Genomic DNA, 144179 nt, shown 5'->3' on the forward strand with positions numbered 1-144179 from the left:
TTCTGTAGTATTCTGGCATGGATCCAGCTCTCCAGGCCCAGGTTTCTCTCACCCAATATATCAATTGAACTGGGACAACTAAATTAGAAGCAAACATATTTGGTGGGGATAGGGGCACTTCCTGAGGATGACTTTAGGGTTTATCAGTAGGGTTTAGCTGTTTTTGAAGTCACACTTGAGCAGTAGCTGTTAGAGATGGCAGTTTGGTCAGAGGTGCCTATATCCCACCTCAGTTTTAAGCCAGGCATGTAAGTCCTGGTTTGGATCTGGGCCGTGTTTCCTCTTTAGTCAGAGGTACGATACCTTTCTAAGGAAGTACAAAACAGCTCTGCTGGACTGCTTCCTTCCATTGAGAGATACAAGTTTTCTTTACTTGTTTGCCTGTTTTTCCCCCCAACAACATAAATAATTTTTCAAGTGCTCTCCTGTTATTATATATTCAGAGGAAGACCTCAAAATCCAAGTTTCATTGGGAATTATAATTCTTGATTATTACAGCCCAGGAAGGCAACCAGCAAAGCACAGACCAATGGAACAAAACCTGATTTTCAGCTATTTCAGAAGTATCTAACAAGTTTCAATTTCTCTTTTTAAATGGTATGGGCAGCCCAGATGATTTTGTGAGGACAAATTAGCACACATTTTTGGTGTGCTAGTGACCAACTGCTGAGTGATGTGGTACTTCCCAAACCACAGCAGGTTACCCCATGTACATGCTAACTGTTCTCAATGGAAAAGCTGAACCAGCTTATGGCTTTTCTGCTAGCGTCCCTCTCCTTTTCAGGCCAGAGATTCAGGCTGTGTGAGAGCTGGCATCAATTCCTATCAGCTGCACCACTGTGATCAGACCACCCTCTCTTCTATGCTCCTGTAAGGAGTGTTTCTGGTTTCAGTTTTATAACTTTTTGGATTTCTGTTTTCGTCTCTTTGTGTTTCCTATTGCCTATGTTTCCTATTGGCTATATTTCACAATTATCAGGTGATGTGCTGGTATTTGAAAACATCTTGGGATTTAACTGTCATAGAACAACCAAAAAAAAATGAAAATGCCTAGACTTCAGACTGTGGATTCTTTTTTGGTGTCAACACCCTTAAGATTTAGGCATGTCAGAACTGTTATGATGGCCAAATTATTTTATGGATTGCAGTAGGAGTTAGGCACCTAAATAGGCCTGAAAACCTGTGCCTTTGCTCTCAGCAGCTGCCTGGTTAAAACCATCACACATGGCATGTAGAACATAATGCAGCATCTCATAATAAGTGAATAGAGTGAAACTCAGAGTGAAACAAATTGTTCTAGCTGTAGGCTTTTTCGCTGCAGAGGATTAGAGACCAGTTTATGTTATTTTACTCACTAAATGATAGTGACAAAGTTTACTAATCTCTATACATAAATGAGAATGAATGTTTTTAAGTATAACTAATACTTTCTTTTATTATAGTACAGTTCATGATTATTTCATGTCTTTTGAGCTTAAACATTTCTCAGTAATTGCACATGAAAATAATAATATATGGAATTAAACATCAGAGGATAGCTGATAATCATGGAAATATTTTAGTCAATGGTCTTTTGATGGTCTAAGCCAAAGCCATATGGAGTCAATATTAAGCTTCCCTTGGTTTCCATAGACCTTGTATTGAGCTGGGTGTCTCCTAGGGAATTATAAGACCCTGCAAGGGTCTTGAGACTTTGATGGGTGCCTCTTCTGTGCTAAAACATTCCTACAATAAATCAGATGGATGAAGGCATACATTGCAAGGAAAAAAAGTTTTGAAAATACCTGTATGGGTATCTAAATACAAAAAATACCTAAAAATATGTAAATATCTAAAAAGCATCTAAAACAAAATCTTAATTATCTAAGTTGTTAAAGGTTTTGATAGGTTACTAAGCATTTAGATAATTATAATAATAGTAATACTCTCTGTGATTTGGTATTTAACAATATTTGTTGGTATAAGATATGAGGATAACATTGTGTTCTTTCACATAAACAAAAGATTAACAACCATCAGCTAAATATCTGCATGTGTCTCACTAATACTGGAAACAGGGTACAGTTTTCAGTACATCTAGTCTTTTAGCAGAGGCAACCTTATTGAAAAGCTGCGAATGAGAACAGGACATACAGGAAAACTGCTTTGACATTACCGGCTGCTGATGACCCTCCTAGGCTGTTCCATGAATCACTCTGAAATGGGAAATCTCATACTGATTCTGAATTTCAGGTAATTCAGAAGCTCCATTTGTGGTAATGTCTAGTATTAAAACCCTGTACTGTATTTCTCACTGGCTTTATGTCGATAAAGATATCTTCTCTTTTTGCTCCCATTTACTGTCATCTTGGAAAAGGACAGATGTTTGAAGCTGGCACCTGATTACAGTCATACGGTGAAGAGGCTGTAAAATTCATGGTCTCATTCCTTCATCTAGATCCAATCAGGCAAACCCCATCTGCATGTGTAGCCAGTTACGAGGAACAGATCCAAGTAACAGCAAGGTTAAGTAGGCATTTCAAATTAAATCAGAAATTCTGATCTGAACGAACAGATCCAAACAACAGCAAGGTTAAGTTAGTGTTTCAAATTAAATCAGAAATTCTGATCTCATGTAGGCAGCCGTTGTCTCAACCATCCTAATTTATTCAGAACTAAACCATTTTCCTCACATTAGCCTGGAGGCAGCTGAAGGGTAATGCTGTACCTTCTTGCCCATTTCTGCTGCTTGATCTTGCAGACAAGGATTTTTCTTTATCACTCAGCCAGTTCCAGATGTCTGGATGTTGATCTTAATCCCAGGCTGGGGCCTTGCTGTGTATCAGATTGACAGTCAAGTGCAAAATAGGTTTGCCTTAGCATAATTCAGGTGCTTAACTTGCTGAAATGATGGTTAAACTTACAGAAAAAAAAAAACTATTAGATACAGCATATAAACTCTGTACAGATGCATGACACACTCATTGTAATTGTATATTGTTTTGAAATCGAAGGGAATAGGACATCTAATCAGTTAGATGTTTGTTTCTGTTATTCTTATTTTCATGTAGAGGGGATTAAAGCTAAAGTACCTATCTGAGCCTTAGTACTCTGTTATGACAGATTATTTTATGCTGACCTTGAATAATTTAGTCACCATAGTTATTGTCTTGACAATAACGCAGCAAATTACAGACTTGTATATTTTTGTGTATACTTCCACCTTGTTCTTCACTGCTGGAAGTTTGAGGAGTACCATTTTAAGAAAATTACAGAATTACATTTAAATCTTAATTTATCTTTTATCTTTTTCTACAAGACTCCTGCTTGGGGAGGATGCAGTATTTTCTGAAAACAGGCCCAGTTAAAATAAAAAAAAAAAAAAAAAGAAAAAGAAAAAAAGAAAAGGATTCAAACCTGTAGCAAATTCAGAAATATTGTGGCTTGTCTCTGCTATGTGAACTGGTGAAATTAATCAATGGGGATGATTACTCAGTACTCAGATGAGTTTTCACTGATGGACTTTCTATGGGAAACAAAGTCTCAACTACATGTGTATGTGACTTCCTCAGTGTTTTGAAGTGAGATGTTGACTGTTGTTATAGACTTTTGTTCTTCTGATTCTTCAGGATTTTTTGTAGCTGTTTTGAGAGGGTGGAAAAGGTGAAATGTGGCATGAACTGGAACATCTAATTATCACTTAGTAACACGCATTGCAGGAGGTTAAGATTCAAGTTCTTTCCTAAAGTAATATTGGACAGAAGTGTTGCAGCACCATCTTATCAAAACATCATGCTTGAGATCCTTATTCAGACAAGTTCTGACATTCAGTAAAGGCGAGCCTCCTGGAAAGAAAGTCAAGGTTCTGCTATTCCAAGGATATTATAACTGTATGTACTAATAATGACATCAAATCTAGTTTCTGCTAGGATTTGGGGTAAATATCAGTTCTAGAAAACAGGAGCTTATTAGTTCTTCCTGAGATATGTGTTTTTGTAAGGATTTTCTCTCAGCAGATAAGAAAGATTATCTTGAAATCTGCCAGGACTGGCTGCAGTTGCACCTTAGGTGTGACTGTAGAAAATGTAGTTCTTTCTTTAACCCTCACTGGATGTGGCTGATGAAGGCTTGAGCACTGGTTCTCTTTAGATGTGTTTAGGGCTGGAGCAGTTCTGCATTTTCCTGCCACATGGGGAACATGGAATAAGTCTCATGGAGCTCTTCAGCAAAGAAATGCCTAACCTATTCCCAGACGTTCGGACACAGGTTGTTAAAATTATCCCATCTTTTCTGGTCATCTCTGCATCTATCAGAGCGATCTGTGTTAAGCAAATGGGACATATGCATGTTTCTCCCAGAGAGTGGGAGCAGAAATGGCTGCTCAGCATTGAGGGAAATATCCTTAGTTTAAAAGACTGGATTTCTGAAGTAAAGACTACTACATGTCTCTGCTACCAAGGAAATCACTCTTTATTAGAAAACAACCTAGACTTAACTAGCATTCAGTTAAGGCAACAGGAATACTGAAGATTTAATTGTAACTCCTGGGTCTAAGAAGGAAGTGGTGTTTCTATAGGTAGTAAAATGCTTTTCTAGAGTTTCCTGAGTATATTGCTTTTATAAAAATAACACACTTTTTATATATATATTTTTTATATTCTGCGTCATGATCTCTTGTATTCTAAATATAAAAAAAAAGAATCTGAGTCTATTAAAATAAAAAAAAAATCTTTTGTTATATTTTCAATCCATGTAAAATAAAAGAAAACATGCAATTTCCAGCCTGGTCTTGTCTTTATCTACATGAGTTTCTGGCTGGTAGAATGAAATATTTCTTCTCTACATCACATATATCATGTTCTTCTCTTGTTACAATATAGACTTCAGTAGCAGTGACTCACTTCCACAACAAGGTGGAGCAGATGGAGGAAACTTAGCATGTCTGTACCGATGTCCAGAAATAGGATACGGACTCTGAAGTGCAGCCCCAGACCAGTTCTGCTTAGTTGGCAACTGAAGGAAGCACAGGAAAAACTGCAGTTGGAATTAGATGACTTACAACAGTTTCCTAAAACATGTAGATCTTAGAGGCAGGCCTGATACTAGATTTCCCAGAACTTATGAAATAAGTGCTGGCAATGTTTGTTTATCTCCTCAGACTATACCTTTGAAACAAGAGAAAACACAGAATATGGAGCTTCTCTTGCCTTCCTTTACCACCCAATTTCCCCCAAGGGCACTCAGCTCCTGGGCCTTTAGTTTCATTAGAACTTTCATCTGGGATGGCAACATGCTGCATATTTTGACAAGCAAAACTGAAAAGAGAAGTGGAACAGAAATGCAGGAACTGTGTCATGAGAATTGCACATAGATGATACCCACACCTGCTGGGGAACTGGGCTTCACAAGGGATGAAGTTCACTACCACTGAAAGCTGGCAAAATCCTTCCAGTCACCATGACAACAGTGTCAAACTTCCATTCAAGAAATGTGCAGGACTCCTAAAACTGAAATTTGATTCATTATGGTAATTGACACACGTCTATAAAAGACAGAAAGGGCAAAAAATGTAAAATTTGTATCCACATTTGACTCATCCTTAAAACATGTTAATAAAATCTTTCACTTTTTTTTTTTTTTTGAAAAGACTTCACAATACTCTCTCTAGTACCTGTATTTATTCTATCTAGTCCATAAGGAATACTTAATGTCAAAGAGCATTATAGAAAATATGCTAAATTTGTGAGTTTTAGCCAGCTGTTTGATGTATAACATTGGCATTTTAAAGCTCCTGCTGAATTTTTAAACCATTTGGAAAATAAATCAGAGACGTCAGTGGGACTTCTCTGACTTACGCCAGCTGGGAATTTGACCCTGAGTGTTTTAGAACAGGCTAATTGCCAATCAATAGGAAAAAAAATCAGTTGGTATGTGAAAAATAGCATTCAGCTGCCAATTCAGTCCTCGGCTTTTCCGGTGGATTTTTTTCCAAGAAAATTGTCTCAATGATTTTAGTGGTGCCCAGGTAGAGGTTGCAGGTTCTGCTTGATGCTGCCATGGCCTCACAGGCATTTCAGGGCAGGGGAGAAGGAACCAGGAAGAACATGAAATGGGGATACAGCCATGTGGGACTTGTGTGCTGGGACCATTTCTCTCAGCAGATAGATAGAGAAAAACAAAGGATTGACTATCAACACAGAGCCAAAGGAAGGAGCCTGGGTGACTGTGTCAAACTGGTCATTATCCTGGGAGCTACTATGGGTTGAGATAGGTATTACATAGCAAAACAGAGTGTCTAAAACTAGCACAAACTCTCTAATCCTAACCAGATTCCTAAACACACAGAGGAAGAAGCATGGTGCCAGTGAAAGATGATCTGTGTAGGACGTAGGGACATTGATGCTCAGTGTGTGGACCAAGCACATAGCAAATAGAAAGAAGACAAATGCTGAACTTGAACCAAGTGCTCAGCACAAAACTGGCCAACATCTGCCCCAGATGGGAGTCCACAGCATCACTGGAGTATGGGTTCCTGTTAGAGGTGCTGAAGACCCTCTTTTGAGCAGCAGCCTTGTAGTTATAGCATTTGCCAGGAGCTGACCTCACCAGAAAGCTATAGAATTTGGTTTTGCTCTTCATTCTGATGTCGACAGTCCTAAAGTTTTATCTTGCCAACTTGATAGATAAGGCCTATGATTACATGATATTTTGGGTAAAACAGAAGATTCAAGGCCAAATAGAAGACCTAAAACAATATTTGGCCTAGTTTCTTACTTTTTCCCTGTACTTGAATATATGAGACTGCTAGCAAGCTGCTCATTAGACACTCCAGAACTGATATAGTGACCCAGTAATACCGGTCATTTCATCTGTTCTTGCTAATAACTTTTCCAGTCATATGCAGAATGGATAAAACAACACAATCTGAGAGATGGCACACTGGCATCTCCCCATCTTGGATTCCTACCTCTTGGCAGCTTGGCTTGTGCAGCAGGTCTGCTGTTCTTGGCTGAGTAGCCGGCACAGCAATAGCCCAAGTGGAATTATCTATTTTTAAGCTGCTTTCTGCATCAGCAGAATCTGGAAGCAGTTATGTAAGTCCAAAAGAGCATCAAATCTCTCTCCTACCCATCCCAAACTCACAGTTCTTTTCCCTGAGGTTAAAGCCCTACTCTGAGAAGTCAGCTCCAGGCAGATGATTTTCCTAGGATGTGCATTCATCAGTTACTGCTGGCATAGTACAGTGAAGATGGGTGTTACACAAGCAAATAATAATGCCACTAATATGTGCTATTATTAAGGCTATTAAAATACCAACTGGCATTGCAGAAAATTTGTTGTCATTAACTACATATTAGAGCTTTATAATGAACTATAAGTGTGACCACTCCTGGGCAATCTTGGCAGATACTAGAGCTTTGGAGGAACCCATTTACATCACAAGTTGGTTGAGGTGGCATTGTGTACTGTGGTGGGATTTGAAGGCAGAGCAGCAAGGGCAATGGTGGGCAGCACTGATGAGGCAAGCTTTGGGTGTAGTGCTGCAAATAGGGTGTGCTCCTCAGGACTGCCAGCACCCTGGTCTACCTGCACTCTGGTTCACCACGCTGCCACCCTTCACGTGCTGGTGAGCTCCAAGCAGAAAAAGGAATGACCACGACATGTACCCAAGCTACATCCAGGTGGTTTGTCTGAGCATTGCAAAGCTCTGGAGGAAAGGGGAGGGTGAGGGTGAGATGTGACTGCTGGAATCTGGGGCCCTGTCTACTCTTTGGAGGGGTGAAGCACTGACAGTTGAGCTGCAGGGCTACTTGGTGGTGGCCATCAGAAAATTCCTTGGCTGGTGTATTTGCTAACTCCTGCAAATCTACCATTGCTTTTCTCTATGTGGAACATTTCCTACAGTACTGGCTGGCAAAATAAAGAGTATAGAAGACGTGATAGCATTTATGAAGGTGAGCATTTGCTTGGTGCTAGCTTTCTTGGTATGCAGAAATCAGCATAAAGGAACCAGAGTCTATGAAAAGAAAGTTCTTTATAGTGCCACCAAACCTCCAAAAGAGAAATCCGCTTTTTCTGTAGCAGACAAGCTTTATTTACATGGTCTGCCTACTTGTTGAATATAATGCAGTACCTGAATTTTACATTAAAATCTTTACATTTTTATGTGCTGTCCTTTTTCAGGATAGGTTAATGAATAATATACACAGTTTTATTAGGTTTTCTGTGTGACTTGATATATCTGACCAGATCAATCAAATTCTTTCAACCAAGCTCCAAGGCAACTGTTAATCGAAAAAGAAATATAAAATTTACTTTTAAGAGATTTTCTCTCCATTCAAATAAAATTTGCTGTTTCCTCAAGAGGATCTTCAAAGAAAATTTGCTCATTAAAATATTAATTGGAAATAGAGAGAAAAGGGTCATGGATGGAGTCACATATTTATTGAAACCTGCCTAGAGGAATTTGATCGCCTAGTTTCTCAAATAGGCTTTGTAGCATTGATCAATTCATTGCATTGAGAAACATGGCCAGATAACCTTTCTGATCTTTTCTTTGCTCAGCAGAAGCTTTGATAATGTAGAAATGATCAAAGATAGTGGGAGTTACGACTTTTTTTATAGTATCTCCCAGGAAAGGATCGCTTCCAAAATAAGGTAAACCTGTCTGGTGATTGAAAAGAGAAAGGCGACATCACCTTTCCTTATTCAAGACTTTTAAACATATTTTTAAACAATGCCATTCAACTCCTGACCCCAGAAAGGGCAACCTAATAGTTAAATCATCTAAGAGCATTGTCCAAATGTGCTTGAATTCCAGCAGGCTCGGTGTTGTGACCACTGCCCTGGGGAGCCTGTCCCCGTGCCCAACCACCTCTGGGTGCAGAACCTTTCCCCAGCCTGACCCTTCCCTGTCCCAGCTCCATGCCGTTCCCTCGGGTCCTGTCGCTGTCCCCAGAGAGCAGAGCTCAGTGCCTGCCCCTCCGCTCCCCTCGTGAGGGAGCTGCAGGCCGCCATGAGGCCTCCCTCAGCCTGCTCTGCTCTGGGCTGAACAAACCAAATGGCTTCAGCCAGTCCTAATAAGTCATCAGAAATAAAATATTTCTATACTAGGGCTGCCCAGATATCCCCATTGCCTTTATCTAATATTGCTTTTCAGTGAGTGATGTCTAACTTGAATATGGAGGCCTAGTGCACTGGTTCAAGAAGACTCCAGTAAAAAGTACAAACACACTCAAATCAAGCCTTAGACTGTCCCTTGGGCTGCATATTCATGCCTACACTTCAGAAGCTTCCAGAGTTTTTCAGTTTTCATTATCTTTACATCTCTGATTAGGGACTTGTGGTTCTACAAAGCATGGAGTGCTTCTGTCTGCATACCAAGAGCCCTCAGCTCCTCCTGATTTCAAACACTCGGGGGAGGTTAGGATTGCTTTGTTTGCCCTGCCAAAGAGTACATGCTGTAACAAGTGAATGTGGGCATAAGTGGTGTGCCACAAACTTCACTCCGTGCCACTTAAGGAAGGACGGGGAGAACTGGATATCCGCCAGCCAGTATAAAGGTAAGGTAACTTGGGAACAGGTAGTTCTGGTAGCTTTCTCCTGCAGAGCCCTGTAAGCAGCAGATCTCATCAGAACCAGGTAAAATCTCTGCATGAATTTGCTTATCTTAGTTTAAGCCTGCTACTGTTTGAACTGGGTCATTTCTAAGCTAAGGGTGGGATTCGGGTGTATCCCATCTAACTTCCAGTTGCTGCCCCAGAGTGACATAGGACTCTTGTACATCCTGTGTCATAGCTGCCAACCCCATGGAGATATCTGGGATAGAACAGGGCAGTTCCTAGATGCTTGTAAGTAGACACGTGGGTCATCACCAAGTGTTTTTACAACCGTTTGCACTGTTTTTGGGGGGAACTTAGCAGGCATAAATTTATGTTTAGTCAAGAAATTTCTGTGTCCTAATCCATTGGGACACTCAGAAAGATGGTTTGTAGTGTACTGGTAGCAATCATAATGAGATAACGATGCTTATGTCTAGTATGCAGACGTTACCGAACTCCTAAAATCCTCTGCTCAGATATTTCCTAGCTCTCTAGACCACTGTGTTCCTTCAGCACATCAAGCTTTCCTAGTAATGTCTCATCACCAGCTGACTCCTCTTGACATGTGGCTACTGGGACACTCATTTCACACTCACGCCTAGGTAGGATTCTCTAGGATTCTCAGCTATCTGACCTGCAGATGATGACTCGCTAAGTGTCTATAGAGCATATTTCCTGGACATTTGAGGGAGAGCCAGCTAATCTTGATAAACACCAACTGTATCCCATTTTATTCAACAGCCTAGTATTGTAGGCAATTCATCCAAAAGACTTGTTTGTTGATCTTGTTTGGGAGCAGAGACCTAAACCGAGGCCTAATGTACATTTAAGCTTGGTGAATCTTCACATAGACATGCAAAGAATAAGAGTTTATTTAGCTGAATCATTACAGTGATGGGAAAAATAGAGAGCTTTTGTTCTTTGTACTTATTATGTGATGCTATTTGTAGTTGCTCAGAGCAGAAAGCCAAAGATGAGAGTATCATGGGACTGTGAGAGCCAGCAACTCTATGACAGATGGACAGCTGAAAGCTGAGGTGACCCCAGCACAGGTTATGCCCTCACCAAAGAGTGCAGTCCCATGGAGGCTGGACATGGAAGGCAGGCCTAGATGCTGGTAACAGGGATCCATCAACAGCCCCATCAGAAGCCAAGTGATGTGCCAGGTTCAGGGGTTGTTCAGGGAGCCCAGTCAGAAGCAGCAGGAGATGGCGCCAGAGATGAGATGGTGGTGTGGGTCCAAGAGATCCACAAAAGAGACAGGGACAGGGATGGAGAAGTTGGCTCCTCTGTAAAATTGCTGGGGTAAGAAATGACAACCTTGACCTTAGCTGAAATGGGGTACAGGGCCATGGGCAGGAGTGGAAGGATGCCCCAGGGGAGGGTAGGCAGGGGCAGAAAGTCCATTAGTACCCTCAGGGCTATGACAGAGAATTGTTTCAGCTCCTTTTGTGGAACGCTCACCAAGATATGGAAAATAAGGGCTGCAGATATGAGATGAGCAATGCCATGAGAAACTTTGCAAGCAATAGCAATAAAGCTGTGGCATATGTATCTTTCCTAAAACCTTGGTGTAGTAGGAAGGAGGCTTAGGTTCTCTAAATTCCCACTAATGTTTGCTAGCTGGATGTTTATTTTGAGAAAGGCAGGTCAAGAGAGTTTTTTGAAACCTACAGGTAACACATTTACAAACATGGATGAAGTGCTGTATTAAGATCTTTTCAAACTGCTCTTGCTTATATCCTTAGCATATTTTGTGGTCACAGAAAAGTCTGTGATTACTTTTTCACTTTCAAAGAATTGCTTAATTCATCATCTTCATGAGATTTGCTGTAGAAATACAATCACCAATTGCTCCTAACACAATTTCTTTGTCTGACTGGAATTTACATATTTACTAAAGCAATGTCTGTCTCATTTAATTTTGAATTGAATAGAGAAAGGTCAGTAATGTAGAGAAAGAAAAATACAAGGAAAATTAAAACAGATTTGAGGGAACCTCCTTTAGTAATGAGATAAATAAAGCAAATGAGTAGTTACCACACAGAATCTCCACTGACAGGCTTAGAAAACCCTCCAAGTCACTTAGCACTTAAAAGCCATTAAATTCTATTTGTTTATTCACAGTTCCCTCCGTTTTTGCACATTTTAGCACAAAGCTTCAAGTATGCTAAGTAGACAGAAAAAAAAATAAAATCAGGATCTTTATGCACAGAAATAGCAAGTAACTCAAAATATACATTGCTCCCTGTGGGAAAAAACAGCTGAACTCTGTGAATAGTGCTTACTAAAAATTGTCCTGGAGGATACTGAGCATCATTTCACAAATATAGCTCTATTTGTCAAATTTATTCAAATTTATTTACATGTACACAGACAGGCCTTCTATAAACATTGTAGCATTGGTTCCTGCTCTTAACAGTGTTAATGTTGATAACAAGACTAGGTGTCTGAATTTTATTGTGTACATTAATTCCCACTGGTTTGGCAGTGTACACAGTAAAATAACTACTTAACAGACATAAGTATGTGATACAATATAGAAAATAACTCTCAGAATTGACACATAGTCAAGATGATATCTTCCATCTAAATCAATGACTATAGTAATGGTAGGAATATTCCAAAAAGTCATGTTCTTCTCTCAGAAACAAAGTTAGGGAAAGAATGTGATGCTGGCAAGAAGACAAACTCAGTTAGTACAACATGGTAGAGCCTGTTAATCTTTGGCAGCTCACTGTTTTTGCACATGCAATAAAGACAGTGCTTTCACTTGAAAATATTCATATGAAGGTAATAAAATCATCTTTTATGCAGTTGAGCAATATATGAAATAGAATAGTTTTTCTGCTGTATTTACATCTTTTTCTAAAATAAGAAAACATAATGTCAGAACAAGGCCTGTCATACCCCTGTTTATCAGTATGCTGGGGAAGCATATTTTCTGGTAAACTTGTTACTATTAGTTCAACATGTAAGCAGTATAAAGAGCCCGTAAGCAGGCCCTTTTTATTAGTGCTTGTAGTAATAGGACAAGGGGTAATGATATTATCTAAAAGAGGGTAGATTTAGATTAGATACTAGGTAGAAATTCTTTGTTGTGAGTGTTATGATACACTGGAACAGGTTGCCCAGAGAAGCTGTGGATGCCCCATCCCTGGAAGTGTTCAAGGCTAGGTTGGATGGGGCTTTGAGCAACCTGGTCTGGTGCAAGTGTCCCTATCCATGGCAGGGGGGTTGGACTAGATGATGTTTAAGGTCCCTTCCAACCCAACCCAATCCAACCCAACCCCACCCAACCCAACCCAACCCATTCTATGATGCGTAGAATTATAGATTCTAGAATTACAACTCTGTAATTCTATGATAACTTCCAATCAACAAAGAAAGATTCTAGAAGTGAGAATGCAAGTTGTTTTTTTTTTTCTTGTATTAAATCATAAATAAATTTTCACTAATTGAAATGTAACTCCTCCTTTTCCTAACAAGATGAGGAGGAAGAAAAGTGCAACAGGCAGTGTAAGAACCTATGGGTTCAGAATTCAGTCACTTTTCCCCTAGATTAAGATCCTGAAGGGAGATGCTCTGGCCATGATGTGACAGCCACCAGTTGCAGAGGAGCACACCAGTGGAGGATCCAGATCTGTTCCTGCTCAGGATCATGTCAGTGCTGCTGGCCAGGTTTCACCCTCAGAGCCAGGGCAGACCCAGGGCTTCTGCCTGTGGGTTTCTCAGAGGCAATAGGCAAGGCCTGGGAGAAAAAAAGAAAAAAGGAAAAAAAAAAGATTAGGAACAACGGTGTGAGAGCCTAATTTTCAACTGCGTTTTCCAGCAGTTATGCCCTCTTATTTCCAAGGGATTCAGATAATGTAACCCAGATGCTTCGCTGGCTATCACTTTAGAGATTCAAAAGTGGTTCATTATTTTCTTTCTTTCTTTTTTTTTTTTTTTTCTTTTTTCTTTTTTTCCTTCAGTCAGGAAATGAAAAAATCCTTTTATAGCTGTTTCATTTCAACAGATGATTTTGCCATCAGCTTTTTAACTACTAACTAAATACAAAATCAAAATGAAAATGAAAAGTCATTTCAACTGACAAACTTTGTTCCAGACTCTTTCAATATCGTTGCAACCTTCTCCCCTCTTGTTACTGAAATTTTATGATGGGCAAAAATTAAATCATTTTATACATCTTCAAAATATATTTTATTAAAAGTAGTAGCACTTTTTTAATGCAAAGCAACTTTTCTAGCAGCTCTACCTCCCACACTTAAATTCAACCTTCCACGGTAAATTCAAACTACTCTTTAAAACATTTATTAGACATGTTCTGCAGAATGCTACACATCCTCTGCTCATTTCCATGTGTGCAGAGGGTGTTTGACATCTTAAAGCCGGAGATGTTTAGAATGCAAATAAACGAGCAAGGGTGCTATTTTTTTCTAATGCTTACACCGTGGACATGTTTAAGAATGTATTTTACCAACAAGCTCCAGCTGATTTAAATAGAATTCAGTGTTTGAAATGCTTTTCAGCCTAGATGCTTAAGTAGTTAATAGGACCTAAACCTTGCTCCCTCTACTCTAATGTATATTGATAATGATATTTCAGGGATTACAGCACTGAAAATAGGAATGGGAAATAAAATCCAAATTAAAGTAAGAACTATGGCTTGAGAAGTGGGTTCAGTAACTGACCTGCATCTTTCTGTGATCCTTGCCCAAACACTAAAAAATGCTAAGCTTGAATTCTTGGAAAAAGAGTAGAGAATTTTCTTTTTATTTTTCCTGTCACAGTCAATGCACCTTGCAACAATTTCGCTTTTTAAATTGGAAATAGAAATAGCAACAAATACCACAAGAAATCCTTCATTTGATAATCCTACTAAACTCAAGAACAGAGAAATTACTAGAAATTGAATCAGAAAACCTCACCTGGGAAAGCTGCCTGGTTCAGGAAACTTTGATGAGTTTCAGTTACTGTTGGATAGCTTTTTGCAAGCTGATCAAAGCTTCTGAACATTTAGGACTCTGAATATCCTTTTATTAATGAAAAGTTGTTTTTTTTTTGCAATATTAGTAGTTATGTATATAGCTTCAGATTTTATACTTTAAGCAACAATTTAGGCAACATAGAAAGTTTGTCATGTTAAAAAGTCAGGGAAGCAGACAGCAAGTTTACTGGCTTTGGGCAGAATTGAAGGTTTTTCCCTTTGGGGCTTGAATGCTGTTTTCTGTACTGCAAAAGAGCAAATACCTCAAAGAACTTCTACTCGAAGGTTCACAAGCCAGCTGTTCCTTTCTACCACATATAAGCTGCAAGACTCAACAAAACATTGCTATCCCCCACTGCTTCAGCAAAACTCTTCTTCTCCCTCAATCATCTGCTTTAATTCTGCCAGAATTCTCCATATTCCCTAGCCAGAGGTTTTATCCAGCTGAGTTCAGTGATAGACATTCACCCATCGGCAAACACAGCTGCTTCTGAAATCGTGCTTGACTGGAATATATCCCTGAGAGGTGAGTGGTATAATAAGGTTTTCTTTCTCGTAGTGAAAACTTTGTGTGAGTCTGTTCTTCAGGACTAATCTAATTAAGAATACCAACAAGAGTCACAATAGCTAATGGGTTTGTAAGCTGATTAACATAATGAGAAATATATATTAATGTTAACTAATTAAATTGGGAAAATGATGATTGAAAGAAAATATATTCTTCCCTTTAGAAAATTTAAAAATACTTGGAAATTCATATAATTGCATTTTTGCCAAAAAAATAAAAATAAAAATGAGTGCCAGGCTACAAGCTGGGGAAAACAATATGTATGTTTGTGTTATGGAATCTGGTGATCCAAAATAAAAATTTAGGCCAAGTGTTAGGAACCTGTTTCAAAGGGTCCAGTAACACTGTGAATTCTTTGTGCAGCAATCTTTACACGACAGATTTGCCTTCAGACCCATCATGGTTATCACAGCTGTGCAGAGAACTTGGCTTACCCAGGAGCTCAAGCTGGCAGGGTCTGTTTTCTGAAGATGGAAAAAGCACAGAGCGCTGGTGGTAGGCAGGACAGGACAACTCACAGAATCACAGAATCACAGAATTTCTAGGTTGGAAGAGACCTCAAGATCATCGAGTCCAACCTCTGACCTAACGCTAACAGTCCCCACTAAACCATATCCCTAAGCTCTACATCTAAACGTCTTTTGAAGACTTCCAGGGATGGTGACTCTACCACTTCCCTGGGCAGCCTGTTCCAATGCCTAACAACCCTTTCAGTAAAGAAGTTCTTTCTAAAATCTAACCTAAAACTCCCCTGGCGCAACTTAAGCCCATTCCCCCTTGTCCTGTCACCAGGCATGTGGAAACTCGTTTAATGCTGTGTACCAGGACACCTGCCAGCCACTCAATACCACTGTTTTGAGGGCTTTTGCACACCAGTGTCCTACCACTTCCCTCCATAAACGTAAATCACACACTGTTGACCAGTGGAGTTCCTATTAGACTTGTCCATAAGGACAAAGATGTGATAATGACAATATTAGAGGAGTCAGAAAGGGCAGAACCAGAAAGAAGGAGTTCAAGCAGAATTGGACCCTTTCAAAATATCTTAATCTTTGGAAAGAACAGGGATTTTGTCTGTGACCCTTTTGTATGCGAACATGGTGAGGGTGTGTGTGTACCCCTTCTGATTGCAAGTTCCTCTGAAGGGACACAGATGTAATTGCAGGTTGGGTGTCACAAAATACCCTGGATACATGATCTGAGCACCTGGGACAAGACAGGGCAGCCAACAAAGAGAGCGAGGAGCTCGTTGCCTGCTGCCCACATTAGTTGTGCCTGAAAGTGGAGGTCATGGATCCTGGGTAACTACTTGTTGTGGCTGTGAAAGAAGCTTCAAAGAGCACCCCCACCCAGGGGCAGCGACCAATGCAGGCTGTGAGAGTTGCTTGAATGTTTGTGGCTTCAGGCATTTTGCTGCCTGACACGTCTCATCATCTATTGACCTAAATTCCATTTTTTCAGTTGCTGCAGGGCATTCACAGAAGGCTGACTCCACTTTGAAGATAGAAATGGTATAAATGTCAAACACCCCCGTGATTATTTACATGCAAATTTATATTGTATCAGTCATTTACATTATAGCAATCAAAATGCTATAGGTCAGCAAAAGGTCAACATTTTCTGCCCGAAAATAATGTGCCACTGAAAACTCTCGGACCAACTCTTAAGTTGAGCTCAGGTAGAAGATCTGATAAATGCCACCCATCCTTTCCTCAGATGGCCTACATGAAGCTTTCAAAACCACAATCAAGTTGTTACACACTGCCTTCCTGTGGCTCCTGAAAATACTTTCACTCCAAGTCTCACCACAGAAATGCATCACTGCAGAGTGATTGCTCCTGTGATCCATTCACAAAGTGATCCTCTTGCTCAGCTCATGGCAACCTCAACAGCCCCATCCCACTACATTCTTTAGATCCTAAATCTTTGTTTAGATCTACAGCCTGGCCCTACTCATATTAAAGTCAGTGAAAAAGAGTGCATTTATTTTATTGGCACAGGATCAGTTCCTCAGGCAAGGCATTTTATCAGTTCTTTTTTTTGTTGTTGTTGTTTTTGTTTTAGAAACTAGTAAATGGACTAAATAAACATATTTACTTAAAGTTACTCTCTCTTCTTTGTTCCTTTCCATTAGCAACCTATAATTTTTACCATTTGTCTGCCTCTTTTTTCCCTCCCATCCTATTTCTGAACTGTTCATTGAATTTTCCCACATAAATCCAAGTTCTCTTCTTTCCACTTTATTAAGAAAAAACTGTGGCATCAGAGGATCAGAGGGTGCTGTGTTTTCTTTTTTTTTCTTTCTTTCTTTTTTTTTTTTTTTTTCAAACTTTGCTTCTATTCTGCAATATTTTAGTTTCCCTTGCATGAACAAATTCAGAGTTATTCACAAACTAAAGCAAGAAAAAACCTACCTCTGCTTGATTTTCCCTCAGAGACAGTAAGAGCCACTGAATATGTAAATTGTATTTGCTGGGCACTGGAGCACATTTTCTGAGTTGGTAACTGTTCTCAGGGGATTTGTTGTAGTAAATTCCTCAGGTTTTATAGGCCAGTGGGCATAATAGGGTAAACTTAGTGGTAACAATCAGAGAAGGAAAAATCTTTCTCCTTCAAGGAAAGAAAGATAGCTGGAGAAAAATAACATAAAGCACTGGCTCAGTGAAAGAGAAGTATTTAGGAAAAGAAATGCTAAGAGAGAATAACAAATATCAGTGGCTGGCAAGTCATCTACCTGAAAAAAAAAAAAAATCTAAATTTTATGTAGCAGTGTGACCTCATGAAGCAATATCCCAGTATTTGCAATATTGCGCACTGGTCTAAACATGGCCCTTTCTCAAAAATATATTAAGCATTATAAGCAAGTTAGAGAAAAAAGAACATGAAAAGGAATTGAAGAAATCACCATATACATAAGAAAATAAGATAAATGACTGATTACACAATGACTCATGGTAAAAGGGGACAAAATCTTCGACTATTAAAAAATCTCTGTAGATATCAAAGGTTATATATAAAAAAAGATCAACCTAGGAAAGGAGGGAATGTCTGGTGAATAGCAGGGTAAAATGAAAGTTGTAAGATGTGTTTTGCTTTGAGAAATATTTGAAAAGAATATGTGAAGTAAGGGAAACATACATTGCTAAGGAAAAGACCAAGTGACCTATTAAACTTCATCTCACTGTAAGATTCTGACAGCTATATTCAGAGAGAGAAAAGTCATGAACCTCAATACCTTCGACAATTTCAGTAAAAGAAGTTGATCAGTTGCCTTGTTTCTGAATAAGAAAAATGCAAAATATTTTCTTTACTGTGTAAATTATCATTGCCTGAATTATTTTGGGTGCGAATGAAAAGAACTGATGCATTTTAGGCCATCACAACTCATTCTGCAATTTTCTAATCCCTGCAGTGTGACGCAGAGACATTCCCTTGCAACTGTAGTGCTATTAACTGCAAAAAGATGCCAGGTTGTTTCATATCATCCCCCTGAATCCTCTCCGCCTCCCTCTGCAGAACCGATGAGAATGATGCTCATTGTCAAACATGCTTCCGTGCACTGGGCCAAAGTTAATTACACACGACTTAGGCTGGCTGAGACGTACTTAACATCCAGCACGTGACAGCGCTCACCGTGTTGGGAAATGAATGACCGGCACCATCCTACTAACGCATGATGTAACCATTAACTCAAGGGCAGTCACAGAGAAAGCCATAAAGGAGGTAAAATCAGTAGAGCATACACACTATTTGCTAAGTGCCAGCTGTTAACCCAGGGTAGCAAGTTAATTTTTAAAGGCAGAATTTGCTGTCAGGGAGCCACGCATGCTCCCACGGTTCCCAGACGGATTGCACCTTGCTGGGATATGGCACCCAGTCTGGGGGCAGCGAGGATGGTGCAGACAATTTTTCTTCCTGGGCTTGTCTGTTGTCATTACCTCTTTTGCTACATTTTACGAGTCCGGCTTCCAGATGGCAATTTATAGCTTAGCTGAATAATAAAAAAGGGTAATTTTTCTTCCTGTTTTGTAGATGCATTCTTTCATTGCGATATACAATGTATATGACAGCAAATGTATGTCATGTTTTCAAACACGCTGAAAAGACATAGGCAGCAGACTAGGATGAATTTTCCCTTGAATGCTTTTACCTACGGTGGTGTGGAGAAGGGACAGAGGAATTGCTGGCTCCTCTCCCCTGCCTCCTGTGTGCTGAACAGCTGACATCATTTGCACTGACCCCACACCTCACGGTCAGCCATGTGGAAGGGCAGCCGCCCATATAGATAAGGACAATATCTGCTACTGGGTTTCCAACAGGAAGTTCCTTTACTTTGGTTTGCTTTGGTATTTGTTTTTGAAAATAAATTAATTTAAAAGGGTGGTTCCTTTGCTTGCAAAGTATTTTAGGTCTGTCTTTGGGTAATCAATCTCTGATGTAAACTAGTTCTGAGCTTTTCCATTATTCTGTGGTACTGGGCGATGAACAAGTGCTTGGGGATGGTGCTTGTGAGCTCTCAGGACCTGTTAGCATTCCTGAATTTCTGAAACTACATTTCTGGCCCCACTGCTGTAATTAGTAAAGCTGAGGGGTTTGTATGTGTGTATGTTTGTATGCATGAACTCCTGAAGCGAGTGGTATCTGTGTTCATTTTCTCTGGGTCACTCATTGCTGAATTTGCCCTCGTTGCTGCTCCGAGCCTATTGATGAGCATGCTTACGTCCTATACCTGTTCTTTATAAAAATAACTTGTACAGTCTATTATTGCAGCAAGATGATAATAATTGTTTATATAGTGGGCATCTTTAGAGCTAACTTGGTACAGGTAGTGCTTTCATTAAGCTGTCTAATGCTGTATGTTTTTTGGAAAAGTCATTAATATCCATGTTATCATTTTACTCTTTTGTAACTTCTCCCCTTTCAAGTGTGTAATTATTAGAATTTATCTGTATACAATTTTATTGATATTTGGGCTACACATCAAGTATTCAGTTATGCAGCATCTTGGAGAAAATGTTGGTGAGCCTCTAAAATATACAGTTCTGCCACAGTGGGTCCCTAGCACACCTTCAGACCAGGCACTGATTCTCAAGCCGAGTAATTTGTTATGATGATAATCATGTTGTCCTTTATCACATCCTGAATAGTGCAATATAGTGCAGAAAGTGTTTCCATCTCCGAGGGAAAGAAATTACTTTTCATTTTCTGTGTGATAAGTGACTATTTAGGCCTGAATTCATCTACATACCTTACCTCTCCTGCACTAATTAGAGGCCTGCTCTCATTAGGTACCATCTGCAGCCAATGGAGAGAGACAGACACTTCTGCAGGGTGATTCCTCCCCCCTCACCTGCGTTCAGGATTGGAGATGAGGCTGAGAGGTTCCTGCAGGGCGAGTCTGGGATGACTGCATTCCTCAAGTAGGCACCTCAGCCAAAAATGCCTGAAGTTACCTGGGTGATCTGCATTGTAGCATTTAATTCTTACAATTTTAACCATTTATATGTTAGGTCTGTGGGCCCAGCTATGCATCCATGATTTACTCAGTCATCAGAGGGAGAAGGGATATCCTGGCAAAGATAAATCTACTAGATGGTAACAGATACATAGATACAACAAAACACTCTCTAAAAGTTTCTTAGTTTTTTATCAACCACAATTTGGAGTAACTGTCTTGGAGTAGGCACCTAACTTTAAGACAGATGAGAGAAATCCCTTCCTAAGTGATAAAGGAAAGTATCAATTTAGCAGCTCAATAGACTGTAGTGATCTTTTAGCTTATCCAGTAGGATAAAACATGCAGCAGGATGCAAGCTTCCCTGTAATGTTCAGTGAGCATCATTCAAAGTTACTAGGCTCTGACTTGCCAGAAGAGTGGGGAAATAGCTCAGTCGTCATTGACATTAACTCAATTACTTCCAACTGTACTGTAACTTTTATGTCAGAGAGCTAAACAGTCAGTATGCTAATATTATGTAATGTAGCAGGTAGTTAAGATTGAGCAGTTACGATATTAGCAGAGCAGAATGGAACTAAGCTTTCAACTTAATTGTGATGCTGCGATAGAGAAAAAAGTTGATTTCACTGTAGATATTTTGAATCCTTAAAGAGAAGGGATGGAGAAAGGACCAGTATTGCTTGAACATGGAATAAAGATTACAGGTTTCAGAAAGATTCCAAATTTCTTAAGGCTTGATCATGTATTTTTTATAACAATACTTGCAATTGATTTTTAGTGCTATTTTTTGTCATGTTTAAGCATTTAAAGTCTCTTAAAAGTCCTAGTAATCTGTAATCATAGTTCGTGCAAGTGTGGACAACTGGCTGCTACGCCAAGAAATTCCTCACGAAGCTACACAAACCAGCCTAGGAGAAGTGGCTTGGTGTTGGCTCGTGGGGTCTGAGATGTGGCAGAATGAAGATCAAGTATGTACTTACAGCTTATTCTAGTGTTACTGGTTGCCGTGTGCAGAAATTCAAAGTTTGGTTTTGCTCAAGGAGGAAATAAATGACCTTGAAGCAGATGTTTTCATCTGGGCAATTGGAAAAAAAAAATAAAAAAATCATGGGCCTGTATTTTTAAAACTACTTATTAATTCTGGCTGGTGCAGTGTCTAAATAACTATCTTGAGACTACTGATTAAAATTTATGAATGAGTAAGGAAGGGTAAAGAGATTTCAATTATTATGGAAAAAATATGTGTCACCAGAAACTGGTAGACAGCTTTGGAAATGGGGACTTTGGTCCCCATATCTCTACACTGCCATTCAGTGAGAAAGTGCACAGCCTTTAAAGGCTTTGTCTAGCAGCCAGTCCTGTGGTATATCTCATCTCTTGAATTATTATGTTGTCTGACATACCTGTAGCTAAAAGGCATAATGTATCAGTCAATCTAAAGAAAATAATTTGAAGTCAGACATGTTTAAATACTGCAGAATTCAAAGAATACGCTCCTTAGAAGGTTCTTTGGAGATCATCTGATTATCCCCTGCTTTCCAAAGTTATGATTTCTTAAAACTATAGCTTCTTTGAAAGATTTCCAAACTCTCCATTCCTTCCTCTGTTTTTAGTCTTTCCCCCCTTTCACACCTATTAAAACTGCCACATTTTCCTTTTCTCATTTGAAGACTAAATAAGTGTCCTTTGATGTCCTTTGTTAACCCAGTTTGGGGGCTTTTTTTTTTTTCTTTTCTTTTTACATCTTTCTGATACTATTGTGTTTTCCTGATCATTTTCCTTTTTTTCTTTTTTTTTTTTTGGCAACAAATTACTTCAGCATAATCTTTCTGCTCATATCTAACCAGTATTGAAATATTTGCAAGCAAAAAGAAGCTGTTCTAGGCCAAAAGAAAGCTGTAAATTAATAATCTCATACTCCAAATGAGTGCCATGTTTTGGTTTCATGACAATTACTCTGGCCCAAAGAAGTTGATGCAGACAGCCTACAGAAAATGGATCTGGACAAGGTCTTACAGAGTGACTATGAGGCAAGACTCACCTTTCTCTCCCACCTGGTACTGCATATAAAGTGCTGCATGCTTTAACATCCGTCATGTAAACACCTCCTACTATGCAAAGCTGCAGCAGGTATTTAAGGCAGTGAAGCAGGACCAGAGCAAGATGTATATTAATTAACTGTAAACCTATTCCTGAGATATCCAGCACTGGGTCATAGATCATTAAATGCTGTAGTGAAATGGTTGTGTATCCTATGGAACTATGAAGTGATTGACTTTGTGGTGCTTCTAGTGGAGGGTCCAGTGGAACAATGCAGATCGGGGCGGCAAGTATTCCACTTACACAGAATGTGTACTATAGCAGCCTTCATTGTATGAAGGGGCTCAGATGTGTTTGTGAAATATCTTGAAAATGAATGATTTCCCTAATCTTTCCTTAATAAAGTCCTACTACTATAATACAGTCCTATAGTAAGGGTTTAAAAAACAGGGGACTCTAATGACCTTCTAATCCATTACCAATTCCTTCTTTTATCTGGGAGTAAATGAATTTAAGAGTAATGTGACAGGAGAGAAAGAGATGCTACTTTCACATGCATGTACTGCTGATATATTTCACTCGTGGTGAAATTCCTGCAGGATTTCCCCAGCTTGCAAAATCTTCCCTCTTTCTCAGTAAACTGATCGTTTTCTTTATGTTCAGAGAAGCATCTGTCATAGATGATTTACTCCGTGGATTTTTGGGGATTTTTGGATTTTTCTTCCTTCTGTGTCGACGAAACATGATCTATGACAATCCTCCATAAAGCTTTTGTACTTCTAAGTCTCTGTCCTGCTCTCATGTTCTGTGTGTTTCATAATGATCAAATTACAGATGGTTTTGCTGGCAAGTTCAAATCCACATGTAGGGGTCTGAAAGATAGAACTGGAAATAAATGTTTCACTCTGTTTTATACAAGTATTCCAGACATTCATATATCATCTTTACATAGACGATTGTAGAGCAGAGTCAAGCATAGAAGAAACTGTAATGGTTCTCAAATGCCTAGTTGAAGAGTATCAAAAATACCCTCCAGTAATTCTATTTTATATTGTAAAGAATTAAACCATCGGAAATCAAATACAGTCTAGATATGAAAGTCTCACAGAAATAACTATTTCCTAAAGCTATTCCTTCAGGGCCTAAAAATATCGGGCAATGCCACGTTGAAGTGTAGAGTGATTTTTATAACATACAACAGTGTTTTGGGACTCTGTATGATAAATAACCTCTGAACGCTGACATTGCTGCCCAGAACCACCATTTCACTTGCCATGGGTCTCCCTGAATTTGTTTTGGCACTGGCCTTTATGACTCCAAGTAGTTCTTTTTATACCTTTAATATGTAGATGGGTAGCCTGGGAAGACACTTACAGCTCCTATACTGCTTTGCAATCCAAATGAACTGCTACCTCTGCAGCTTTCAGAAGTCATTTAAATTCGTTTCACAAGCAGGTGAAACACTTCTGAGGCAGTTTATAATGCAGATTTTCTTTAGGGCCACATTCCAACTGTGTTAGAAGGTGTGGAAACTCGCTGGTGGTGGAGCTGGGTGGTAAGCAACCTTCTGTCCCAGCCTCCCTGAAAAGCCTTGTGTTGGTTTATTTATTTACTTATTTTTAAAATCCAAATTTAGGTAGTCATTCTGACAAAGAACCTGCTTTAATTAGCACTTTTCTCAGCGGGCATAGTAAATTGGACTTTTTTTTTTTTCCTTTTATTTTTGAAGGTAACAGATAGGTGGATCTGTTTCTTCAAGACTTCTAGTGAACAGAGGTTCCTATTAATTTAAATAATTCCTTTTTTTTTTTTTTTTTAATTTTATTTTATGAAAGTTATTTTACAAGTGCATAAAGACCTTGTCAGACTGGGTTTATAATTGCTTGTGATGTTGTTCTTGATATAAAAATCACAAGGAAAAATCCCTGGGTCTGATTCCTCTCCTCTTCTTGTAGAAACAAATCGGGAATATCCTCTGGTGAAGTCTAAGCCAGACAGAATTATTCTGTACAGATGTTATAACTGGATAGTAATCTATTTCTGATTTCTGCAGAAGTGATGTGTTAGACAGCAGCAGGAAAATAAACTCAAAATGTTAATAGAGAGAGAAGCCTCTGGAGTCCCTGAACTTCTCTTAAAACAGGGCAAAGATTAATTAGGATCTCTTAGTACCTACATCTCAAAACGCCCTTCTAGTGCATGAATAGTTATGGCAAAGCTTTAATGAGTTTTTACTCTCCTTGACTTCACAGGCAGGGTGGGAAAAAAAAAGCAGACTCAGCAGGGAAGTTTTGAATGCTCAGGAAAAAGAGCTAATTTAACTGCAGGAAGGTCTCAGAAGGAAATCCTTGAGATCAAACTCCAAATCAAGTTCAATATATGATTACGTGAAGAGAACAAAAACCTATCAATCAAACACACTGTACAGTACTGCTGAATGGGAATTTTTTGATGTTTTTTTTTTTTTTTTTAAAGAATATTCCAGTCTGTTTTTAAAAAAAAATAAAGCAGAAGACCAAACTGCAACTGTAGGCTTCTCTATTAAATTTATGCATGTACACATTGACTAGTTAAATACTGTTTCTCACAGATTGAAATGTGTAGTGGCAGTGCTGGTATGCCTTGTTCTGGCTACCACAGTCCAGGACCTGCTGTGTTAAGGTGAGATAGAGCTAGAGATGATTTTGGCTAAGCAACTCTGTCCACATCTGTACTGCCCATCTCTGCTGCACATGTAGAGAGCTTCCAGACGAGAGATGGAAGGGTGGTGGGCAACTGTAACACCTGTGGTCACCCCAGCCAGAGCTGTTTGAGAATATTTCCAGGTATGCTCCTTCCTCGTCTCCTGCTGTCGTTCTGCCTGTGTATACACACAGACACAACCTGTTGCAAAACGGTCAGGAAAACAGGTCTTGCCTCTCATGAGCCTTGCATGTATCTTTGCTTGGGGCAGTGATACGTCTCTGTGTTTGGGGTGGAGGTCAGTATTATTCAATACAGATGGTTTATTGGTGGTCAGTATCTTAAGTGAAATGTTGTACCCCACATTGTTCTCAGTGACTATGAGGATTGAGAATATTAGCTTGGATTTTGTATGTCTTCCACACAAATAATTTCAAGGCAGCTTATATTTCCAGAATACGAGAAATGTTTTGAACTGCAAGATGCATTTTGGTACCAAAAAGTAAAGTCTGGCAAGTGAGAGTGAGAAGCAGGATATACTGCTGTCCAGTATCCTAAACAGCAAGGATTTGTGAGTTTAGGGAAGACTATGATGTGCTCTTTAAACTCCCTAGTTACAATTGAAAGGATCCATGGTGGTTTATCTCCTTTTCTACACCAGGTTGATTGAGGACATCTGCTTTTCCCTCTTTGCAGACATGCCAGTCCATGGGGAAGGGATCACTTTCTAGATATTCATGTCAGTGGGCACGAATAGGGCAGTGGGCTTATTCTTGCTAAAGACACAATCCCAAGCACCCATTGTATTAATGAACGTGGGGTCACTGGTCTAAGTCCACATAGATGTACCAGAGCTACACACAGTGCAGTGACTTTCAGCAGTGAGAACGTGGGACTGGGTGAGCTTCAGAAGCATCTTGTGCTATTGCTGTTGGTTTAAGCCAGAGTTCCCAAACCTTTTTGCAGTTGAGCGGGGTGAGAGGAGGGTGTCTCTTTGTCTACTACTCCTTATTAAAGCTGCCGCTTTCAATATGTACACAGGAATATATCTTTCTCGACATAAATCCATTTCACTCAGATTGCTTTTAGCTTCCACATCTGAAGTTATAACTTGAAAGTGCCTTGGCATAGATTGACATGAAAGACAATGAGACATGAAAGGCAATCAGGTAAATAAGAAAATTCTTATTTACAAATTTATATAGTGCCTATTGTCATGGAAGCTTGGCAATGGCTTAGAAAGATTGAAATGTAAATTAACTATGTCATTCTCAAAACTAAAATTAGTTAGTTATGCAAAAATGAAAAAAGAAGAAAAAGAGCCTTCTATAATTTCTTTAAAAGCTTAGATCTGAGTCCTGGAAGGCACAGAGTGCAAACCACATTATGGGAAGCCTGCCAGAGGAGAGCTGTGCTGCCCATCAAAGGACTTCTTCAGCTTGTACAGAGAAGCACGAATGTCAGAGGTAGCCTTGCATATGCAAACATGTCAGCCCCAGAGCAGGGAAAATGGTAACTGCAGAAGTGTGGTGCTGTGCCCAAATGAAAAGCTCCACAGAGGCAGCAACAGCATAGCTGCTCTGCAGAACTGTGTGTGGGACAGAATCCTGCCCGTTTGATCCAGGGGGGCTTTTAGTCTCAGAAGATGCAGTGCTGACCTGTCCCATAAAGAGACTGGCTCAGGTCCTAAAAGTAGCCAACATGTTAAAAATGAGCTGTGCCAAATTAGAACAATGGTACGCACGGAAAGGTTAAATTATTAGTCTGTTCTAGTGCTTTCAGGACCCAGGCTGCTGCCTCTGCATTGTGTTGTGCTACACACGTAAACTGGCTCATTTGGAAATCACAAAGGAAAACCTTCAGGCTCCATTACATGACACAGATATAGTCAAATGCCACACTACACAGTGGAAGTTTTCAAAATGACTTGAACTGCTGCAATACAATAGAGGGCTCTGATGTTTAGACAACCTGACTTGCCATCATTTAGGAGATACTTCCACCCAGAAAGTTTATGCACATGTAGGAAGGGTCCCAACTTAAAACATGATATGCTCCCAAACTCCCTGATTTTGTTGTATGTGTCACCTCCATCCTGGTGCAAGATAGGGAAGTGCTCTGCTTTCTGTGGCTCTTCCCCAGTGCCCTGGTTTCTCATACAGCCTCAGATCAGTAGGTCCTAGAAAATGGAAGACCTACAGCTTCACCAGCACCTAACGTGGCTCTGTCAAGCAGAACAGAATGCAGGTGACAGTTGCTGTGATGGCCCACCTCTGTGTGTAGCTAAACCCTGTGGGGTGCCTGGGTGGAGATTTGGCACAGATCTCCAAAAAGCAGTCTGAATTCTTTAGGCAGGAACTAACAAGGTACTGTATAATGTACAAAGGAGAATATCTAGAAAATCATGACCAAAGGAAAGGTATGGTAAATAATGACAAAGGCATGTGACAAAGATCTATCTGCAATAAGCTGGGAAAGCAAAATTCATGACAAGCCAAACATATGTGCTGCCAAGCCAAACTGCTGGAGTGATCAGAGCTCCCATATCTTATCTGCAAGGGCTACAACACTGCCCAGGTCTGGCTTCAGGTGAGGGCAGTGCACAGGAACACTTAGAGTACTGCCACAGTGGTGGCCTTGCTGCTGGTAGCTGTGTCCTGCTTGTGTGGTGTCTACTGCAGCTCCTGCCAGTGCTGAGGTCATGGGCAACCCATTAGAGAAAAGAGAGAAAGGAGACCTTAGCCTGTTTGAAGCATTTCTTCTGCTCCACTTCTGGGTTGAAGAAACAGGGTCCATAATATTTCAGTTTGGACATGGTGGCCTCCACAAAGGGAGTGAGTTATGGGATTGAGCCCCATATTGTGAAGTGCTGATGGAAAAAGCATCCTGATGTAAACTGGAGCACGGGCTCTATGGCAGAGCTGGCGGGTAAAGATATTATGGAGCCAGTCCTTCTGCCTAGGGGAGTTGAGGGTTATGGTGGGCACTTTGGAGAAAGTAAGGTTGGAGGTGGTGGTTTTGAACTGTGCTGGAACAGAGAGAGAGAAAGACACCTCAGTGAAGGGTGAGCTTAGGAAAAGGTGACATGGTATGTGAAAGGGAGGATGTGACCTGTGACTGGGTGTAATGGGACAGCTACTGAGAAATGTGTACATGTGCCTTCATGCCTTCCTCTGCTGAGAGATTGTACTGGGTATGTGTGGCAAGGGTTTGGTAACAGGGAGGGTGCAGGAGTGGCCTCTGAGCAGAGCCCAGCAGCTGCCCCATGTCAGATACGAGTCAGTTCCAGCCAGCTCCAAAAGGGACCCGCTGCTGGCCAGTGCCAAGCCAATAAGCAACATTGTTTGCACCTCTGTAAGAGCAGATTTAAGAACGGGGAAAAAAGCTGCTGCACCACAGCAGCTGGGAGAGCAAGGAGGAGAACCAGCCCTGTAGACCCCAAGGTCAGTGCAGAAGGAGGGCAGGAGGTTCTCCAGGCATGCAGCAGCAGTTCTGCTGTGGCCTGTGGAGAGGCCCCTGGTGGAGCAGGCTGTCCCCCTGCAGCCCATGGGTCCCACATGGAGCAGATCTCCACGCTGCAGCCCATGGAGGAGCCCCTGGTGGAGCAGGTGGCTGTGGCCTGGAGGAGGCTGCGGCCCATGGAGAGCCCCGGCAGGAGCAGGCCCCGGGCCGGAGCTGCAGCCCATGGAGAGGAGCCCACGCAGGAGCAGGGGGTCTGGGGGGAGCTGCTGCCCGTGGGGGACCCGTGCTGGAGCAGTTTGTTCCTGGGGAATGGAGCCTGTGGTACGGAGCCATGTGGGAGCAGTGCTTGAAGAGCTTCTGCCTGTGGGCAGCCCCTGCAGGCTCAGTTCGGGAAGGACGGCATCCTGTGGGAGGGACCCCATGGGGAGCAGGGGCAGGGAGAAGGAATGGCAGAGATGAAGCATCAGGGACTGACTGCAGCCCCCATTCCCTGTTCCCCTGTGCCACTCGTGGGGAGGAGGTAGTAGAGGGTAGATTGGGTGAAGGTGGTTTTAGTTTATTATTTTGTTTTGTTTTCTCAGTGTTCTAGTCCTCTAGTTATAGGCAATAACTTTCTATAATCTCTCTATGCTGAGTCTGTTTTGCCCATGACAATAATTGTTGAGTGATATCTCTGTCCTTATCTCAACCCTTGAGCCCTTTTCATTCTATTTTCTCCCCCTTTCCCTGTCAGGAGTGGGGGGGGGGGGGGAGAGAGTGGTTGTGGTGGAGCTTGGCTGCCCAGCTGGGTAAAACCACCACAGAGATGAAGTACCAGGGAAGAAGGATACATCTCAGTGGGATCAGACTGGCTGGAGAGCAGGGGATGTGTGGAAAGAAAGGGGGAAGGGAAGGGAGATAGCACATCCCCTGCCTCCCATCAGTCCACAAAGTGTAGTTAACATTGCAAACCACTCTGCCAAAGTCACGATGTGGAATTTTGCCACTGATTAATAATGGGAGAAAACTCAATTCCTCTGTTCTTTGTTCTTGAGGCAGCAGAGGTCAGTTTTGCCTACATTGCTGAAAAGCTTTGGGCCACTTCTGCCTTTGCACATTACATACCTGACTTTTTATCTGTCGCATTCAGTGACTAATATAAACTGTGCAGTATTTGCATATCTTTACCAGCTTCTCTTCCCATCTGGCTTCAGACATCTCCTCTTTTATTAGCTGCCAGCTGTGGCTTTCCTATTTCTTTTTATTATTATTATTATTGTTATTTTTATTTCTTTTTTATCTTCTCCTGATGCCCCACAACCAGCAGGAACACCTTCCAGTTTGTGCCTTATCAGAGTGAAATCAAGAGCCACCTAACAGCCACACTCTTACAATTTGGAGGAGCACAGAGACATTTAGCATCAGGTTATTGGGTTGAATCCAGCTCATTCAGTAGCAACTGGAAATTGTTAGTGTCTGCTGATGAGCCGGCAGCTGTGGGGCGTGACACTGGGGACTCTTCTCCAGTCGCTAATGGACAGATGTCCACATCATAAACACACAAACAAAACTAACACTTTTGCTGGCAGCTTCAGCAGGGGACTGACACATTCAGCGGGCAGTGAGGCTGTTTGTAATGCTGGGCAGTGACCACAGAGAAGTCCCAGACTACCGGAGTGAATAATTTGCTGACCCCTGTTGGGCTTGCTGTGGGGATGGGAACCTTATGTACCAGCAACTACAAGTCTTGCTTTGAAAGAAATAGTTTAATGAGAGAAGCCAGAGGGGATGTTGCTGAATGTCTGAGACAAACTAGTAGGTTAATGAGGTGTGAAGAATGGTTTGGTCATAGTTCCTCTTCCCTTCCTTTTGTTTCCCATACCCCTGCAGAGCCATTTCCACATCTCCTCAGGCTTCTCAACTTTCATTCTGTTCTACAACATCATTTCCACCAAGCACAGCAATGTTTCCTTCCTGTTTTGAGAATTATTTCACTCATTTACTTAATACTGAAGCCAGCAAAAATCTTATTCTGGGAGGAAATTCTTATTTGACAATGATAATGGATGCTAGACCACAAGATAGGTGGTAAAGTTGCAAGGTAGGATTCTGTCCAGTACCAAAAAGATGTGATGTTACAGGAGAGAAAAACGGTGCTACAGGTGAAGTGGCAGAGCCTTGAAGTCTATAGCTTGGGCTGAAACAACAAAGGCTTTTTGAAAACAGCTACCATGCATCTCAACAGCAATTTGACCTAAAAGGTCTCATTATTGTGTATAATGCAATTTCACAGAGAAAACTGGCTTAACAGTTTCCGTGAAGGAAAATATTGTCTTTTACAAGCACATCAAGTGAAAAAAATCAATCCAGACAAGAACAAATTTTAGAATTTCAAGACTTCTACCAATTAATATTGTGTTAAAATGTTTGTGTAACGTGCAGTAGCATGTTACTGTGGAACAATGACATTATATTATATATATAATATAATATATATGATATATATATCACGAATATATGCTAATATTAAAAAAATCTTCATCCTTCATCGTAGGAAACTCTTTGCTTTAGAGTATTTTTTATCATAATTTTAGAATGATTTTATAAACTATTATTTTCTAAACCATTATTTCTAAATTATTATTCTAAATAATTACTTAAAGTCAACGTAAAACATGAATTCTAAATGGCAGCTGACTTTAATGATTGTAAAATAACTGTATTTTGGCTATTTTGTCATCTATGAATTTATCATTGGATCCATTATATACATTTATGAAGGATATGTCATGTAGTACTGAAAACAGTAAAAATACAAAACAAAAAAAATACAAAGAATACTACATGTGACATTTGAAATGACAAAATTGTTTCCACAGTGAAACAAAAGTCTTGAGACCGACATCAACTCCAAAGCTGATGAGCTCCAAAGCTGCCGAGGGAGAAATGGATCAGGTTCTAAGCTGCCTTATTACAAGCAAAATGGAAGGCCTACAGCTGAAAAAGGCACCTCCTGCCATCCCATCGTTGTGGGAAGCCCTCATCCCACAGGGATGTGTGAGTGTGATTAGAACGAGGAGTTTGATGACAGAGAGCAGAAGGTTGTTCCGTCACCTTTACATGGATGGTAACATGCCCTACGTCAGCGTCCACTAGGGATGCTCCAGTGTTCCTGCCTGGATCTCTCTGAGAGCAATCAGAGGGCACTGTGGTGCTCAGTTCAGTGATCCCCATCCTTAGCAACCTCAGGATCCGCTCCCCAGTGGGTAATTTTCCCTGCTACCTTGTTTGCTGCACAGCATGCATGCATTTCCAATTGATACCTGTGCTTGGGCACCATGGAAGGCAGTCTTGCTCCCCCCACCCCATTTCTGCATAGCAAAACCATGAAAATACTTTTGCCTCCATTGGTCAAAACACTGGTGCATCAAAAAGCAACAGTAAGTTGAAATGTAAGGTATTTCTTACTTTAGACAAAAAAAAACCAAAAACAACAACAACAACAAAACACAACACACAGAAAAGCACCCTCTTTTAAAACTTTTGGCATTTATTAGGTGTACTATAAAACTAGTTGTAAGATCTTCGACAGGTAATGTTTTGTCACAGTGCTCACTGCAATCAGCTATGACAGGAGACACCCTTAATCAACTTCCCTATAATTATGCTAAGGTTTTCACTAAATGACAAATCCCAATTGGCTGGGCCAGAGCCCTGCCTTTCCAGACAAGGCTAATTATATTGTCCACTCACCCGTTCATTCATTCCAGCAAGTCCTGACCTGTGGTATCATGTAGGTGAGTATTTACTATTTATTTTTATTTTGCTTGGATTTTTACTATTTTGACATTTAAAGTGAAGGTTAATCTTAGTCGGACTTTTCGGGAGGATTGTCAGGAATCATGACGTGTAACAACCTAACCACCTTGATGAATCATGTATTGAACTTCTGCCGAGTGTGATACTATCAGCTATTTTTCTCTCAGCAAGTTTTAATATTTTTTTTCATTCCAAGTGATTCATTGAACTATTACACATACAAAAGATTACTTGTAAGCAGTAAATATGCAGCTAACATAGCTATTGAGTAAAATCTGTGTGTACGTATCAACAAAATCGCGAAAACCATCGTAGTCAAAATGACACTTTTCAAACTTAGGTTTGACAGGAATCAGTTTCATTTACAGGCGGGAGTACACTACCGTGGGATTTTGTTTCTTTAGGAGTCTATTGGAATAAACTTACTTTTGGGGAAGCTGAGTAAGAACCTATTTGTCCCTAGTGAATGTTTGTAGTGGGGGTGAAAAAGGATGAGACCTTAATGTTTTCAACATTTCAACTCAGGTAAATGATACGTTGCAGGTTAATAGTTATTTTTTATAAGAAGCCACAAATGGGCGAGGCAATCCACAAAATATCAAAGGCAACAGGTTTGAGTCAGAGTTACTTGTAAACAATAGAGCGAATGCCGGGCAGATCCTGCCTAGGTACAGGTTGGTGTGGGTTTCTGCTGAAGCCACCGGAGAGGAGAAACCTCAGAGAAGGTGTGGAGGTGGGTGACATCTCCAGGTTGAGAGAGCAAAACCCAAACGGTATGCGCTGTCCAGGTCACAGCTCCTGGCAAGTGGTCCAAATTCAAGACATTAGGCCTTTTATCCTTAAAAACAGTGGAGTTCATTAGGTATCTTGGCTTTGCTGTTTAGCCAGGATTTTTAAGGCTTTGCAGGTTATTTCAATTAGAAGAAAAACTGATGATGAGGTCATGTATCCTTGTTTGGCACTAAGAACCATACAAGCTATTGCCTCTGTAGCAGTGGCAGATCCAAAGACACAGAAATTGTTGCTTCCTGAGAGCTGCAAGCCTCTGCTTTCCAGCTCCCTTACTGTAAATCCTTTTCTTTAGGCTTTCTCTAAGGGTTATGCTAATGTGCTTGCTCAGGCAGGTCCAACTGCGCTCCTTTTTCTTTTCATCTGAAACTGTTAATTCTTTGCATAACCATTTCCCCAAACAGTGCTCGATAATGCTAATGTCTCCTTTATAAATCACCAGTCTTCTGCATAGCTTTGTACTCACCTTTGTTTTGAGACTTTGACATCTGCTTACCCATCTCTCTCACTTATCTCCAGGGATGGGTGGCAATTACACTGGCTCCTTGGTATTAGGAGGTTTATCAAAATAACAAAAGACTAGGGAGATTGTGAAGAAACAGAGGGTGAAGGGGGATGCAGTAGGAAACAGTAGGAAAGAGAAATTATTTTTTGGAAAGGTTCATTTTTTACTCTGGTTTCATACTTTCCTCTGATTATTTATATACAATCATATGGGAGAAAGGAATATAGAATGAATTACAGTCCCAGGGGAGGAAGTTTAAAAAGAGAGAGCATTCAGGTATAATACAAGAGAACTTGAAATCACACACTGTGAAGGCAGATGTTAATATATAAACTGGTACTGAGGTTAATAATATGTATTTTTTCAAAGGCTAATTCTAATTTGAGGGCCTCCTGTACCTCTCTCTCCTCTTGTTATGGTTATAAAGCTTTTTTTTTTTTTTTTTTTTTTCAGAAAAAAAGGCATAATTTTGTGACTGAAACTGTTTCACATTCTGAATTGTCTGCTGTGTTAATTGTAATACTGCATTACTAAAAGAGGATTAAACAAAGGTATATTCTGTCTCTTCCAGAGATGTCTAGAACAGTCCCACCTCTTCCAAAGACACAGCTACCTTTATACAGTGTAGATCATTTTTTCATATTAATTACCAGAACAAGGTCATGATTTGCTGGGGGGGAAATATTCTTAACCCAGCTATGAATTGCCATCTTTGACCAAAAATGTAGTGTAGATATTTCTGTGCTGCATGGAAAGCTTACAAGGAAAGAATATAATATGTTTATCTGTTCAGTTCAGATGTCTGGCTTTCAAAATAACACTCCTATGAGAGGTGATGAACATACCCATTTTTTAATGGAGTATTGTAATCCTCCAGGTTATTGACTCCCCTTGAGACCATCCACACACCTGTAGGCATAACACTGCCTTGTTTGGAAGAGCTCACTTGCAAGATCTAGTAAGCTGCCTAGGAAGCCTGTTTTTGTACTGCAGCTCCAAGCACATGGCCATCTGCACTACAGCAGATGCAAAAACTCTCTTGCAAAAACTGCTGTCCAAAAGAGTTTCAAATGGTACCAGAACACAAGGTCTGGCAGCAAAGCAAAAGACATTGAGCATTTTAGGAATGGAATTACAAAGCATTATTTTGATGAAACTATTCAAAGCTTATTTAATTTACTGAGTTGTGTCCCCCTGGGATAGGGGAACTGATGAAAATTACACCTACAACCTTGTCAGGCAGTTAGAGGGAAAGTCAGGTTGAAAGCACGGGCTAAAACAGAAAGCAGGTGTTGAGGTTTTTTTTTTTTTTTTTTTTTTTTTTTTTTCCTGAATGCTTCTGATTAGAATTATTCAATACGGTTTGGTGTGATACAGTAAAGAATATTTAACTAAAAACAGGCCAAAGGAAAACACTGGTTGCCTTTAAAAATGCAGCTGTGATTTTCCCAATATTCTACATTAGGGCAGTAGTAATGTAGTACAGAAATGTGATTCAAATCTACCCCCAACGTGATGTGTGCTTTAATTAGCTGTTTACTAATTGATATTAATGGTAGATATATGTTTTCACATGACATTGACTAGTAGTGCATATTTTTAATAATTTCAAAGCCTGCTACGGAGTTCTTCACAAAGTGACAAGTGATGGACTCTTATCTTGTCCTTGATTCCTCTGCAATGGAAACTGTCATTACAGAAATTGAGTTCTGCCAAGCCTAATTATACACAATACAGCAACAGAAATTTTCCAAATACTTTTGGAAATGTGTTCAGACAGTTTATTTGGCTAACTCACAACAAAATCAAATCAGAACATCAATAAACAGGCTGCTAGGATATTACAGAACTTTACAGAATTCAGAATTAGGACTTGCAAGAGAAAAAAATGAGAAATTAAGAGGAGTACAGAAAAATAATTGTAAATATTAACAAAAACATATAGCTAAATCACATGTAAATAATCAAACAGTAGTTTGACGAAATCTTTCATATATACATTTTTATAGGAAGGCTATTTACAACCTGGATGCTCAGCTGCTGACCTTTACAACATCCACATATTTTGATTTCTTCCATGGGCAACTTAAAATCCTCTCAAGCTGGGAATACCAGCACAGAAATTTGTTTGGAGGTTTTCTCAGGCTTCAGGTCCTCACACAGCCATTGCCTTGTACTCAAAAGCAGAACTAAAGAATGGGAGTAAGCAATCATGAAAGCACTGTTTTGGCAGTCATTGATGATAAGGACAGCTACAGCACTGGGGTGTAGTTTGGCAAGCATTTCTTAAATCATCTGTGCTGGCTAAACTAGCCAGTTTTGCTGGTTTGTGTAGTTAGTCAGAAAAAAACCCTTCCTCTCTTCCCTTTTGGCTGAGGTGCTTTTAACTTGAGCGACTCATCGTGTGACCCCACAGACAGCTGTAGTAGTTCAAGTGAGAAGATTATACTGAAGTGAGGATGGAGTTTTAGAAACCTGTCAAAATAAATGCATACCAAATTCTGACTTTACAGACAAGTGCATCTCAGTCCATTTCTAACAATGAGGTTAAATCCCACTATGTGAAGGCCATCCTTCATGTTTAATGTTTGATCAGGTTAAATTTGCCATCAGCTCTGCAGCACATACGGTTCATGCTTAGAGAGCTGCACCTTCTTCCCAAGGAGCTTCTTACCCCTCACAAGCGTTAATGTTATTATCACAATGTCTGAGTGTGTTTGTGTTAATTGAATATCATTCAATTGCCTTCTATTTTAGAAATTCCCAAATGACCCCAGTGGGGAGTGCATTGCAGTTGCAGGATTATTCTTCCATTCCTTCTATGGCTCTGCTGATGACTATTTATGACTCTAATACCTGCCTGTAATGAAAAAACAGCCTCTTGCCCAGGATATGCACCTCTAAAAGGAGCACAATGGTTTAAATCCTCTCTAGGTTGTAGTTCCAGCAGCACTAGTGGTTTCACACACAGTTTTTTCTACTGATCCCTTAAAAATACAGATACTGACAGCATGAACTGCTAACAGTGTGAACTGCTTTGATCCTCTTTGAAGGAACCATGAGCCTATGAACTGTATTGGTATTGATGGTACCTTTTGGTTTAAAAAACAAACAAACTTCGGATTCTACTTCAGGTTCCAAAGTTAAATACACTTGACTTGACTAAGTTATGTCTATTTATTTCGAGGCTAAACTTGGCGTCTCCCATTTATTTTTCATTAAAAAAAAAAAAAAAGCTAAGAAAAAAATAAAAAAGCTAAATTCTTCTAACACATCAGGAATATAAGCCAAAGAGCATATCCAATAATTTTTGATAGGACATATAATCAGGTTATGGTGCATAATATTTGTGTGAAGTTCAAGTGTACATAAAGTACTCCTCTCCCTTTTATTTTCTAACTTTTTTTTTGGCCAAGTGGGTCATTTTTTTTTCAGGGTCACATAATGTGGCCCAGTTCTATGACAGCGTAGCTTCCAAAATATGGGAGCACACTTGTATTTTCAATCATGTGTGTTTCTGCAGTCAGTTTATGCTGTGAAAAATGTTAAAATAATTAAACCAAGAAAATTCCTGTGATTTCTTCTAATACAACCTTTACAAATGCCAAATTCAGGAAAATCTAAAGCAGTAGCTGATTCTTTAGATGAAGGGCATTTAGATCCATCAGTATGTACTTCTAGTTAGATAGCCCCAGAGCAATTAGTGTTAATATATTGTAAAGATATTGACTTTTTGACAAAGACAAGAGCAGCTTTATTACTCAGCTTGCTTAGACTGGCATTCAAGGAGACTGAAAAGAGTAGCATTTATTAGAGCTGTCATCGTTAGGTTGGGCTAAAGGCAAACCTTTTAAGTGGAAGCTATCACATAAAGTAATCTATTAGCTTATACCCAGCAGAGTATATTACAGCAAGATTTGGAGAACTATTTCCCAACAATGTTAAACTAAACTTTGCAAGATTAACCAATAATAAATAACTGAGTTCTAGCTAAATCAGTAAATACAGTATTCAAAGCAATGCTTTCCTCTTAATCTCTTTAACAATGTCCCGTTAATGAAATCCACTTATGAAAAAGATTATAGGAACAAAGAAAAAAAAAATTCCTGTAGTTTTCTGACCTCAGTGGAGGCAAGAAATCATTCATAGCCAGAGCCAGAGGCACAATAAGGGCTGAACTACTCCTACAACTCCTTTTTTGAAGTGATTCCACTTCAATATGACAAAAATTACATCAAGGATCACTATCTTGGCAAATGCCAGTGTATATCAGCTCTTTATGTGTGATAATTTAATTTCATTTTATTAAGTTGCATTTGCATAAGTGCAAAATATTTTTGTCCAAAATTTCTCTATGGAATGTTTTTATTTTGTCCTGGAAGTCTGTCTGTATCATGTCAGTATGAAGTCCGTATCACTTCGTTTGGTTATTGTAGGATCCAGCAAGGAGAGACACTGTCGGACCTCAGAGTTACAAATACAGAAGGTGAAGGTTGGGGTCAGTCTTAGCTGCAGTGCCTATGAGATGGTAGAGTTTAGGATCCTGAAAAGTAGGAACAAGGCAAAACAAGACAAGACCACAACCTTGAGAGCAGACTTAGGCCTTCTCAGAGATTGACTTGGAAACATCCTCTGAGATAGCCCTGGTGAGAAGAGGGGTCCAGGACAGTTGTTTAATCTTCACGAATCACTTTCTCTGGGCTCAAGAATGGTCCTTCCTCGTGCAGGAGAGCTATCTAAGAGGAGGCCTGTATGAATGAAGAAGGAGCTCTGACAAAGCTCAAACATAAAAGGAAGCACACATGAGATGGGAGCAGGGATACTGTCTGAGCGTGTAAGGATGGTGTTAACAAAGGCAAAACCCACCTGGAGTTGAATCTGGCAAGACATGTGAAAGGCAACGTGAAGAGCTTCTACAGGTCTATCAGAAGCTGAAGGAAGACAAGGAAAAATGTGTGTTCACAGCTGAATGAGGCAGGAGATCTGGTAGTAATGGACATGGAGAAGGCCAAGATACTCAGTGCTGCCTTCACCTCAGTCCTTACTGGAAAGACTGGCCTTCTGGGACCCCAGGCTCCTTAGACCCATATAGACTGAAGCAAGGAAGACTCACCCTCAGTGGAGGAAAATCAGGTTAGGGAACATTTAAACAAACTGGCCATATACAAGCCTATGGGATGTAATGGTACATGCACATGAGTGCTGAAGGAGATGGTTGATGTCATTGCAAGTACTATTAACTCTTAATAATCTTTAAAAGGTCATGGTGACTGGGGGAGGGTTCTGAGACCTGGAAGAAAGAAAATGTCACCCCTATCTTCAAGAAGGGCAAAACCAAAGATCCAGAGAACTACAAGCTGGTCAACCCAACCTCACCTTGATCCCTGAGAAGTTGATGAAGCAAATAATCCTGGAAAATTCTTCCAAACACTAAGGACAAGAAGGTGATTGGAAGTAGTCACCATAGATTTACAAAGAGGAAATCATTCCTCATCAACCTGATCGCCTTTCATAATGAGATGACTGCCTTGGTGGACAAGGGGAGAGCAGTGGATATTGTTGATCTTGATTATAGTGAGACTTTCAACACTCTCTCCCATAGCATTCTCACTGATGAAGTACAGGCTAGGTATATGGATGGTGAACCTGAAAACGGCCTGAACTGGCAGGCTCTAAGGGCTGTGATCAGTGCCAGGAAGTCCACCAGAGGCCTGTTTCTGGTAATACACACTACGGGTTCAATGTGGGCCCAACACTCTTTAACATCTTCATTAATTATCTGGGTGATGGGCATTCCCAGACACACTATGGCCCATTTCATGGTGTCTCCCATATTTTCCTCCATGCTCTCACCTGCCTTTGATACTCTGTGGCCTAACCATGAGGCTGCCAGGGGAAGTGACAGATCCAGATATGAACTGTCTCAAAATCAGGAGGGAAGTGGATTCAGGTAAGCTTCTGCACAGAGGAATGCTTTAGCTGTCTGTCTGCTGTGTAAAAGTTGACCACACCATGACTACCACCACTGCTATTATGTTCTTGAATAAAAGTAAGCGTGACTGCTCATTGTGTATGTATGGACAACCTCAGCTTTCCTAATGAATTACATTCCTAGGTAGACTTGGCCTTCTTGTCACTAAATCTGTAAATCTCAAATGGTCTCAAGCTACAGATAGATGGCCATATGCCAAGATTATATGCAGTTTTTGAACCTGTTTTAAAACTTCTGGACAGAGTGTCTATCATATCATGGATACTTCACTGAGTTAAATGAGTTTATATAGATTGTTTTCTTGGATGTAAGCCATAGTTTGGGTTCCAATTTTGTGTTATCTTGGATCTTCCCCTAAGTGCTCTGTACAATTAATCAATTAAGACCTCAAACTTTAATATTTTAAGATAAGTGAGAATTATTACTGATAGATTACTGTTGACTAACAGAAGACATTGTGAGACTGCTCATGTTTACAGGCATCATTCACAGCCACAATCAAGACTACCAAACATGCTCATTCTGATTCACAACTCACTGTATACTATTTCACTGACAATTTTCACTGTTCTTACATACTTATGTCCTCTAAGATTGTACATTGTGCTTTTCCTTCAAGAGTTCAAGAGGGAATTTTACTCAAAGATGACAATATATTCAAAACCATAAATGGTATTTGTTTCACAGTTAGAAAAGAAGGTTTTATCCCCACTTACTTTATCTTTTTTTTTTTTTTTTTTTTTCTGCATTAGGTTTTAAAAATTGTTCAGACTTTTGCTCCAGTCTGAAATTGTAGAGAGCCTTGCATAAAGGACATGCTGATTTTACACCTCAAGAACATTGCTTAATAGCTTTAATCTGAAGAAATATATTATATGGTAAAGCTTCCAACAGACTACCAAACTTGTCAACACCCAGAGAGCATTTAATTTTTGTTGGATCAGAAGCACTTAATACCATTGCAATTGTTACAATGGAAACTCTAAGACAAATACAAAGTTTTGGAATTCGTGTTACCTGTATGTATCCTATAGCATCCGGTATGGTGTTCGCCACTGTTCTAGTTTCTTGCTGCTCATCTCTGAACATAAGAGCTCGTCCACTTATTTCTAATTCGCCATTCCTTTCTATCTGGAATGCTCCTACAGAACTTTGTTCTGAAAGGACTGGAGTGCATCTGGATATGACATTTTTTTCTCTCATTGGAAGTACATTGAAGACATCCATTGGGCAAAACATTACTCTATTCTACCCAGACAGACTTGGTTACTATCCTTACATAAACGAAATCACAGGAGAGGCATTCAATGGAGGACTCCCCCAACTCTTGCAGCTGGAGAATCATTTAAAAAAAGCCAAAGAGGACATCCAGTTCTATATTCCTTCAGATGAACAATCTGGATTGGCTGTCATTGACTGGGAAAACTGGAGACCTCTGTGGATAAGGAACTGGGGATCAAAAGACATTTATAGACAGGAATCCATTGATCTCGTTCAGCAGAGAGACATAAGTCTATCAGAAGCTGAAGCCAGGACTATAGCTAAAATGAAATTTGAAGCTGCAGCAAAATCTATTATGTTGGAGTCTTTGAAGCTGGGCATAGCAATGAAACCAAAACGTCTATGGGGATACTACCTTTACCCAGACTGTTATAACTATGATTACAAACAAAACCCACATAATTATACGGGAACCTGTTTGGATATTGAAATAGCAAGAAATAATGAGCTTAATTGGTTGTGGGAGAAAAGCACAGCACTTTATCCATCTGTCTATCTAGAGACAGCCTTAAGATCTTCCAGAAATGCCCAACTCTTTGTTCGCAACAGAGTTCAAGAAGCCATTAGAGTTTCGTATGTCTCCAATTCTACTTACCCCCTTCCAGTTTTTGTATATACACGACCAGTATTCACCGATGTCTATGAGGAATATCTCTCTCAGGTGAGTGGAGCTACACGTTAAATATTTCAAAATGAAGTGGAAAGAAATTACTAGGTGACACTTATTTAGCAAAGATACTAATTTGTTTCAGGAAAAAAAGTATGTAGATTTTGCATAAAAATAAATTAATCTATCAACTAAGTATGTGCAAACCGAACAGTAAGAGGTTTATTTTCAAGCCTTGCTAATGAAATTACTAATTATTTACTAAATAATAATTTGCACTCTGAACAGTCCTCACATGTTGCAAAATGTTAGAAAGCTAAAAAGCATAATTTAGTATGTTAACTCAGAGGAAAGAATAACCTTTCCAAGAGAATTAGTAAAACTGGGCTGGCCAAATGTCTGCTTTTAAAAGTTATAAGGAAAAACAATAGAAGTGATTTTTAAAAAATTATTTTTATTTTTTATTATAGAAGTGCTTCTTACTCTTTGCTCTTCACTTTGTTAAGTAGGAGATATATCTCTCCTGCTTTTGTAAGAGGACTGTAGAAGGACATTAAAGATGATTGGTGTAAGATCTTCTCATACTTTCATGCCTCTCCCACTCCTCGGTGTACATTTGGAGAATGAGAGGTCACTCAGCAATCACTTCCGTGTCCAGAAAGTTAACCTTTTTCTTCTTTTGAAATTATGAGGTGCATATTAAGACAATTTTTATTGCAGGAGTTCTTAAACAGTAAATTACCCTTCTTCCACCCCAATTCATCTGATTTTTCTGATGATAATTTAATTAGTTCTCTAAAGTCAAAGAACTTGCTTGCCTGTCTAGGACTTGAAGTACTGATGCAAAATTCAATTTTTAAAAATCAAAGCAAGGACATTAAGTTTGCTGATTCTTTGGTAAATGGGTTTTAAAGCTGGTGAGGAAATTCTGTCCTTAGGTGTACTGGGGTAGCCTCCTAAATGGCATATCAGTATCTCACGGGTTTGTCAAGGTTAGCCTCTGTTTAAGGTCTAACCATCTTATTACACTCCTGGCTACACCTTTTAATATTTTTTTATATATAAGCTATCATTGATACCACCACTTTGGAAAACCTTTTCCTGGTCATCCAGGTCACAAAGAAGGGGAAGTCAGGGGAAGTGGTCCTGGTGACTGCCTTGTGTCCTCCAGCATCCTAGTTGGAGCATCACTGAGCATTTCCCCCTGCTCTGTGCATATCTTTGAGGAAGAGGGTGTGCTGTTACAGTCCCTGATGGGTTTCTTGTTACTCACTGAAACCCTCACTTCCTTCCTTTTCATGTTGTTCTCCACAGAAAGTTTTTTCCTTGTTCTTTTTCTATCCATAGTTCTCTCCCATCCCACATGGGTTTTCATGTTTTGTTAGTGCTGGGCTAATAGCTGACTCTAGAAAGAGAGCTGAACAGAAACAAATTTCCCAGATTAATCTCTGTAAAAGGCCAGAGGCATCCTCCTGAGAAAATAGATTGCTGTTGGTGAAAGCTATTTTCTTGCTACTTTTCAGCTTCAGCACTTTCTGGTAACTGAAATTAAGTACAAACCAAACCAACCAACCAAAAATAATAATAAGAAGAACCAGACACCTCCCTCCTCCCACCCACCCACCTGTGCTTTCCAGCCTCTGTTTCAGGCAGCATTAGTGAAATTGGTTACTACCAGTTGAGCAGTCAGGAAGCAATGCAGCAAAATAAAACTTAAAATGGTTGGTGGAGTGTATGGGCCAAACCACTGGCTCAGTTTTACAGTCATGTTTTTCTAACCAGATGACATATATACACTGGAGATAGTTGGCAGTATTTTCTAGTATCACCTGCTTAACTCCATCCCATAATAACGTAGTGTAATTGTGAGCAGAATGTTTGCATTGTGCATAATTGCTTGCTGTTTTCAGAGTGGTTATTTTGGCTATGTAATTTACTATACGTATTATACCTTTTGCCCATATGTTATAGCTTACTTACATCAGTAGGATTCTTTCCACATTCACTCTCAGGATGACCTGGTAAATACCATTGGAGAGTCTGCTGCACTGGGTGCTTCTGGAGTCGTGATCTGGGGCGATATGAATTTAACACAAAGTAAGGTATGCCAGATTAATGATTAATATGACATTTTTAAAGAAAAAATAAAGTGAAAAAGATATAAAACATTATAATTATTTACATCATATTTTCTATTTTAAAAATGAATCCATATCGTCAGCAGACTTACTGTCTTCACTAATTATAAAAACAAACAAACAAACAAACAAACAAAAAAAACAAAAAGGCAAAAAAAATATAATCAGGATTTGAAGATTGCCATTGACTACACAGAATAAGAGTTCAATTTTTTGAAATTTCATTGTTGGTGATGAGTAACTGGACAAGCTACTATGATAACTGTAAGCGAGTCACCACCTGTTCACTTAACTTAAGGAAAGAATTCCCATATCTTCATACATTCCACTCACGAGGTAGAGAAAAAAAAATACTTGAACTTGCACAGAACAATTCTTAAAAAAAAAAAAAAGACTTCCACTTTTTATTTATAAAATGGTGCACTTGGCAATAATATTTAACACTAGGAAACACTAGGAGTCAGCATGTGAAATATCAGCTCTAGCCTGTTCTGAGTGCTATAAGTACTACTTTGACTAATTCCAGGGTAAGAAAGGTCTGAGTCAGAAGAGGAAGAAAAATCAGATTGTCTTAGGAAGGTCAAAAACACATTTTGAGAAACATTGTTGTAAGGACATTCAAATATTTGAACTAGCTCATTCATACCCAGGCAAACTGAATAAAATAAACTACTGTATGGGAAGACACTTCTGAAGGCTTTTAGGAGCAAAGAACCAAAAATCTTCAGCACTGCTGAAGCACTACTGTCACAGACAGCATGGCCAAATAAACCTCCACAGCTCTGTAAGGGTCAAATTCTCAGAAGTGTCCCACTGACCATTCTTTGTATGAGAAAGCATATCAACTCTGATTTTTCAAATTTTGAAACTTAAGTGAGCAAACAGGATTTTCTACAGCTCAGCCAGACTATGCATTTGTGCACTAATGACACGTTTTTTCAAGGGTATCACAGTCTGTGGTGTCTCAGCAATGAAATATTACTGCGAGCCTCACTTCTGCATGAACTGGATAAACCAAAATTTTCTAGGCAGGGATTTTAGATATACCTAAAAGAAAAACAATTATGTATACCTCAGATTCATTGAGATGATCTCCTTGGGTCTAACTAGATTTTTCTATGTATTCATGTATGACATTGGGTAAATGGGCCTAAGAAAACATAGATTCAGAAACAAGGAGTTCAACAAACCTCTAGTTATTATACTGTGCCAAGCATACACAGAATATATGCCAGTTTCATCAAGTAGATGTTGCCCTAACATGGTTTTTGACCATCCTCCCAAAATGCGTTCCATTCAAAAATGCTGTGAAAGGTCCGTATTCCTGCAGCCAGCTGCTTGTGTCAGGGAAAACTGAAGAGTATCACAGGATGACGTAATAGAAAAATTATTTGTTCAGGTTGAAGAAATATTTTGTGCATTTTTTTTCCCTTCAAAATATTTAGGACACATAAAAAGGAACGTTTAAAAATGGATCTGATTCAAATTACTACAGGAATTGTCATACAGATAAAGTGAAAGCTTAAAGTTATCTACTTTCTAATGCAAGTGCTTTTAGTAACATACTCAACAACCACCTGAGATTAGCTTACTGTGGTCCTTGAATTATATAGCAACTTCTCCTATAAACCTGCTTCCAACAACCAGTTACAACTATTATCAAAACCTCAGGATAAACATTTATAGATATCCACTACAGTACTGTTATTATAATAACAACATTTTATTAGTTTCTGCACTAAACTTTTCAGATATGATGCTCTTTTTACAGAACACCTGTAAGACTCTGGACAACTACCTTAGAAGGACTTTGACTCCTTACCTCATCAATGTCACAATGGCAGCCAGAATCTGTAGCCAAGTATTATGCCAAGATTCTGGTGCCTGTGCACGGAAAAAATGGAATTCCAGTGACTATCTTCACTTGAACCCCAAGAATATTGTCATTCAAATGACAAAGGATGGAAAATACACCTTACAGGGGCAACCAGCATTTCAGGATCTACAAACATTCATAGAAAAATTTGACTGCCACTGTTATGCAGGGCACACTTGTGAACCTAGAGTTAATATCAATGACATCCAATACCTCCATGCTTGCATTTCAGAAGATATTTGCATTCAGATGTCCTCAAATTCACTTTCTAATATAGAAGCTTCTGATGAAAAGATCTTGTCTAACAGGACTGTATTTTCACTTACCTCTCAGAGTAAGGTGACACATCCTGAAATAGAAGACTTCCAACCTGACATTGGAAATAATATACTCCATATAACTGCTGCAGAATATAACACTGTCATGGCTGCCACTATATATGATGTAGAAGCAAATGACACTCGTACTTTCAGTAGTTCTTCGCCCTATAAAATAAGGATGTTTAATCTGCTCTGTTTAATTCTGATTTTTAGAACCTTAATATAAATGACTCATGAAAGTGAGAATATTCTTTTCCCCTAGCTGTGTTTGAAATTCTAAAGGTTTTACTTGCACAGAGAAATCACTTTTGAAAGGTGTAAAATAGGTGCAGCTTTGTGGTCTTATCTGTAACAGGTAGCCTTTTCTATTCCTTAGGTGACATTTCAATTTGAATGTTATTTCTCCAGTTTAGTTCTATAAACTACTATTTGTGCCAAAAATATACTAGTCTGTATATAGTGATTATACCTACGAAAGGATAATCCAGAATGAGAAAGTTGTTTTTATAGTTAATATTTTTAATGGTTACGTTTGAAAAATAAATTTGTTGATAATGCCATTTTATATACAACAAGTTAAACCAGTTAAATCCATCACAATCCATACTTCATTCTGAGCAGTCAACAGGTTTGATGCTCTATGCAGGAATTAATTTCATTCCATATGAATACTAGCTATTAAAAACATGTGGCTTAACTGTAAATCTGTGGGACTTGGCAGCATAAAATTTATTTGATTAATGTGACCCTTTTTCACTTTTCACAATATCTACAAGGACAGTGTGTTTTTTCTTTTAATTATGTATATTCCTAACTCTTGTTCAAAAGTTTTTAGCTTTAATGTAAATGTTGTCTTCAAATATTACAGCTTCATTATTTAAAATTTGAGCTGTAGCCATTAATTCTTCCTTCTTTCTTCTCCTTTTCTTCTCCCAAGTCCACATCTTGTTTCAGATTTCCCCTTCTTGGCTTTCAGTTCTTTTGTCTGCCCAGCACATAACTCACCTGATCTGCTTCTTTACTCCTTGCTGACACTGGTCACCAGTCCTGGTTTCTTCATTCAGCCAGCCCTATCCAGTGCATGTGACTGTCTCTGTGCCATTGCGACAAGAGGCTGTGTGCCTTCTCTATGCCTGCCTATTTCCTAACCAAGCTATTTGATGGAAGCCAGTTTGTTCCGTAGGAAAACTCAACAGTGGAAGATGCAGTGATGCTGGGGACCTGGGACTCTCCTTCTTAACCTTCAGTGTCTGTGATCTGTAATCTCAGGACCGACTTTTTGATCTGTCCTGCTCACAAAACCCCAAACCACCTGCCCTGGTGCACAGAAAGCTGCGTGCCACCAAGCACCCTCTCAGTGGGGGCACTACTGCCACGTGCCATTAGCCAGGGAAGGAAGGCAGACAGCAGTTGATGGGTAAGATGGTGAAAGAGGTAATACCTATATCTGGAGAAGAGTCTGGTGGAAGACAGACATGGAAAGCATGCCACTGGAGACACTGCAGGCCAGGCCACAGGGTCAAACCACTTTCTTTCAGCTCCGAAGAGAAATGGCAAGCACACAAGACCCATGCCTTCACTGAAGATGTTCAGCTGTCTTGCAGAGACAATGTGGCTTGTATGTTCCTTGCAAAGGAGAGACATGAAAGAACCTTGTGTATTCTGCACCGGATTCAGAGAAAATCAGTTACTCAAGTCAAAGACATGTCAATACCCACTCATAAACAGTGTCATCATAACTACAGTAAGGCTCTTTGCGTAGTATTATTTTATTGACAAAAGCAACATTGAAGTAGCATATATACCTCAGAAGGAAAACATTCCAGTTTCACATTGAGGCCAGTTATGATTTATGTACAGTTTAAGCATTTAGAAGCAATTAACTGCAGTTCATTTGATAAAATAATATTTCCAAATTGTTATGTCAGATGCTTAATAGAAGGCTTGACTTCTAATGGGTAAAGAGTGGTTGCTGGCAGGGATAGATTAAAAAAATCTCCCTAGAGCTAGGCATGATCTGCATAAATAAATCATCACCTCACACAGATACAAGGTGCCTCACTAATGGAACTACCTGGAATTTCAATATAGTAGCCCTTTACTTACAAAAAGTTAATGCCTAAATCCAGCAGAAAATCCATATGACAGCCAATGCCTTCAAATTTTCAGATTGTCAGTCATAACAGATGTGCAGAAAAATAGATGAAGGCTTTAGATTTAACATGGAGAAATAACGTTTTATGGCTTTTGGACAGCAAGTTATAAAAAGAAAGTGACGATTTTCTCATTGCATTTATGCTGTTGAGTCCAAAAGTCAAAGCCATTCCTACTGTCAATGTTACAAGTAGACTAATGAGTAAGACTATATTTGTAGCAAACTTTCTGGTACCAAAGAAGCCTTCTGGCTTTGATCACCTCTGTAGAAATGTAGATTCTTCACTGCAGCTTTGACAATGTTTGTTTGTCCTTGGGTAACCAAAAGCCATTGTATACCTTCTGCATTACTGCTGCATCTGAGGTCCCTCTGTTTCTTGTTGAACCTGTGATAACTATCAAAGGATTTCTAAAAGCTGGAAACTTCACTTGTAATGTCTTAGCATATTTTGTATGACTTATATGAAGTTTTATTTTTTCAGCACAACCCTTTAACACAGCTAAAATTTTATGTTGGCATATAGAGTTTTAGTTCAAAGGCTGCATCACTTTGTTAAATCACAAGTTTCCTGAGGTTAAGCTTCTCTGTAAACAGCTGGCTCTCAGGAAGACACTGGATTTGTATTACTTTGTGATAAGAGAGCTTGCAGGATAACAAAATCCTACAAGTCTTGCCATAAATATCATTGACTATCAGCCAAGTAATAGCAAGCAGAGTGTTGGGGCGGGGATGAAATCATGAGGAAAGAAGTAGGAATGAGTAGAAGAGTTAAGATAGAGCATCTAGGACCTCCCAATAGATGCAAAAGAAGTGAACTGCAGAAGTGAAAGAGTGAAGCAGTAGTGAACATGGACAGTCTTTGTGTACCACAGTTTTTATCTACCTGGTATTTAATGGAGACGATCTTTTCCCAATTCCCACTATAAAGATAAAAGAACACAGTAACTGATATGCTAGATTAGATCCATCCATCTGATCTTTTTCCTGAGAGCAGTTTGGATAGAAAAATGAGAGTAAAGCAGGCCATCACAATAAACTGTCCACAGAAATGCATCTTCCTAAGTTCCATCCATAGTTATCTCGTGCTCTCATGTACCAACCACCTTTTGAATATTCATTTTGGATACTTATGTCACCTACATGTATCTGGAATTCACGCTTTCAATCCTGCAAACTTCATGTCATAGTGAGATTCAGGTCACTTAGCTTCTGTGTATAATTACAGTATTTTCCAAACACAATATTTTGCTCTGCATTATATTTGTCTTGCCTCTTTCTATGTCAGAGTCACCATGGAGTCAGCAAGAGTTTTCATGGAGTAAGGAAGGAGAAAAGAAGGAAAAGGAAAACTGCTCCTTCCATTGCTGGTGACTTATCTTATGTTCAAAGCCAAACTTGTATTCTCCTAAAGAAGACAAAAACAAAAATCACTTACCATTAATTGCACATCCTGTAATCATTAAGTTGTCTCTGTAGCCTTATAGTTTCAGTTTCTGATGTTCTTATATTTTTCATAAGATGAAATACTAGATGAACAATCATTTCGCTTTGATTACTATCCATTGTTTTGTACTTCACACTTCCATGTAGAATGGAGGCTGGCAATAGTCCGGGGCTGGGGAATGCTAAACTGGGTTTAATGAAGAGGTATAAATGAAAGATGTTCAAATACCATCAGTGCTCTTCTTAGTGAAAATCTTGCTAAAATTTTCATTAAAATTCTGCTTCTCTGTGTGAAGAATCTGGATCTGGTTTATTGTGTTGCTTATTCTGGGACACCCAAAAATATTAGCACTTTCAAGAGAGATGGTTGTTGGCTTTTACGTAATTTGAGCAGAAGTGAAATCATAGTCTAGTCCATGCCTTACAGTTTCTTTCTTGCTTCTCTGTTCAAAAAATAACTGATGCACTGTCGTGGTTTAACCCGACCGGCAGCTAAACACCACGCAGCCGTTCGCTCACCCTCCCCCCTCCCTCTCTGGGACGGGGGAGAGAAATGGAAAGTGAAGCCCGTGAGTTGAGATAAAGACAGTTTAATAAGACAGGAAAAAAAATAACAAAAATAATAATAACAATAATAATAATGATGATACAATGGTGATAATACGAAAGTAATAATAGTATGTACAAACAAGTGATGCACAATGCAATTGCTCACCACCCGCTGACCGATGCCCAGCCTAACCCCGAGCAGTCCGGCCCCCTCCCCCCGGCTAGCCACCCCTATATATTGTTTAGCATGACGTCAGATGGTATGGAATACCCCTTTGGCTAGTTTGGGTCACCTGTCCTGGGTCTGTCCCCTCCCAGCTCTTACTGCACCCCCCAGCCTGCCCGTTGGCAGGACAGAGCAAAGGCTGAGATGTCCTTGGCTTAGTATAAGCACTGCTCTGCAACAATTAAAGCATCGGGGTGTTATCAGCACTCTTCTCATTCTAAGCCAAAACACAGCATTCCACCAGCTACTAGGAAGAAAATTAATTCTGTGCTAACTGAAACCAGGACATCTATCCACCCCTTATTCCATACCATTTATGTCATGCTCAGGTTACACTCTTTTCCATACATTCTAATTAGTCACCTATAGTAATCATGGTAGTGATAACATACAGTATAATATACTATTTAACATGGTGCAATTCAGTTCATGGGCTATTCTCACCCAGTATTAAATCTCCTTGAGGTACACACCGGACCTCTCCGTTCTTTTGCATCACCCACCAAGTATATCCAGGTCCCTGAGCGAAAACAATTCCACGAATAGGTTTGCCTTTTCCTGAGGCAGGAGTAGCCCAGACTGTTTTACCCAGCATATTTTTTACATGCACTACAGGAACTTTATCCCCATCTACAGTACGTAACAGGTTTGATTGGGCAGGTCCAGCTCGGTTGGTAGATCCCCTAGTATTGACTAACCAGGTGGCCTTTGCCAAATGCGTATCCCAGTTTTTGAACGTCCCAGCGCCCATTGCTTTCAAGGTAGTCTTTAACAGGCCATTGTATCGTTCAACTTTCCCGGAGGCTGGTGCATGATAGGGGATGTGATACACCCATTCAATACCATGTTCTTTGGCCCAAGTGTCTATAAGGTTGTTTTGGAAGTGAGTCCCATTGTCTGATTCTATTCTTTCTGGGGTGCCATGTCGCCATAGGACTTGCTTTTCAAGGCCCAGGATGGTGTTCCGGGCGGTAGCATGAGGCACAGGATATGTTTCCAGCCATCCGGTGGTTGCTTCCACCATTGTAAGTACGTGGCGCTTGCCATTGCGAGTTTGAGGGAGTGTGATGTAATCAATCTGCCAGGCCTCTCCATATTTATATTTCAGCCATCGTCCTCCATACCAAAGAGGCTTTGACCGTTTGGCTTGCTTGATTGCAGCACATGTTTCACAGTCATGAATAACCTGTGCTATAGTGTCCATGGTCAAGTCCACCCCTCGATCACGAGCCCATCTGTATGTTGCATCTCTACCTTGATGGCCTGAGGTGTCATGGGCCCATCGGGCTATAAATAATTCACCTTTATGCTGCCAATCCAGGTCCACCTGAGCTACTTCAATCTTAGCAGCCTGATCCACCTGCTGGTTGTTTTGATGTTCTTCAGTAGCCCGATTCTTGGGCACATGAGCATCTACGTGGCGTACTTTCACAGCCAGGTTCTCTACCCGAGCAGCAATATCTTGCCACAATGCAGCAGCCCAGATAGGTTTGCCCCTACGCTGCCAGTTGTTTTGCTTCCATTGCTGTAACCATCCCCACAGGGCATTTGCTACCATCCATGAATCGGTGTAGAGATAGAGAACTGGCCATTTTTCTCGTTCAGCAATGTCTAAAGCCAGCTGAATGGCTTTCACTTCTGCAAACTGACTCGATTCACCTTCTCCCTCAGCAGCTTCTGCAACTCGTCGCGTAGGACTCCATACAGCAGCCTTCCATCTCCGATGCTTCCCCACAATACGACAGGACCCATCAGTGAACAGGGCATATTTCTTTTCATTCTCTGGCAACTGGTTGTACAGTGGGGCTTCTTCAGCACGACCCACCTCCTCCTCTGATGATATCCCAAAGTATTTGCCTTCTGGCCAGTCCATGATCACTTCCAATATTCCTGGGCGACTGGGGTTTCCTATTCGAGCCCGCTGAGTAATCAGTGCAACCCACTTGCTCCATGTAGCATCAGTTGCATGATGCGTAGAGGGGACCCTTCCCTTGAACATCCAGCCTAGTACCGGTAATCGGGGTGCTAGGAGGAGCTGCGCTTCAGTACCGACCACCTCCGAAGCAGATCGAACTCCTTCATATGCTGCCAATATCTCCTTTTCAGTTGGAGTATAGCGGGCCTCAGATCCTCTGTATCCCCGACTCCAAAACCCCAGAGGCCGACCTCGAGTTTCCCCAGGTTCTTTCTGCCAGAGGCTCCAGGTGGGGCCGTTCTCCCCGGCTGCAGTGTAGAGCACATTCTTTACATCTGGTCCTGTTCGAACTGGCCCAAGGGCTACTGCATGGACTATTTCCTGCTTGATTTGTTCAAAGGCTTGTCGTTGTTCAGGGCCCCATTCAAACTCATTCTTCTTACGAGTTACTTGGTAGAGTGGGTTTACAATCAGACTGTAATTTGGGATGTGCATTCTCCAAAACCCCACAACACCTAGGAAAGTCTGTGTTTCTTTTTTGTTAGTTGGTGGAGACATAGCTGTTATTTTGTTGATCACATCCATTGGGATTTGACGACGCCCATCTTGCCATTTTATTCCTAAAAACTGGATCTCCCGTGCAGGTCCTTTGACTTTATTTTGTTTTATGGCAAAACCGGCTTTCAGAAGGATTTGGACTATTTTCTTCCCTTTCTCGAAAACTTCCTCTGCTGTGTCACCCCACACAATAATGTCATCGATGTACTGCAGGTGTTCAGGAGCTTCCCCCTGCTCTAGTGCAGACTGGATCAGCCCATGGCAAATGGTAGGGCTGTGTTTCCACCCCTGGGGCAGCCTATTCCAAGTATATTGGACTCCCCTCCAAGTGAAGGCAAATTGTGGCCTGCACTCTGCTGCTAGAGGGATGGAGAAAAATGCATTAGCGATATCAATTGTGGCGTACCACTTGGCTGCCTTCGATTCAAGTTCATACTGAAGTTCCAGCATGTCCGGCACTGCAGCACTCAGTGGTGGCGTGACTTCGTTCAGGCCGCGATAGTCCACTGTTAGTCTCCACTCGCCATTAGACTTTCGCACTGGCCATATGGGACTATTGAAAGGTGAATGAGTCTTGCTGATCACTCCTTGGCTCTCCAATTGACGGATTAGCTTATGGATGGGAATCAGGGAGTCTCGGTTGGTGCGATATTGCCGCCGGTGCACAGTTGTGGTAGCAATTGGCACTTGCTGTTCTTCGACCCTCAGCAACCCCACAACAGAGGGGTCCTCTGAGAGACCAGGCAAGGTAGATAATTGTTTAATGCCCTCTGTCTCTAAGGCAGCAATACCAAAAGCCCACCGGAACCCTTTTGGGTCCTTGCAGTATCCTCTTCTAAGATAGTCTATGCCAAGGATACATGGAGCATCCGGACCAGTCACAATGCGGTGCTTTTCCCACTCATTCCCAGTCAGACTCACTTCAGCCTCCAATACAGTCAACTGCTGAGATCCCCCTGTCACTCCACAAATATAGATGGGCTCTGGTCCTTTATAGCTCGATGGCATTATAGTACATTGTGCACCGGTGTCTACTAAAGCCTTATACTTCTGTGCGCGTGATGTGCCAGGCCATCGAATCCACACAGTCCAATAAACTCGATTGTCCCTTTCCTCCCCCTGGCTGGAGGCAGGGCCCCCCTAATCCTGGTCAGAATCTTCCTCGTTTCTGTGTTTGAAGGACTGTCTGCTGGAAGTTGGAGCAGCAAACTTTTCGGAGAATCCCTTTTTCCTGATTGTTTTCTTTTGCAACTCACGTACCCGTGCCTCTAGGGTCGCGGTAGATTTTCCATCCCACTTTCTCATGTCCTCTCCATGGTCTCGTAAGTAAAACCACAGGGTGGCACGGGGTGAGTACCCACCATATCGTCTTCCTTGTGTGGGTGAACGCCTACCCCTGACAGCTGAGACACTGCTTTGTACAGGTGCGAAGGAGAATAATCTCTCTTCAAGTTGGTGAACCTTTTCAGAAAGTTTCTCCCAAGTGTTCTCCTTTGGTCGGTGGGCACTGGTTGGTTCAGGTGGGGAGGACAATAGATTCTCTTCAAGTTGGTGAACCTTTTCAGAAAGTTTCTCCACAGCTGAGACGCAGGCCTGTAAGGAAGAGGAGAGACTTTCTTCGTACTGCCGGAGTTGTTTAGCCGCTTCACCCACTGTGGGTTCCTCATCCTCTTTCCAGGCCATTATTGCCAATGAGCTGGCATATGATGATGGTGCACTCCGTACAAACTTCCGCCACATGGGTCGTGTACACTTGACTTCATCTGGATCTGTGGATGTTTGTTTGAGGTCTGGATCCTCATAAATCACTTCCCGTACGGCTAATTCCCTTCTCCATAGTGGTCCACTTGCCTGGTAGACATAAAATATCTTCCTTGAAGGGATACCTTTCCCTCACAGCTGAGAGGAGACGCCTCCAGAGGCTGGTGGGTCGTGCTCCATCTGCAATTGCTTTGTCAATGCCGGCGTCTCGAGCAAGGGATCCCAGCCGCTTGGCTTCCCTGCCGTCTAATTCCACACAATTGGCTCCAGAGTCCCAGCACCGGAGCAGCCAGGTGACAAGCTGCTCACCTATACAGCGACCAAAATCTTTTCGCACATCTCGTAGCTCGCGCTCGTTTAGGCTTCGGGTAGTTACTGTTGCTCTTTCGGCATCCTCATCTTCCTCCTCCTGAATCCTTGACGGCCCAGCGTCGTCATCATCTTCGTCATCTCTATACTTAGTTTTGGCAGAAGCCTTACCTGGATTGGCAGAAGACTCTCTGCGTTCTAAACGACTTGAATTTCTATACCATATTTTCACCTTCTCTACAGGGGCAGCTTGCACTGCTACTGCTCGTTTCTCTGACTTTGTTACAGGGTCTGCCACAGGGGTTGGAATGCCCTCTGCAGGGTCAACTTGCACTGCTACAGCTCGTTTCTCTGACACGGCCACAGGGTCTGTCACTAAGTTGACAGCAGTATCAATGGCAGCTCGATAGGCATGAGCCAGGCCCCAGCACGTTACAATGATTTGTGTTACTTTGGAACTGCCAGAATCATTACACCTTTTTTTCAAGCATTCTGCCAGTTTTTGAGGATTTTGCCATTGTTCAGGGGTGAATTTCCAACACACTGGGGGTGCCAACTGCTCTAGATGCCTGCCCATATCCACCCATACTCCCTGCCACCCACAACTATACTGCCTCCGGGCAGATCTCCGGATGAGCTTCATAAGTAGTTGTTTAACTTTAAGCAGAATCTGAAGTGCATTCATGAGGCAGAACAACAAGACTATGGTATTCTGAGTATTCCAGAAATATTCAATATCTTGGAGAGCTATTGTGACAAGCTCAGGGGATAAGAGGGTGGTGAAGGAGGAAGGCAGAGTGACCCAGGAGGATACAGGGGTGGTGAAGGAGAAAGGGAGAGTAAGCAAGTAAGGAAAAATATCCTCCCCTTTCCCCTCCACAGATTGACTCTCTAATGGAGAAAAACAATAGGTATAATTGCTAATAGTTCCCAAGATGCTGTTTCCAAAGTACAGAGTCCACGATGTTACTGAGTATAAATACCAAGTTAGAGTCATGACCAGATATCTTATCGTCTCATAAGCCATTGCTATAACACTTAGTACCATAATGGTCTGAAACCAGGGCCCGGAGAGGAGAAACAACACTACAGAGAGCAAATACGGAAAATAATGTACTATAATACTCAATTTGGAAAACAGGCGCAGCAGAGTTGTGATTAAAGCAATCAGCATCATGACAAGTGACTATTAAGCAGGTCTAATCCTTCCACCAATTTTAGTTTAACACACTCTGATCAGATCTGCCGTTATCTCAACCTTTCGGGCCCCACGTTGGGCGCCAAAAAGACTGTCGTGGTTTAACCCGACCGGCAGCTAAACACCACGCAGCCGTTCGCTCACCCTCCCCCCTCCCTCTCTGGGACGGGGGAGAGAAATGGAAAGTGAAGCCCGTGAGTTGAGATAAAGACAGTTTAATAAGACAGGAAAAAAAATAACAAAAATAATAATAACAATAATAATAATGATGATACAATGGTGATAATACGAAAGTAATAATAGTATGTACAAACAAGTGATGCACAATGCAATTGCTCACCACCCGCTGACCGATGCCCAGCCTAACCCCGAGCAGTCCGGCCCCCTCCCCCCGGCTAGCCACCCCTATATATTGTTTAGCATGACGTCAGATGGTATGGAATACCCCTTTGGCTAGTTTGGGTCACCTGTCCTGGGTCTGTCCCCTCCCAGCTCTTACTGCACCCCCCAGCCTGCCCGTTGGCAGGACAGAGCAAAGGCTGAGATGTCCTTGGCTTAGTATAAGCACTGCTCTGCAACAATTAAAGCATCGGGGTGTTATCAGCACTCTTCTCATTCTAAGCCAAAACACAGCATTCCACCAGCTACTAGGAAGAAAATTAATTCTGTGCTAACTGAAACCAGGACATGCACAAAGAGATTTTGAGAGACAGGCCAATAAGACCACTTTGCAGACAGCGTAGGTTGTGACTAGCATCCCAAAGAGTCCAGGAAAATTTGCGTTAATGCTTGCACCATACTGGGACACCCTGCTGTGTATATATATGCAAAGAGTTGTGTGGAAGAGTTCAGGCCTGTATAAGATGGACTAGGCAACTCCCAGACACAGATTAGATTTGTAGATGTATCTATCCATCACATAACATTACAAACAACAGCACAGCAGTCAGTTACATAATTTTGAAATATATTCAATTACAAAGCACAAGTGACCTTTCTAAGGAGACAACTAAATTCTGTCTTTCAAGCATACACAATAAAAAATATTTGGAAGGTTTTTCACAGCCTGTTTGGGCAAGCCTATTCACACTAGCACATACCCACTCTGCCAAGGCAAAGCAGTCTGCAAGATTACGACCTGAGATTTCAACACAGTCATGAGTTTCATTCCAAAGAATAATATCAATACAAAGTAATATTGTATGGTTTCAAAAATATTTACTGCTTTACTGAACTAAGACTTCATCTTTCTTAAATAAATATTTTTTTTACAGTTCTTTTCTTGCAGGTTTTTTTCTTGTCTAACTAAAAAAAAACAGTGTATAAGTGGCTAGAAACAGATTCAAAAAGTTAACTGATCTAACTTCACCCCTTAACAGTTTTAAGTATTTCCTGCAATGTAGCTATTCCAAACCCTTCTGCCAATTTTGCTGGAAAGACTCCACTGAAATTTTAACCGACCGTCATGATATTTTTCTTTATGAAAGATTATGGAAACATAAAGTATTTTAGGTCAATCCTCAGTTCTTGTGTCTGCCAGTCAAGGAGCTGGGTCTTTAGAGAACAGTTCTCTTCTGTAGGTGTTCTAAACCTTCAGCAGATACTTTTCTCCTTGCTGTCAGTAGCACTCAGGACTGCAAAATCCTCCTGCATTTGTTGTCCCTTCATTACATATGAGAAAGTAAAGGGCAGGGAGGTAAAGGGCAACTATCAGTATTAGCATCCTTAAGGGAATTAACTTGGGATTTCATTATGTTCACTAATGTGTTATCACCATCACTGTATATTGATTCTATTTCTCCTTGGCAGTAGTAATTAGATGACATTTTTCAGTGTATCCTTGTATATCCCTTAGTTTATAACTAATTAGGTATTTATTGATTAGTAATCAGACACAAACAGACAGTATGAAAATTAATGTGAATCACTACTTTGTATGTTGAGCAAACATTTTGTTTCTATGCACACGACTGTGGAGAAGGGTGTTCAGCTGCATACGTGGACCTCAAACAAGGTGCAGTGTCCTTTATCTGCCTTTGTTTTCATCTCAGGAAGCACATCTATTCAACAGAACTTCAAGATTGTGCAGAAGAAATACACCATATGTTGGCAATCTCCTTCTGGAGCATACTGCTCCCCCAGGCTACTACCAGGTTGAGACAAGATGATAGCCTGCCAGTGTCAAGTGATGGTTTCCTGAGGCAGGGACCTAATAACCCCTCATTTAAAAGGGAGGTTAAGGGAACCCTGTGGTTCCGTAATAACAGTATTGTTCATGCCACAACAAAGTAGGAAGTACCTCACTGCTGGGCCCAACTAGTAATTAATGGCACTGGACTAATTATATACAAACAGGCTGTCTGTAAATCCAATGCGTAGTTTAAGTTTTCATTCTGCATATACCAAACTTAGGTAACCAAACTAAAGAGTTCTTGAGTTAAAAACCTTAATCTGCCCTACTCTGTCAGTGTGACAATCCATGCTTAAGTGCTTCTTCACTCCTTTCTTCACTGGAGTATGAGAAAAATTATTAAGATGTCTCTTAATAATTTACTCTCTTAACTACAGAGGCTCTGAGGTTCCAGCCAGTAGAGGGCACGGCTGATGCACATAAACACCAAGGGGTGCAGTACAATGCTTTCACTGAGAGCTTCAGTACAGCCTTTCCATTATCCTTAGCAAAGCAGCTGCTTGACTCTTGCCTACTAAGGGAAGACCAGTGCCTAACCCATGCAGTGCCTTGTTAGCAGAAAAGATGTATAGTTTATTCTACTTTTTTTTTTTTTTTTTTTTTTTTTTTTTCCCAAACATCTGGTGTATCAGGCCAAACTTGAAAATACCAGAGTGAGACATCACTTCTCACGTTCTCCTCTCTAGAGACTTCATTCATCTGAAGACTTCTCATTAAGATCTACAGCTGTCACTAATACCCATGCTTACACTACAGACAATCAGATGTGATCTCTTTGGAAGTAGTCAGAACTAAAGATGTGAGACACAAACATCTTATATTGATCAAATGTTTGGATCTGTAGTGTTGGTTCAGGTCAAATTTTTCTGACCACATATTTATAGCATCATCATCATTTGAAACATAAGATCTATCGCTAAATTTTTTTATAGCACAAGTGAGTCTCTGCAATGGAGTTATCTACTTTATTACTGTTTCAGAGACAGAGCACTTCCAAGTCTCAATACCCTATGTGCTACATGTCACCATAACACAGCTACACTGTTCCCAAAGTGTGTAAATCTCAATAGACAAGACAGAAAAATGAAATATTTTATCAGTGGTTAAATGTTTCCCAGAGAGATTAAGTGGCTTGCCTAGAGTCACATGGGATAATGAATAGTGGCCTTCTGTGCCCCTGCTCAGGCTTTTAACTACAAGAACAAATGCCCTTTGAGATGCTCATTGTAGCAAGGTAGCAATATTTTTACAATATTCTATTATCAAACAGTCTGTAAACTAAAGAATTGCCTTTCACTGTCATATAGTTTATCACAAAAGTAGGAACATTATAAAAGATTTTAAAACAATATTACAGATCTTTGAACTTGGACAAATACTCCAAGATTTTTTAATATATTTCAATCCTCTAAATGCTGTAACAGATTTCAGTTGGTGTGTAAGCTGAATTAGTGTCTTAAAATTTACCTGCCTATACTCTGCTGGCCTATTACTAGGATATGATAGTTTTTTTTATTATTATTATTATTTATTTTTTATTTCCAGAATATGCTACTGTATCTGTAATATAGTTTCTTTAAGCTTGACTATGGGCCTTAAGGACTCCTTCATCATCGAAAAATTCTTGAAAAAATAGACTGCTCTATTTTATGTGAATATTCCCTCATGCAGTAATCAGAACCCCTTCATTCACAGAAACTACCCTTACAAATGGCCCGTCTTTAGTCCATACATTGCCAGCTGGGTGATGTGGATGAGGGAGAAATTCTTATATTTTCAGTTTGAATGCAGCCAGGAACATTTCATCTAGTCATTCAAAAATCAATAACTGCCTTGGCTGAAACAAGATTTTAAAAATAACAAGATTCATAACAGAAAAGAAAAGAACAGTGGTTTGCCTATGAATTATTTCCCCAAATCTGTTTACCCATCCAACAAGAATAGCCTATTTCCCACCTCAACTTTTCCACTCATGTCTCCAGTGATCCCCCTGCTTACATTTAGAGTAAATGGTAATCAGCTAGTTAATTTGTGACTCCTGGCTGAGGACAGTATGTGTATATTGAATGACCATTTTGCTGCTCCCAAGAAGCAAGTAAAATAGCTGATTTTGGTTACCTGCTCCTTCAGTGCTGGACCTGATCAAGTTCCTTCCTTCCATCGTGTCACCAAGTTTCAAAAAACTTTGAGAGCTGTACCATGCTCTGAAATTGCCTGAAGACACCACTACTGCCCCAGTTTTAAGAGCAGCATCTAAAATTCTAGCTTTAACCAAAAACACCAAAGCTTTTCATCTTGTAAATTAACTACACCATTTTCTATCTTAATTTCTTACCTAAGAAAAAGAGACTTATGAAGTTGTTTTGTCTACAACTTTACCAGCTGCCTGACCATCCATTTTCATAGTGCTTTTTAAACCCTAAGAACAACTTCAGTTACCATGGGCAGAAGCTTTAATCTGTCATGTTTCTACAAACTTCAAAAGAGGTAGTGGTTGATATGGGAGAAGAACATGAACAAGTTTCTCCACTGAATGAACTACAAGTATTCTATCTGGCAAACAACTTGGCCATTTTGTATTCTGTTTGCTGAAGGCAGTTAGTCTTGGGTGTATGCATAGCAGTGGATCAAGAAGGTAGCAGTGGAGACATGAAGACAGAGGAAAAGTGGAGTTATTGTAGAAAAGAAGGAGTTTATGGTTCTTAGCTCCTTAGGAAACTAAATTCACTAGTTGTTCTGCTTAGGACACAACTCTATTTAAGAAAAGTCATTGAAGTTATATATTTGTTGGCAGCCTGTAAGCTCCTCCCATGACTTCCCATATTGTTCATTTAGATTTATGAATCATTGAGGTTAATGCTTTCCCATTTTAACTTCACCCTATACTTAGCACTAAGGATTGAGACCAGTGAACTACCACAGTAAGAAGAAACACAAATAATTAGGGCAACTCCCATCTCTTGAGTGCAAACTCCAAAACTCAGAAAAACATAAGATTACACAACTCTTAACTGGAGTCGGTCTTAGGTATGAGCAAACAATTGTTTCAGTTGCTGAGCCACACAACCTCCAGTTTACTATGTTTATTCATAAGTATAAAAAGCTGTGAAAATAATGTTAGCATTAAAAATACGAATTCCCAATGACATAAGAATGGTCATATCAGATCCAATGATCGGTCTTTCTAGCCCAGAACCTTGCCCCCAAAACTGGGGAATCAAGAGTAATTAGGAAATAGCTTTAAGACAAAGGGACTATATCAGTATCAAGGGCAACACCTTATGCTAATGAAAAAAAAATAAAATAAAATAAAAAAGCCTCCTCTTATTTGTTTGGGACTTGCCACTTAGTTAATATGTGCTTTCCTTCAGACTTTAATAAGAGAAGCAATGAAAAACAATTTTCTAGAACTAACGTTGGGTGGCAAAGCCAGTTCCAGCACCCTATTTTCTTCTGAAAATGTTCAATTGAATTTACAAGGATAAATAAATATCTACCAAAAAAAAATCAAAAAATCACAGAATTACATTATGAGTCATTTTGACTGTATATATGACCAGGGCATGAAGAAGCATAAAAATCTTTCACCTTTACAGCTAGCCCAGAATCAATTGCTCTTGACAGTAATGTCACAACAGCTTCCAGTTATTGGATGGACATAACCAGGGAGCTTTGTCACAAACTGCATTTTGGAAAATGATGAATTCTGTTTTTAAATAGGCATGAAAAATGAATTTCTAAATGGTTTGATGAATTTGCTATGTCTCAAAGGTAGAAATATCCATATTACATTTTTGAAGTGCTTTGCTTATATCTGTAAAAAAGTTCATCAACCAATACCCAGCACTGTAACGTCCTAGAGTATCATGTATAATTTAAATGACAACTTCTGAGCTTGGCAGATGGATCCGGGTTAAGTGTTACCTCTGTAATTTTAGGGAAAACAAGCCTTTCTTTAATGCTGTGTGGCAAGACAGTATGCTAAATGTCACTTACCTAGTACAGGCAAAAGACAACTCCTTGTGATGCTGCATATCTTGTCACTGCCAGCTACGCAAAACAGCCATAACAGGCATCTCCTGTTGAGGCAGGGAAACATGTTAAGGGAGACTCTCCAAACGTTGTCAGAAAAGAACCCAAATAAAAACATGCTAAGCCTGGAACTGCCAGTCTGTCCCCATGCAGAGAACAATTTAGGAAAAGTCTTTTACGCGGAAAGTGGAAGCACGAGGGCTATGAGAACTGTCATCGTGGGAGGTGTAACTACAAAACAGATCCCACAAAGGAGACTGAGTCCTCCAAATCTTATAAACAAGTGCTGCATGGCTGCAATTTGTGGGATGGTGGGTCCCGGTCCCAGCTCCATGCCCACACTGGGGGTCTCCGGGACACCCTGTCCTGCCCCCTCACAGCACTCTCCAGTCACAGACCGGTTGTTTCACCTCGCAGGGCCCTCGCTGTGCCCAGCCTGCCCACCACCAGCCAAGCGACCCCAGGGCCACCCCGCTGCTTCCCGAGGCCTGCGGTGCCCCACGCCACAGCGCCAGGCAGACACAGCCCGTGAGGTCCCACGGGGCACCCACATTGGAGCCGCCTGATGCCCTGGGGTGACAGACGATGTGTCAGACTATATGACAGGCGATGTGACAGGAGATGTGACGACCCCGGTACCATCCCCGCCCGGGCCCCTCCTTCACCCCTCGGGGTCCGCCCGCGCCCCGCCGCCATCTCACGGCGGAGCCGCCCCGCTGCGGGCGGTCCCCGGCACCCCACCCGGCCGCCGCCTCCTCCCCGCCGGGTCCCTCGCGGGGCTCCCCCGCCCCTGGCCGGGCCAAACCCCTCCCCTGGCTGCAGCAAGTGGCCGCGGGAGAAGGGCGGCGGCGGCGCCGCCATCACGGGGAAGGCTCCGGCTCGCCTCCCCGCTCCCCTTTCCTCGCCGTCCCGAGCCCGCCGCCCCCATGCCCAGCAGCGAGGCGGTGCCGCTGGGGCTGGGCGCCTGCCGCAGGTCGGGGGCGCTGGCCGGGATGCTGGCGCTGGTGGCGCGGCTGCTGGAGTGGCTGCGCTCGCTGTTCTGGAAGGAGGAGATGGAGCTCACCCTGGTGGGGCTGCAGTACTCGGGCAAGACCACGCTGCTCACCGTGCTGGCGGTACGCGGCCGCGGCCCGGCGGGGGCTGGGGGTGGGTTGGGGGGCGGCTGGAAGGCGGCAGCGCCCCGGGGCCGGGGGTGGCTGCGGGGCGGAGGAGGGGAACGGGGTCTGGCGGCGTGCCCGGGGCTCGGCCACAGCTTCTTGCCCCCCGCAACAAGTTGGGGGGCTTTGCTCGAGCCGCCCCTCATGGCGTGGGGTGCCCAGGAGCCGGGGTTGTGGGTGGGGGCCGGCAGGAGCCCCGTGGGCCTTTGGTAGCCTGCAGGGTTTTGCCCCGGTTTCATATGTGTGAAATCCTGCAAGGGACAGAAGGCAGATGCCTGCCGTGTCGTGACTGCAAAGTGCCGCCATCGCAAACAGAGCCCCGGCCAAGGCCTGTTGCCCGTCGTTGAAAGTTCGTGTCGGTGTATCGCCAAATAATTAGCGATACATTGTGCTTCTCCCAAGGCCTTAACTTCCCTTTCACTGAATTCTCCCCATCCATCAGCTGCATCAAATATCGTCTCCCGCAATCCCTCGATAGCTCCTTCCAGCATTCAGGTCCGATTCTGCCATTCCCCGCCTCTGGTGACAATGGCCTTGCTGTCTTGTTCGTCTCTGGCACTGACGTCTGCTGTGGTGCTTTCCATTTTGTCACCACGCTGAAATAGCCTCCTCCTACCTGTTTGCTGTGCTGCCCACTCGTCTGCATTTGGGTACATCCCAAAGCTTTCCTTTCCACCCAAAGCTTTCCTTTCCAACACAGACAAATATACATTAACTGTGATTAGCAGTAATCGGGAAGCTCATCAGTGATACCCTTTTCTCTGAGATGATCCACTGCTGTTAGGTGTATGGCAGCTTCACCTGCCATGATTTAGGAGCTCCCACATGCTCATCAGTCCTCATCCTGAATAGCTCTTAGGTCAAGAATCAGAAGCAGACTGGGAGGGGTAGGGCCTGCAGTGATGGAAACTGAGACAATGTATTGTCTCAATGTAATTTCTAAGACACTCGCAAAGTGTATTTGTTTCTTTTCAGATGTGATTGTGGATTAAAGGAAAGAAAGGACACTGTGAATTACTGTGAATGAAGAAGTTTAGGCAGAGAATGATAAAAAGGAATGGGGTAGGGAGAGTGCAGCTAGCAATGAAGATATGCTTTAAGGGATATCAATCAATAAACAGAAAATGTTCTGAAACTTGTCGCTAATTTTTAGGCACTCATGTAGGTCTCCATGCTCTAGTCCACAGGGAGCATTCATGTCCCAACAGCGGGCTTTGCTGGGGAAGGCAGAAAAGGCTTAATAAATGATATTTCCTCGTGGATTGATTTCATAAAGGGAGCAGAGGAGAACACAGCAGTCCAGAGACCTTAGTGCTCTAACAGTAGTGTGCAGTGTTAGATTTAATGTTTGCACACTCATTTGTGCTACACCACCTGTGGAATGATGTCATGCCTCTCTCATGCTAACGTGAATTCGATAGCACTCCTGTTGCTGCAGGCCTGGTTTTGTCAGCATACATCGCTCTTAAGAGTATTCTGCAAGGCATCCCTGTTTTCTGACTCAAGGAGTGAAACAGATGACTGTTTTTGTAGCTTTTGGATCTTTCGATTTGGAGATCACGTGCACTGATAATTGCCAAAGAAGGCTAGTTGGAGAATCTGAGAGTACACGATTTTGCATGAGGCAATGGGTAGTAGTGTACTCTTGATTCCAGTTGATAAGAGGATGGAAAATAGACAGGGAACTCTGTGCGCATTTGCATTTATGTGGCTAGTGTGAGACAAGATGAAAATAGCCATTACAAAACTGGATTCTTAAAATGCAAACTGCAATGGGTTGTATAAACAAATGATAGGAAATAATTATTTTTCTCACTTTAGAATAGTATTCAGTGATCCTCTCATGCAAACACTGAATAAACATGATTTGAGACAGTCTCCTCCCTGTTTGAGCCGTATTTAGTCCTCCATTACCAGTGGAAATCTTGGATAACTTCACTGCATTTTACTATGGATATGCACGATGTGATGAAGTAGAATCTGTCCCATTGTTTTTGATACAGTAAGGAGTAATGACGGTATTCATTGTCAGTTCACTATTCATCAACATTTAAAAAGGACATTACAAACTTCGTAGCACTGGTTATTTTCATTTGTGTCAGGATGTAATCTCTTTTTTACATGAGGTATAACAATAAAATTGTTTGCACATCTTGTATGTTGACAAAAATAGGCCATTTGTCATGTAAAACTTCCTTAGCAAGCAAAATTGAAGTTGCTTTTTACTTTATGGTGCTTACAGCACTTGAAACAAAATGCAGTAATTGGAGTTTGAGTTTGTGGACTAATATGAGCAAAAAATTAAGTGTACAAATTTTCTACATTTTGTGGAGAAAATAAAGAATTGTAAACATAACACTTTGTCGCTTGTTCTGTTTAACCATAACTGAAAATTTTTAGGATAATAAAGACCATTAAAGGAGCCATTAATATGTTGCATTCTATCCCCCAAACTATTGGGGGATTATGCTTGCTTTTTGTTTTGATTTTTGTCTTCTAGTTTAGCATATTACTCATGGTGTATAATTCGCTAACAAAATGGGATGCTGACTTTCTATGAGTTTGCTTAAATGATAGCCTCCTGAGCTGGCTGTCTGGTTTTCCAAGCTTTCCTGTGCCTGAATAACAATACTACATTCCCAGCGTACTAGCAAATTAGGCCAGTACCCGCTACAGCAGATTGTTACTGATTGGCTTTGTCTTATGCTATCCAATTAAAAACTTCTGACACTGCTGGGTGTGTGCATCAGTAGGAAACTGCAGGTACATTTGTCTTCCCTGTTTTCCTTGCTGCTGCTGTTGACAAGTCACTGAACCAAGGAAAGAGAAGAAAAAAGAGTCTTCCAGAAACAAAAGATGGGGAAGATGTATAGTACAGAATTTAGCAGTGAGGTTTCCCTAGGTGAAATTGAACAAGAAATTGATGGATCTTGTTTCTTGCCCAAAGGATCTAATTCCAAGCCCCAAAATCATACAAGAGGAGCAAATAGCTGTCAAAGGTTATACAGCTTTTTAAGTCTCAAATTTAAAAAAAAATCTTAGTTTGTAAACACAAACAGAGTTGTGGTACAAACTGTATTCTCACGCCGCCACAAACAGTGATGAAGAGAGTTGCAGAATGCATTTATGTCCTAACTGAAACCAGGACAATACAGAGGCCAGCAACAGCACTAGGGATAGCTGGTGGTGGTGTGCAACTGGAGGCATGTTGCTGCTGTTGTGCACTTGAAGCTCTGATCATCTGCTTCTGGAATGGGAGGGCCCTGCTGGAGTGAGGTCCATATACTCATATTTTCTTTGGGGAGAAACAAACAAATGAAAAAAAAAATAATCAAGCAGGTCACATGGCTTGATGAGGGGCATATGGGGCAGATAGAAGATACAGATACCACACTCTTCCTTTCTGGGTGACTGGAAATCCAGGACTACTGCGTGCGTTGCAGAGAGTGCCTGGACCTCTGCATAGAAAGAACTATTAAGTAACCTGCTTCATATCTTAATGTACCATTCCTGGTGAGGCACAACACTTCACTAATGATGCATTTTGAACAGGAAGAATGAATAATGAATTATCTTCTTAGAAATGAGTTTCGCCTTTTTCCTCAAAAGCTACCTTCTGTAGTTGGGTAGATTTTGTAATGTTCCCATTGTCGTATTGACAAATGCCTGTCTCGTAGAAATACTTCTCTTAACTAAGGAGGTAGAGACAGGCATTCAACACTTTGTTAAGTTTGATGGTGTGCCGAGTTAGTACTTTGAATTTTTCCATCTCAGTGGCATTCGTTTAGTTTCCACAGTGGGTCTTTTCTGCTGTCACCTACTCAGAAGGAAAGGGACTACATGGAGTTTTCTCCACATGAGTACTCCTTCACCATTTGTTTTATCTCATGTTAAATTGTTGGTAATAGTGGTGAGAAACTATAGGGAATGATCCAAGTATAGTCAGTTTCATCATATTTTTACAATGCTGCTTTCTGGTTTGCTCAAAGATCAAATGAGGAATTATCTGAAGTCTCGTGGTTTCTGGGATGATCCTTGTCACTGAGGAGAATAAAAGATCATTTAAAGGGACTGAAATGAACGGTTTTCCTTGGCGTGACAATGCATTAATTGAAGTGCTGGCCGATGTTCTTGTAGAAAATTAATGTGGTGTTTTACAGTGTTGTAAAATTAAAATTTTAGATTGCAAATGAGAGATGTATCTGCTGTGTGTGGATTGTTTTATAATATATGTAACCATTTTTTTTGTATTCTAGTCAGGGCAGTTCACAGAAGATATGATTCCTACAGTAGGATTCAATATGAGGAAAATAACAAAAGGAAACGTTACCATAAAGGTAGGTGTGCATGTTTGCATTAATACAGAATGGATAATTATAAGAGAGTGATTACAATTTGCAATGAAAAGGTTTAGAAATTTTCTTTTAAGGTGATAGAGGACCATTTACCTGTTTTCCTAGTTCAAAAATATTTTTAAAGCATATAACCATATATTTCTGTGTTGCATTGACCTATTTGATTTCATGATATCCATGCCAGGCAGAAACTGGCACTCCGTTGGGTTAGAAGAGTCATGAAATTTGGAGATAGTGAGGGAGCCAAGTTGTCTCCTGGAGGTGCCTCTTCCTTCTGTAATCTCTCCCCCTTTCCACAACTCTTAAGTGTAATGTGAAGCAACTTTCCTACTAAGCTATGCATTTAATCAGAGAGTGTAGTTGAGTTCACATCGTGTTAGCAGCTATCCAGAAACAGAACATCTAATCTAAGTCAGTTGTCAGGGCACCATCTTGTAGGCCTATAGAGAGGTATAGATGCCACCAGTTTGGTTGTGATTCATGCCATAAGTATCAAACTAGAGAGAAATCACTAGCATTAACACCCTCTCTTGTTGCTTGATTATGAAGGAAGCCTGGTTGATTAGTTTAGATCAAATTCATAACTTTCATCTAAAATTAGGTGAAGAGAATGTAGGATTTTTTTCTTTGCCTCGACTTTTCCATTCTTTTCCTTCATTCTCTTTCCTTTCTTGCTTAGTTCTAAATATGTCCTTTTCCCTCTGGATTGGTATGACTCTACCTAGCAAGGATTTTATGAAAACACCCATAATGTGAAAATAAGCAGTTGTTAACTGGCTACCCACTCACTTTAAACAATAAGCAGGTAAAAGGTGGTACAAGGGATAAATGATTTCTGTTGCTTGGGATATGTTCAAGCTGAAGGAAAATAATCATCCAAAACCTAAAATTACTGTAGGGATATAGATACTGTGACTTTCTGTTACTGGTCTTAGTATCTTGGTATGCTTTTTCAAAACCTCATGACGGTAAGGCTTTCAGATGAACATTTTAACTGAGTATCTAATTCTATGATATAAGATTGTAGAATAATTACTAGGTGTCTCTACAACCACATGTATAAGTGCCTAATAAGCCCATCTTCTGAAATCTGTTGAAATGGAAAGTCTAATGTCACCCAGCTATTTCCTCTCAGCACTCCAAGCCTCTTTCCCATATAACCTCTTGAAATTCACATCAGGTTTGGCTGAATTAAGAACTCTTAACGTTACCAATGATTTGGTCTGATTTTAATTTCCCAGGAAATTTTGGCAGAATACCAAAAATAAATAATAGTAAGTACGTTAAAACTGGGTCTACAGTAAAGACTGGAAAAGCTTAAAGGTAAAGTGGAGTAAAATATAAAATGGAATGAAAGTAAATCGAAGGAGAATCATTATTGCCTTGTAAGCTCAGTTTTGCGACTTTGTGGATGATCATTACGGTAAGTATGTGATCAGAGTCTCCTTTGGCAGAGAATCTGATCTTACTTCTATCATAAAACAGGTAAGCAAGAAGACAAAGTAGAATCACAGAAGCAATTTTAATTCAAGCATTTCCTGCAAGATAAACGATTGAAAGAAACCTAAACTTTTTTTTTTTCTTCAGTATAGATGGTGTGTTTGTGAGTTTAAAAAAAAACTCGTGATGAGCACTGCAAAGTCAATGCAGAGCAGCCAAACTCATTGAAGTAAAAACCGTGTCATCACAGAACACAAAAACTTCAGTGGAGAATTTTTTTTCCGTAGGGAATCCTTTTCTGTAACTTTGTACAACCAATTTATGTGTGATGGCAGAGATGATGTCCAATTTAATGTTTTAAAATAAATACTGTTGATTATTCCTTTACCATATTTTTACTAAAATATATTGTAGCACAAAAAGCATACACAGCAGGAATTGAAAGAAGGAAACTTCTGAAATTTTGAGAGAAAACCTTCAAAAGATTTTTCATTTTGGTTTCTCCTGTAAGTTGTAAATGGAAGATGTTATTTCATTGTGCTTTTTGTTTTAATTCTTATGAATGCTGTGTTTGAAACTAGTGAAAAAACATATACAGAATTTCATCCATGAAGAAGTTTAACTTCTGGTCTTGGCCCTTTTTCACCTATGTTCACAGTATACACAAGATCATCCAAGCTGTCCGTCATCTCTTGTGGTTCATATCTGTGGCCATCTCTGCTTGTAGTAGTGCTTACACTACAAGTAAGGGAAGGCTGGTAAGGGGGAATCTCAATTTACGGGAACATCTACTTTATTGCAGTAAGAAGGTATACTGACTGATGGACAGCTGTTTCCTCTTGTTCCTTGCTATGGAGTTTCATAGAGTCATAGAATGTTCTGAGTTGGAAGGGACCCATAAGAATTGTCGAGCCCAACTCCTGGCTCCACACAGGATCACTCAAAAATTAAACCATATGTTTTTTCTCCAAACGCTTCTTGAGCTCTGGCAGGCTTGGTGCTGTGACCACTGCTCTGGGGTGCCTGTTCCAGTGCCCGACCACCTCTGGGTGCAGAACCTTTCCCTAACCCCTATCCTGACCCTCCCCTGTCCCAGCTCCATGCCGTTCCCTCGGGTCCTGTCGCTGTCCCCAGAGAGCAGAGCTCAGCGCCTGCCCCTCCGCTCCCCTCGTGAGGGAGCTGCAGGCCGCCATGAGGCCTCCCCTCAGCCTGCTCTGCTCGGGGCTGAGCAAACCAAGGGACCTCAGCCGCTCCTCATATGTTGTCCCCTCTAAACCCATCACTATCTTTGAAGCATTCCTTTGGACACTGTCTAGTGGCCTGTTTATATTTTGACACCCAGAACTGCATGCAGTACTTGAGGTGAGGCTGCACCAGCGCAAAGCAGAGTGGGACAGTCATTTCCCTCAACCAGCTAGCAATGTTGTGCTTGATGCACCCCAGGATATGGGTGGCCCTTTTGGCTTGCCAGGACACGCTGTTGACCAATATTCCACTTGCTGTCAACCAGAACCGCAGGTCCCTTTCTGTGGGGCTGCTTTCCAGCCACTTATCCCCCCTGTCTGTATGTATAGTCAGGGTGGAGTCGTCCCACATGCAACTTCATATTGTTGGTGGCTGCCCAGCACTCTTAATTTGTCAAGATCTCCCTATTAAGATCTCTTAATTTGTCAATAGTTTGCAAGGCCTCCCTACGTTAGAGGGAGTCAGCAGTTCCTTCTAATTTACTATAATCTGCAAAATTAATTAGTATGCATTCTAGTCCTGCATCCAGGTAATTTATGAAAGCATTAAAGAGAACTGGCCCTAAAATGGAGCCCTGTGGAACCTCACCAATGACTGGCCACTAGCCTGATGTAACCCCATTTTTTAATACCCTTTAAGCCCAACATGTCAGCCACTTGTTCACCCATCACATTATGTATTTATCTAGTTGTGTGCTGGACATTTTGTTTAGAAGGATACTGTGAGAAACGGTATGGAAAGCTTTGCTAAATTCCAGAAAGATTATGTCAGACGGCTTCCCTTGGTCAACTAGGTATGTGACCTTATCATAAAAGGAAATTATGTTTGTTAAACATGGCTTTCTCTTTGTGAACTCGTGTTGGCTGTGACCAATGACTATACTGTTTTTCCACTGTCTTTACAGTCATTGTTTTCTCATCAAACATGATCTCCTCTTCCACTGGTGTGCTTCTTTGTGCCTCATCCCATTGCATATACAAAGGCCAAACCATGAACATCTAATTCCTCAAAGTACCTTCTCATACCAATTCAAGAGGAAGCAGCAAATGTCTAGGAGTGGATGTCAGTGAATGAAAAAAAGAATAAAATTCTAGTCTTGAATTCTTCTGTTAAATGTCTTAACAGCCATCACTACTGCTGAGCAAGTGTTGAATTCTGCTCTAGAAGGAACATACCTGAACATAACAGTAGTGTGGCACATTCCTGTTTATCTTCTCTACAAGAGAATGTCTTTTAAATCAAAATCAGAACTGCATATTTTAAAAATTGGCTCCAAATTCTGCTTTCCAAACAGAATTCTTAATGTAGAGTGAGGTGAAATCAACCCTTTTTCCAAAAAGTCACAAAATAACCTTTTATCACACCTGCTTTTCTGCCTGTGGTAGCACTTCTAAACCTCCCAATGATGTTCCTCACACGGGGGACAAATCAGATTTCCTTTCTGGGAAACCTAAGAGGGAATCAGGTGAGGATGGTGGAGACTAAAGGTCAGATTTTACAGTCAATTTAAGTAGATCATGACAAGAGGCTTTACGTTCCACTTTAAGCCTGGCCATGTACCCTAGCACCCCTTTCCTACCACACTAATTATTACATGGGAAAGCAGTAAACAGAACAGCCAATTGATCTAGCTGGATGCAGCCTCTTTAAAACAAAAGAAAAGAAAAGAAAAAACAACCATACTAGTTTATATGTGGTCAAATTACTGAAGTAATGTGGTCCCCCAAACAATTGAATGATTGGTGGTGCCACCCCAATGTAGGAAAGCAGGGTACAGGCACATGCATTTTGAGGGCAGCTTAGACAGATCGACTTAGTTGCAAGATTGCATATTTACAGCTTTGAATGTGGGCAGGAAGAAAGCAGTCCTTCCACTTCTAAGAAAAAATGTGTTTTCCTTAAGTTAAAATTAAGCTTTTCATCCTTCTACCCTGATAGCTACAAACTTTTAAGTACAGCTAACACAGCATGTGGCTCTGGGGCTACCAGAATTATGTGCTCAGTATGCACACATAGGCTGACTGTGGGTTTGGAAAAATGTGGCAATATTTTTTTAAATAAAAGTTTAATGCTATGTTGTTAGGATTTACAAACTGTGAATAGTTTTAAGCTTTTCTAATCCTCATGATTAATTCATTTTTCATATTAGTTATGAAAGAGAATTTATGAAGTCAATAGCCACCAGTACCAGAGCAGTTGGATTGATGCACTAATGGTATAGATTTTCTCCTCAAAGATTCTACATATTATGCAAAAATGAACATGTGCACTAGCTGGGATAGTAACTCAAGATAGTGCATTTAGAACATCAACGGTACTGCCTTGGAGGTGTATATGAATCCTAAGGCCATCCCATGCATTCTTGGCTTCTTAAAAGTCAGTGGTAGATGTGTAGGAGAACTAAACCAGTGACATAATTCTGATTAGTACTGTGTTACGAAGCAGCAGGCTCACAAGCCAAAGCTGTTTGCATCTGTTCAAGTAGTCAAACTGTCTTTTCACTTATTAGGAGTGAATAAGTCTAATAAGTCTAAGTAGCCAAACCCCTGTCTGTGGCAACAGTCCTGCAACCATCTGTTAATTTGCCAGATTGGCTGTGCTGCCCAATTTATCCGGGAGAGGATACTCTCTATTTTATTTATTCCTAAATATCCAGTTTATATAATTCTCATTGCATCTGCCTTGCCACAAGACTGATGAAAGAAGTCTGTGGATGCCACAGTCAATAAAAAAGTTACCTCATTCCACGATAAATAATCATAAGAGATTATGGATAGGATAAATAATCTATAAGAGCGTGAATTGCCTTTCAGTTCTCCTGTTTTATGTCTTTTGACTAGAAACAATAAGCCATGATTTAATATTTATGTATAGAAAACAGAAGGACAGTTGGAGTGCTGTACTGGTACTGCTACCGAATTGTCAGACATGGAAGAAAAGGAGAAAGCGGTTGATGGTTCATTCAACTAGACAAACAAAAGTATTTTACAAGTAAACAGAGTCCTCAAAATAAAAAGTGTGTTTTGAATTAGGATGGTTCAAATAGGCAAGGAAAGTTTGTAGTGGAACTGTTTACACAGATGATATCAACGTCAGCTTCATGCAGGGACGAGGTGTGTGGGTTTCTGTGTAAAAATGCCTTGTTCTGCACTTTGTTCTCAAAAACCATGTTATATGAAAAGTTTTACTGTCTATTTGGTAAGAATAAGCGGATAATACTAACATTATTAGTAAGTTTACTAGATTTGAAAACAGCACTAAGTTTGGAAACCAATATGCATGGAAAATAACGTATCCCAACAAATTCTAGTGGTCTCTCTGCTACAGCAGTGTATAGTGAAAATAAGCATTTGGGGGGAATATGGCTGATACATAGATGCTTATTTCCTTGAAAGCCTGTCAAGAAATATTTAAAAGTCAATATCCCCGCATTTAAATAAACTGTTAAAATCTTACCATCTATTTGCTAGATAAAGTTTCCAAAATTACTTTACTGTGAGAAGAGATGACATTGTTTGACGATAAGCTGATTGGAGAATGCTGAGAGGGATGCCTCTTGCTCATCCTTCAATGAACTATTTGCAGCATAGTTAGCGAGGAATTTGAGTGGAATTTTATTTAACCTTTCACAACAAAGCAGGTTATTTTTCTCAAGCATAGAAATAGTATGATAGCCAGCTATCAGCTGCTATTAGAATTCTTGGATAAAGCATTATTTTACTAAACCTGTAAAGTCCTTCAAGCATGTCAGGAGCAATTTTCATATTAAGCAGAAAGGTCCTGCATCTAACCTTTTTCGAAGGTCTAAGGGGACACTGTGTGACAGAATAAATTAAACTTAATATAAGAATGAGGCTGAGGAGCTATCTGGGTCAAAAAGTCATTGAGGGAAAAAATGCTATTCTAGAAGGCTAAGATTGATCACTTGAGGGAAAGAAAGCTACAAAGCCAACAAGTAGGTGATACTAATCCTTCATTTGTTTTTTGCCATATTTTCAGTCAGGCCACTAAGAGGAAATACTATGCTAGCGCAACATCATCGTCTGGTTTCCTAGGTACAGTTCTATCTCTAGATTCCATACAATTCCAGAAGACAGCAAAAACTAAGGACCCTGCAGTCTACTTTCTTAGTATTTTGGCAGTCTTTTGCAGAAGTCAGCGGATTTATTCTCATATTTAGTAATTCTGTAATCCTAGAGTGTAAAAGTATGGCCACTGACATACCTGTGTATAATAGTATTTATCTGAACCATGCTGAAAGAAAAACACTGATTTAAGCAGGTCTAAAGAGTAGAAGAGTGCCAGTTTCATTTGGTCTTTAATGTGGCTTGTGTGGTTGAGCGTGATCGGAATTGTAAAGCTGTTAGCTGTAACCGTGTATTGTCAAACTTCAGCTTATCAATTTCATAAATTCAGTGTATCAGTGTATTTCATAAAACCTGTCACCTACAATTACCAAAAAGCAGGCGAGGAAAAGAGAAAAGATTTTACCACACCATTTGGAATCCAAGCAAGAGGCTTTATAGATTTTGAGGCTGCGATTGAGGTATTAAATTACAGAATGATTTCCAGCATCAAAATACCTGATGTACTGCAATTTAGGGATCTCTTAAAAGTATTTTGATGAAGTTCATAATGAAATTAATAGCTATCACTTTTTTTTTTTTTTTTTTCTAACAAAATTTCCATGACAGAAGTAATTTGCGGGTTTAATTCCAAAGAAGTTTTGTCATTTGCTAAGTAATTTGATTTTGTGGGATTGCTCTATTTCTGGATTAGCTCAGTATCAGTTGTACTTCTGGTTTTGTGAGATTTATTGTTCAATAAGCTAGAGAGTAGCTATAACATTTCTTTTGACATACCAAATTTTGAGAGCCTCGGAAGGTGTGCATCATTAGTTGTTGCTTTAGAGGATTGTGAAGCTCCAACTCATAAACCTTTGATTCTCATAGTGGTTGTCTTAGAATAATCTCAGATATGAAAAAGAGGTAAAGCAACACAAGAAATGTGTACACACAGGCAAAAGAGCAACTTCTTTTCCTTGCTGTTTCACTTTGTTTTAAGCTTACCGTCTTAAAATCCCGCCACCAGACAATTTCTGCAACCCCACTGACTATTTGCAGGCTGGAGAGAACTGGAGCTGCAGAGGTTGGGCTGCAGCCACTCCAGCTGTCACCACTAGAGGCCAGCGTACTTCCATGGGAGCTGCAGCCTGGGCAAGTGCAGGCAAATGAGCTGGAGGGCAAAGCCAAGCTTCTCGCTTCTTGCTGTTTGCTTGAATACAACTGAGAAGGAGGAGGAGAATCCCAGCTCTGCATGTTCCTCTCCAGCTTCTTTCATTGCTGCATTCCTTCCTCCTCTAAACAGCACTGTTTCCATGTTTCCAAACATCCACAGAGAAACATACTCTTCTTGCTTTTTAATGCTTCATCCTACTATTCAGCAACAATAAAAAATATCTTACCTGCTAAGTCACCCCATCAGGAAGTCCAGTTGCTGGTGATGTATCCTGGAGTCTGTTTAATGTCTTCATTAGGGATCTGGATGATGGGACAGAGTTTGCAGATGCTGCCAAACTGAGCAGAGTGGTAGATTCACCAGGTGGTGGGTTCGTCATTCAGAGAGATCTCAACAGACAGGAACTTCATGTGGTTCAACAAGGGGAAACACCAAGTCTGTACCTGGAGAGGAACAGCCCCAGGCACCAGTATGTGTGGGGGGCCACCAAGCTGGTCTTGATTTTTTTAAATTTGACATATTTTCTATAGACTGGTGGTTAAAACCAGTACAGGAGCCTCACTGGCTCTGAGGATAGGGCAGTAAATATTCCCAAAGTTGTACATAAATTGCTTCTGCTACAACATGCTGGTTTAAGATCTGCAGCACTGAAGACAGTTCATACTAAGTGAACTGCTCAAGAGCTTTTCTTCCTCTGTCTCCCCCTGGTTATCTATTTTGTATCAGTGCATTTGGTTCCCTCTGTCCGAATATGGCATTTTGAACTTGTGCTTGTTAAATTTCAGCACTTTTATTTCAGACTGTCCCTCTAATCGGTCCAGATAATTTAGGATTCTGATCTTCTCTTCGTATCCCTTCCCAGCTTGAAGTTATCTGCAACTTATTTAAACGTATGTCCTATTCGAACATCCTGCTGGGACACCAGGGGACCATAAATGTTGCCTCTGATTAGCTCTCTCCTCAGCAGCTTTGTCTCATTGATAAATGCCAAGAATCTGTCAGGATTGCTCAGACCTGAGAAGTAGAGGGCAAGAGGGGACACGTGAGGAGAGTGCCAGGCAGCTGCTCTGGGGGTTAAATCTGACATGGGAGAATGTCCTTTGGTTGTCTGTCTAACAATATTGGAGTATGTTTTCCCAGCATACAGACTGTTGTGCATCCCACTAGCTTCTGCTGTTGAGCAAATACTCATTTTGCTTTCATGGTTACATGTTCTTCAAGGACAAGCAAAATTACTAATCACTACAGGAGCTATTGATCAGCCCTTCTGAGCTAGCAATGTCCTTGCCTCTGGTCTCCTTGCTGTCAGTCTTCCAAATGCAAGTTATCCTTACAGCTTACAACTGCTATGTGCCAACCTTCACCAGAATCTCTTGGATTTTGATGTCTGGAGACTGATACATGATCATGTGAAAAGTGTATGCAAAGGATTGCACATGATCACCCAACTTCGGGGCTTTCTTCTTGAGAGAAGACACAATATTGAGGCTAGGAGGGATTGGCTCCTTGGATTTAGGGGTATGTTACATCTTGGTTAAGGATCTTATCTCTAAATCTGGGCTCCCTGGTGCTATCCTGCCCTCAGACACAGCGCAGATGTAAGCAGTACTAGAATCAGAAAATGGTTGCTGAGAACAGACTTTGCTTTTGTGTCTTGCTTATAATCCTTTTCAGGAGTTGAAGTTGCTCAGCCATTTTGTGTTGCAAATCTAAGTTTGTTTCCAGTTCTTCAGTGAAAGTATTATGATTAAGTTAAATAATTATAAACTGTGTGAAATGTTCACATAGTATTTTTTTTCTGCCCAACGTGACTAAAATAAAATATTAATTGTAAAAATGTTTCAGATCTTTAGGGCTTTTTTTGGGGGGGGGCTTTATCACCAGTCAGGGGTGTCAACAGGGTTCTTTGACAGAGCAAGACTGATTTCAAGGAATACAGTGTTTGGGGAAGTATTGCTTGCAGAAAATGTAGCCACATGGCTTTTTTATTTAAAAGTTTAAGGTTGTTTGTGTAACTCTTTGTATTCTTCCCACTTATTAGATGAGAAAGGTTAACGTTACTGGAGGAAGAATACAGTGTAGAGGAGGTGACTATTCAGGGTTTGTCTCCCTTAGCCCTAGCCAGGTAATAAGGTGGAAGCCAGCCTGAGCCAGTTGTTTAAACTCAGAGGAAAGCAGTGGGTGCTTTGCAAGAATGGCTCAACTGACAGGGGAGATAGGTAAGACAGATGCCATCATTTTCTGCTTTAGGTGCCCTCAGGGCTCCCTCTGTAATCCCAGGAAGATGCTATTAACTTGGGTTAGATGCCTACATTTTAGGTGGCTGAAGTTGCAGGAAATAAATCCAGTGCTTTCCAGTTGCTCCTTGTCCTTTCACATTGCGTTGTCTTTGAATGCTGTGTGCTTGCTGTGTATGTGTGAGCTCTTAAGTCACGTGTCAATATACATGGATGTGTCTGTGTACAACATGTTGTCAGGTGTTGCTGGTGCTACCTTATTCTGCCCAAATATTTTTCTGTGTTTAGAATCCTGTAACCTATTTGTTCGGGTTAGGTTTTTTGGCTGATGCTGTCTGAGTACGTCCAACTAGAAAGATACATTTCTGCATTCAGGTGCTTGTAGAGTCAGTTTCAGCTTGCAAATTAAGATGCTTGAATGTAAACAGCTTTCTGCCTGCCTGAGGGTTAAGCTCCTTTAATAGTGAGAGGAGCTCTAGTCGGTACCGACAACCCCAGGGCATAGTGCTGTCATCCTAAAGAAGACATTGCTTTGGGTCAGCTGAACAGCTGTCAGACCAGAGTGAGATCTTGGGTACTGAGCCTATGCATCGACATACAAACACAAATGTGTCATGGTACACATCTCTATCAGAAAATAAATCCCATCCAACATGTCTGAAAAACAAAAGCCCTGAAAAACTGTCATCTAGAAAATACTACTTCTCCCTTCCTACAACTTTCTCATTAACTGTCAAACCCTCCCACAATAAAAGCTAATTAAAAGAAGCACAACTAGAGTGTTAATGAGGCTTGCTGTCCCTGAAAGCTTTTGCAAACCTTTGAATGTATGCCACAACTGCATTTTTGCTCAGCTGGCATGATACACCTCTGCAAAAGGAAAAGGTTTGTTCCTTAAACATAGCTGGTGGCTACAGTCTTAGGAGGGAGCCTTATAGCCACATGAAGTATGGAAGCTGAACGAGACATACCCAGAGAGATTCTTGTTTGAGAAGAATTTGAACAGGTAAGCATAAGCACTATGGTAAATGATGATTCCAACGTGCAGGGATTAATCTCGTTTACAAAATAAAACATTGCATTACGGTATGGGAGCACAGACCTGCAAGCATGGTAAGAATTACTATTCCACAGGAGTAGACAGAAACAGATAAAATAGCGATTTATAAAATGCAGTAGGACTAAGGTGTGTGTGCCTCTGAGATTTAGCCTAAACAGCAACTCCTTGAGATTTTGATCTTCTCTGAGGCAATAGCACTGGATATCAAATAAACTCTTTCTCTGCTTTGTTCGGTCATTCTGTAGGTATTGTCTGATTCTTAACATCAGCTGGTCTAAGGATAAAGCTACCTATTAAATATTGTGAAAATTAGATTCCTGAGGGCCCAACAAAAGCCACAGGAGCAATTTGAAATCCGGTCTCTTAAAAATCATGTAGACAAAATTAACTTTTTTTTTACAGCTTACTTGATATTCTGTTAAGATCTAGTCTCCCACCTCTCCAAGTTCACACACAGAATATTTTACGTGTGTATTAAATGCTGGGGTACAAAATAAGTGATGTACAAAACACGCAGGGCTCATGCATGAAAACATCTGTGATGCTAACACATCTCCCCTTTCCTTCTTGGGTGCCCCTTATTGTTATACAATTCTCTATTCGGTCATTTACAATGAAAATGGTTTGAGGCAGAGATTTGTGTTTGGAATAAAGTAGCTAACACTGTTACTGGCTATTCAGTATAGTAAAGACTATTAGGAAGTTAGTACTTGGACTATTTTAATTTCATAAGCAAGGAGGAGAGGGATTTTTTATCAGTTTATTTTCTTTCCTTACTTAACATAATTATAACTTAATATATTGATATAAAATGGATTCCAAAGTGCTATTAGAAACACCTAATCTCTCATGTGTCCTTCGTGTTGTACTTTAATGAATAGCTGTAAGCCTTATTAGGGAAACTGACTGGAAATGACTTATCTTCCCATTGCTTCAAGGTGACTCTTTCTCCTAATGACAGTAACACTTGTTCTGTAGTGCAATTTAATATAGTATAGATGCAATATATTATCAAACAAGGACAAACCCAGGATTTTGCTATCTAGTGCTTATTTTGTGATTAGTCCAGGCCACATCATCTTGTAGATTTTTCTGGCTACCAGGAATAATGGCTATCAGCCTTCAAAAATCTCATCCTACTACTGGCCTGCCCTGTCCTCTTTCCCCTTTCTTTCCTCTCTGATCTACAAAGAAAATAATACGGTTTCCTTCTCCAGACACACAGATGTGCACCAGATGGCTACTGATAGTTTCAAGGTCCTGATGAGTTATTGGAATAATTAGTGTTGGTGTGAGATTTGTCATCTAACTATAATATTGAACTGTGTAGTCGTCTCTTTCATGCTTTAAAATAAAAGGTGTATTTTATTAAGACTTCTGAAACAGCACCTCAAATGTCAATGCAGATAATAATTGATACCCAGTTCATGTTCAGAATTTCACTCAACTCTCTTTAATGTGTAAAATTCTTAATCTTATAAAGGGGATCAAAGGCAATCTACATTTAAGTAGTATACTAATTTTATGCCAGGAGAAATGGTAAGATATCAATCATGGAATTATTTTAATGGTGATTTCGGGAATATTTCTTTCCAAAATATGAACCTAAGGTGTTGAAAATGATGGAGAAATGCATACATAAATATGATTTATGGACTGTGGAATAAAAAAATACAGCCCACGTTAGTTGAAAAAGTCCTTATCCCAAGGGTATACTAAGTCTGTTTTGTGCAAGTCTTTACACCCAACAGCAGCTTTAATATGTTGGTATTCAGGAAGTATAAATATGAAAACAACTCTTAAGAAAACTGAGAAGGCGTAATTTTTTGCTTCTGTGCATGCTACTTCCAAATTCAGTTTGTGCTGTAATGGATATGCCTCCTAGTTTAGGTGTATTGAGTATACTGCTCTGATAGTTAAATAGGATTAAATAAGGAATTTTTGCCCTTGACATAGAAACAAATCCAATCCTTTTATTTTTTGGTAGCCATCAATGTTTTAAAGAGTGTGTCACTTGTACACAACTGTCTTTGGATGCCCTTTGATGATAAGGAATTCAGTGGGATTGTCCAGCACTAATAGCATGTGTATGCATTTGCAGAATTGGAGTTTATAAAATCCCAAGAAGAATTTAAGCTTCCCTTCCTTAGGGATGAATCACTTCAGCCCTACCTTATACTACTGTTTCCTTTTTGGTTCTAATCAGCAAAACCATGTATTTTAAAGCACATGTAATAAACAAATGGGAAAGCTGTGGAGGTAGTGGAGTTCCCTAGCATATATAGACCTTTACATGGATTCATTCTACTCTCTGACCAAGTGTTTTATCAGTATCCTTTGTTACACAGAAGGCTTGATGTATTCTTGTCTCTGGTCTCCCTAGCCCCATAAAAAATGCTACTCCATAACTGTTTGCATTCAAATAAGCTATTCTCTGTGGGTTTTAGACTGTGCATTTGCAGAATTCACTTGCCTATATGAGTTACATTTCTCTTGCAGTTAGAGGGAAAGGGTAGAGGTGTCCAAGTGAGCATTTGGAGCTGTTGCGGTCACAGGACTGTGACTGCCTGTTGACCAAAATGGGCTGAGAAGACCAGTCTCTGAGGACAGTTACTTTAAGAACTGCCTAAATGTAGGCAGTATGAATACAACCTGCATGCTGCATATAAGAGTTCTTTTGTTAAGTTGTCTGCTGTTAGAGCTGTGTAGTTAAAGTTTGGGGTTGGTGTGTGTTTACCTTTTCCAGGTATGGGACATTGGAGGGCAACCAAGGTTTCGAAGCATGTGGGAACGCTATTGCAGAGGAGTCAATGCAGTTGTGTAAGTTTTCTTGTGTATGCCTATATAAAACATAACTTAAAATACATATTATTAATATAGATATGCTTTTCCTCTTTTCCATCTCACTTACCCCTTTCTTAATGATGCTACTTTTCTTTTATGGCCAAATGCTTAGCTGAACTTGGTGATAATACAAAAACAAAGAGTAAGCATAAGATATGCAGCAGTGTTCTTTTCAGAACCTGATTGCTGTAGCAGCAGAAAGCAGAATTCAAGAAAAAACTACTTGGATTGTAACAGTGAGGTCCTTAACTTACCATATTAAAATGTCTTGTTTTGACTTCACTGGCATCTGGATGTAAGGTATTACATTATGCAGCTGGCAGAAAATTGTTTCCTATGCTTGCAATATTCTTGTTGTTTCCTAGCACTATATATAGATACAATTATATTTAATAGTGTCCATTCTTTCCATCCATTTGCCTATTACTCTTCAATATCTTGATGACGTTGGTTTTTCCTACTGCAAAAAATCCTTCCACTAGAAACAGTTGCTTCTAGAAGAGTCTTTAATAGGATGCTTAGATCTGTCAAACCATTCAGTAAGAGGAACCAGCACAATATAAGGAATGCTTTTTTTACGTCCCACATTCCAGTTATATCAGCAATTGCATTTTCCAGGCCATTTTTCCCCACAGCCCATATTTAATTCTGTGTCTTCCTGTGTTAGTAAATGTAAGGTTTATACAGTTTAGGAGAGGTTCAATGCTGTTGTCAATGTGAACACATTTGTCACATTTCAGAAGTTTTAATGCAACTTTATGTAGTGGACAATATCATAACTATTTTCCTATTGCAGTTACATGGTGGATGCAGCAGACTTAGAAAAAGTAGAAGCTTCAAAGAATGAGCTACACAGTTTGATAGATAAGCCACAATTGCATGGAATTCCAGTAAGTATTTTGATTTTGCTGGTTCTTACCTGAATGTAGACTGTGTAGTCTTAAATCCTCGTGAATGGATTCTCTTGGACTCTTGAAAATACTAGTGTAAGTGTAATGCAGCTTTAATGCACCAAACTATCTTAAAAAAAAAGTAACATTTTTCACACGACTCAGCATCTTATCAGTGCTGCAGTGTGTTTGTACATTTTCTAGTCTAAAGGTCAGAACAGATTTGGAACAAATTCATTTTCACATGTGGCATTATCAGATAATAATTATTTCCAGCCAGTCCCCTTGTTGGCTGGGTTTAAACCACTGACCTAGATATGTTTGTGGCAGTATCTTAAGACTTCTGAGATTTGTCTTACTGAAGGTTAGCAGATGCTAATAGTAAGTAGGCACCTCTGCTTCCAGAGGTTGTGGAGGAACTTGACTTTTTCTCTTGACTTCTTTTTCTTTGTAGCTTTTTCAAATTTAAAATCATACAAAAATACTTTGGTTCTCAAGGTGTCAAAGAATAGTATGTCCTGCTGAAATTCTAGTCAGAAATTACGAAGTTGGGGACTAATGTTAAGTTAAATGTAATCTGCCATTTGAGACCTGGTATGAGTCAATCTGATAAGTGTTGATCTTTGATGCTGGCATCACCAAATGAGTTTTTATCTTTGATCATAAGAACAAGTAATGCTACATAAAAATCAGGGAGAAGTTATGGATGACTTTATGGATCATGTTTGGCCCATTTATGTGAGCAAGTATTTGGATACTCAGCCAGTGAAAATGCTTGAAGTCAGCTGCAGATGAGTAGACAGAAAGTCAACAGAGTCCCCATCAAATCACTGTGAAAATAAAATGAGGCAAATGCAATCACTGATTCTCCATCCTTATTATAAGTTTTGCTATTATTATTGCATTTTTATATGTTAATTACATATTGAACAAATCCTATGGAAATGTACTGTCAGACCAGTCATGGGCAGTGACATTGTCTTTCTATTTTACTATCTGCACATTCTGATTTACTTCTCACTGCCCCTTCCTTGACAGGGTAGGTCTCTAATATCTTCAGAAGTATTTAATTAAGCTTCTTTGCTTTTATATGGTATTATACCATATTTCATTTGCCCAGCCTGACCATCACAGTAATTTTCAAGGTGCAGTAATTAATTTTTACTTATTTTTATTTGATAGGTAGTAGCTAGTTTGAACTTCCTTCAATTTATTTTATTTAGACTTTGGCGCTATAGATTTTAAGGTACCTTTTTTAATCTGAGAGTGCAAGTAATGAGTTTTTTTGTGTTCCAATTGCATGGAAAATAATGGAACAATCCTGACTTTGACTTGGAGTTGGAACGCATCTGGAAAACAATAATGCAACCATGATTAGAAAAGCCTTTGTTGCTTACTTTATCTTAGAATGTGATCAAACCATTCATCTGACCTTAATTTATACTTGAGGTTTTAAGTATTGTGTATTGTATAGGAAATTTATGTCCCAGCAACTCTTGAGTAGATTTACTGCATTTCTCAGACTTAATTCTTAATGGCTGCCCTCTGATTTTTTAACCATGGTTGCTCAAAGTGGGGTGGGAAAGGAATCAGTCATTTAGCTGCTGTTTGTGTGGGTTGTAGTTTGGGTGCCTTGGTTCACCTACGTTAAGCAGGGAAGCAGAACTGTGGAGAGAATCGTGGTCTTGAAGACCCAGCTTGTTCTCCTGGGGCCTTACTTCTGATGAACAACAGCCTGGCCCTGTGGATTGAATTACCATTGGTGTCTTGAGTGCACTGTTGCATGCTCCCTTACAAGTTTAGTTTCATGCTAATGGGATGCACATAGGGAACTTCTGATACTGATATACCCAGAGACAATTAGACAGGTTCAGTTTTCAAAGGATATGTACCCAGCACCAGACCCTGACTGGAAGGGGCATTACCAGGCTGCTCACACAAACATTGGTCGTTTTGAATATGTCAGTTACTGCATTCTGAATACTTGTTTGTGAGATCCAAAATAATGCCAGCAGGTGGCTAAAGACAAAAATAAACTTCTACTGCCCCTGGATTAACATAAATATGAATTATTTCTTTCAGGTGTTAGTCCTTGGAAATAAAAGAGACCTCCCAGGTGCACTGGATGAAAAGCAGTTAATTGAGAAATTGTAAGTATCTGGGCTGTGTAGAAAGCTGAAATGCTGCGAAATGCGGTATGTAAGAGAAAGTCATTGGTAGTCTATGGCAATAGCTGTCTATAACAGATTCTATTTTACATTCTCAGATGCTCCACTTTGAGTTCTGCTGGCAGTTGAAGTAGCAATCTAGGCTGATAACTGACTGCAGGAGATTTGAACTTCTCTTGATTATTATTTCGGTTGTGTAAAGTTGTTCCAGATAATCCTGTTTTCCCATCACTGAAGGTAAAACTGGTAGATAGTAATAGGCTCACTTACACTTCTCTGAGTACTTTGTAGTGGCAGTTTAGTGCTTGAATGGCATTACAACAGAACCTTTTAAACTATTGTCTGTAAATCTAAGCAATTTGGATATTTTTGGCATGTATCCAAAATCATATATTTATGTATAACTGAAACTAACTTAAACTGTTGCATTATAAGGGTAATTTTAAATGAAATACACAATTTTGTAAAAATGGGTGGTATAGCAATAACTTTGCAGAACAGGTTTCTGTATCTCAGATCACATCATTTTAATCAGTAGGAAGTGAAGTGAAGCTTGTAGTGTAGAAGGATGGTCCAAAGGCCAAGCAACTAAACTGAGGTTTAGGAATCACAGAATCACATAAAGGTTGGAAGGGACCTCTGGAAATCATCTGATCCAAGCCCTCTGCTTAAGCAAGCAGGGCCACCTAGTGCCTGTTATCCAGGATCACGTCCAGATGGCTTTTGAGTTATCTCCAAGGAGGGAGACTATGCAGCCTCTCTGGGCAACCTGCTTCAGTGCTCAGTTACTCTTACAGCAAAACGGTGTTTCCTGATGTTCACACAGAACGTCTTGTGCTTCAGTTTGTGCCCATTGACTTGTACTGTCACTGGGCACCACTTCATATTATTTATAGCTTCCCTTCAGATATTTGTACACATTGGTAAGATACCCCCTTGAGCCTTGTCTTCAGGGTGAATGGCCAATGCTCTCTCAGCCTTTCCTCACAGGAGAGATGCTCCAGTCCCTAAATCATCTTCATGGCCATTTGTTGGACCTTCTCCTATATGTCTGTGTCTCTCTTGTACCGGGGAGCCTGGAACTGGACACAGTACTCCAGGTTTGGCCTCACCAGGGCTGAGTAAAGGAAAGGGATCACCTTCCCTGACCTGCTGGCAACACTCCTAATACAGCGTATGATACCATTGGCCTTCTTTGTGGCAAGGGCGCACTGCTGGCTCTTGTCCAACTTGGTGTCCATCAGGTCTCCCTAGTCTTTTCTGCAAAGCTTGACTTCCCTTCTCAGTGCTTCTACTTCCCATCTGTTCTAGGAGCATCATCTGTTTCTTGCATGTTTCTATGACTTGTGTGAGGATAAACAAATGAAAAATAGCAAAGTGTTCAAAAATGCTGAGGGGGAATAGGGAAATTCTTGCAACGAAACAAGTAAATTAAGAAGCCGCGTCTTCCTAACTGTAGAAGTATCCTTTCAAGTAGGAATTGTATCTGGTATCTTTGTGTATGATATAATAAGCTTGTTGAATATTAATGCTGAATACTGTTGTCTGACTGCAAGATTTAATAGATCTAAAAACACTGAATTCTAATTTAAGAGAGTAAAAGGTGAATGCTAAGACAAAGTCCTGTTATTCAGTTGCCAGTACAGAATTTTATTGTCAGCTTATGGATTTCTGCTTTTTTATTATTCACTATTATATTGACTTAGAAATTCGAATGTTTGAAATGACTTTATAACCTTAAAATCTTTAATTTAAAAAACCTTTTTCATGTCATAGCGTATTTTAAAAATTGAGTATCTGAGGATAGAATTTAACTCACTGAATAAAAAGCAGGAAATATGTAATTTAATGGCAATTTCTTCTGTCAGTTTTTGTGAAGTTATAACACCATGTAATGTTTTTTTTTTGTTGTTGCTCTGTAGAAACCTTTCAGCTATTCAAGATAGAGAAATCTGTTGCTATTCTATTTCCTGTAAAGAGAAGGATAACATCGGTAAGCTTCTTTTTCTTATGGGATCATCAGTGTATACTTTGAATCAGATGTTTTAAAACATTAATGAGATTTGAATATCTAGCTCCATCATATAACTGAAAATCTCAAATTACTTTGAAAGATTTTGCTTCAAATAGTATTCCTTCAATAGAATTGCTTTTAATACAGAATTATGTATAATTTAAAAATCACTTCTAGAGTGACTTCAGTTCCACAAGAAGTTATAAAATTAGTTTGGCAGGGGCCTTGGAAAAGTGTGTCTAAAAATGAGACTACCTGAATCCTTCACAAAAAAACATGTTACTTTTGCAAAAAAAATAGTAACTTGGTATGAAGGCCTTCCAGTTATTAGGTGACGTTTAATAAATTTTGATAAGCGTTCCTATTCGTGATTTTACTTTGTAATCAGGTCTTACATGCATGTCACTAGTGCTTTTGTCCTACTGGAGACACCCTGAATATATCCAAAATCTGTGAGGACCTGTAAACAGTGCCTCATGAAGTTGTCTCCCATTTAGCCTTTTCTTTTTGCCCATCTCTCTCTTTCTTTTTTTTTTTTTTTTTTCCCTCCATTTCCCTGTCTCTTTCCTCTCTCATGCTCTCCCCTTCCATTCCCTGGGTATCCCGTGGAGAAAGCTGAGCTCCTCAGAGCCCTTGAAGTGAGCAGGAGGGAAGGTGGGCCAAGCCAGTGCTGCCAGCAGGGTGAAGCAGTGGTGCCAGCAGCAGCACGTGGCTGGGGACATGCTGCCTCTGTGCCACCCTTCTTCCCCGCACACTGCTAAGACAGGTGGTGCTGGTTGGGAGGGATGCAGCCTGGGTAGATATTTATAGCTGCTTCTTGAGGAAACCAGGCTTGTCAGAAGAGTTATGCAGCTCCGTAGGGCTCAGCTGAGTGAGAGACAGTGGGAGTGGAAATGGGAGGAAAGCCAGTTTCTCCCAGCAGCAGGGGAAATTTTCATCACAGGCAGGGAGAAACAGGTAGTGGAGGTAGTGAGGAGACTGCTATGACACCTGGGCTTCAGAGAGGGGAAGATTTCAACTGTGTGCTTGTTAGAAACTTGTTTGGCGGTGTCAGGCAGGACACTCATATATTCTCTTGGAAATGGTGTACAGGGTTTGGGTAAGTTTGTTTGAAGGGGACCAGATCTAGTTTTGCTGCAGCTTGGCATGCAGCCATTGTTTCTGAGTAAAGGAAGGACACAGAATGCACTGATAGACTTAGGGATATAAAGACTGAGGAAGACTGCATAGCCAGACTATCTGTATAAGTGAGGGGCAGATTGAGGTGGACACAGGCCTGACCTAGCACTGAAATGGAGAAAGTAGAATACATGGAAAGAAGTTTGAAGACTGCTGGTGAAGGACTCCAGAAGCTGGTTGGCTTCAGAAATTGCATGGCTCTGTAAGTAAGAACTGGTTTGTTCAAAACTCAGATGTATTCCCCAACAACATAAGTACCATCTTAGCTGTCAGGTTTTCTAAATGTGGTGTTTGATCCTCATCAGACCAGCAAGGCTGCAGTGGAGGATGTCAAAGTGGTATTGTAATTAGACAGTGTAACAATCAGCATCATTTCTGGAAGGATCCTGGAGAAAGTAGGTTTTAATCCTAGCTCATCTCTATGAATGTCCGGGAGTAAAAAAGCATGCAGTAAAACGTGTGCTAGAATTTGCAAATTAGAAAATAATGAAAAGCAGCACTGATATAGAGCAGTGTAGATCACCTACTTGTGGTAGTATTGAGAGTAGACATGAAAAGTACTCAAGTCCTGGTTGAGAATCAGTCAAGTATCTTCCAGAGTAACACTGTGCTTAGAAAGGCTGACCTGGTTCCTGAATATGTGCACGAAGGAATAACAAATGGGTCTAGATAGTGTGTGTTGTGTGTTTAGAACTGTGTGAGCATTATGGGAGCACCGTGTTCGTTCCTGTGCCATATTCTGAAGAACACCTGGAGAAACTGAAAGCAAGAGCAAGAACCTGGGGAGATCAAAGGACTGGCAAATATCAATGATGAAAAAACTGTAATGAAAATATATTTAGCTTATTAAAGTGATGAAACTACTAGGCTGTTAAGGAGAAGAGTGGGAGCTGTCCTCTTTGTCTGCATTTTTGATTGATGTCAATGCAGTTGAACGAGAGAGTCATTTTTCAGTGCAAACTGCAACCTAACTAACGGGTATCATCAAGGGGCGTAGGTGTAAGGCTGCCAGCTTCTGGGTCCTGAGAGACTGTGGAAGATAAGGATATAGTTACTAGCTTTGGATACCGTGGGATGCTGTTGTCTGCAATCTCCGTGCCTAAGCTGGTCTGCCAGGATATTCCTGGAGTGATGTCTTGAACTTTGCACAGATGCGACAACAAATTTAAATTTGAGGGCTACAGTTGTTGCTGCCCCCTGACACTCTTCCTTCTTCCCTGACAGATGTTACTGCCTTGAGGCAAAAGCATCTAATCTGCTCATGAATCAGGTTGTAAACTGCTGCAGTTTTCAGCCCAGTGCATGAGGTTGTGTCAGGAGGGGGACCAATTTCAGCTATCAAATTCTGATCCACTGTTCCGTGTCTTTCAGAGACCTTGGACTCCTACAATCTACCTAAATGGCTTCTTAATGTCTTGTCAGATGCTTGCCCTTCTCTTTTCTTCTGGTCATGTATTTCTGCCTTTGTTCTCACAATGCATTTCATTCCAGTCTGGATTTTACAGTACATTTTATGGTCATCTTAAATCTTTGCTTTTCCAATAGTTCTTCATCTGTGGCTTAGAGAACTTGATGTCAGTCATCATATTTCAGGAGTGTAAAATGCACATAACTTAGAAACAAACAAAAAGCAACAGAAAACAGAACCCTGGAGTCTTAAGTGCTGAATTTTTAATTAGGTGTGAGTGAAGATCTGTGGTTTCTGGATGTTGTTTGTTTGTTTTTATTTCTATTAACCTGCTGGTGCTCTGTTGTCCCTTTACACTCTGCAAACAGGCTGTTGAGTTTTTCATTTTGTTTTATCTGTCCTGGCAGACATAACATTGCAATGGCTTATTCAGCACTCCAAATCAAGACACTGTTGAAGAAAACTTGCTGAAGATAACTCTTCTTTCCCAATCACTCTGAATCCTATCAGCTACATACAACTGAAGAGATGAAGAATGCAGCTGCATACTACCAGGACTCACTTTGATCATATTTGTTAACAGAAATAAAACTGAATTATAGCTTGTCTCTCCATTTTGGTTCTTTTTTTTTTTTTTTTTTAAATCCAGATATTTGTCTGCCTAGATGAAATTCCTGAACGCCTTAATACAAGACTGAAAGAAATCAGTACTTTTTTGGGCTGTAATGTTTGAGTTTATGCATGTGAATTGTCAAATACTTAGTATTTTTTTCTAATTTGAAACTGAATAAACTGCACAGTGGAAACATATGACTGTTGTTTTTTTTTAATCAAGATATCAATTATTCATACAGACTTTTTTTACAATTAATACCTGTAGTTAAGTATCAATAATAAATTAAGGCCATACTGAAAAGATTCTTACTTGCCAGAATGCTGTTAATCAGAGCGCTTTCAAATACTCCAGTTGGTGAGAAACTATTTATGAAGTTACATATCTGCAGTTATCTAGTTTTTCTAGTCACAAAGGTAAATGGTTCATGTGAATATTCTTTGGGAATTGAAAAAAAACATTAATTCTAGACAATCTTGTCCTCTGTTGGGCAAGGAAAGTCTGGGGCTGCAGTGGAAGTTTATCTCTCTCTGACAGAGCAGGTGAGAGCACGTGCATCTTTTTTTTTATGGACCATCTGATATTGTTGCCCCCAAAACTCATGTATTTCCTAGCATTTTTATTGTGCTTGAAGTAATTTTCAGTTTGCTTCTGGACTACTAATTTCATTCCTGAACCTTGCAGAATTTTCTAGTATATCTAGGCTTTGAAGCAGAATCAGTTCTCTTAAACAGATTAAAGGAGTAATTCACTTTTACATTTTGATGCATTACTAACATCTTACAGATACTTGTGTCTGAGTGCTTCACTTAGAAGCACTCTGTTGGGAATTCTGTGGGTTTGGAAATTCTATTAAATCTGAACAGTTCTTGTCAACTAATAGTAGATAGGCTTAAAAATTATTCAGGATAGTTGCTCAGTGGCCAAGTGTTTCAAGGACACTTGCAGATGAAGGAGGGCAAAGTTCTGAGATACTGGTCTAACAATGTGGTAGATGAACTGACTGCTGTAAGCATTAACAGTTCTAAGTAGCTTATGCAGTCTTCTAATTAAATACATGAACTATAAAAATAGTAACTTTTTTGTTGAGTCTGAGGATGCTTTTTGGGCAGTGGCTCTGATAAGCTGCTTAAAACAAATGCTGAGCAGCCGTGATAAAATCTTTCTCAAGTGTCACAGGAATGTTGTTGTAAGCACGATAGGCAAGGTATAGTCTTGTTTGTAAACATTTGTAGTACCACCTGTGGAACTGTGGCCAGAGGGGCTAATTTTTCTAGTAGTTACATGAAAATAATTTGACTGTGTTAAGGGCTCAGTGCTCTATAAATTAGTGGATGTTACTGAAATAGGATGTTGGAGAAGGCTTTCAAAAATGTGGTGAGTAATCTATCCAGTGACATATCATATGCTGAAGAAAACAACATTAGATGAGTAAGTTGATAAATTTTAAACACTTGTTGCTCATGGTCTTCTGAAGTAGTAGAGCCATTCCAATAGGCAGTGACTGGAATTGCAATCATTTTGCATAAAACACAAAAGAGGAGCCACTTTTTTATCATCGATCTCAATATCCTTCCATAGTCTCAATATCCTTCAATAGCCTTTTGACAGTAGTGCCTCATCCTTCTGACCTACTAACATTGCATACAAGGTTTTGCTTCTGGCATAGGAGCTCATGTCAGGTCTTACTGTGTTGCTCCTTGCTGTGGACCTACCTTGCTCTGTTGCTGCAGAAAGTTTCTGGGGTAGAAGCAAGAACTATTGGTGCTGGCTGGCTGGAACCAGCACTGGTGATAAAAGCAGTGATGGCTCCTATCCTTCCTATGTGTTCCTCTGGGCAAGGACCAAAGAAGTTAACTTCCCGTATGTGGTATGCACATTACCAAGTACCAATATAAAGACAGTCTGTGGAGGGAGAAGGTTAGCTTCCAGGCTGGCTGAATGAATCTCTGTGAATAAGAGGGGGGAATGAGTGATTTTGTTATTAAAATCATTCCATTATACAACATGTGCTGTTTTTCTGTTTTTTTTTTTTTGTTTGTTTGTTTGTTTGTTTGTTTGTTTTGTTTTGTTTTTTTTTTTTTGTTTTTTGTTTTTTTTTTTTTGTTTTGTTTGTTTTGTTTTGTTTTTCTTCTTTACTCCTTTTTTCTTTTCTCCCACTGTGACCTTGTATCTGAAGCTAAGGCAAATCAGTGCAGGCACCGGTCTCACTGTTCCCATCTGAAACAGCCTGTGTGTTTTTCTGCGACTTGCCTTCAAGTGATCTTTCAAAACAGCCTTAGCTCAGGGTGAGTGTTTACTGTCACACTCACTCGCCTTGCGGGAAGGATGGATTGTGGCTGACTGTCAGCTCTGACATCCTATTTCTGAGACCACACATGGCCATTACGTGTTACAGAGGTCTAGACCACTGTGGACAGCATGGCAGAAAAGCTACTTGAAGGGGTCACAGAGTTTCTCCTCCCACATCAGGTGTGTTTTGGAAGAAGGGAGGGACCTCCATGCAGAACATCCTCCAGGCATTGGGAAGAGAGCAGTGCATGTGGGCAGCTATGGAAGCTGGACTAACTTTCTGTTCAGGCACAGCTAATAACACCAGAGCCACAACGCCAAGAGCCCTAAAACAGTATGACTGCAACAACCATACAGACATGTTTCGCTTATTTCCTGCCCAAGCATAGGAATAGTGTAACTGCCACCCAGGGCTATACAGAACCACCAGGTACAACCAACCTTGTTTACACCCAGCACATTTTATTTATTCTTCTTCTTCTTATTTTTTTTTTCTGCTTAGAGATGTAATTTTTCCCACATTTATTTTTCATTTGCATAGTGTATTGCAGAGAGCAATCCCGAACATAAAATTTTAGTTAAATGATATGAAAAAAAAAAAAAAGTAAAGGATTTATCAAATGCACTATAAAACTTTCTACATTCATTGCAGAGAGCAGTGACACATACATAATTTGTTCCTGAATAAGCCACTTTGTAAAACACTGGTACTTCAGTCACCTGAGCAGCATACCAAATTGAGTGTCTTTGTTTTGTGCGTGAGGACAGGGCGTACATACCGGCTGTCACGCGACTTTTGAGCATGCCGATGGAACAAATGCTAGAATTGTGTATAGCCACCCCAAAATATTTAGAAGCTCATGGAGCTGAACAGGCTGTACCTTTGGCTGCCACCTCCGGCCAGGCTCTTCTGCCTCTGGCTATGATGCAGCCTGGTCTGCAGGATGCACACGGTGATCCTGCAAGGTGCTGCATGACAAACTCCAGCTAGCTCTGGCCATAACCTCGCAGCTTGAAAGCACACGAGGGAGGTGAGATACGAGTGAGGGCAGGCTTCTGGCTGTTAGTTTTCTGCCCTGTGGTTTCAAGGCCATACCTCAAGTCTGTACATGTCAGTCTATACAGTGCCTGTGCAGAACTTCTCCCTGGCTTACTCAAATGCATTCAGAGAGCAGGACACATTTATAGTTTTCCCTGCAAAGATTCTGGGGTATGCTGGCTGAAGCCTACTGGCTCTGGTAAATTCTGAGCAAATTTCTGCTTACAGGCACAAGTTGCTGGCATGGGAGCGTGCCCAGGCTGCTGAAGGAAGAGGCTGGGACCACTGCCTACATCCTCAAGATTTTGCAGGACAGCTTTTAAGAGGCTGGACAGGCAGTCCTGTGCCATTCAGTGGTACTGGCTCTGCCCTGCTGCATTTGGGAGTGGGCTGGTGGACTTACCCCTCGGGAGGAGGCTGCGTCAGCGTGTGCTTTTGTATTTGCACTGAAAAGACCGCTCAGAATGGTGAGCCGCCTCTGCATACATTTTCCTAATGGCTCTCCAGGGCCATGGTAGTGTGGGCGAGGTGTAGGACCTAGTAGCCATTCAAATTTCTCTTTCGGCACCCAAGCCTTCATTCGAGAACTGCTGCTCTGGGTGATTCTGCTCTTTATGGGTTGTATCTCAGTGTCCAGCACCTGCTGTGGTGGAGTTGAAGGTCTGTACTCATGACAGTCATGAGTTGAAGAAAGAGGGAGGTGATTTTTTTGTCATCTCTGAATACTTAATCTTTGCTTCCAGACAAAACTCATCCCTAGGGCTCACAGACATGCCTTTAGAAAATGACTTTTTTTTTTTTTTTTTTTTTTTTTTTTGACAGTGAGTGGACTAGATTGCACCTAGTACGCATAATTTTACTAAATGGTCCCCAAGGAGGTAGCTCATCTGCCTTCCAGTTTCAAAAATTGAAGCATTATGATACATCTATGTAGGCAGTATACTTTTTCAGGAATAAGGTATTTACAGTTAAGTGCACTTAAAGTAAGTGGGTTTGTTAAGCAGCATTGCCTGACTCTTTGCTCATTGTTATCTATAGATGGCATGGAAAGTGTTTTCACTGAAGTGGAAAACAAGTCAATACACTTCCCTAATCCATCCTTCAATGCAAAAGCAGGCACATGCACTGCTGGTATTTTAAGCTGTTTATAAATTAAAGGACAAGGAATGCAAGTTTGCAGCATGCTGCTTGTTTCGAAGGCTGCATGGTATAGCCATATTGGACCAAGAACCTCATTAAACACAAGAATCATTTTTGCTTGAGAGGAAGTAAGGTATTCCAGTATTTAACCTTTTTATTACTTCAGATCCTACACCTTTGACTCTAGCACACTTCCCTGCACTCAGATTTTCTCAGTGTTTATGACCCAGCCTGTACTGAACGTCTGAGACCTTGTGAATTGAGTTTCAACATTAGGGTTCACTGGCTGCTTCTCTTGTAAATGCACTAAATGAAAAAGAAATGTATGCAACATAAAATCTCTGTGCTTGGGGATACTGTCCAGTTAATGTAACGATGCTTAAATATGTGCCTAACACCCAGAAGTGCTTTGTGTTCTGTCCACAGCCATTAACAAATGGACATGGCCTGTTGTAGGTGTCATCCATCAGCTGCTAATATACGAGGTCTACCTGTGTCCTCCAGGAGGTGAAGGTATCTTACCTGCCAAAAGGAGTGGTTAGCATAACCATTCAGCCTTGGAGGTACACGAGGCAGGTATTTTGTGTGTTGGAAGAATTAAATCAACTAACATGTTCTTAACCTTTTTTAACTTCTCAGATTCTCTTAATTCTCCTCTCTACTATAACTAGAATGTCCTAAAGCCATTTTTCATGCAGTTGACAAAACACTATTACATGCTTCATTTGCATCAATTACACAAAAATCAGAGCTGAATAGCCTGTAAGTGCAGGTAGATTTGTATCTTCAGCTCTTCAGGAAAGCAATATTTAACAAAGTCTCCATGGAAAGATCTATAGGTCCGGAACCAACCATTCTTTCTGTAAATATTTTATAATATAGCAACAAAGAAAGAAAATTGAATACATTTACAGCTTACATTTTAAAAATACTGCTAACGAGATCTAGCAATTTATTCCATATGCATCTGCAATTTCTTCACTTAAAAAGTGCCTTTCGAGTGTTTGTTTGTAGTCTAATTGTATAAAGGTCATTAAAGTCCTCTTTGCCTTTATATGATCATCACAAAATACAAGTGGGTTTATATGTCTCTATGAAAAAAGGAGAATTACAGCATTTGTGGAGCAAGGAAGGTTTTATTGAAGGGAAGGATTATCATTCAAAAGGACTTTGCTTTTCTAAGAATTTTCTTACTAAGGTGCATTAATTGATTTTCATTGACCATAAAGTCAAAGTTGTTACACGGACTTACGTGTACCAGAACAATGTTCAAAGCTGTAGTTCAGACTTATGTTGAACTAAGCACAATAGAGGGAAACACTAACAAAATAATAACACAGTATTTGAACTTTGTAAAACCAATTTCTAATTAAATCTGGCGTAATTGTCAAAATAACTACAGAGTACATTTGAGAAATGAGGCTCAAAAGTCAGACATAAGAAGTCTGAGCATCAGGCTTTCTCAATTTACCGAAGCTGTAAACTAATAAATCAATGTCTAAAACAAGAGATGAAAGATTAGGGAACATCAGGAGTATTTCTACACTGCACAGAACAAAATGCACTGATATTTGTATCAGAGAGTTTTAACTACATTTAACTGTTGTACCTTAAGTCTTTAAAAAAGTAAAATCTTTGTTTTTTATGGTTATAAAATTCAATGCCTGAGATGAGATGTTATAAATTAGTGAAACTTTGCTGAAGGTAGTGGAGTCACATCTACACTTTCTGGGGCTTGAGCCCTTTACTTGGCATCAAGTGTAACCAGTCAGGTCTACCAGATAATGTAAGAAGAGAAACATGCTGTGTACAAACTGAAGTGCAGCGTTCACACCTTTCAGGGAAGGGAGTTAGAGGTCAGCAGTGCCGTCTGAGGCTCACTGGTCCAGGGGCTAATGGTAACTGACAGATTACTCTTCAGGAAAAGAAAAAAGCTCTCAAAAGTAACAATCATGCAAATTCATATAATACGCAAAGGGAGTGAAGATTTATGTGACTGTTTCCCTCATCCCTTTCATCTGGTTTCACTTTTTTTTTCTTTATTTTCTGTGCTGTTCACTAATGATGCTCATTTGTCTGCTTCACTTACTGCTACCCGCCCTTCCCCTGCACCCCTCCTGTGTGCAGGGTTCCCCTAATGTGACAGGGGGCTCCATCTTCCTGGCCTCTCATTCATGATCTTCTCTGCTGTTTTTGGGTTGCTGTTGCAGCAGAGGAAGCTCTTTGGCTGAGCTCTTCACTCCACCTCTCCACCAAAGTCGATGTCCTCAGAAGACAGTAGCCCTGCATCACACCCTGGGTATTACACCCAAAAGAATGGGTGGCAATTTAAATTAATATACCAGACGGGGAAGTGACTGAGCCACAGGTTGTCTCCTTGGCTCAGACCTCTGTCTGCCAGACTTAAATCCGACAGGTCCGGGCAACAGATCTCTAGGGCTTCAGCCCAAGTGTGTGGAGATCAGTGGGAAGATTCCTCCTGTTTTTAATGAAAATAGGGCAATGGCTTTAAACTATCCATAGGATCCAGTTCTACTGTGACATTTACAAAGAATAAAGAGGTGCATCTGAGCAAAACATGAATCAAGTCCTTCCTTTGTCCCACAATGTTTTACACAAAAATCTGCTGGGAAACTGCAATTATCCTTCTCTAATTCCACCTGCCTTCTTTCAGCCCCTCCCTATCACCCCACTCTACTGTGTCTGAAAGGACATACAAGCTTCTTAGCATAGTCCCCGGCTTTTCATCCAGAGCGCAAGATGTTAGCCTTTTGGAATGCTGTGAGATGATAAATATATCACAGCAAATGTGTTTTCTGCACTTAACTGGAGAGTAATTAATCCTAGAGCTTTTTCCTTCCTTCTGGGAATGGTACTATCAGCTGCTTCCCAAGGATGATAGGCAATTGGCAAAAGGCGGCTGAACTTGATGAAGTGAGATGGATGGTGGGTTTCTCTGAGGATAATGATATTGAGCAGGGTCTGTCTGAGAAAAAGAATTAACTGAAGGGAGGGAAGGGGAGAAGAACTAGGGAAAAACAGGCTTTTGCCCCCTTGTACCCTGTCCTCAAAGACTGGGTTCAGGGGAAGCCCACCACAAACGTTTTTGTTCCAAAGTGACTGGTTACTCTCCTATCTGTTGTTCATTTAAGTAGCAGGCTTAGGTCCAGATTTGCATATGTAAAAATACATCTGTACACACATACATAGAGAGTATGGTGGTAGATGCACTTGTTGTTTAAATGCAAGATATATTAATGAGCTTCAGCATCAAGTTGGAGTGTTTCACAGCAGGGTGTGAAGGGCTGTTGTGAAAAATATCAGAACTAGGTAATTTGCTAAACTGCTTACTCAAGGACAGGATAACTTATAAATACATGCTCATTTCATTTCTGCACATTCATGGATTTTGTATTTTGCAAATGGTGTTGTCTGTTTTGTGCTTAGCAAGTAAACACTTTTATTTGCTTTCACCTTAGCCTGCCATGTGATAAAACTCTTTTTAAGGTCACTTTGAAATGTCAAGCCAGTCCTTCCCTGCATATGTTACCACCTTTGAAGCAGGAGACTGGGAAATTCAACAACTGCTTGAAGCCCTTGCAGATTGCTCTAGGGTGGGGGGTATCGGAGTGATGGACATGTTTTCATATTGGCTGCACAGGCTGATTTGATAACTACTGGAGTGGGAGTCTGAGAGATGGATGTGTCTTCCTGTGACCAACAGCCTGCTGGGAAGCTCAGTGACCTACAGCAGGGTGTGTGGTAGGCACGTAAGGTGTGAGAGTTTTCAAGGTGTTCTGGCAATCACAGCTCTGGATGATCAGGAAGACTTGTGAAATCCATTATTGAATAAACTTAATAGTTTGTTCACAAAAGATTTGGGGATGTGAAAAATATTGTAAGCATCTGTTGTCACAGTCTACATTAAGACCTCCACCCCCCTCCATGGAGCTTTGCAAAGACCTCTGTTAAAAACTGAGTGTGTGAGAAACAAAATCAACCTCCCAGTCTACAGAAAAAGGTTTTAGTTACGAATCTCCTCAAAACATTTGTCCTAAAAATGGGAATATTAACAATCTACACATGTGGAATGATGCTGATCATGATCCTTGGCAGGCATACCTTGAGGAAAAAGGCAGCAGAATCTTCAGAATACAAAACCAAAATGTGCATGAATTGCACATGCTTTTTATAATCAGATAATCTTTTTTTTTTTTTTTTGAAAGTCCCAGCAACTCAGCATAAGCCATTATATATAACTTAGGTGTTGTTACTTGACAGTCCCATGGATATTATCTGCTTGATTCAGTCTCTTTTTCAACAAGTAGTGATCCTTTTAATGTGCATATAACATGGAGTTGATATAATCAAGCAGAACTCTTTCTGTCCGTTGGAGAAACTTGTTTTCATTGGCACCTGAAGACATTTGTGTGCTGCTGTGTTTATTAAACTGCTGGCTTGGATATTACTGAAATAGATAGCTTTGGGGTAACAAGGGGATATGTACCAAAGACATCTTTTACCATTCATTTGCTCTAGCTGGGGTTGCACTTACAAAGGATCGAAGAAAACTTAACAGATATTATTTTGTAGTCACAGTGAAATTAAATTTGCTTTGTGAGTCAATGAACTGCTACTTTTACTGCCTGATAAAATAATTTCTTTTCAACTCTCTATTAGAAGATGAGTATTTCAAAAATATGCAGCGAACTTGGTCTGAAGAAGTTCTCCTGATAAATGCACTATATCCTAGCTGGTAACCACTACTACTTGTGTCCCGTTCTCCTTTCAGGAGGAGACAAATAAACTAAGATGTTTAGATATATTCTTACCTGCCAAGATTCAGTCGTTATGTAAAACAGACTTCTTCCTGCTCTTGATAATGCAATCAGCTCTGAGGATAGATACTACAGCTATATATTTGCAAGCTAGGAGTGCTGAGTGACAGCAAGATGAATTGGTTTTCCAGAATCATTCACTTGTTCTGTTTGCCACCAGCTGATGTACTTTCATCACTCTCCCCTGAGATTAATCGTGAGATTTTCCACTACCTTTGTGCTTATGAAAGACCCTGAGCTGCATTTCAGGTATTGCAACAAGATAAATCTATTTAAAACACCATAAATCTCTGGTAAGGCTTTAGGCTACCTTCTCCCATAGGCTTTAGAGGCTCTGCTTGGCAGTTTGTTAGAGCACATGCTACGTCTGATGTAACCCTGTGGTTATTGGATAGAGCAAGAAGTTTGCAGAAATTTTGCTTCTTCAGTGAAAAAAGCAGAAACCAGCACTCCATAGCTCTGTATGTAAAAACTGGGAGAAACATAGAAATGATTGAACTTGTACTCTATGGAAAGTCTCTTCCTACCTGAACTGAATTGGATAAGAGACATGAAAAATGGGACTTTTAGTTAGTTCTTCATAGTTCCTTGAAAATATTATATTATTTTTATACATAATCTTAGAATGTTGGCTTTTAGCAAATACCTTTATAAAATGCAAGCTATTCTTTCTTTCAATATTGGGAAATACCCAAAGAGAGGGAAAAGGAATAGCTTTAAATACATCCGACATCTTTTGCAGCGTGATGGTGGCACACAAAATTTGGCATAGGATGTGATTGATTGTGAGACACACCTTATGGAGCAGTTATCAGACAGAACCTGTGGCTCTTCAGTCTTAATGGAATAAAAGATCCCACAGGTTTGGGATGAATCAATACTGTCTCAGCCTGTGCAGTTTCAGAAAAAGCTGTTAATTTTTTATTTATCATAGAAACATAGAATGGCTTAGGTTGGAAGGGACCTTAAAGATCATCTAGTTCCAACCCCCATGCTATAGGCCACCAGACTAGATTGGCCAAGACACCAACCAGCCTGGCCTTGAACACTTCCAGGGATGGGGCATCCACAGTTTCTCTGGGCAACCTGTTCCAGTGCCTCACTATCCTTACAGTAAAGATTTTCTTCCTAGTGTGTAATCTAAATCTACCCTCTCTTAATTTAAGACTATTCCCCCTTGTCCTATCTTTATCTTTCTGAGTAAAGAGTCCCTCTCCATCCTTTTTATAAGACCCCTTTAAGCACTGAAAGGCTGCAATGAGGTCTCTCCAGAGCCTTCTCTTCTCCAGGCTGAACATCACCTTTGTAGTCTTCCTCTGAACCTGCTCTAACAGGTCCACATTTTTCTTGTGCTGGGGGCCCCAGACCTGGATGCAGCATTCCAGGTGAGGTCTCACAAGAGCAGAGCAGAGGAGGACACAATCACCTCCCTCTACCTTCTGGCTCCGCTCCTCTGTTGATGCAGCCCAGGACGCAGTTGGCCTTCTGGACTGCAAGCACGTACTGCTGGCTCATGTTGAGCCTTTTGTCCTTCTCCACAGGGCTGCTGAATAAAATTCCTCTATCCTGTTTTGGATAAACACACACATAAGTTGTTGGGTATCTTTATTGCCATTCTGTGGACTAAAATCATCAGTGTATTCAAGCTAACAATATTCCCTCCTTCTGTTATATCATGCTAAAATTGACATACTTAATTGGAAACAAGTTGCACAGATTCATTTTCTGTTAAATTCCATAACTTTTTTTTTTTTATATATATATTTTCAAATTTCTAAATCAGCATCTCACCTATTTTTTTTTTTTATTATTTTTATTTTTATTTTTATTTTTTTCTTGACCATGCACAGACTACTATAAATTCTCCAAACAGCTGTCAGGACTGCATTCGGGATTTTGGAAGCCATGGGCACAATACTTCTGGAGGGGTCTCCATCATCCAAGACAGGTACCTAGATGTGCACAGGATGGTTATATTACATGTACAGCAAAGTCTAGTCAGAGTATTTGGACATATGGTATAGCAACAACTGTCTGCCTGCACAGATGGAGTGAATAGGGTGATTTATCCATGCATGTGCAGTAGTTGCTTCCGTATATGGCCATGGAAATATGTGAGAGATGCTAGCTGGGATGAACAGCCATTCTGTACTGAATAATGTGTCCTGGTGACCATTCCAAGCAGTCAGAAAGCCATATATGTTAGATAATTTTAGCATTCTGCTTTCTGCATATATGGTGGCTAGCATAATAGGACCCTGAGCTAGGTTCACAGATATTAACACGATGGAGCGTTGCCTCAGCATGGCAATCCCTCCTACAGGCCAAGAGTTTTTGCATCTCCCCCCCACCTTTTTTTTTTTTTTTTTTTTTTTTTAATCAGAACAGTAGTAAAAATATGTATTATTAGGAATAATAATAACAACTATGCCATTATTAAATTTTGGGAGACTGGTACGTATTTCAAATATGTGTTTCCAATACATTGTTTCAAGAAACCAGTGAAAGATATTAAACCTAAAAGTGGTATATAGGAACAATAGGGATATAGGTGAACAATTTTTGTAGATTTGAATTCTAATACATTTTCAGTTGCTTATTATCTTCCCAGTTGCTCAGATTCTCAGGAAGATGCAATGAAACCTAACATTATATTGTGATCGAGTAACTATATAACTGCTTGATGATTTCCCTAAATTCAGTGAAACTTTGTAAGGTAAACTCCACAAACTAGTGGTGTGTTGTGGGAGGGCCCTTAAATACCTGTACATCTCTCTCTTTCTTTTACAGGGAACTTTATCTCAAAAACTAAGCCACTGCAATGTCTAAAGACAACTGTTGAGTTGGGGAACAGATTTATCTCTGATGGGAGAAATGAACATGTTTAATTTTACTATAAAGCTTCAGGCATTGTAGGCAGCCAGGTAATATCCTGACTCTGCTCGAATCACTGGCAATATGCCTGCTGACTTCAATAAGGCCAAGATTTCATCCACAATATCTTTCATAATCTGTGTCAAAATGAGATCAATTCTTTGCTGTGGTTGGGAAGATGTGAAATTGTTCTAAAATGGAAAACGGACAAGCTGCCAATAACTAAGAGACATCAGAGAATTTGAGAAGCTTCCATCTGGGAAACATCTTTGGTTATTCTTTCATATATATTAAAAATATGTTTCCTGTTTTCTGCAGCTAATTAACCGGTGAAAAAAAATCTTCTGGTGGGTATACTGAGTGATCAGGCTATGAGATAAAATCAGCTAGTCTATCAGTGCCAGAAATATTACTGAAATTTTGACTTATACTGAAGTAGACTCTAGCCCCCTTTTTTGTGAGTCTGTACATCAGACTGTGTGTGGAAATAGAAGCTAGTGTTTAACTCTTATTTAGAAGTCACTCATAAAATATAACATTATGTAAGGATATTTATAGACTAATTAAGATTAGTAGATAGGACTTGATTCTTCCTGGGTTTCCAGGTTACCTGAAATCCAATCTAGCAAATACATTATATACCACTGCTTTTGTTTGTTTTTGTTTTGTTATGTTTTTCTAAATCTAAGTCAGTTCTGTTATGCTTCACTTCGGAACCAAGGAAGGAATAGCCACGTAAATACTGACTGCACACATAAATAAGTATAAACTGACCCTTTCTGAACTGCAAAATATGAACTTGCCACATATTATATTTCTAAATAAAAAATGATTGCAAAACACAGACTGCTTTTATTGTTGCCAACCAGTCCAGGGTCAGTGGTGACTGAGGACAGTAACCGGTCTGCTCAGGCCCACGTGTTGGTGTCCGTTGGTGTTGCTCCAACCACTGCTGATGGCTGAAAGGTGGATGTTCATCCCTCCCTCTGCAAGCTGGTGGAGGAACAAGCAAGGACACCCCTTAGTCAAACCGAGGTTAGGCTATAACGAAAATCATCAGCCTAAGTGCACCTATAGTGTTGTACCAACAGAATTTGGTATTTTTAAGTCTTGTGAGTGATAAATTCACTTTTTTTCTCTTCTATGAGAAGTCTGTGACACTACGTTAACATTGCAAGGGTAAACAAATTTCATTTCAAAAAGGTATGTACAAAATTTCACAGTTGTGCCATTAATTCCATAAACTATTCTAGGATCATCAAAGATCTATGAGGATAAATGAAATTCTCCAGTGTTATTATATTAATCAGTAACTAGTAAGTCATCACTACATTTTTATATCAACAAAGTAATCAGGCAGGCTCTCTGGTAAGTTTTTGCCATTCTGTAGACTTCTCTCTATATATTTACCCCGAAGATTAAATATACTTACTTTGCTGTGAAAGGCAACCAAATTCCTTTTCAACTTGGAGTTCAAAATTTGCCACAAGTTGTTCAATATCAAAGTGGCTTTTTTTCTCAATTCCCTCTGCAGTGTAGTTTCTAACAAGCCAAGTCAAACACTGTTGGATAAATGATGTGTTTCCAGAAAGGCATTACAGCTATAGCAGAGAGCATCCTCTGCTAAAACTGGAGTCCTTCTGCTGCAATACAGTGTGAAAAAGAAACCAAAACCAATATATTCTTGGAGAGAGATGAATTCCTCTCTAATGTGTGGAAAACAGAAGACTGGAATAAAGGAACGAAGGCTTTCCTTTATGTGCCCATTTATGAGAGTAATCCCTTCATTAGGAGAACTACAACCTTTGGAAGAGGAATAGGAGAGTTTCCATACATTACATTTAGAATAGCTGCTAATATAGTAAAATTCAAAGTCATGCAACATAAGGTCTTTACCTCATTGATTGTTGCTTGCAGACCCAATGTTTTTCTGGTGCAATTGTATCATTATATTGCTACTGACTGTGCTCCACTACCAGAGAGGCCTATCATTCACCAGCTAGGTTCAGTCTTTTTAGGGGTCACATTTTTTTCTGCTGATTCTAGACAGAACTTGCAGTCAGTAGAGCGGAATATGATCACTGGGATGGAGAAATGCAACAGTAGCTGGGAGAAAGAGGAGTGAGAAAATATGAGAGAAACAACCAGGCAGATGCCCAGGTCAGTGCAGCAGGAGGGCAGGAGGTGCTCCAGGCAAGCAGCAGAAGCTCCCCTGTGGCCTGTGGAGAGGCCCCTGGTGGAGCAGGCTGTCCCCCTGCAGCCCATGGGTCCCACATGGAGCAGATCTCCATGCTGCAGCCCATGGAGGAGCCCCTGGTGGAGCAGGTGGCTGTGGCCTGGAGGAGGCTGCGGCCCATGGAGAGCCCCGGCAGGAGCAGGCCCCAGGCTGGAGCTGCAGCCCGTGGAGAGGAGCCCACGCAGGAGCAGGGGGTCTGGGGGGAGCTTCCGCCTGTGGGGGACCCGTGCTGGAGCAGTTTGCTCCTGGGGGATGGACCCTGTGGTACCAAGCCATGTGGGAGCAGTGCTTGAAGAGCTGCTGCCTGTGGGCAGCCCCCACAGGCTCAGTTCGGGAAGCATGGCATCCTGTGGGAGGGACCCCACGTGGAGCAGGCACAAGGAGTGAACGTGAGGAAGCAGCAGAGATGAAGCATCAGGGACTGACCGCAGCCCCCATTCCTGTTCCCCTGTGCCACTCAGGGGAAGGAGGTGGAAGAGGGTGCATGGGGGCAAGGTGTTTTTAGTTTGCTTTTAGTTTCTCACTGTTCTAGTCCACTAGGTATAAGCAGTAAATTACATTAATCTCCCTATATTGAGTCTGTTTTGCCCATGACAGTAATTGTTGAGTGATCTCCTTGTCCTTATCTCACCCCTTGAGCCCTTTCCATAATATTTTCTCCTCCTTTCCCTTTGAGGATAGGGAGAGAGCAGCTGTGGTGGAGTTCAGCTGTATAGCAGGGTAAAACCACCACAGAGGTAAAAGTCAGAGTGTCTCAAGCTGCCATTCTCCCAGCTCAAGCCCAATGTTACCAGTTTTCTGATGGTCCAGAGCAGGACGATGTGTTCCCAACATTAGTGGAAACCATCTTCTGATACTTGGGTAACCTCCACAGATTGGGGAGCTCAGGCAGAAATTCTTCCTGGCTGCGGGCAGCCCAGATTCAGGGCACTCATTTGCTCAGCAATGGTGCCTGGACAGTAGGCAGCCATGCAGGATTATGGGCAGCGGCACTGCCGCAGTTTGTGTGGCAAGCAAATGGCTGAGTGTCTGCGCTTGGTGCTTGCTGTTGATCATCTTTAGATGGCTGCCTGCTCAGCTGCATTGGGGGCACTTTGATTCTTTGTATACACGAAGAAGTCAGGAGGTATAGACTCCTAGTTTATGCTCTCTAAATTGCTCTCAGGAAGTGTTCAGAGCTGTCTTGTTCTCTGTATTGCACATTTAAGGAAGTTGGGCACATTTTCTGCACAGCTTGACTTACAGTTAAAAAGACAGTTATTTGATTGTAGGAAGAACTTAGTTTGGACAGAAACTCAGGGTGGGGTGTAATCCAATTAGTGGTCACTGGGCCTACGTCCTCCACCTGTGAAGTGGAAATGACAGCACCTTGCATGGAGGCTGTGTAGTTCTGTATACATTTAGACACTGAGGTGTCTCCCATCACAGTGATGTCTCCAGCTGAGACTGAGCCTTCTCACACCCCCAGCTTCTCTGGGCTGCATCTTCATATTAATCCCAATGCCCAAAGCACTTTTGTCTAATTGTGTCTTTCCTGTGCCTTAGTGAAACCTAACATGAATATGATTTTGGATCTATGGCTACTGGTGAAATACAAAATTTGTGGGAAGAAAGCTCTTTATTCAAGCTGTATTTGCTGAAATCTTTTTCATGAGAAACATTACACATGCCATTTAGCAATTCTTAATAGGAATCAGAAACCTAATTGGCAGCTCATCAGATGAACAAAGAATATAAAAGGATACCAATTCCCCAGGGATATTCCTAGATAACTGGAAACAAGAATTCACATTCTGCAACTCAGTTTTTATAAATATTGTATTTATAGTTGAGTCCGGTAGTTTCATGTGGTTAGTATCTCTGCAATGCAGGGCCCAAGCAGTAATGTATATTAAAGTTGCAGCACATACTTCTGTATTTTACTCAAGCACTAAGTTGCACAGTGCTGCATTGCAAGGATGGACACAACATAACTACACACACTCAGGTAATAATGCTCAAGGTTTCTGCTTTTTTTCTGCTTCTTTTTGTTTAAGAATATGATATTTCTGAGACAGAGAGAAATCAGTTGAAAGTATTTAAGACTCAAGGTAATGTTACAGGTACTTAGCCATGCTACTGATGGATAATAGACTAGTAAAGGGCTAAGGGTCAAATACTACAAATGTTAAGAAATACTCTTCATTAAAAGAGATTACAGTCTGTGGGATTATGTTTTATTTCTCTCCTGAGACTGATGACAGAATGGGATCTCCCATCCCTTCCCTATGTATTTGTCTTTGGTCTTTATTAATCTGTGCATGCTTTCAATAACACACAGCAATCTTTTCAAGGCTTGGATGTATGGTATATACAAATTTACTTTTGTTTTGAAAGACATTCAAAGAAGTTGGGAAGTTGAGGAAAGCCTCAAAGGGTTCAGGAAAGAGTGACTATTCTTAAGAGGTGAAAGCACTGCTTATAGGTAAGCACACTCTCTTTTAGGAAGAAAGGAACTTCTGAAAGGTAGTAAGAGAGGCTTCAGGAAGGACCTTGCTTGGTCTAAATGAACTGAGGAATACAATGCTGAGTCTAGACAACTTCCCCTCAGACTTAGTGTAACATATAAGAGCTGGTGTACTTGGTAAACTGCTCTAATCTGCAAAACATGTACCTACTGTCTGTGTCACTTTGTGTTAATTAAATAAATCCCCCAAAAGGTGCAGTTATTTTATTGCCAAAGTAATCTTCAAAACCCTTGAACCCTTGTGTCACTCACTAGCTTTTACACACCACACTTAGCTTTTTACACACCACACTGACAGATTCCTGCTTGGGCTTGGCAGGGTTTATGCTTTTTTTTTTTTTTTTTTCTTTCTTTCTTTCTTTCTTTCTTTCTTTCTTTCTTTCTTTCTTTCTTTCTTTCTTTCTTTCTTTCTTTCTTTCTTTCTTTCTTTCTTTCTTTCTTTCTTTCTTTCTTTCTTTCTTTCTTTCTTCCTTCCTTTCTTCCTTTCTTCCTTTCTTCCTTTCTTCCTTTCTTCCTTTCTTCCTTTCTTCCTTTCTTCCTTTCTTCCTTTCTTCCTTTTTCCTGTATCCATGCAGACATGGTGAATGTTATTACTGCAGGACAGTGGGCTCAGAGATCTTGGTCTGCGAGCCCTGCTGGGATAACGTGCACTGTAGATCAAACCAAGTACTGAGGTGAACAGCTACAGCTATTTGTGCTTAACAGTGAATGACCTGCAGTGTTTTGGCATTACATATTTGAGATGATTTAAAGCAGTCAGCCAGAAAAAATATTATTGCATGAAAGAATGAAAAAATAAATTGAAAATAGGTTGCTTTTGGCACAGCTTAAAACACCCCCACCATGCATGGCAGGTGGCTGTGTGCGCACAGTGTGGCAGTCAGTGATGGTACTGGCAAGCAGCCAGTCCTTCTTTGGTGCCATCTCTTCATTTGTTCAAATTTATTATTCAGAACAATCCTATTCTTTAACAGGTGTCCATGATGCTAAAACGCAAGTAGGCCCACAACAGATGTCCACGTTATTTTATTGTTGACATCTATCTGCATCTTCTTTTATTCATTGTGAAGAAATATCTAGCAAATGATGAAGGGAAGACAGGCGGAAGACAGGTGGGAACACCTCAGCTGCTGATGCTGGTAGATGGTTTCTCAGAGTAGTTATTAACATGGGGTATCAGAAATTTGTTACTGGAATCCAGTGCAGTCAGCCTGGCTCTAAGATCAGAGATTTGGTCCTTCAGTGTGACTTGGGAAATGAGGGACCACACAGATTGCTTTCAGTTAGCAAAGGTAGCTTCTTGTCTTCACATGGGAATGAGCTGAGGCTGCCTATGTCTGCTTTAGCTGACAGAGCACCATCTCTTCCAGATGCTGTTTGCTGACAGATTGTATTTGCAACAAGATGTGTCATCTCAGTATTCTATTTATGAATACATTTAATTAAAATCCATTCATGCAGATGTAAAAGCATTTACCATTTAAGTAGGCTATGACAAGGACAGAGAGAGGACTTCTATTCCTGTAGCTCCTTTGCTCTTTACTTTGGTCTTTTCAGTCCCTGAGTTTTCCGGAGTATTCTTGGATTACCTGCTTGACTAAAGTGGCTTTCAAATATAGAAGCTACCAATAAAAATGCTCACAGAGAAGCCATTCAGTAATCAAAGCCTTTCATTTCCCATTTCTCAGCTACCTGCTTTTTGAAATGCAGTCTCATGAGTCTGACAAAGGCTCTATGCTTAAATGCCAAGATTGAAATTGATGCTAAAAAAATAAAACACTAATTCACTAAAGATATAAAAAATCCCTCAGAAGTCTAATCCAAATTACATCCAATTATGTAAAACAAAGTGATACTCTAACAGTGTTAAGCCACAAAGCTAAGCACTCCCAAGTGGATAGTGTCAAGGATACTTCTGCACCCTCAGCCGTTCAGATACATCATGGTTCAATCTTTATTTACACAAGCACATAATATTTATAGAGAGCCTTTATCTACACTGTGCTGGGAATGGCCTGTGATGGCTCTGTCTGGTCATCTTTCTCATGCCAGGTACCTTGTGTTGTTAGCATTAATGGCACAGATGGCCGGAAGGACGGAAAGTGATGTCTATACATCTGCAGAAAGCTACAGATAATCCTCCAGTGCTACCAAAGCTGCTTGAGTGTCCTGCCCTGCCTGAGTCTGGATAGGGCCAAACATAAACACAGGTTATTAGATTTGAATAGAGGAGCATCAGTACCTTTTTTAAGTCCTTGGTTAGGAGCAGAAGGCATGATACAAGGTACCTGTTGACTAGCACCAGGGTGTGAAGGGGAGTTTCTTGGAATTCAGGGACAATACTGATCATTTGAAGAAGGAAGGTAAGCTTCCCTGCTTGAATGAGATCTAGTGTTGGGTGTACTAGGTGAGCAAAGCATTTCAGAACATTTTTCTAGATAAAATAAATACAAAATACATTTAAACCCAAATGTTTCATGTTACATTTAAAATTTTTCTCAGAAATGCATTTAAAAAGTGATTTAAAAATCTCAGATACTCTGCACTTGGTGATTTGGGTATTAGGGGAAGAGATGTGAGACATTTTAATTTCCTAGCCTCCTTGGTTGAAAATGACCTGGGAAGTAAAAGAACAAACTATTTGAGTGTGTATTATGGCTATATTACTATGTCTGGCAGATTTTGAAGTTTTGTTCTTGTTGATATTGGCATTATTGTTTTTTCCCCATCTCAAGGGATAGTATAATGCAACCATTTTTATTAAAATATTCAAAAGATTTTCTTCTATATAAACACTTTCCACATCTTGGAAGCTTGTAAACTGGTTTATCATCCTCCAGGGACCTCTGCTGAGGTCCCCATCTAACACCAGAGTACGGCTGTGAAGCTGTTTTTCCTCTGGCTGAGACAAATACTTCTTGAAGAATGTGTGCCATGAATCTGTATAGTCCAGACTGCATGTGGCCTTCTTGATGGGCTGTAGAGTAGATTCATAACATTTAGGAAGTCTTCAGAAATGTGCACAAGCTTTTCAGCAAATTGGGAGAGCTGTAGAACAGGAAAACATTTTAACGACTCAGATTTAATGGACTAGTTTATCATGCCAACTACCTTTGCTGTTTGGTGTGGGATGGCTTCAAAGGGAGGTGATGAAGAGAACATTTTTTAATGCATGTAATACAGATTAAGACTAAACTGTGATCTTGTAGTAAACACAGATTCCAAAACAGAAGCCTGACTCAGTCTGATTCACTGAAAAATGTACAAAAGTGCGGAGTAAGTCATTGTTTTGTAAAAATTGAACATACCTGTCTCAGAATACCTAGGCAGTGAGAGAACATATGCAGGTATAGAGGAAAAAGCAGCATTATTTATTTATTTATTTATTTACTTAAACAAAAGAAAACAAAACTGCTGCCACAGTTGCAAAAACACAGAAAAAAAGTCAAAGAAGGTCAAAGAAACTGTTGGAACCAAGACGAAAAACATTTGGGATTCTGGTAGCAAAGCAGATAATGACATTAAAGAAATGTAAAACTGTCCAGAATAACAACAATTTGCTGCTGCTGCTGTTGAGTAAATACAACAGATTCTTTTGCCTGCGACAGTTCTGCCATTAGCACAAGAGAATCATTCATACCACAGCATCAAAGAAAACAAACAGAGATCTGTACTTAATTTGCAGCAAAACCTTGAGACAGCAGCCTCCAGCAGATTAGGACAAAGAATCTTGACAATACCCTCTACAAGTTGCACCTACAATATGAGTGGAAAGAACGTGTGTGTGATCAGAAAATCAATGAAACAGCATGTGTATCTGCACGAAAAGTCCAGGCTGGAGACAAACCAATAAAACAACCACCAGAAGCAGAAAAGGTGAGCATGTATGCTCTGGGTGAGCTCATAGAACATTCAAGGTAGAGGGGATAAGATGCTCTTAGGATGGAGGATGAATTGCAAGAAATGGTTTCCTAAGGGTTTGAGAGGTCACTAGATCCACCCACATACCAGCCAAGGTTTCTTCCCATCATCTTCCAGTACAAGCACTAAAGTCCATACTTCAGTGAGTGCAAGGATGCTGAAATCCAAATGAAGTCCAGGCTCCTTCACTGAACCAAGTACGATCATTTTGCATTACTACGGAGGGCTACTTGGTATTTTAAAATGTCAGATAACTACCACAGTCCTTCTCTTTATTAAGACCTTTCACTTTGTGAATTATCAGTTCAGCTCCAGCCCCAAGGTCAGACAAAATAAGTATTCGTCAGACAGATGTCCATTTCTAGCTCAGGCATGTCCATGTGCGCAACCACTCCATGACTGACATGAGCTGATTCCTTCTGTCAGAGGACCTTGTGAGTGGTCAGAGGACAAACCCTTGTGTAGGCTGAGCTCTCCTCTGGTCCATGAAGTGGGCTGAAAGGGCAATGCAGGGAAAACTGCTTGTGTCATATCACTTTCTGGTCAAATAGGACTTTGGACACCAAAGCTGTCAAGCTGTCACTTCTGACAACCACTTGAATTCATCTGTGAAGATGCAAGGTATCAGTGACACAACTGATGTCATTACTGTTGGGGGAGTCTTTTCTAATGCATTAGCTAGTCCCTAATGAGCAGTGGATATTTTGCATCTTGTCTGGGATTAATTGCTGAACCTACAGCTACCCTGGCAGTTCCATCAATAACAAAAACCTGTCAAAAACAGTGAATATAAAAGCTGCCTACTGGAAATCACTACAAAGTGCTGAGGGAAGCTAGGTTTTGAGAAGAAGATGATGAAAACTCAATCAATGACTCTCACACCTTTCAAAAAAAATGTCCTTTTACTACTGGAAATGAGTGATGGTAATGATTTTTACCTGAATAGTTCTGGGTGGAGATTAATTTTATTTTTAAAAAAAGTATTTCTAATCACTTTACTGCCAACTAGAAGTGCGTAATAAAAGGCAATAAATTAACCATTTCACTCTAAACAAAATCTAGGAGTTACAATGAAAATTCAATTGCAAGAAAAGTCCTCTGACAGTAAATAAAATTTTATAGTACATGTAAATAACAATTCAAGTGACTCAATTTAGCAGTGACAAAAGCTGTTTTCAATGCAGAGTAATTGTTCAAATTGCCCTCTTTCACAAAAAAAAGCAGTTAAAATGAGCCAATTTATGTAGCATTGACAAGGATTGTTTTCAACTGTAGGCATTCTGTTAAAGCTGTTTAAAATTAAGTAGAGGGTTGCCAAATTGATGCAATTACTTAGACATCATAAAAAGGGTTTTAAAACTATAAATGCATCTGCTAACAGTATTAAATTGAGGCAATTAGCCAACAGGAGTTTTAACCTTCATGTAGCCACCAGCAATCTATTTGGACATGAGAAGTACTTTCATATATGTCTTATTGTACTTTATGTTGGTAATTAAGGAGGAGGGTTACCTGGACAAAAATCACCAATACGAGCTTCCAGAGGTGTGCCTATCTGTAGCCAACATGAAGCCGTGTGTTGTGGATTCTGTGTTCACATTAACTGGTGCTGTATGAGCTGCGCTGATATTATTCACCATTATGTTCCATGTATGTCCATTTTGCTATTCAGTCAATATGTCTTGTAGTGGAAAGCATCTGGAAGCCAACCAACCCCATCAGAGGAGACCAATTGCGCACAACGAGACCTGTGAGATTCTTTGGGTTGTTTCCATTGCTGGAGGAACGCCTGGTGCCGTATGGGCTGGGATGCTGTCTGGCTGCAGGCAGTCCCTTGCAGCTACACTCCTGACTTTGGAGGAGCTGCCTATGGGATGTCTCTTATGGTGTTCCCAGAAAGAACTATGTGGTATAAACAGACATCAGATGGGAAGGGGCACTGTTTCTGGACTTAAAACACATAAGTCAAATCAATTCTAGATTGTGCTGTGTGGTCATGGACTAGTCACACAGACCTGGAAACACCAAATTACATCAGTGCCACTGGCACTATTGTAAGTTTCTTGAAACCTCAATGTTAATCTAAAAGTGCAAGCCTCAAAACATTTAGGTAAACCTTTGGAAGTGCAGCTTTTAATTACTAAGTTTCCCAGGCTGTACAGTCCTGGGGGGTCTGTATGGCAAGTGGTCATCCCAAACCACTGTGGTCTCTTGGTTGAGGAGGGCGTCAAATCTGCGTCTCCACATTCCTATCTGCAGGACAAGATGACCCCTTGAAGGAGAGCTCTAGATTCAAAGCACTGTTATGACATAGATACTTTGTTTTGAAGAGACTTTAAACTTTTGCCTTGAGCCTAGAATTAGGTATCAAAACTCCTGGAGTTGGAGTTTATGTAAACATTTCTCTTTAGCATTTCCTAATGACTGTTTTAGGCAGCTCTCCTATTCAGCATAACAGCTCTTGTCAACCCTATTTGGAGATGCTTGATGTTCCCTGCAGACTGTTTAGGCACTTCAGCAAATTCCTGTCCTGGATCCAGACACCTTGTGAGTGCCTTGCAGATTTCAGCACTGCAACACCTAAGCCCATTTGCAGATGGTTATCTCAGTTCACATCTGTTACTGGGAACAGCGGTACTGTCTTATTTTAGAGGAGTAGGGTCAGATGGGCAAAAAAAGGATATCTGGTTGTCAGATGTTGTAGCAAAGGAAACCATATGAAGGAAAAGGAGGAACAGCTGAGTGGGACTTGTAATTTCATTAGTCTGAATCCTGATCAGTCTGGTTCAGCCATATTCTCTCCTAGGGGGAAAAGAACCTCACAGAGGAAAATATGCTCAAAAAATTCAGTTGTCTGAGTTGCATTTCCCTCTGGGCCTTTTCTGTGCATCTTGATAAAAGTTTTGAAGTTCAGATTTCTGCCATTCTGAGTGGATTGTTAGATTGGGTAGGACAGGGGTACCTAGCAGCAACGAACTTTGGGATTTAAGTGAATTATTGCCTCCTGGGGCTGTGTCCCCAATGACTTTCAGTCAGGCTTTTTTGTCTCCATCCCATTCTCCAGTTTGTCAAAACATAACAATGCAGAGAGAGGAGAGAGTCCCTTATAAGTTAGGGAGTCAGGTAAAGACTGGCTATGCAGACATCATTCTCTCTCTCTCTCTCAAAAAAAAAAAAAAAAAAGCAGTTCCTGGTGCATAGCCTTATTGACATCTTCTTTGAGACCTGTGAGAATTGCACCCTGTGGTGCAGGAGATAGGTCTGTTAGAACAATAACAGGAGAGCTGGTGGCTAAAAGGGAATTGTTCTCAGCAGAGCTGCACCTACCAAAGAAAGAGTCATTAATCAAAAAATTCTGGCTATAATTTGTATGCCCTATATAGTGTGCAAATGCATAAAAAATGAGCTAGTTCAATGGCATCTCATTTTTAACTGTAATGCCATTAAGATACCTTAGTGATGTAAAAGAATAATTACAGAAGATGGTTATAAATAAAAAACAGGTGTTCCTTGTTAAAACTTTCATCACATCTCTCTAATTTTTTTAGGCCGATATCCTCCACACAGTATCTGCTCAATAATTCTTCCTCCACTGGTCAGACTCTGATAATTTATCTAAAATAAGACGATTTAGGCCATATAAAGTAAGATGATTAGGTCATCAGAGAGCAGCTATCAATAGCTAACTGTCAGATTGGAAAGTTTTCATATTGAGTAGAGTTCCATGGAGCTTTGTCCTGAGTTCATTCAATATTTTCATTAAAATCTTGTATGGAGAAATTGTGAGTTTACTTATGAAATCTGCAGACAACTTCAGGCTCAGAGGGACTGCCAGCACTCTGGAAGGGTGTTCTAGAATTCAAAATGATCTCAACAAATTGGAAAAATGTTCTTAAAATTAGGAGTCTATTCAATAGGGAAAAGTGGAAAATATTAGATGAGTATAGGAATAATCAATGGCAAAAAAATCAAGGTAGGGAAAGACTCACAGTCCTCCAGGAAAAAGAAGGATTTTAGCAGGTTATAAAAATATGAAGTGTAATGTACAGCCTGTTTAATATTTCTTTCATTCTAATCAGCAGTAAATAACACCTCAACTTGAAGTATTGTGTCCATTTGGGGTATTGCAGGCCAAGATAAACTTGGATCATATTTCAGAGGAAATCACTAGAAAGATCAGAAAAACACAACTTGTAGGGAAGGAATGAAGAAGATATAGTTGTTTAAGATAGAGAAGGGACCAACTTGAGAGACGTAAGTGCAGTATGAAAAGATTTATTTATTTATTTATTTATTGCAAAGGGGAAGCAAATCAACTCATACACACTAGAGACAGAGTGATGTCTGAGAAGTTTAAACTGGAGCAAAGAAAATTTAGCATAGATACAGAGTAAAATTTCTAATTGGCAGGAGAGTTAAGAATTGAATAGATTGTAAAAGGAGAGTTTGAAATCATGTGTTTTTTTTGAGGGTTTTAAGAAAGTATTATACCAGTCTCTCTGAGGGACGAGATGTTGTAAACCCTGTTAGAGTGGATATGACAGAGAAGGAAAATCAAGTGACTGCCCAATGGCCCCTTACAGCATTGCTTTCTGTAATTCTTCACCCAGTAACATCCTCAGCAAAACTATCATGCAGGAAGTCTTTCAGCCTCACATGGTACCACTCAAACTGCACATATTGTCTCTCTTCCTCCATTTGCAAGAGAAACTTGGCTGTGCTAAACACATAATTATTTTATTTGCTGCAAACATGCTATTGACCAGTTATTGCCATCTTTATATTTTAATTGGAATAATCAAAGGCCAAGAGCATAAGATGAGGAAAACTGATCCAGCATCAGATATATACAAATATACAGAAAAAATACATCTGTGGTTCATAGATATTCAGCTCACAAGGGCATGTTCTCATGTTCTCATCAATGGACAGTGTACAAGAAAAATTATTTTCTCTTAACCTTTGCCTTTTTTTTTTTTTCAGTTTCAACATTTGTAGTATCACAGTTCAATGCATTTTTTATGAAGGTTTATTCTGGCTTGTTATCTCCAGAGCCTGTTTCTGCATTCCTTAGGCAGACAAGCTAAGCCACTAGGATTTCACAACATAATGTTCTGCTTATTTCTTCTTTTCTTCAAAGAAAGAGCTTCCTGCCTTCCTTGCTTCTGTGCATTTATTTTGTTGTTGCACTTGATCAGTTTGTGGAGGTCGCTATGCAATGCAATGGTGTGTTAGCCAGTATGTAATTCACAAAGGAGTTTCCGATGTCATGACAGTACAAATGATCATCAATGTCAATTTAAACAATCAGCTTTTACCAAAACCATTTTCTAGATATGTCTTCACTCAGACCACTCTTCACTGGACACATTGTAAGTGATCCATGGCTTTCCATGCCCAGAAATTGTGCACCCCACATTGGACAGAGTGCTAGAGCTGAGGGCTTAGATGATATAGCTTTCAATTTCTATTTTTTTTAGAGTACCACATTATGTAGTGTGGTTTATTATTATTTTTTATTTTTTCTCAGAAGTGGTCTGTAGGTTTTCAATTTTTAAATTTCTTAATGAGGCCCTTTCTGACTATTAATTTTTTTTTTCTAAACTTGTGAATCAAAATCAAAACAATTGCTCTTCAACAGGTCACAGAAGACTTCAGAAGTTGAATTTTCCTTGAGTTTATGCTGCCTAAGCTCCTAAGGGTCTTTGTTACTTTGGAGAGGTATTTTCTTTTCTCTCTTTTTTCTCTCTCTCACTCTCTCGCTAACTTTGTTTGGCCAAACTGATATAACTATTCTTTGGAGTACTGTTCTTCCCTCCCTCCCTCCCTCCCTCCCTCCCTCCCTCCCTCCCTCCCTCCCTCCCTCCCTTCCTTCCTTCCTTCCTTCCTTCCTTCCTTCCTTCCTTCCTTCCTTCCTTCCTTCCTTCCTTCCTTCCTTCCTTCCTTCCTTCTTTTCTCTTTCTTTCTCTCCTTTCTTTCTTTTTCTTTTTCCTCTCCCTCACTCTCTGTCTTTCACTTTCTTTTGTTGACAATTATCTACATTTCTCTTTATACTCTGAACTAAAACAAATGTCTTCTGTGACTGTGCTGTTCCTAGTACAATGGGATTAAGCTCTATTTCAAGCTTTGAGAACTTGTACTACAGATAATGCATGAGAACATATCACACTAGTTGCATGACCCAGATATAACATAAAAAATATCAATTAGAAATCACAACTCTTTTTTGAGGTCTCAGTTTTCTGCTGCTGTTCAAGAAAACCTCTTATTACTGAGACTTCTGAAGGAAGAAGAATGATATTCTACTGCTGATATTTTCATTCATAGTATGCACTGATCTGAAAAGACCACAAGGATGGGAGAACTGGCCAGAGTAACACTTCCTAGAAATGTCAGAAAGCACATTTACCCTGAAGAGCAGCAGAGACTGAAGTCTTTCCATATTACCTGGGGCTGCCCTAAGTTGGTGGCATTTTGTGAGGTCATGTGGTCCATTGTGCATAAATGTCACTGTGACTAGGGTCTATTGTATGCAAATGTCTGAATCCCTAGAACATTTCAGTGGTACTTTCTGCTAGTGATTAAAATCTTGGACTGGTGCCTGTCATTCATTATTCATTATTCATCATGCAAAAAGTTTGGTCACAGGCAGAAAGCAAGCACAATACCAAGAGGCTTGGGTAGCATAATGTATAATTAAAATGAATAATTTCAGTCAACAAATTCAGCATCTAGTCCCTTAGTAATGTTTTCAAATAAGCGGTAGGTGCTGAGAAGAGATGGCATTGCAAATTTTTAGCAAACAGGTGAAATAAAACTCAACATTCTTTATTAAGTAATTTAAGCATTTGGTTCTCATTGGCCTCAGCTCTTATACATGCATCACTGAAGCTAGTGCGTGCTTACAGAACAGATTCAACTACTGAGAACATTATATTTCCTTTTCCAACACCTATACTTCATTAATGAATACTACATTAATGAATATTATCTTATTGATACCACATCAACTTAATAATACTACATTAATGAATATGAACTTATTGCCTGACAGTTTTGCTTCTGACAGTTTTTGCAGAGATAAACTTGTCATTCTCAACTCTTTGCTGTTGTAGAGATAGTATCATTCAGTACAGAGCAAATGTGAAGAACTTGTCTTAAGAAGAAATAAGCAATAAAGTCACTCCAGTGATCCCATCAACTCTGAACTTTTAGAAAGGATATTACCTAGAAAAGAAATTTCCATTCCGAGTTTGAATGTGGAGAACATACTGCTATCAAGTCCTGGAGGACTGTATATTAATTTCATATATTTGCTTCATATATTCAATATTAGAATTCATAACACAAGTAGCCTGGGATGTTCTATTGCTTTAAGTCATAAGACTGTCACTGAGAGGATCTTTTTATATATTGACCTATTTATGTACTCTGTAACCCAGAAGCATCCCTTACTCATGTTTTAAGCAAAATGTAGCTGCAGACATGATCTGAACAAGTTTGATAAAAACAGACTGACATCTAGCTTCTTTGAAGTCCTCCTGAATGCAAACAAACAAACAAAAAATGAACTAGTCTGAACTGCATCAATCGTTTTGCGGTTTTCATGTGCCGAGGTTCAAAAATTATAAATTCAGAGTACATCACATAGAGCTAAGGTAGTTGCAGTGAAGGCCAAAGCTTTTGTGGTTAACTGGAAAAGATCTGCAATGAATCTGAATAACTGTTTGAACAGGGAAATGTTTTCTATTCCTCAGTCTGGATGAACAGGAAAGAAAATCTGTATTACAAGCTTTCCAACTCACAACACAAGCATAGTGTTGTGGAAAGACCTTTGGTATCTTTGTTTCTATTCAAACATTTTTTAAACCTCTAAAAATGATAGTTTTGTCCCTATCCTCAAAACACATAGGTAAAAACTAAGAGATTATTTATTTATTTATTTTATTTTTCCCCCAGAAGTTAGCTCTAGCCATCAGAAAACAGTGTTAGTTGAAGTGGTGTTAATTTGTTTTGGATTTATGAGGTCTGTTGTGATTCAGCTCCCCAGTTAGAAGGACCAGTGTAGCACAAACTCATTGGTGCACCGTAAGAAAGAGATATCACCTTTCAGAGTAGCCTTTCAGCAGGCTAGACCAACCACTGCCATTGGTGGGCTAATCAGAGGATTAATCTGCCTCAGATTAGTCATCTAAAAGTTAAACCTGTGTGTCTGAGCTTGTTATCCTTGGGTCCTTTTACAGTCAGTGGAGAGAAATATTCACCTCCAGAAGGTCATTTTATTTCATCCTCATAAGGACATGAATCATCTGCTGATGGCTCTTTCTATTGACTACACAGGCACAAGGGTTACTAGCAAGAGTGGGATATGTAACTGCTCTTAGAGGACTTTTGTTAGGACATGTGAATCCCACCAAAAGTTTTCTGCTTAACTACTAAACAAATCAGAGGTGTCAACTCTTCAGGAGAATTACCAACAGCAGACTTTTCCTTCCAGTCTGGTAATGTGTATACACAGTGTGTCACAAAGTTTTACCTTGGGACATATTGCTGAGTGCTTTCCTCTAAGTAATGTTGCTCTGAAGGGAATTATTGAGTATAATGCTACACAATTTGTGTTAAAGAGAGAAAACCATAAAATTATAGTAACATTCTTAGGCAGAATTCATAAAGGTGGCTGAGAAGTGAACATCTCCATTTTCTTCCAGCTGATACCACCATATCCCTTAGTCAACTAGTTCCTTTCCACTGTTGTGTATAAATATAAATATAAAACTATATACATGTATATATCATGAGTCTCTCTATCTCTGCCTTATTTCTCTAAACAGCTTTCTATATTTGTTATCAGTCCAAGAAATATGGCCCAGACTTTCTTCAGAAGATTCAGATGATATCATTAGCTATTTCAGCTTTTCAGATGAGGTAAATCATCTGAACTTAGGACCTGATCCTGCATGTTTCTTTGCCTAGTCTGAACTGTGAAATAAGTGGTACGCATGTGACTTCCCAAAGTCTTAAAGCTGCAACCAGCACATCCATACAGAGAGAACTGTGGATATATAATCTTATCAATTAAATGTATCCCAGAAGACTTTCTCTGTGATTGCATTTCTGAACACATATATTCAGTTTCCTGAATGCAGTTCAGTTGTGTGAATAGCTAAGGTAAGTCTCTTGTGCCTGTGTTCTTTGGACATTTACAGCCATATGAGGTGGATGGAGCAGGCAGTAGTTAATCAGAATAGTAAGGGTTTGCATTCATTTGCACCAGCATTTTTGTCTGCAGGGATGCAAGATGATGGGAAATCCAAATGTGACCTGAAGCAATGAATAAGAAAGAGCAGGAGAACACTGGAAAATTTACATTGACCTTACTGTGCGGAACAGCAGAAGCCTTCATATTGCTTAGAATGGACACTTTTTTAAGGGTTTAACAAGACTTTTTTTTTTTTTTTTTTTTTTTTATTGATATATAAAAAGATAGAACAAATTGCAAGGATAAAGTTTAAGGATAAAGTTTAGAATATATAACCTTTGTCATGTTAGTTAATTGAATTGTATTTCCAAAGCAGAAATGGCTTCAGGAGGTGAACAGTCAAATCATACACCTAATGAATCAAACAAGAAAATGTTATTATTTTTTTAATATTGAGAAAATTTCAAACCTCTTGAATGAATTCTGATAACCCACCAGAAATTTTGACTGTTTTCAAACAGAGGCTCTTTTATCTCAACTGTTCTAATCACAATATTCAAATTTTTTCTTAAATTCAATCTGGTTAGCAAAAAGTTTTCACTTCATGTTTGTAGGTTATCATGGCTATCCTCTGATATTTCAAATTTGAAGCCAGCATATGGCTTATCAAACTCAGTGTCCTCTATGACCATGGCTAGAGTAAGAGACTGCAAAAGACATACCCTAAATTCAGCTTGCCAAGGTTATTATGCTGAAGGCATTACTTGTCAGTACATCCTTACTTGATCTTCAGACATGAGCATATTCTACTTTAGAAATACTCCTCATATCAGCAGTGCTGTCTTAGGTGATGATTGAAAGTCAGGTCCAATATTAATACACAGCTGCGGTGCACAAATTCCTGGCAGAATTTAATGAATATGTTATGTATCTGAATCTTTTACCTTGACTTTGTTTTGCTTCTCACTACTTCTTGAAATAGCTCAGGAAAGACAGTGAAGGATAGTATCTTTTTATTTTTATTTTTCTCTGATACTTGCATTATTTATTTTGACATTTCACTGCAGAGAGAAATTTGGATTTCACACTAAATGTAATAATGAAAGGCAAGCTAATTGCTCCAGTAAGCTCATTCAGTTGCCCCCTTTTAACACTAGAGGGAAGTGTATGTAAAGACACTAAGGACTGTGCCTCTTTCACTGTGGAAATTTGTTACATGCATTTCCTTTTAAATGGATGAGCATTTGGGAGCACTAATGAAGGAAGGCAGAATAGTATAATGGATCAGGCAGTGGTGTAGGTTTGAGGCAACCTGAATCCTGTCACCAGCCTTCTGTGTGTTTTCTGGCCAGGCACTTTACCTTGCTTTTGTTTAGACCACCCATTATTTCAAGGCAGCAGTTCTGAGCAGTTGTGTAGTTGACAGATAGTAACATGCACTTCCAGAGGCAAAAGTCTGCCACTGCCTAGTGAATAAGGAACAATTTGGAAACAAGAAAGATCAGAGGCACTTATGGCTTATTAGATGCAGTTCCTCTATCTGTCAGCCTATGGCAGGATGGTTTGTTTGTGTCCAGATGCTGCGGTGAGGTCACCAAACAGCTCTAGAGCCTTTTCGGCAGCATTAAGAACTTCAGTAAGTTTATAGCTCCACCTTGATGTAGGGACACTCAAGAAATCTCTGGAATACATGGGAAAGACTGTCAATGAAGAGTGTTGTGAGGATGCATGCTCCATGGCATTTACGATGGACTAGATGTATCCTCCGTATTGACAGTAAATAGAAATCAGTATCTATTCTCCTTTTCTGGATGCTATGCTTTACCCCAGAAGTCCTATTCTTCACTTCTCTTGGCAGATCATGAAGTCTGCATTTAAGTAACGGACCCCTTTGTGATTTTATGCTGACCCATGCGAATCCTGATCCAGTGCTCACTTCAGCTAAAGACAGGGTACCATGACTTTACTGAGCTTTAAATATGTATATTGATATACATTATCCTACTGCTCAATTGTCAGATAAAGCTGAAGAATGAAAGGAAGTCAGAAGAGGCTTAGAAAGAAGAACTGCATTCAGAGCATGAAGATGAGCTGAGAATTATTTTCTAGCACCTGTCATCTGTGTGATCATCTGTCTCATATCAATATCTTAGTAGAGGAGTTTTTGTCTCTAAAAATTTCACATGGGACTACCACGAGAGTCAATATGCAAGTATGGCATATGGGGTATCTGATTAAGCAGTGCTACTTCAGGGGATGTTCTTAGAGTTTGTAATAGCTAATAACATAAATGACTTATATGTTATGTTTTAAAGAATTAAAGAACTTGGCTTTTATAATAAAGAAGCAAATGGTAATGTATAACATGAGGAAAGTAGTAATTTGTCATAGCTAAAGTGTTACATTAAGATTATGTCTTCACACATATTAAAAATATTAATATGGATGACCAGGTTATTCTAACACAACACATATTAGCACCTGTAATATAGTCACTGACCAAGTGAAAACACTTCTTTCTTGGTCCCAGTTCTTCCTTACATCTGTACTGCTTTGGTAACTGCTTCTTCTTGAAACCCCATGTTTCTGGCCTTGCTCAGACTGTGATCAATTCATACAGTCCTACAACACCTCACCTCAGTAATATGCCATGTTCAAATCCTTACAGACTATATTCCCCTAAATTATCTACTGATTCTATGCCTGATCAGTGTTTCTGATCCCTCTGTAGTGTTTTTTTTTTTTTTTTTTTTTTTATCCTGTTGTATTAAAACTACAGTCCTATTCAATAATATTTACCTAAGTAATCTTTTGCTTTGAAATAGAGAAGTGAAGACTTTGGTCCTAACTGAATAGAAATAAGATATATTTTTCTTTTATTTTCTTTGCTAAAATACTAAAAAAGATAGTAATTCACTATGTCATATTAAATGAAATAAGCTATCCAGTCTATCAAGAAAGAAATGTTTTGTTTCCTCTTATTTCTCACACAAGCAGTAGAAACTAAACTGGATTTATCAATGCTGAGGCAATGTAACCCCAAGCTACTTGATATGTCAAATATCTCACCTGCTTAATGTTATTGTTCAGTGAAGAATAGTCACCCAGAAATCTTACTGCATGATATTAATTAAATTATATGGCTAAAACACAGCATATCTATTAAGACTTTTGCTGATGGGAAGATAACAGAAATAGGCATGATAGAGATCAGTTCACTTTTATGAGTCAACAACACAATCACAAGATATGGGGTATAGTACTAAAGCTATAATTTAAAAGGCAGGAGAAATCTTTATGAGGAGCCTTCAACATCATATTAAAGAAGCAAGGAGTGGTCATGGCACTGATGGATTTGGTTTGCCAGAGTAGGAATGACCAGAGTTTCCACCATATGAAGGAGGAAGGAAAATCAGACCTCAAAGCCTTCTCAGAAAAAACAGTTGGCCCAAGGGGCATTTCTTCACAATAGCTGTATGTGGACGGGATTGCAGAATTTGGAAGAGTTTGTTTAAGCTTTCAGACTCTGAATGTCTTGAGACATCCCTGTCACTTGATTTTCTTTGTCATTTAATTTGCAGTTATTGTGCAGTCACATGTGCTTTTGCTATCTCGAGGCTGAAATATTAACATATTCTGTACAACTTTAATTCACTGGCTTCACTTTACTACTTAGACATCATGTGGGGTTCCCTTAGGAAACAAATGGGCATGTCACCACAACAACACTGTGATTTGTTTTCCTGACCTTGTCTATTTCCAACATATCTGTATAAAAATTCCCTTTTCCCACAAGCAACTATCACTGTCCTCCGAGGAGAACGCAAAAGGGGGTTGGGAGGGTGGGAGGGAGTAACACGCAGTATTGGGCTATAGATAATGCAGTAGAAATTGTTCCTAAATGAACTTGTGCCTGAATTAACATTTTTAATCCTACTGCCATAAGAACACCTATTGCAGCCACATCTTCTTGCATGACAGCAGACCCATGGAGCCACATCTTCTTGCATGACAGCAGAACCATGGTCTGTAACCAAAGGGCAGCTGGTATTTACAGTTCTCTAATTCTCTACTGTTCTGACTGTCCTGTCATGCTGAACAGAAGCAGCTCAAAAGCTTCTTGTATAATAAATACTTTTTATTTATTCTGATGACCATTTGGCCTCTCTCTTTCTCTCTCTCTTTTTTTTTTTATATTTCTACAAAAATAGTTTTTCTCTAGTTGTCATCCACCTGCAGGTCTCCTCCAACATCAAAGTGGTGAATAACTGTAGTAGAATACCAGGATTATTATTTATCTGAGCAGGAAAACTGAGTGGGCGATAATTTCAGCTACACAAATGAGAGAGAAAACTGAATACCACTGTAATGAAACTGGTTTTCAGCCCTGTATTCTGGCACTAAATACTTTCACAGATCTAAAGGATTATTACTTTAACTGTTCATAACTTGTGGTTTAGCCAGGAAATATGAAGTGCAATCGTTTCACATTCTCTAAGTTGGAAAAGATTTCAGATATCAGGGCAAATTTTATTTATTTATTTATTTGCCTGGAGGTGCAAACACTATAAAAATATCCCAATTATTCAAGAAACCTTGATTGGAAAATGTAAAATAATTGAAACATGGACCTGTATTTAGAACCAAAAGGAATGCAGCTGTATAATGTAGGTGAAGAGATGGGATGCCTGCTAAAAGAGATGAGGGCTTTTCAAAATGAGATGAGGACACCTTCAGACCTGTTTTTGCCAGAGGTTTGCACTATTGTGGAGCAAACCATTACCAATTTCTTTCCTCTGACCTGACCTTGATGTACCACAGGTACTCTTAAACCTTCCTGAATTTCCCTCAGAGCTGTCTGTCCTGTGCAGGTTTTACAGGCTGAAGTTTCTTTGTCCTACACCTATCATCTTTTTATCACTGTATATTTAAAGGCATGACAATGTTGGGGCAAGAGGGATGTCAGATTAGAGGTAGATAAGTGCAAGTTTTGGATGAGGGAAGGAAGAGGAAGGCAGGATTTTCCTCCCTTTTCCCAAGATTATTCCTAATTTTATTTTTATTTAAAAGCCACAATGACCACTACCACCAGCAAACCACAATTATATAGGGTCCTGTAACCATGAAGATTTCTCCCAGGAAGGAGTCTGACTCCATCCTCCCTTCATCACTCTCTGCTTCCATGATGCATGATCCTCCTTGCATGGTGGTGCTTCTTCAGAGATGCAGGATTGCTCTTACCCTGTATATCCCACACCTTGAAGGTTGAAGTACTCATGCGGAACTGGAGGGAAGTGTACACTGTTCTCCTCAGACCAACTGAAGAGACTCTCTTTTTGGGGGGGGGGGGCTTTCTAACAGTGTGATTTTTATGCCTTAAAATCCTCCTTTTTGGTCTTTCAGTGTAAGAGAGCCCTTTGAGCAGGATACTGGGTAAAAGTTCCTGACACTTACATCTGTCACACATACAGTTGGTGGGAGTAGTAGCTGGCAAATCTAACCAAAAGCACTTGTCCTCTTCAGTCATGTAACTCATTGGAGAACAGAAACTCATTTTGAGGCAGACCGGATCTTCTGCAGCTATGTTTTTTCTCCATTAACTGGGAAAGACTTAGACCATTATTTGAGGTGGGTTGTACCTATGCAATCTACTCTGCTTCCCCTCATCCAGGCCAACATGAAATCATGCTGAAAGTAGAGGCATGAACTGTTCAAATGGGATCTTAATGCTAATTTTCTCTTCATGACTTTAAGATCTTGAAGTGCCACTGCAGGTTATAGGACCAACTTGCACTGGCTTCTGCCATGTCAGAGTATGCAAGCTGAGACTGCATCCCAGTGCTGAGGGTTTGGTGCACCAAGTCATCTACAGAAAAATGGAGAGGGGTGGATGTCCAGCATGCATTGTATCAGTATCATGATTTCATATAACAAAAGATCTGTCTTGAACACAATATGAAACTGGTCCAGGTATTTGTTGCTCTAATGTCAGGGAAAGCTCTTTAAGATAGAGAAATCCAAGAAAATTATTTTGGATGGACTTCCAGCAAAACAAAAATTGAAAACAGCAAAAGAGGAAAAATCTTTTCCTACCTTCTATTAGCTAGTGTGCAATTGCAGCACAGCTGATAGCATTTTTTATTATTATTTTTTTTCTAGCTGGAATAACCTGACTGCCTAGTGTTGAGCACTCAGATTTCGTTGTACAGCTTTCATTACAGCCCTGTTTAAGTAATGAGATATCCCCTGGGAAACACATTCAATTTCGTATCAGAGGGTGCATCTGTAGATAATCCACTCAATTAAAAACTTGTGTTATTATTTTTTTAGCTACCTTAGCAGGCAATATATATATAAACTATATATTATATAAAAACTATATAAACTGTGTAACTGTCTGCCAGATATATGCTATTGTGATGAATTGGTGCCACAGCTGATTCAGCTGTAGAACAAAACCTTAGGACTTGCCAGACTTAGAATTTGTCATGAAGAAAATCCCTCAGAGACAAAGCAAAAATTGATTGTATGAAACCCATAGCAGTGAGAGTTTATTCTTATTACCATTTCTGTCCTTTCCTCATGTTGTTCTATTTTTTCCCTAGTCCCTTTTAAATAGTATAGTGATTAGTAGTAATACTGAATTCTGATGAATCTTTCTATCTAGTTATGGGTTGAATTATTTTAGGAGATGAATTTCTAACTTGCCAATTGTAAATACAATGAAGTTATTTGATCATCAAAACTTTTAGCTTTACTGTAACATGCTTGATCAGAATTTACATCAGGGTACAACAGCTGATGGATTTTAAAAGTGAAGACAAACTGGCTAATCAGTGAGTTTCATACTTTGAATATTGAATTAACTGAAGATAATGAAAAGCAATAAATTTAAAAAGTAAATCCTTAAGATGGCATTTCTCCTCTCAATTTGTAATGTAATAATCAACTATGGCTCCTCTATGTCCAAACTGTGATACATCATACTAATTTAAATGCTAAAACCAACCAATATTAAAAAGTTGTATTAGGAAAAATTCCTTCAGTCAAGCTATTCTGTCTTGTATTGTTCTCAGCGTGGGCTTCAATTTTACTTTTGTATTTCTAAAACCTGACTTGGTTTGTATCCATAGACAAGATCTGCAAATCCCCTACACTTAACAGAATCTTATTATTTCTATCTTCCTAATTTACCAAAGTAAAAATAGCATAATTAGATAAAAATCAGGGAAATCATTATAAAAAGTATATCTGTTTCTGATTTTTTTTTTTTTTTTAATCTAATGTATCTGATTTTTATCCAATTTATCTGATTTTTATCTAACAAAACTACAAAAAGGTGCAGGACTGGTTTTCTGCGGGAATGGGGTCTGGGAAAGGTGCTGTGTCTTTCGTGTGTAAGGAGGGATACAATCACCAGGATAAGCAGTCTTTGGTGATGGCAAGTGGCTATCCAAGTCACCTTTTTCTTTCATGTCAATGGTGCAGAGGAAACTAACTCACCAAGATGGCCTATAGGTAATGAAAAGAAAAGAGGCAGAGTCAAGAGAAGTGGTATTGCTTGTTCCAAGACCACAGGCAGGAGGAGAGATGATGAGAGATGATGAGAGGAAACTCCCAAATATTAATCATGGTGACAGTTTGAATCACATTTTCAGATTATGTTTCTGCACTTTCTCACAGGCTGGTTCCTTTCTGAACTGTCTTTCCTCTTTACTCCTATCTTGCTTTCAAATAAGCTCAGTTGGAACAGTTGAGAATGAAGAGTCACTGAGATGAAACAGGAAGAGCTGTGAAGTTACAGCTGTTAAAAGTACAAATGAAAAACTATATGCCAGCACAGTATATATATAATATTCTCAAAGAAATTGTCCATTAATACAGAAAGATCAGCATCTGCAGTAAGGTTTTCTGCACATTTATCTAAATTCTTTATCATTTTTTCTCTGTTCTGCTGCTCAGAAGAAATGAGCCTAAGTAACTGCAACTTTTGCGGTGGAAGGGTTTTTGAGTAGTCATTCCTCGAAAAGGAAAAGTAATACTGACAAGGAATGAATTTTAGTGATTGTGGTTCATGCCAGGAATGACTTCTTGAATGCTTCAAAGCTCCACAAAACTTTTAATAGTTCTTCGCAGTGTCTTTTTTGTTGAAGTATTCTCTATTACGAGATGAAGCTAAGATGATTATATGTCACTGAATCTTCTAATCCAAAGTGACCCTTGATCTATTTTTATCTTTCAACTGTTTTTATTTATTTTTAAATGCAAGAATTTTATAATATAACATACAATTGGCAATAGCAATTTTACCCATATAGGAGAATTAAACACACTGGAGTTCATTCTATTGTTTACTCATTCATTAGTGCAGGAGTAATCCACTGTATGTAAAGAATATGTTATGATATTTGGATTTTTTAAAACGTATTCTCCATATAATCAAGTGTATTTTTGACCATATCATTAATTTAAATGTAGTCATGCCCTGTACTAGTGAAATATTTTCACGAACATACAATCTAAAAATGGCCAGGCAGATCATGAAGCATGAAAACCAGCAGTGACTTCCAAGCCCTAATACTTATTAGAGATAGGCTTAATTAATCCAAACACCATATGGAATTCAGCTCAACTAGTATTAGTTATTTAAAAGTATAAACAAATCACCTAGATCCTCTTTATAATCATAGTCAAGAGAAATTGTCTAAGCAAAAATACCTTCTATTTAACTGTGACTCTCCCTCATTAACTGCAGCGGGAACAGTAAAACTAGCTTAGATTAAATGAGTTTGTAGGTAGGTCCAAATGATACATGATCTTAAGAAAAATGAACATGTCAAATACTTACCAGAAATCAGCTTAGACAGAAAATTTGTATATATTATACTGAGACACTGAGAATATATTGCAAAGAGAGCTGTATGACTCACAATGACCCCACTGGTTTAGCCAATGTTTGCAAAACCATGGAATTTAAGCAAGACTGGTCACACTGATTTCAGTTGGGCAGTATTTGCAGAATAGGAATGTGACAGAGTAAGTAGTGTAATGTAGAATAAGGATATAATGTAGGAAAGGAGATGGGTTTAAGCTCCTTTAAGCCTAATTTATAGCAGAAAGACTTGAAATAGTGCTGAAACAAAAAATCAAATTATGTTTTTACTTTGTAATTTCCAGTTACTTTAGAATTAGACTGCAGATACCACTTTGCTTTATAGATTCTTGAGGACTTCCAGTCTTCCCATTTCCTTTTGACATCCTCAGCTACAAGTAACCAAATAGTAACAAACTTCCCAGAATCTAACATTGGAAATCATTTTTTATTTCCTCTTCTCCTTCTCCAACCCTCAAAATTGGCCACATTGGACAACTCCTTTTTTATATCAGATTATCTCGTTCCAAAAGTCAGCCATCCAACAAACCACCCTGTCAGCAAACCTGCTTATGCAAAACAAAGCTTTTGACAAGCAAATACAGAGTTATTGCCAGATGTTATTCCCTCTACTGATATTGGGAAATGCACTGCTTTTTGATGTTCTTCTTACTCGTGTAAAGCAACTAGATTTAAACCCTAAAATTAAATATATGTTTTGGGTATCATTTTATACCAATAGAGAAAAAAATCATTCCAGTCAATTTTCCTATATCCCAAAAAGAAAATGAGGAAAATGGGCACTAAATAGAACTTTGCACAGTAATAGCTGCAGGGAACAGAGATTGATTGCCCTCTCAGTAATTAAAATCACATAATAAGCTTTCAGTCACCACCAATGCAATTATTCAGACTTCAGCAAGTGCACATTACAGGCTTGATAAAGTTTTTAGGTGACAATTTAATACAGTGCTAAGATCCTTTCCCTCTAAAATGGATGCAGTTAAAGATCTCTGAGTAGTTATTCTCTCTTCACTAGATGAAAAAAATAATAAAGGAAAATTCACGCAGTGCAAACAAATTTTAGATTTTTGGTTTGTATTGTCCTTGCCAAACCAGAAACAAAAATGAAACATGGTCATGTGTTTACTGAAACATTACATCAAACATGAACAGAATATTTAATTTTCAGACACTTTAGGACAAACAATGAAATGAAGAGCTAGACTTAATGATGATTTAGCCATTGATCTTCTGTTATCCAGTTTCTAGGGGTTAGCAAAATCCTCAGGAAGGCCAAAGGCTCGTGTTCATTTCTACTTGGGAAGATTTGAACACATATATATCAGGAAGCTACCCTAAATACGTACCATGCTGGTTTAAATGCCATCTTCCTACAGTAATATGTCCTCCATTGCTCTTGTTAGTTGTATGCTGTTTCATATTAATATTAAAAGAGCCACTGGAGCAGGGACTGGAATGAAAATGTCCCACATCCTATAAGAGCACCCAACAGATCCAGCAAGGTAGTGAAATAATTCACTCCTTCACATGATGGTTCAATGAATTTTAAATAGCTTACACTGAGCACAGCAGCTCTAAGAGACTGATAGTACTTTATTGGTGTGTGGCAGATGTGAGTTCAGATCCCTTCAGGCAGAAAGGCTTGATCCCTAGTCTCTCATGCAGTGAATAAGTGCCTAAGCTAGTGGATAAAAAGGAATGGTTATAGCAGCATTCCCTCACATACATTTGTTTGGCTAAAATATTTGGAGTAATTGGACAAAGTTCATGAAGAATTTCTAGCTGAAAGAAATACATTTTTCAATGCAGAAGTTAGTCCCATAAAAATTAAAAGAAAACATAAAAGACTAAGTTGCATAGAGGAGCTCTATATTTTTTCTATATTAAAAAAAAAATAATCTGGGGATATGTCTTAAAAAATGATTCAGATAATCCCGTAACAGTCTTCCTTTCTTCATCATTAAAGATCTAACCTCCAATGTTGTGCAGCATCAGTACACTGTATCAGCAATTATTTCCCATTTAGCTCCAGACCAGTGATGAAAATATTGAACCATGCAGGACCAATTACTGTCCCCTGCTGAGCCCTGAGACCTATACCTCTCTGATATAAAGCCCCCTGTGAACTCACATCAGCAACCTTTAGATTCCTGTGCCTGAATTAACATTGAAAATCTCCTTGGTGGCTTGGGCCCGAGAGCTGTCTTCCAAGTGGGTAGGTTTCCATAAGATGAACTGATCTCACCAGGAACTGATCAGCAGGGCTTGCTGGACATTGAGACACCAAGGGAAAAGATGAAATATACTCAGTTACATTAGAAAAGTAGTTCATGCATCTCTTCTCTGAACCATATGGATGAAACTGTAGGAGAGAAGCTGTGCTTCTGTTAACTGTGCCATAACTGTTTTTCCCTTCTGTCTCCATGCTTGTCAATTTAGTATTGACGTAATGAAATTACAAGGAGGAGGAATGAAGATCTGAAAGTCATACACACATTATTATGAGCTATTGTTCATCTGGCAAAGTGCAGAAGGAAGACAGTAGATACCTTTTTAGTTCTTTGTCCCAGTACATGTGCAGAGCACCCCACCTATACCCACTTACTGTAAAGGGACTTTGCTGGTGCTGGGCAGAGGATGGCTCATCCACAATCTGCCAAGTCTACATGGTGTCACTGAAAATCAAAAATACTGTACAAGTTGTTAGGAGTCACAGGCACAATGAAATTTCTATGGATTCTTTTTTTTCCCCTTCTTTCTGTCTGTTCCTCCTCCCCTCCCTCTCTTTCTTGCCTTGGGATATTCAGTGTAAGGGTAAAACTCACAAGATCTGTGAGAACTTATCCAAATTGACAGGAGAGAAGGCATTGCCCTCTGGGACTTTCCAGCTTTGTCACACACTCTACAATGTAAATTATGGGTAAATAAAAGAGAACTTTTCAATTTTAAATTAATGATTGGTAGGCCCAGTGGGAATTCTCACTGTGTTCTGATGGGCAATAAGAAAGGATTTATCTGGTTACTTCAGAAGTTGTACTGTTTGATGAAAAAGCAGAGAACTCATATACTAACAAGGAAATTACTCTGGAAAAGAGAAAAGCTCATTTCCACCAACTCTCTACATCACATTCACTGAATGACAATGATGGAAAGAGGAAGGTGTGTTTTGGGTGTCTGTCCAAAGTACAGTGGTATATGTTTCATATGGTTTCACGGAGATTATGTTGGCAAGATTTTATTTCTGGTATTCTTAATGAGCTGTAGTTGCTAACAGTCAAAGAAAAAGCATTGATGGGAAAGAGTTTCTCCTGCAGGCAGATTAATTTTTGCAACACATTTCCTCAAATCATAGGAGATGACAGTTTTCATTGTTTAAGGAACAGGCATCAATATAGGAAATTGAAAAGGAAAATATGTATGCTGATTTTAACCACTTTTGACATGCACATCCTTACTGATTAGATCCACAGGGATCCATATCCCTTCTTCACCCTTTCTAGTGTCTGAACTGGCAGGGAAGACATCCTGGATGTTGCTGTCTCCTTTTTATATCTAGATTTCATCCTGTTTTGGTTACTCTCTGCAGATACTTGATCCACAGGACAGCAGAAAGGAATGCAACTGCCCTCCCCTTGGTGTCTCCCATGCTGGCTGCCTACAGATGTCAGCCATCTGTCCCATCAGCACAGCGAAGGGAAAAACTGCAGCCCCGAGTGCCCTGAGGTGGGCAGCTCTGCTACTGCCAGCAGAAAGCTGCAAGTGGACAGAAAATGCATAGAGGGCTCCACAGACACCCAAACTGGTGACAAAAGAATTTTAGATTTAGACCAAATATAGGATACAAAGAGTAATTGTTGGAAACATAAGAAATAGTTTGAGGTATTGTCTAAAGTGAAAAGTAGTAGAGATAAGGAACCAAGTGAATTATAGGCCACTGTGGACTGGTGCATTAGAGGCTCAGAGTTTATATGCAACAAAAGTAAGGACAACAGCTGTTCTGGAGACAAGGAAAGACCTCATGCAGTCCTAGATGATAGTAACCAAAGGAGCTCACTCACAGGTTACCATGGGAAGTGATGTGTTGGTCCTGTCCTGGGGCTGCAGGAGCAAGAAATGGATCCTCTCTGTGTCTTAAATCTTCGCTAAGGTCTGGGACACAAGGGGGAAAGATCCATTGACTCTAGCCAGAAAGACCTTTCTGAAAATTAGACACATGGTAGATTTAGTATTTAACCTCTGTGTGCATTTTCCCTGCTGGATGTTCAATGTGTCCAGCTGTGGCTTGGCCTCAGGTCCATCAGCACTTGGCTATGACTTCTCTGTTCTCCACACAACACAATCCCTGGCTAAATAACAGAGAAACATGATGCACTGACCTGCCCTATCTGGCTCCCTTCTGCTGCCCTCTTGGCCATCTGTGTTGCTCACATGGACACCTCTTCTGCCTTGGAGTCTGCCCCTACCTTGGCGTGAAACGGTGTCCAAACCACTGCCACATCCCAGGGACAACCCTATCTGTTCACAGCAGGCTGCTGAGCTTTCCAAGTATACCTGCATGCATGAGCAGTGGGAGTTGTGTCTCCTGGGCATAGCATTTGCCTTCTGGCCTGAAGGAGAAGTATTATAAACATATTACAATTTCCCAAGATTTCCACAGTACTGCCACTGCTTGACATCAGCCTTTTCCTCCCTGCACTCTACTTCACACTCAGGCCACCAGGCCAGTGAATCTGACTCTGAGTTTTAAGTGAAATAATCCTCACAGAAATGAATGATTCTAATATTGGCTAAAAAAAAAAAAAAAAAAAAAAAAAAAGATTTTTGTGTGATTTCTTTAGTGAGTTTTAAATAAATGAATACTTAGGGCTTTGAACAGCCATATATATTTATACACTTCATATAATATACTGATTTATACTTCAGTTTTCTTGGTAGGAAAAAAACTGAACAGCAATATTTGTCATGCATAAGAACTATTGACTGTAATATGAGCAGTCATTGAAGGTTTCATATGGGAGCTTGGCCAGGTTTCAAGGTCTGGTTTTATAGCACTCTGTATATGACATGCTGTCATACATTACAAGAAACAGCAAGTCCATGGTGCTGATACTCAGTACTTGTTTATAAAGAAAAGATAAGATAGATTAACATAACATTTTGAAGCACAAACATAAAAATTTCTAATGTATCACCTAAGAAATTCGTTGCCTAGCACATAATTATACACTGTAAAAAAATGATGTTTACTCTATCTCCTAAAAATAGCAAGGTAATTGTTTAGATAATTAAAAAAAATCTGACAAAATCAAACATTCACATGACAGTAATTTATTTATTTATTTTTTTGTTTCATGTGAGGTAAATTCTGTCCTGAGCAATAAAATCCCATTTTCAGTTGAATTACAGTATTTTGAAAATGCCATAAATGTATATACATTGAAAGCAGAGAAGCTTAAAGTACCATTGCATACCTAAGTGATAAACAATCGAGGCAAACCTGCCAAGGTCCAGCACTTCAGAGTAGCTAGATAACTTTGAGCAACAGAGAAGCAATAAAACCAAATGCTCCATATTGATACTTCAAATTTTATATTCATTTATGCCAACAAACATAGAACAGCACCTCATCCATACTAATTAATTTAGACAAAACAAGTGTTTGGGAAACCTATACTTGGTGCAAGTGATTCTTTAAAAACAATCAAAACAAAAAAAAAAAGAAAACCTAAAACATATCCTATTTGCACATAGAGACAGATTTTATGGGATTACTAAATTAATAGGTGATTTCAATTTATTTATTTATTTATTTATTGTAGTTTTATTGTCTCTCTCTCCCTTACTATCAGCTGGTCAGGCAGGCTAGGAAAGCAAAACGTTCTTCATAAGGAACAGAACGGCACTGTGAAAGCACCACGTTAATCTACATTGTTGGTTCTTTCCTACACCAACGAGCTTGAGAGAGCTTGTAATTTTCCCTTGTTTCACTTAAACTGGGATTTTTTTCCTCTGATATACTTTAGAGAGGAGAATTTCCCTTCCCTTCCCTTCCCTTCCCTTCCCTTCCCTTCCCTTCCCTTCCCTTCCCTTCCCTTCCCTTCCCTTCCCTTCCCTTCCCTTCCCTTCCCTTCCCTTCCCTTCCCTTCCCTTCCCTTCCCTTCCCTTCCCTTCCCTTCCCTTCCCTTCCCTTCCCTTCCCTTCCCTTCCCTTCCCTTCCCTTCCCTTCCCTTCCCTTCCCTTCCCTTCCCTTCCCTTCCCTTCCCTTCCCTTCCCTTCCCTTCCCTCTCTTCAGCAACCCACAGATCCAGTTGTCTCAGCATTGGTAGAATACCATAACTTGAGTGGGCAGCTAGAAATTGTATGGCGCACTTACTTAGGATCAATCAACCCTAATGATAAAGCATATGTTTATTTTAGATAGTCAAATAACAGACTGGCTGAAGATAGGTTTCAGGCAGCACATCCTTTAAAGAATTTCAGAGCAGTTTACGGGCACTCCTAAACATTTTGCTTGGCAAGGTCCATTTTGAAAGACCTCACAGGGGATGTTATGGAAGCTATATAATATGAGAAAGTACATGTAGGCAGGACCCCATATCATTAGTGCTATTGCAACCTGACTGCTAACTGTCTATTTTATGGCCTTACTATGGGGCACAACAGGGCACATAGATCTTTTAGTCCTTAGTCTATACCTGCTATGTCAGTTACTCATTGCAAAGTCTTCATCAGGCTGTGTCTCTCTTTTCTCATGCTATCTGTCAACTGGTGATAACTGTATTTGCCCTCTTTCCTGCTGGGTGTTATGAAGATTAATGAACGCCTGTACAGTGTTTTCAACATATAAGCCTGCTAGGAGTTATTACCATTGCTCATTATGAATGTCTTATGCATAGTACACTGATCCCAGGTAGCAAGCATGTTTTTACTTTTATTTATCATGTTATTATCTCCTTGCCAGAGGATCTACAATTTCAACTATGTAACAGCTTAGAAATTCTGAAGTGTTACTGACCTTTCAGTAACAGTATTTCTTTGGCCAATAGTCAAAGATATGCTTTAGTATTTTAAGCAAAGATATGCTTTAGTATTTTATCTAGAACTTAATCTAGAAAACCCAAATTTCCTAATGGCTCAGAGACTCTTTTATTATTATTATTTGTCCTGTTTTCAGCTAGGATAGAGTTAATTTTCTTTAAAGTAGGTGGCAAGGTGCAGTGTCTTGGATATAGATGAGAACAATGCTGATAACACACTGCTGTGTTAGTTGTTGCAGAGCAGTGCTTACAGAGACCCAAGGACTTATCAGCTTCTTGTGCTGCCCTGCCAGCGAGGAGGCTGGGGGTGCAGAAGGAGCTGGGAGGGGGCGCAGCCAAAATAGCTGGCCCAAATGGCCCAAATGGATATTCCATGCCATATGCCATCATGTTTAACCGTAAAACTTGGTCGAGGGGACTGCTGTTGCTCAGGGACTGTCTGGGCCTAGGTTGGCGGGTGGTGAGCAATTGCATTGTACATTGCTTGATTCATTTATTGCTTTCTTTGTGTGATTTTTTTCCCCCTTTTTCTTATTAAACTGTCCATATCTCTACAAAGTTCTCTCCGTTCTGCCTTTTTCAATTCTATTTTCCTTTCCACTGAGGTGGAAGGTGGGGGTGAGCAAGCAGCTGTGTGGTTCTTAGCTTGGGTTAAACCACAACTTTACATGAAGAAACAAGTGTTTTAATGTCTTTTCTGTGTCGTGATTTTAAGTTAAAGATCTTTTTAGGTGTAAATTGTACCTACTAATTTATTTGGAGAAATATTGGTAAGTGGCTGCTCCTAAGGATTTTTAGTTACTTGTGGATTCTCTTAGAAAATAGAAAGAAAAAAGAAAATAACTGTGAAGCTCATGTCACACATTAGTCAGTGACAGATGACCAATCTACAGACAGTTCTTAGGTAGGTTAATTTGGAAAAATACAATGGACAAAAAAGCAAGAATATTCACCTAGAAGACTCACTTTTATTAGCCCTTAGAATACTGAATCTACATAGTGATGGAGGTGATTAGAAAACAGAATGTAGAGGCTTTACATTTTTTCTGCTACGTGAATAGTGATATTCAACATGGTGCTCAGCTGCTTAGTATACTTTGGTGCTGGTTATTTTAAAAGTGACTCTAAGGGCAGATAGTTCTTTTCAAATTTACACAAGAAAGGCATTTTAAAAAGAGTTTCCCTTACCCACCAGAGGCTCTTGACAACTGCTTCTCAAATTAAGAAGAATGATTTAATTGATTTGCTATTAGTATGATAATTAGTAAACCCTAAGTAGAAGGGACATTAAAGCAGCTCTTGGAATTGCATATGTTGTTGTGGTTGCTTCATTATTTTTATTTATTTATTTATTTATTTATTGACAACGATCACCCTTGGAACCTTGGAAGAGCCCATACCTTTTTGATATGCAACAATCTCTGATGCATCATTTGTCTTTTAATATAAGAAAATATCAGAAAAGTGGCTGTGTTAAATCAGAGCAGAGGTCCATCTTGCCCAGTGTCTTGACTCAAACAATGGCTAAAAGAATATGACCTGGTAGGAACAAAAGAACAAGAGAGGCATATAGTAATGCCTTTCAGTAGAACCTCCAATGTCCAGGGACCTATGCTAAAACAGAAGTCTTAGCATTCTGTTCAGGAGCTGTCCGTTGAAGCCACATGTCCATGTCTGTGACCCCTGTCTTCATTGCACTAGTGTAATCTCAATTTAGTACTGTAAGGTTGACCTGACACCTTGGAGTAAATGTTTATTCATCTACTTGCAAGATGACTTAAAATAGAGTATTCTTTAAATCTGATGATTCTGTAATGATGATTCAATGTTAAGCATTTGCAAAGGATCTAGATAGATCACAGCACAAATTGATTAATGAAAAGGCATACTGATGTATTCTTGGTATCTCAAAAGCAAGGAACTTTCTATAAAGTGTTGAAAGATAAATACTAGAGAAGAAAAATGAAAAACAAAAACAAAACCAAAACAAACAGAAATGGCTTAATCTTATTTATTTATTAGTAAACGCAAAAGGAACTTATTTTCATCAGTTCTTTATCCAATTGTCTTATGTATAATGCCATTCACTCACCAAGCTTGTAAAATAACTGTTTTGAAAATTCAAATCAAAGACAATATTGCTAATCAAAAAGTTCACAAGTATTGGCTTTTTATTCTGTGTCCTCACAATACTTTAGGATCCTCAGTCTCCAGAATGTAGTTAAAATAAACATTCAGGAGTGTACATTAACAATAAAATATTGTTGTTCTCTTCTACTTTGCATATTAATCTTCTCATGAAGGATTCAGAGATGTTTCTACTGCATCAAACAGCAGGACTTGTCCTAAAAGATTTTGTATACTTTTTCCCCTCTTCTTATCACTATTATTATTTTTATTATTTTTGAACCAAATACAACTTTAGAGATGGAACTACTGGAGAAAATAAATATTATATTTTATATAAATTTATCTAGCTCTTGTAAATCTAAACTGCCAAGAAAAAATAAATTGTAAACAACCTATGTTCTTTGTAATGGATATAAAATGCTATTTATCAGTCTCTATGGTGCCAAAGTGAGGTGCAATGCTAAAAAGAGTGTAAATATTGCTATTTGCAATGTCATTAAAATGGAAATAAAGGAATCAATCATGGCTTGTTGTACAATCCATAATTTACATGAACCTTGTGGTACTATATGATGCTGCAGACACAAGTTTGACAGTCCATAGATGACAACACACAATTTTTATCAAATATTGTTAGACCATGATGCTGTAAATAGAAATTACAAGACATATTTTAAAGTGTTACAAAACACATGCATGCCCTAGGTAGTCACTAATCTCTTACTTAGACATTAAATAGCAGTCCTGGCCACTCAGGATAGTTTCCTTCTAGCTCCATCTTTAGAACACTTCAGGACTTTCTAGTAATTGATTAAGCAATGTGACAACCATCTGTTTCATGTAGTTCATTCCTCAACCTCTCATGCAGATAGTGTTCAGCATTAATTTTTGATAGCCAATAGACATTTATTTTTTAAGTGTTCATCCCACTGTCTGTGCCAGACAAAACCCAGAAAAAGAATGTGCCTGGCCTTTGGAGGGCATGAATATGAGAATGTTAGTCCTACTGGCCAAGAACATGACAATAAAATAAGCAGTGAAATACAGAATTTCATAACTGCACTGTTATTAGACCTTATACCTAACAGGCTTGTGGATAGAATGTTAGGCTTCTCATTAAAATGAAAACACCTGGGAAAACACCTGGGAAAAGAGAGGTATAAAATTTTAATTAGATTATATTTTTTTCCAAATCATCATTTTTGTCGTTACCATGGAGTCTTTTCCTTTAACATTTTTCTTCAAAACTGTTGATATTTTGGGGAAAAATAGAACAAACTAAAACAAAACATACCACTTTTGCTATCCTCAGACTTTCAGGTAGATATAATTTAGCACCTGCAGTATAATTCCACGTTATCTCCTAGATTCAGACAGGGAAGGTGTTGAAGCAGTTTATTGGAAGACAAATTCCATTTTTTTGCTCTGTTAGAAACCTACTGATTTCCATAAAGGTGTTAGTAGGAACAACGTAACTATCATTTCTGACTTGAGCTTATCCCTTAGTTTAAGATTAAAAAAAAAAAAAGTTTATTATTTACTTGACTGATACATTTATAGAAAGCAATAAATTGCCCTCTCAGGCTTCAGTTTGCCAAGTTTACATAGATTCCTCTTGCAAAGTATAGAAACTCAACCTTATTAGCCTTTCTCTACATCTCTTCTGGTTTGACCTCATCTTTCTTTGATGTAGGGGAACAGGCAAGTCCTAGGTGTTGTAGGCATGGGTTAAGCAATGCTTTGTACAATGGAACAAATATCAGCAGTTTTATAGTTCTGCTAGAAATCTGTCCTCAAAAATATTGTAGAGTCACTTTTGCCCTTATTCTGGCCACATCACATGCCTGACCAAGTTATTCATGAGTTGAAGAACACTCACATTATCCTTCTGTTTCTAAAAGAAAACCTCCCAAATTATTCTCCTACTGATACTGCCAGGTAATTTTACATTATTTCATTACATTATATTTTCTACTCTTTTAATCACATCTTTCTCTTTGTATGATACATCAACTTTCTATGTCTTGATGCTACTTTTGATGTTGTGCTACGGATGGATTTTATGAGCATGAGTTGCAATATATTAGTCATTAATGAAAATCATAGCTCCTGATGAACTCCAAAGGTTGCCTCTTTTCCCCCAGTCTTTCCTTCAGCCCTACCCATTTTCATTTACTGTTTATGTTATTCTCTTCCCCAACATGACAGAACCCTGAAGCAGCCAGTTTTGAACTGAAGTAGGCAAGTTCTTCTTGTTGCGAACTCCCCAAGGAAGGCCAAAAATTTTTTAACACAAAAATTCAGGTTTAATTAGAATAATAATTAACTTCAGAAACAGAGAAAATGCAATGTATCAGATAAGATACAGTAGCAAAAAGGATGTAATTGATATTTTCTTTCTGCCTCCTTGGCCTTTGCAAAAAGATCTTTCCTTCTGGGTTTAGTTTCTGTTAGCTTAATGAATTTTTATTTGCAACAAATTGCCCATTCACCTCTGAGACTTGCCTTTCCTCTCCCATCTTTTCAGTAATATCTGAATTTCTTTGCTTGAGGTCTGGCTCCCAGTCCTGTGTATTGCCTCTTTCCTTCCTCAGTCTGCCACTCAAAAGAAGGAATAAGCCTCTGCTTTTTCCAAGGTTTGCACCTCAGCTTCTGACTCTTTTAACAGACTATAACATAAATGAAGAACTAACAATAAAAAAATAAAAAGGAAAAAAAATATCATATATTATCATATTTTATTTATAGTTCATTTATTAATCTCTATGTTTTCCAGCTTAACTAATAGTTACCTATTTATAGAAGAATATCAACATATTTACTGAAAACCAGATGAGCATGATATATTTCATTTTCTTTGAAAACCCATTGAAAAACAATTCCAGGTTAGTCTGACAAAAGATTCTCTTAACAAGCCATGCCATATTTCATCTTAACTACCTCGGACTTCAATTATCCCTTCTTTCTAAGCCTGTTCTGCAGCCTGCTCTGTTTTAGTTTAGAGTTTAGACTGATATGCCTGAAATTGCTCATGTCATTCTCCTAAATATGGCTACCTCATATCTTCAATTATGCAGAAAAGACTTGTTAAAGTACTTGCTGATGTATTTACAAACTCAGTACAAATTCTGAGGAAATCATCTCACTACCTGACCTATGTTCTGAAAGGTTTTTCTCTACTGCTATTGTGGCAATTTTCAGTTTTAAACATGCATTCTCATAATCTGGTTTTGTTCTGCATTAATTTTCAACATCACTGTCAGTCTTGGAAGCTAACTAGAACAATTTAGCTTTGGACTACACCAACATTATCTTATTCTTCTTTAGAATTCTTCTGTTCTTGTTCTATATTAATTTATTTATATGACTGGACAAATTTTCTCTCTAATCCCTTTCAGAAGGCTGCTTTTTGAAACTTTCACAAGAATCTTTACCTTACTTGATGTCTACCTTATAGAAGCCTGTGCTTTTTCTATTCTTTCCTTATTCTTTGCATCATTCTTACTCTCAGATGTCTTTTCCCATAATTATTCCAGTGAATCTGATAGCTTTTTTCCCCAGGTTTTCTTTCGTTGAAGAATACACAGTCATGATCTTGTTAGCTCTTTTGATATTAAAATAGTCCATTTTCAAGATTTTCTGTGTGCTTTCACCTGGTCTTGTCTTGTCTTTTCTTTTCTTTTCTTTTCTTTTCTTTTCTTTTCTTTTCTTTTCTTTTCTTTTCTTTTCTTTTCTTTTCTTTTCTTTTCTTTTCTTTTCTTTTCTTTTCTTTTCTTTTCTTTTCTTCTCTTCTCTTCTCTTCTCTTCTCTTCTCTTCTCTTCTCTTCTCTTCTCTTCTCTTCTCTTCTCTTCTCTTCTCTTCTCTTCTCTTCTCTTCTCTTCTCTTTTCTTTTCTCTTTTCTTTTCTCTCCTCTCCTCTCCTCTCCTCTCCTCTCCTCTCCTCTCCTCTCCTCTCCTCTCCTCTCCTCTCCTCTCCTCTCCTCTCCTCTCCTCTCCTCTCCTCTCCTCTCCTCTCCTCTCCTCTCCTCTCCTCTCCTCTCCTCTCCTCTCCTCTCCTCTCCTCTTCCTTCTTTTTCTTTTTTTTTCTTTTTTTCTTTTTTCTTTTTTTTTCTTTTTTTTCTTTTTTTTTTCTTTTTTTTTCCCTTCCCTTCCCTTCCCTTCCCTTCCCTTCCCTTCCCTTCCCTTCCCTTCCCTTCCCTTCCCTTCCCTTCCCTTCCCTTCCCTTCCCTTCCCTTCCCTTCCCTTCCCTTTTTTTTTTTTTTTTTACCTTTTCTGTTCTTGATCAGTCACACAAAGCAGTCTTAGGTTAGACCTTCTTAACCCAAGTTTTTTTTTTTTTTTTTTTTTTTTTCCTTTCCGAACTTTCTTATTACTTGATAAACACATCTAAACAGCATACTTTTGCTTCTTTCAGTGACTATGTAATAAGGAAATCTTGAAAATATCACACCCAGGAAAATGTTTTCCAAGCTGTTTCTCCTAATGTCCTTTGTGGAATATTTCTGGATAATAATTCTCTCTCTAATAACATTACAGATTTTCTATCCATAGCCAAAACATATCCGACATTCTCTGCCAGACTGCTGGCATCAATCCAGGGGAAGCTATTTTACCATCTTTATTTTATGTTATCGTAAAAATATACCTTAGGTGATTAAATAAGAAATATTTTTATTCCCACTTTAGGAAAATTTTCCTGAGTGGAATTCTTGGTTTGGTTTTGGGACACTGTATGGACTTTTGACTAAGTGTGGACTCTGCTTCCCAGGGCAGAATTATTAATTTTAGGTCTTAGGTAGGTGCTTAATGTCTGAAATAGACTGCTACTAACATTATTCATGATCTGGATGATGGGGCAGACAGCAAGCTTGCAGATGGTACTAAACCAGGAGGAGTGGCTGATACACCAAAGGGTCATGCTACCATCCAGAGGGACCTCCACAGGATGGTGAAATGGGCTGACAGGAACCTGAAGCAATTTAACAAAGGCACATATGAAGTTGTACACAGGGAGAGGAATAGCCCCAGACACCAGCCCATGCTGGGGGCTGACTAGCAGCTTGACAGAAAAGGACTTGGGGAGGTCCTGGAGTACAGTGCCCAGATCCTAGCTCCTAGCTCACAAGGGTGATGTGGAGCTACTGGAGAGAGTCCAGAGATGGACTACAGATGATTAAGAGACTGAGGAAAAGTCTGAGACATAGGAGAAAATCTCTCCTACAGACAAAGGCTGACAGAGCTGGGTCTCTTCAAACTGGAGAAGACTCAAAGGGGATCTTATCAGGGCATATAAGTACCTGAATGAAGGGTGCAAAAAATATGGAGCTTGATTCTTTTCATTAGTTACCAGTAACAGGACAGGAGGTAATGGGTAGAAAATAAAAATACAGGAGGCTCTCACTGAACATCAGGAAACACTTTTTTTTTCTTCTTTTTTTTTTTCCTCTTTTCTTTCCTGGGCAACCAGCTCTAGGTGTCCCTGGTTGAGCAGAGGGTTTTGACCATGTAATCTCATGAGGTACCTTCCAACCTCAGCTTTTCCATGATTCAGTGCTTCTGTGGTGCAGCCTGAAGATAAAGATGGGTAGATACCTGTTTTGTCTCATGTTACTGGAGTGATATGCAAAACTGTGGCTCAGTACAGATGAATAAAAATATTGAGGGATATCTTGAAATCATTGCAATGTAAATTGCAATGTAAAGATTGCAATGTAAAAGGCAAATGTAAAGATTTTAGTAGGTGTTTGTGTGAAGAATAGATGCAGAATTTGCCTTCGTATTTTAATAAACTGAAAACAA

The 144179-nt window shown here is 39.7% G+C and overlaps 2 protein-coding genes across 6 annotated transcripts; both read left to right on the forward strand.

Annotated features, from left to right (window-relative positions):
- Positions 1 to 9555: 9555 nt before the first annotated feature.
- SPAM1 (sperm adhesion molecule 1) lies at positions 9556 to 50146 on the forward strand. 5 transcript variants are annotated; one of them, XM_082772978.1, is made up of 4 exons: positions 9556 to 9621; positions 40618 to 41807; positions 43766 to 43855; positions 45663 to 50146. In XM_082772978.1, the coding sequence occupies exons 2-4, from the start codon at positions 40839 to 40841 to the stop codon at positions 46311 to 46313; spliced, it is 1710 nt and encodes a 569-aa protein (XP_082629104.1). In that variant the 5' UTR covers positions 9556 to 9621; positions 40618 to 40838; the 3' UTR covers positions 46314 to 50146. The 5 variants fall into 5 exon arrangements, with proteins under 5 accessions (XP_082629104.1, XP_082629108.1, XP_082629105.1 ...); XM_082772979.1 differs by lacking the exon at positions 9556 to 9621 and adding an exon at positions 14977 to 15097; XM_082772981.1 differs by lacking the exon at positions 9556 to 9621 and adding an exon at positions 16627 to 16650.
- Positions 50147 to 63172: 13026 nt separating this feature from the next.
- LOC309884254 (ADP-ribosylation factor-like protein 8B) lies at positions 63173 to 90456 on the forward strand. The gene is made up of 7 exons (XM_082773025.1): positions 63173 to 63539; positions 67838 to 67918; positions 81903 to 81976; positions 82797 to 82890; positions 84973 to 85040; positions 86981 to 87051; positions 90067 to 90456. Exons 1-7 carry the CDS (start codon positions 63351 to 63353, stop codon positions 90114 to 90116), a joined length of 627 nt encoding a protein of 208 aa, XP_082629151.1. The 5' UTR covers positions 63173 to 63350; the 3' UTR covers positions 90117 to 90456.
- The last annotated feature ends 53723 nt before the right edge of the window (positions 90457 to 144179 follow it).

The sequence above is a fragment of the Aythya marila genome (assembly GCF_965140915.1).
Source record: "Aythya marila genome assembly, chromosome: 1".
Taxonomy (NCBI): Eukaryota; Metazoa; Chordata; class Aves; order Anseriformes; family Anatidae; genus Aythya; species Aythya marila.

Excerpts from the sequence above, each read along its gene's own strand:
- SPAM1 (XM_082772978.1), top strand. The coding sequence starts at position 40,839 with ATGGAAACTCTAAGACAAATACAAAGTTTTGGAATTCGTGTTACCTGT. Across the intron at positions 41,808-43,765 it reads ATGAGGAATATCTCTCTCAG|GATGACCTGGTAAATACCAT; the intron begins GTGAGTGGAGCT and ends ATTCACTCTCAG. Across the intron at positions 43,856-45,662 it reads TGAATTTAACACAAAGTAAG|AACACCTGTAAGACTCTGGA; the intron begins GTATGCCAGATT and ends CTCTTTTTACAG.
- LOC309884254 (XM_082773025.1), top strand. The coding sequence starts at position 63,351 with ATGCCCAGCAGCGAGGCGGTGCCGCTGGGGCTGGGCGCCTGCCGCAGG. Across the intron at positions 81,977-82,796 it reads AGAGGAGTCAATGCAGTTGT|TTACATGGTGGATGCAGCAG; the intron begins GTAAGTTTTCTT and ends TTCCTATTGCAG. Across the intron at positions 82,891-84,972 it reads CACAATTGCATGGAATTCCA|GTGTTAGTCCTTGGAAATAA; the intron begins GTAAGTATTTTG and ends TATTTCTTTCAG.